The following is a 144,179-nucleotide window of genomic DNA, read 5'->3' on the forward strand; positions in this document are numbered from 1 at the left end:
CAATCATGACTAATAAATGCCACACGTCATGGACTGTGAAAGGTTATCCCAGCTCTATGTGTATCTGCCATGTCATTTTCTGCCAGCATGACTCCATGGTAAACATCTGATTGCACAAATGAGCTGCAGATCTCTGAGAACCAATGAAATGAATTAGTTTGTGGTGTAGTAGCATTTTATTTGTGAATTTGAAAAACCAAACATCTTTGCCTTAGTTTTTACATGACTAGAAAGCTCTTCCTAAGTGTTTTGATCAAGTGTATCAAGTTCTCCTCACTGCACTGTGCCTATCCCACTGATACCACAGGCATATGTTGAAGGGTTTCCAGAATGGAACTGTATCAACTTTACCCCTGCCATCTGGGAAAAGAGGCACACTTAAAGCGGTCGTTCTCTTATGTTTAAGGGGAGGGGGATCAACAGCTGCCTTTATTCACCTCAGTATAGCAACTTTTCTAGTGGTGGTTTGCTAGTCCTTTTGCATTTTATTGTTAGATTTCAAATTCATTTGCGACAGGGAGACATCTTTTCATACGTTTGGCTGTGTAACTTGTTTTTTTGAATTTTTTTATTGTTGAAAAGACAAATAAAAATATTTGAAATAAAAAGTATATGCACTTTTCGGAAACTGCTTTTCTTTTCCAATCTTCTTTTTCATGTTTCAAGTAGTAGAAAAAAGAACACACATAATTAGGTTTACCCGATATAACGGGGGACAGAGTGCTTATACCTTTAAGCATTGTATAGAAGCAGGAATTTGGGCAGGTGCAGCTTTTTAAACCCTTCCATGTTGAGCTGCACCTGCCCAAATTCCCTCTTCTATACAATGGTTAAAGGTCTAGGCCAGGGGTGCTCAAACTTTCAACTTTAGGGATGCTGGACCTTTAACAAGTGTATAGAAGAGAGAATTTCAGCAGGTGCAACTTGTCATCCCATAGATGACAAGCTGCACCTGCTGAAATTATCTCTCCTACACAATTTTAAAGGTCCAGGATCCCTAAAGTTGAAAGTTTGAGCACCCCTGGTCTAGGCACTCTATCTCCCTTTGTATCTGGTAACTCTCCCTATAAAAAGGAGACAATACATTGGGGGAGACAAACTGAGATGTGAAATGGTCAAACCACACACACACTTTTGGGTGGGGAGAACATAGAGAACTACTTTATTTGTATACAGGTAGATCAGAAGTTAGCAAGGAGTAGACTGCTCTATGATAAACAGAGACCTAGGCTGCAATCCTATGCACATTTCCCAGGGAGTAAGCTTTCTTCAACTCAATGGCATTTACTCCATAGTGCATAATATTGGGCTGCTAGTTGAAAAGTTCCATCCTGGCTTGAAACAATGTTATCCCTTATGTATATTTATATAAGCAAGTCACATATGGGCAAAGATCACTAGATCTCTCTAGGAAATATTTTGACATTGGTTACTTGGAAGACGTAGCCTCAGTAGGTTATGTAGCCTCAACAGGAATATGTAGCCTCAATATCAACAGAGCTGGGGTTAGGGCAGAAAAAAACAGAGAACAGCTATTCCTTAACAAGTTTTATAGCAGGATGAACAAGGATATTCATAAAACATTTTCATTCTAATTGGTTTATTCTGAATTAAGTCCCCCTTACTTTACTGTACCCTGCCGTCCAGTACCACATTCTCACATGATAAAGAACTCTCCTGCATAGAAGTGTGTCCAGTTTCTTCATAATGATGTCTGCCAACAGATTGTAATGTAAACACTCAAGCGGGTGCAGAGAGACCATACTGGAAATTTGTGATGCCTCATTTCTTTACTTGCCACAAACAATCTATATTGTACCTTAATTCTCACCTCTCTCAGAAGCTTATCTCCTTTTCTCATTCTTTCCGTGCTACCACCAGCTTCCTGCAGTTCTTTTCTTGTCTCCTATTACCATCTTTTGCACCTTGTGCCCCCAGATCTATAAGGCTCTCTTGCCAACCACAAACTCATTTTAACCCCATGTCCTTTGGACTTCTGCCTTCCTATCCCACTATCAGGCTTTTATGACATCATAGTATGTCAACCAAATGAAAGTACGTACTTACAGACCAACAGATAACATCTCAGTTGTTCTCCTTTATTGCGTTCCAGTGAATTTTTTTATGGGGGGGAGGGGAGAATAAGAAAAGCAACTGATTTTCAGTGGATCTACACACTATGTACTTTCATTTGATGCCTTATTTGTTACAATGTACTCTAAGAGGCCAGTCACACAGACATCCTTTGAGGTCAGGCATTATAAAATACACATTTGAATTAAAAAAAAATTTCCATCTTGTTTCCACTGTAAGTATTATTATCATTTGTAGTCATTGTACTACAATCCCTTATTTATTATATCATAGCCCATTTATGTAGAAACAATGTGGTGTCCTCTGAAAGATTATCATTTCAGGTGAGAAGTAAGCAATTAAATCACACAGAGAATGTATTAGGTTGATAATCCTTGCAAATGTTGTAGGTGTCAGACCATTATGAAAGATTAATTATTCAGCCCTCCTGGAATATTGAAGTCAATCACATGAATAAATGGTACCTGTGTCTCTGTGCCTGGAGATACATCAACTGCTTTTTCAAGGCAAGTAGACCCTACGTGTAACTTCACGCACATCAACGCTTAAGGAGTACGTCCTCCAAGTAACCAGTGTCAAAATATTTCCCAGAGAGATCTAGTGATCTTTGCCCATATGTGACTTGTTTATATAAATATACATAAGGGATACCATTATTTCAGTGAGATATATTTAGCTCATGTGTTTATAACTTGCTCATTACTTCTTAATGATGTCCTCCGCTAGTGGGCTAGACTTGACTATTCTTGATCATTTATGACTGAAATGATGTAATTCTATTAAAAGATCATCTAAATGAAGAAAGCAGTTGGGGAGCTTCTCATAGACATCTGATTAAGAGTGTCATACATTTCTCAGCTCTTCATTTTCAAGATCAAATGCTTTATACTTGCTTTATTTTGATTTACATTTGCTTAATGCAAATCACTGTTGAGATTTAAATAGCTTTTCCCAGAGTTAATTTTATAGTTCCCTTTTTACCAATCTACTTATTTTTAAACTGTACTCAAAACATTTCAGATTTAATATTTTCAAAAGCAAAGGGGCCACCCAATAGTTGTTCAAAGAAAAGAAAAAAGAGCTATAATCCAGGAACTTCTTTAGAAGTGCTCAAGGGCTTGCGCATGGCATGTGGAACATGTGATTCTCTTCTCTTTGAATATCCGCTTCAGTGTGCACCACTGCAAATTGCTTTTTATACTTCCCAAATTTCAAAAGTGGCTGTCCACCTGATGCAAGGTTATGGTGTTTTAAAAACACTGGGCACTCAGTTAATTGAGCAGTTCTCTGACTTGTGACCAAGATTTTTTAAGGTCATCTAGTCTAACTTACTGTAGCTTATCTTTGTATAATCTGATACAATGTACAGTCTTGTTTTAGATATTTTAAATAAGGCTGCCATCATCTGCCTTGGAAGATTAGATCCATGTAGTCTTAAAGCAAAACCGTTTTAACTAGGCCTTGTTTTTTTATAACAGCTGAATGTTTCCCACTTGGAAGGAAAAAAAAAAACACAGCTACTACACAAGCAGCATCACTCAGCCTGAAAAAAGCAAAGAATTTCTGAACCCATCATTGACCTTTCACATCCAACCCTCCCAGCCGCCATATTAGTGCGCTCCCACCAAAATACCAGCTTGTGTTTACAGTCTGATTTCTCCTGATGGTGAATGGGCGCGTACTCACGAGCACTCGCTCTATGTGCACTCAATGGGATCATGATCTGGAGAGCTGAAAACGTAAACACAAGCTGGTATTATGGTGTAACTAGCGGTTTATGGAGCTTTGTTTGAATACTTAAAAATGGGCACACTGGGCAGAACAAAAGGAGGCAAAAGCTGTGCTGCTACGCAGAGGAAACTTGGAAAGCTCCTGACATTCCTTCACAATTCAAGTCTGGTATTGGGGAGGGTGGGTGGGTGGGAGGAAGAGCCCTACACAAATGTGCCCCCTCCTTCCGCTCATTATTGCCAGTTGTACTGATAGCACCATGCTCTTTTAAAATGTGGTGGTATTATTAAGACTTTGTGTTTAGTTTCTCACTGTACTCATACCAGAGTTGAGAACTTTCACGCACTGAATAGGATTGCAAAGTTCAGTAGGACTTGTTTTGAAGGTGACACATAAGTGACAGCATAATCAGGTCACTATTTTCACTTAGATGGTGTAAGGTCATGTGAAATGAATTAGCAAGCATGGAGTGGGATCATATTATAAGGATTAGAAACAAAGTGGAAGCAATGTTATTTGTGATTATCATGGATATGGACTTGAACTTTGACCCATCGGCATTAGAAAGGGAGTCCCAGGACATCTAGAGCCCTGAGCATAGGGCAGATCTTCTCCCAGGACCATCTTGAGAAGCAGCCATTGAATCAATTCCTCTTGAAGATGTTTCCATGAGGTGGAAATGCCACAAGAGATAATTCATGAGGAGGAAGAACCACAAGAGTTTGATTATGCGTCTATATTTTCCGCTCTTAAGTCTGACTCCTAGCTTACATTGTTGAATGCCAGTGATGACTCCTCAGAAAGCCAGCTCTGCAGATCCTGGCTTCACCACTATTTCAGTACCAGAGGCAACAGGAGACGTTATCAGCCTTCTCTTGCCTGATAGCCATCTGCTTCTTCGTAGATTCCAAAGTTTCAACATTGCAGAGGTCTGGTATTATTAAAAGTCAAACATATCACTGAGCACTCAAGTTTAGTAATTCTCTAAACTCTGACCAACACTTTTAAGTAACCCACTGTGGTGTTTTTAAGTGCTCCTGTTCTCATCTGAGGAACATGACTCAGAAGTAGCATGTGGCTGGTTTGAGAGCTGATCACCTTCAAAAAGACAAGGTTTAAACCACACACCTCTCTGTAGGATTAGTTCAACCCTGTAGGTGATACCTCCAAGTTATCTGCTCCACAGTCTAGGCCTGTTGGTTCACATTAGTTTTATTTCCAGCCTCCACAATGCACTATCCTAGGTTCTGACACTGGAATAACTGCATGTTCCATAGCCTGTCTGCCAAGCTATGCAACCATCAGTGGCTGGGAATGTAGTTATGTGTCAACTTGTTTCATCACTGAGGGGGAGGCTTCGTCTACGGGCTTCAGTCCCAAAGAAGAGGGTGATGTTTTGAGTGTAAAAGTCCATAAAGAACATGCTGGTGAGCAGTAGCAAAAGGCAGTGGGAAGGATGTATTTTTGGATGTTCAGTAGTTTCTTTTCAAGCCCTAGAATGTAAGGAAACATTTAATGATAAGCATTATTTATGAAATAATTAACAATCTTCAGTGGCAGCTTCTGCAACTACTACTAACACAATAGCAGGGGTGATTATGTTAGCAACTTGTTAAGATGTGCATCATTGACAGGATTAGCCAGCAGAATAAGTAAATATGCTGTCACGTTACTTCTGGTACTTTCCTTTACTTTCATTAAGTTACCCCTTCCGCTCTGACTTGTACAATCACACACTTGCAACTTCGTCATTCTACCCTGTCATACTGTATAGGTAGAAGGTTTGATAGGTAGAATCTGGTTTGATGCTTCTGCTTTTCCTGTCAACTTCTCTCAGCTACCTGGACATTTAGTGGCAATGTACCTGTGAATACCAGCTCATGGAAGCAGTGGCAAGAGATAAGTATGCCTGGACATCGCTAGTGGGCCACTGTGGAAATAGGATGTTGGATTAGATTTGCCTTTGGCCAGAATCAGCAGAATAGTGTGCAAAATACCAAATCCAAACTAGTTAATCCAAATGGTGGCCAGTGTTCCTGCTGCTGTGCAAGCCCAGCCTCCAAAGAGAGGATACTTACAGCCATTCTGCTATGAAGCAATTTTTTTAATCAGTGTATCAGATTTTTTTCCAGATACCTTGATAAGCCCCACAATTCCTTAGGTGGGACTTGGCAGTTTTGAAATTGGTTGATGTTTGCAATGCAGACATAACTAGAAGGAAAGATTGGCTGAAAAGGAAAAAAAATCTTCTTAGAGAGAACAGCAGGTCCTTGGAAAGCAGGATGTTGAAGTAAGAAAAATGAGGACTGAATTTCAGTTCAGTTTTATAAGTATTTTGTAACTCACTAGGTTGGTTTTGATTGAGATACTAACTTCCAAAAATGGCTCAGCCATTTTGGACTGTTTTTGAGCTGATGCAGGTACATTTAATATGAGTTAATGTCATTATATCTTAAAACTGCAACTTAAACTCCTATAAAAATAAATACAAGGATAAAATATTTATATTGGGAAAACATATTTTCTTCAACATGCTCTTAATACCATGTATTAATACCACAAGTTCCAGTACTCTATTAATCATACCCACTGAGAGGGCAGAATGTATTTCACTAGCCAAATATTCCTTCTATATTGACTTGCATAGCAGGAACAGAAAATATAATTTAAGCTCATGTCAGGGGGCTTGGGGTCTTTTTGTGCCTTCCCCAGCAACAAAGATCAGCAGTTATAATGCCATTATATAAATCCTTGGTGCAACCACATTTAGAAGGCTGTGTATAATTCTAGTTACTCCGTCTTTAACAAACAATTTTTAAAAAATCATATGGTTGAGAAAGGCAACAAAAAAGATCAAGATCTTAATAAGAGGAAAGGCTAAAGAGTCTGTATCTTTTTTATTTGGAAATAAAACAACTGAGAACATGGCAGGAGTTTATAAAATTATCACTTGCTGGAGGAGAGAGCAGGTGGAGATAAACTTTTCTCCCTTACCAGTATGGGCACCTAATGGAGTTGATTAGCAGTCGATTCAGAATTGACAAAAGAAGTACCTCTTCACACACTGCACGCTTAAGGAATCCACTACAAGGAGTGGTGATGGCAACTAAGTTACAAGGCTTTAAAAAAATGACTAGGCAAAGTCCATCCACAGCTGCTAGCCATGATAGTTAAAAGGAATCTCTGCAATCTGATGCAGCATCACTGAACTGGTTTTGAATGGATTACTACATTTTAGGGCAGGGCTGTCAAATCGTTTCATACAGAGGGCCGAATGGCATTCATGATGCCTGCTGAAGGCCAAAAGTGATGTCATTAAGCAGGAAGTGATAACATTAAACAGTTCATGACCAAAAATAAGCACTTTTCTCACTTAGGAACTTATTAGCTGCAAATGAAAGAAGAAAAAATAAACATATCTTGATCGTATTCAAGATACAGGAGAGCTCAATTTTCAAATGGGCTGTGCTTTCAGCAATAACACCTCAGCATGGCTCAGTAGCTGAGAGCCTGAGGGCCAGATAAAAAACTTCCATGGGCCGCATCTGGCCCCCGGGCCTTATGTTTGATACCCCTGTTTTAGGGGTTTGGTTCTGCATCAGGTTCAAGGCAACGAAAAGATGTTAGGTTCAGGTCCAATTCTGATACAAAGCTCTCTGAACTGGTTTTTTGATTTGGGTCAACTCCCTCTGAACATAGCAATTGAGAGATTTGAGGTTTGGGTTCTGTTCCACTTTAATGAAAGTAACTTCCTGAATTTTTGAAGAGCGGGTTCAGTTTTTACACTCCATTTGAACATACTCATACAATATGGATGTGTTGACTTTAGGAGCAATGGCAATTTATTCTATTTTAGCTTGGAACAGGAAGAAACCAAACGAAAAGCAGAATATAGAAGTGCTAAAATATGGATAATTACATATATTAAATTGTTGATGTTTGATTATAATCAGATTGTTGATATATACCAATTGATTTCTGGTGGTAATTGTACTTTTGGTTTGCATGTATTTCTTTATTAAAGATAAATGTAATAAATAATAATAAAAATTAATAAGAGCACTTTGAATGTTTAATACAGTGGGGGTGGTACTCATCGATGGGGTCACAGGCTTCTTGAGAAAAGGGTGCTTTGCTTTCAGCAGTGTGAAAAGATCAGGATGCAAAAGAAGCTATAGAGCGGAATTATCTTCCTATTAAAGCAGGGGTCTCCAAACCCCGGCCCGGGGGCCAGATGCGACCCGCAGCAAGCTTCTTTCCGTCCCACAGCCAACCTCTTATCCTCTGAAAGCCTGTGGCCCACTCAGCTGAACATGACCAGAACTGTGCTCTGATTGTGTCTGGAGGGTGTTCTGAGGGCCAGAGAGGTTGAATGAATGAGCCTATTCATTCATTTATTCACTCATCTAAATTCCATCTCTAATTTATTTATTTAAATTTTATATTTAAATTTTTTTCCAGCCCTCAATACCATGCCAGATATTTGATGCAGGCCTCTGGCCAAAAAGTTTGGAGACCCCTGTATTAAAGGAACAGAAATGGCATTTGTATCCCGAGTGGATACAAAAGCCCTCTGGCTGTGCACAGAATAAAAAGACTGTGGACAGCAAATCCCATGAGTTTATGTAACAATTCTTTTGGTAGCCTGTTGCTCACAAAGGATAAATAGACACACTGAATTATAATAAAATACATGATACAATAATGATGCCATATTTATTTGTGCACTTATTAATTCAGTGCATTTATATGCCGCTTGTAAACAAAAAGTCCTCAAAGCAGTTTACAAAAGAAAGGAATGAGATGATAGATATGATGTTGATATTAGTAAGCCATCATCAAGAATGTTTAATTCTCCACCTTCAACAAGGGCCCAGTTTTCAGATCATTTGCACTAGTTTACTGACAAGTGAATGATTTCAAGATCTTGGCCTCTCAATGCTCAAATTGTGCATAGCTTTCCTGTTTCTCTCTCTCTTTTCCTCCTTCACAGCATAATGTTTCTTATTATTTATGACATGTTCAGTTGCTTCTGCAGACTGCACAAGTGTAACTGCCGTTAGAAGGTAGAACATCTTGCCTCTTTGTAATACATTATTCTATGTACCAACCCTTACAAAGACAGCTTGTGAGCATTTCACAAATTATAATAATGGAACCACCTACATGTATAGCAGTGCTGACAGATCTGGATCATCTTATTTTCACCTTCGGTAAGTTCACACTCAGCTGAAAACAAAATTATACAATGAACAGCTCTGCTATAGGAATATGCAAGGTTTAGCTTCCACTAACGTCCTGAGAATATATGCATGCTGTTTTGTACAAACGTTGAATAGCAATGGCTTAATAGGACGTTTTCAGCCAAGGCGGATTTCAAGGAGCATACAAATGCTAGAAAACAAACCAAGTTAGCCTGAAGCAGGAACCACTAAAGGATGTTGTGGCACCTGGAAGGTTAATTCGTTTCACATGAATCTTTGTAGGCAGCAGCTTGTTTTATCACATGTGCATACTGCTTACACTAAATATATTGCAATCCGTATAGCTACAATCCTTAAGCAATTCTATAGCATCACTTTGCAATTGGTTGATTCGGGCTTTGCAGTCTTCGTCAGTTTCCACAACTGGAATGCAACCTTACTCATTAACAGAAGGTAAGAAGAGAAATAATTAGCAGTACCAAGGACTTGCGGCCTAATGTTCCACTAACAGCTGGAATCCAGGCTATACTTCTCAGACCCAAGAAATGCAGCTGGGAACACACAGATGATAACATGAGAGTTAGTAGTTTTTGCAGTCTGCTAGATCTAGCTATGGTTAAGCTGGGGGAACTAATTAGTTTAAAGTGGGCATAAACTCTTTAGGCAAAGCTCAGAACCGGGATTTGGCAAAACAACTCCTAATCTTAAATAATGTTTGTAAAACATTTGCTTTACAAGAGAGGGTACAAGACCATCTCAGGTCTCATAAAGAGAATATAATGATAATGGATCTCTCTTTCTTTATTATTTCTAATAAATTGGTAAAAAAGAAAAATCCCTATTAGTCAGAAGTATTTATTTGAAATGTGTATAATATAATTGATTCATGGACTAAACTTATACTTGGTCCAGCTAGGTTTTCCAGAAGATTGCTCTGAGTAGCAATCAAAGGGCATGTTCATGCAGAAACAGGGTTACATAGGCAGGAGAAAGTTACATAGCAGGTTACATAACAGGAGAATGCATACTCAGGACCCTGTTGAGAAGAATTCTGAGTAGCATCTGATTTCAGTCTGCCACTTGTTTGCCCAAAATTAATGATGGATAACTTCTGTTGATCACATGTTCTGATCTGTTTGTCCGCAGAGGTAAATTGTTCCTGAATGTGGCAAGTCCACTTGGCTATCACACTTAGTAGTTATTTATCCACGCCTCTGTTGTTCCATCTTTCTCCATGGTGCTCAGGGCAGTATACATTTCCCACTACCATTTTATCCTTGCAACTCTTGGAAGTGGAGAAAGGTGCATCCACACTGCCCAAGCATCCTGTGCCTGAAGGAGCCAATATAGCTAGTAAGCAAAATAGCCAGATGGAATGTGAGGGCTTCCCTCTTTTCAGCAAACTCTCTCTTGATATGCAGTTTGCTATTCTTAGGCCATACTTCCTTCTTTCCAGAATCCCCCTTTTCAGCTAGATAGCAAGCATGTAGTCTCTCTCTCTCTCTCTCTCCCTTCCCCCCCATAAGTTCCTGTAAATAAAGTACTTTATAACTACTAGTAGATTACCCTTTATCTGGACTATTCCAAAATCGGGACTAATCAGAAATCTGGACATTTTTGTCCTAGACTTAAAAAAAATTCTGTCATGTGAACATTAGAAGGTCTTGTGCTCATCCCCACATACAGAGCAGGTACAGGCAGCAATTTTCTGCTCTGTGGTGTGTCTGTACAGATAAAAATGGTCAAAGAGGCCAGTGGACACCCATATGGGTAACAGTGAAAAGAGCAAGAGAAAGCATTTCTCATTATATTTATGCAATTCTGAAATCCAGACAAATCCAAAATCCAGACACTTTCCCATCCCAATCCCGGATAAGGGATACTCCCCTGTATATGCTCTGAAGTGATCTTCTTAGCAGCAGTCTTACAAACAGCAGTGTACACAGCTATGCTAACAGTTCATGGGCCCACCACAAAGGAAGACCCGAAGTCTGCGAAAGAAAGAGCAGTGAGGTGATTTAGAATAGAAAGGGTTAATGCAATCAAGATGGCTGCTTGGCAGCCAGGTGGGAAGACTTCAATCCCAATGTTTAACAGCACAAATGATAAGCTTTGGAGCTTCAGGAAGAAAATGATGACAGAGAATGAATTGCTGGAATTCTTGAAAGCACAAGGCCAGAGGAAAATCTAGGTGCATTATTTAAAAAAGGAACTTGTAATGGCGTTAATCACAAAGTCTGTGGGTGATTCCCAGTTAGTTCATATAAAGAGATGGAAGGCAGCTTGTGAAATGTGGGAGAATCTCAAGGATTTGCAGTTCAAAAACAGCTTCCAAGACATGAATTATTTACTAAGGCGAGTCGTACTCTCTGAGGGGGACAGTGTCCAAGATCACATCCATTGCATGTTAGAACTTGTTGACAAGCTTGCTGGCTGTGGAAAAATGATCCCTGAGGAAGCCTAAATGGTGTTGCAATGAGTGAGCCTTCCAAATTCAGTTGGACCCTTTATAAATGGAATTGAAGCAAAGCAAAATCCACATTTCAAGCAAGTCATTGCAGCTCTTAAAGGCGAAACAAGGGGGCACGCAGAGAACATGCAGGGCAAAGGATCAGTTGCACTGTGCCCAGAAGCCAGAGGTCCCCAAACAACTGCAGATCAGTTGCCATGACTACCAAGCCAACATACAGATCTGCTCCCAAGTCTGTTGTGCTTTTACATGGGGGGGGGGGAAGAGAAAGAGTGTAGAAATGTCCATCAACCAGTAAGGAATTCAGACAAGGCCATTCAACAGAGAAGAAACTAAGAATGATTCAAATGCTCATTCCGGTATTAATACAGAACACTTAGTGTAGTGGAAACAAATTCCACCTCTACATTGTGTATACTGAGCCTATGGGTAGGCCCAGGTGCATTGCTGGCGAGCTGCTTTCAGCTTGGTGGGCAGTGCTGGTGCCAGGTTGTTGGGGCTCTGGTGCAAAGCCCTATGGGTGACAATGGCACCCCGGCTAGGACACTGGGCTTTACACCTGCCATCAATACATGTGGTTGGTGTGGATACAGATAGTGATCTTTGACATCCACGGGGGTTCTGTTCCTAGAATCCCTATGGATGCCAAAACTCATGGATAAATCTGCGAGTTGGGGCTTACCAGACCTCTGGACAAAGCCAGAAGCATTTTCCAGTGCCTTTCCAACACTTTTGGGGGAGAGGCCGCACATGGCCTCCCTGGGCCTCAGAAAGCCTACTGGATATGACCAGAACATGCTTCTGATCGTGTCAGGGAGGTCAGGTGGGACCTCCATTGCAGATTCTGAACCTGCACTGAGTAAAACCCATGGGTTCTGAGCCGGTGGATAAAAAGGACCCCCTGCATTTGCTGGCTGAGGTGGGCCCTCAGCCAGTGCTGAAACTGGCCAATCTCTGGTGCCACCCCCAATCCATCACAACTCCCTATATGTGATATAGCTGTGTTAACGTGGCACTTCCTGCACCCCACGAGTTTCAGCCTCTGGAGGCCTCCTTGGGACAAGGGAATGGGGGTAAACCCCTGCCAATCTGATAAGTCTATTTGGTCCAGTGTCAGTGATATTACTGATGCAAGTCCTCATGAACCCATGCAGGTGGATCAAGCCCGAGAAAGGGGTTTGGATTCGGTGGACACTGCTGCTACCAAATCTGCCCCCTTCCTCTTCCCAGTCCTGATCTGCCCTCTTCCCTGCCCCCGTCAGCACCCCATTCTGCCCACTCTCTGCCTCATATGCAATGTTACCTGGCCTGATGGGCATCCACTGCAATGTGGAACCAGCTGCTTGCCGCCTATGGCTAGCTCATGTGCTCTGGAGTGTTGTCTGTGGCTTTGCCACAGCCAGAAAGTGCCTAGTGCCACCAGAACACTTGTTCCATTGGTGCTAGGCACCATTAGGATTGAACCCAGAATACTCTTTCTAGAACTTGCTGAATTTTCTTTGAATAGTGAGGTAGTGAAGAACTGATTAGAATAATAACTGCACAAATAGCTCTTATTATTCCAGCAAAACAAAACAAGCAATAAAGCCCTGTTCTATTTTATTTGCAAAAGTAATATCACTTGGGTCACTCAAATATCTTCCGTCTTATCTCATTTGAAAGTTGTGGTGGAAATATGCAAGGGAAGTGTACTCCTGAGTGGAATAAAGTGTGAAGAAAATACACAAAATATTCACGAAGAGGAAATAATGGGGTAGAGTTGAAATAAGTGATAAATTCAAATGAAAAGGTCTAAACACTATTTTGCATGATGTCTAGGTAAAGAAAAAAGTCTAGGCAAATATTACATACGAACAGTAGTCAAGGTTTTCCAAATAAAGAAAAGAATATGCATATCAAATAGAGAAGTACTGTTCTCCTCCTCCTCCCCCCACCAACTTTTCTTCAAGCCCTGGATACGTCGAGGCCTAATTCACACATGCAACCACTACTCACATGGGTGGTCCTGAGAGGAAGGTGCAGCACATGGCATGCCATTTGTGTGCAGTGGCTCCCCGCACAGCTGCAATGAATTTTATCACACCGTCACAAATCACGGTGTTGTGAAAAGAATTGTGAATGCGTAGGGAGCCACTTCACACAAATGGAATATAAGTGTTTGAAGTGGCCACCCATATGGGTAGCTGGATGTGTGAATTGTGCCTGAGCAATATGACTTTTGTATGCAGTTTAGGTGCCCATGGTGGGGAATAGTGTGGAGGACGCACGGACAAAAGAGGTACCTATGGAGTCTTTGAACATATTTGAGGAACTGGATGCATTTATTCCTTGATAGCAACACCCCGCCTTTGCCAAGGCCTTCAGCTGATACCTTTCCCTATTAGCAACCCAATCCTAACCAACTTTCCAGCACTGATGCAGCTGTTCCAATGGGGCATGCACTGCATTCTGCAGTGGGTGGGGGAGGGGCAGTCAGAGAGTCCTCCTCAAAGTAAGGGAAAGTTTGTTCCCCTGCCATGGAGCTGCATTGCAGCTACGTTAGTGCTGGAAAGTTGGTTAAGTTTGGGCAGTAAGATGCACAACTACAAGGCAAGCGCATGTCCAATTTCTGCTGTCAATATGATGATGCCCTTAGCAGAGTACATTCTTTTTAGGGTGAAATTTTGATTTATCGAGTTGGAACCCAGTCAGGGATTCGAGAAACTGCCATGCTGTACAGTTGTACTGTAAAGTATGTGGTTAGATACTTATAGGTGCACAATACAGTAATGCTTTCCTGTGGACCTCTTTGTTTGTTGCAATAGCTACTGAATTTGGAGCTGGTTCCCTTAGGCCTTTTTCCCCACAGTGTTTGAAAGAAAGCCTCACAGGGGTGGAGATAATTGCATGAGTCCTTCTCACATTATCATCATTCAGCCAGGAGGGAAGAGGACATTTATGTGGGAAGGTTCTGCATGAGTAGCCCTGTCAAAATGGTTCAGGTTTCCATAAGTTACCACAACAGTATGGGAAGAAGTGGAGCTAGCTCCAGGTTTCAACTGTTCCCCACAGGCTTCTCCTACCTGAATGGGCCCCCAAGAAGTGCTTCAACATCATCGTAGAAAGGCTATGGACATAAGGGGTAGTCTCAGGAATTAGCAGTTGAGTTGACTCTTAGACATAGTTATGGTCCTGAGATATTACTCCCTAAGCAACACACTAGATAAGACAATGAAGACTTATTATCAGATCTTCCATCTCTTCAGATTTACAGGAGAGGCCTCATATCTGCAGATCCTGTATCTGCGGATCAGGTCTGTGGGGGCTCCCCACACACGCCCTGCCTGAGCCTGGTGGATGGACATCCATGGCCTCTGCTGGGTTCAGAGGACCCTCTGGAGACAAGGGGAGTGGCGTTCCCCTCAGCCCTGGAGGATGGCGGGAGGGGTTTGCCGGTATCCATGGTTTCACTTAACCGCAGAGGGTTCTGTAATGGAACCCCCGCAGATACCCCCACAGAGGGCACACCTGTGTCAGAAACTTTATTACAGCACAATTCTATGCACATTTACTTGGAAGTTTCACTTCTTTCCAGTTCTTCCATTTCATTCAGTTATGAAAGCCTCTTTCTTGCATAGCAGATGCAAGCACTAGGAAATCATAGCAGTGCAAATGATCAGACCTCTGGTCGTATTCATGTAGCAAGAGTTAAATGAAGCCTATTCTGAAGGAACTGTGTGTTCCTTGCAGCTGTAATTCAGAACACTGCTGCTAGCTTGAATTGGCTCTGGTGAACACTTCAAGCTAGTTCTGAAACAGCTTCATGAGTTATTAGTCTGCTTCTGAGCACAGTCTGAACTGCTGCTGCTTATGTGGCTTCAGACCACCTGGGTATTTGAAGAACTGTCCTTTCCCACAGGTACCTTCCTGTGCATTATGGTCTTCATCAGAGCCCAGGTGCCCACATTTTTTGGAAGTGGCAGGTGGCAACCATTGAGAAGGCATTCTGTGTTGTGACACCTGTTTTGTTCAGTAACAGATGCCTAACACTGTGTATTTCTGGCTCCACAAGAAGAGCTTTTTCGTTTCCTTGGAGCTTTGGGGATACCTTCTGAATCATTTTCAGCCTGCCCTTGTGGGTGCTGTTGTGTCTTATTCCGCTTCTGCAATTTTATTCCTGTTTTAGTTTTGTTTGATAATTTATTGTTTACAATATTTTGAGTGATTGTAGTACCACCCCAGTTAAGAATGGGGTACAATTTTTATAAATTTATATTAATCAAGCTGCTTCTTAAATTATCCTATTGTCAACATATATAATGGGCTTATGAATGGTTGTGGTTTATATATTTTTAATAACATTGAGAAGACAGGACATTGGCTCAAGTGTCAACTGTAGCAGGACTGTCTTGTTTAACAAATTTACCACCATTTGCCAGGATGTTTATGCTCTCTTGTAAGATAGCATCCACTACAAGATATCTTGTAAGATAGCATCCACATATAGAATAGTACAGTATATGTCATATATTCACTGTACATACTATTAAGCTCATACCCACGCTCCTCAGCATCATCAGATCCTTCCACAAGGACATGAAGGGCACTGTTGTCTTTGATGGCTCCACATCAGACCCCTTTGACATCCGAAGCGGCGTGAAGCAGGGCTGTGTTCTTGCACCAATCTTGTTTGGGATCTTCTTCGCTGTCCTGCTGAAGCAGGCCTTTGGAACTACAACAGAAGGCATCTATCTCTGGACCAGATCAGATGGAAAGCTCTTCAACCTCTCCAGACTGAGAGCAAAGTCCAAAGTCCAGCTGAAATGTCTGCATGACTTCCTCTTTGCCGACGATGCAGCTATCACTACCCACTCTGCCAAAGATCTCCAGCAGCTCATGGATCGTTTTAGCAAGGCCTGCCAAGATTTTGGACTGACAATCAGCCTGAAGAAAACACAGGTCATGGTTCAGGATGTGGACTCACCTCCATGCATTACAATCTCTGCACATGAACTGGAGGTTGTCCATGACTTTGTGTACCTTGGCTCAACGATCTCCGACACTCTTTCTCTCGATACCGAGCTAAACAAATGCATCAGTAAAGCAGCTACCACGTTTTCCAGACTCACAAAGAGAGTCTGGTCCAACAAGAAGCTGACGGAACATACCAAGATCCAGGTTTACAGAGCTTGCGTCCTGAGTACACTTCTGTACTGCAGTGAGTCATGGACTCTTCACTCACAACAGGAGAGGAAACTGAATGCTTTCCACATGCGCTGCCTCCGACGTATTCTCGGCATCACCTGGCAGGACAAAGTTCCAAACAACACAGTCCTGGAACGTGCTGGAATCCCTAGCATGTATGCACTACTGAAACAGAGACGCCTGCGTTGGCTCGGTCATGTTGTGAGAATGGATGATGGCCGGATCCCAAAGGATCTTCTCTATGGAGAACTCGTGCAAGGAAAGCGCCCTACAGGTAGACCACAGCTGCAATACAAGGACATCTGCAAGAGGGATCTGAAGGCCTTAGGAGTGGACCTCAACAAGTGGGAAACCCTGGCCTCTGAGCGGCCCGCTTGGAGGCAGGCTGTGCAACATGGCCTTTCCCAGTTTGAAGAGACACTTGGCCAACAGTCTGAGGCTAAGAGGCAAAGAAGGAAGGCCCATAGCCAGGGAGACAGGCCAGGGACAGACTGCACTTGCTCCCAGTGTGGAAGGGATTGTCACTCCCGAATCGGCCTTTTCAGCCACACTAGACACTGTTCCAGAACCACCTTTCAGATCGCGATACCATAGTCTTTCGAGACTGAAGGTTGCCAACTACTATTAAGTATACGTTTTATTTCAGGGCCCAATCCTATCCAACTTTCCAGTGCTGATGCAGCTACAATGCAGCCCTGATGTAAGGGAACAAACATTCTCTTGCCTTGAGAATGGCAAGAATTCTCTTGCCTTGAGAATGCCTTGAGGTGGGCTTTGTGACTGCCCCTCCACCACAGAACACAGTGCACAACCTGTTGGCATGGCTGCATCAGAGCTGGAAAGTTGGATAGGATTGCACCCTTAATCTATATAAGACTTATTTACTGCCTGTATGAATTGTACCAAAGACATGTTTTATGCACTGTATTAATATATACATGCATACAAAATATTTATTTTATATGTGGATTTTCCAGGGTGTTAAATACCACTGGAAAGCCATTTTGTAACAATTTTATTCAATGATATTGAAAAATGACTTCTTTCTTTAAATTAAAAAAGATCAAATATCTTCTGAGATGAGAGCCAGGATGGTGTAGTGGTTTGGGAGGTGGACTTAGCCCTGGATGATCCAGGTTCAAATCTCCCCTCAGCCACAAAGCTTCCTGGGTGACCTTGGGCCAGTCACTTTCTCTCAGCCTCACCTACCTCACAGGGTTGTTGTGAGGACAAGAAGGAGGGGAGAAGCAGCTGTGTAAACCGGTCTGAGCTCTTTGGAGGAAGGGCAGTATAAAAATGTGAACAAATAAATAAATGACATGTGTCATATTTATTCTGTTTTAGATAAGCAGAAGAAATAAATCAAGCAAAAAACTGACAAACAACCAAAAAGATGGACCACCCAATCAAGGCAGGTGTGAACTCAAAGGCAGCTCTGTGTAGTTTAGATAGACAGTGTGGTGACTAACTACCAGAAACCCCAGGTAATCTAGATTGTGGCTTGTAGTGGGAAGGGGGTGTCAACGTGAAATTCCCTGTTCTAGCCTCACAAAATGATGGTTTGTTAGATATCTTTCCCTTATCTGGCCTGATAGCATTGCACCAGAAGCTCTGAATCCTTTTGCATGGTCCACAGCTGCAGAGGCCTGTGCATTACAACATAAATGGCCTTGAGATTCTGCAGGTATTTCATGGAACAATGGAATCTGAATTCATTTCCCTTATCCACTAGTGTCTTTCTTTGCACTCCGCAAGCAAAAATTATTGGGAAAAGTTCTTGTCTGCTGCACTGACCCCTCTGCAAAAACAACTGGGGGTATTTTAAGTGATCTAGTCAAGATAGTTATTCACTATAAACTGATTTTTAAAAAGAATCTTAAAGCTTACTGCTGTGCGAAGCATTAGTTTTCATGCAATTAATGGTCTTTTATTAAAATGACACAGATGGTCTCCTTAACACTCATTTGCATACTGTTACTTATTTTAATGCTGCAACCATTGCAAAAAAAATGTTAGTTCCATTCCTAACTGCAACCAAAGTCAGTGTCTAAAGATTATCATAGGATTTGACTTTTCAGAATACACTTTAGCTCTTATTGCTCTTTAAAGATTGATGTATATCTATGAGTCTGTGTGGAGGGGCTGTGTGGAGGGGCTGTGGAATAAGGCAAAACATATATGCTTTTGAATTTATTGAGTCTAAAATGGCACAAGACTCTGTGTGTGTTGTCTTGCTTTCACATGATGGCATTGCCATGTTGAAGTGAAGACAAGATAAGCAGCACATGTCTAATTTCAACCGGCATTTTTCACAAACAGCCTTCAAGACTTCTAAGAATCTCTAATTACAGGAATATGCAGAGGAAACTGTAAAGTCAATCCATTGTTTTGCTGGGAATAATTGCTTGAAGTAGCAACTAAAATCTTACCTGCTTAAAACATCATTGCTATGGGAGCTCGTGTACACATTGCTTGTCAGTTATGGCATCTAGAGATGACTTGCCTGTGTGAACGAGACATTTGTGAGTATCATGTCCACATTGCCTCACATAACCTCAAACACAGTGCTTTTTTTTGGGGGGGGGGGAAGCTATTCCCTATGCTCAGGTTCAAATTGTCAAGTGCTGCCAAGTGCTCAAATGATGACAAATCAAGTGCAGACTGACTCTGCAGAGCAACTAATACATAATCATTGGCAGTATGTACAAGAAAGCAGTAATTTTGAATGTAATCAGACATGGCAGCCATTCAAAACTTCCTGTATTATGTTGAGCAGATGATGGGGTATAAGATCCCTGAAGACCCTCTCTGTACCTTATTAAGTTATTTGAAGAGAGTGTATTTGAAGTGGGACAGTAATTCATTTACTAAGAGCAACTTGGTTATCTAGTGCTTACTATTGGACAAACTTGGAATGTTTTTAGAGGATCCGAGATGCATCTTATATACAAAGATGGGGAGAACTTCTAATGCAAATGGGTAAGATACATGAGTAAGCATGCATTTATTTATGCTACTCTAGGGCATTTTGGTTTTCCATGTTGTTTCTTGCCTGGTTTCCTAGTTCTGGTCACTTTGGCAGGGTGACAACCCTCCTCCTTTTGCAGCCAGGCTTGGGATCATCCTAGGCGGAGTTAAGAAAACATGGCTCAAGCACATTGAGAAAGATCTATGGAACCATCAAATGATCATCCTCAAGGTTAGAAATATCACCACTAATCGCCAAGAGTGGAAGCATGTTATGAATGACACATGGATCCCAGCAACACCTACATCAGCATATTGGTTGAGAGGACAACCTGCTCCCCAAGTGCCAGCTAAAATGTAAAGAAGAAGAACTCAAGGGCAGCTTTAAATAGCATTTTAGAGGCAGGGTGGTGCAACATGGAGCACAATCCATACCTTTGCCATGGTGCTCTAGGAAAAAAAAGCTATTTACTGTGCTTCTTGCATAGTTTGGGCAAACTCCAAAATGCAAGACTTCTGGTTTTGGCTGTGGTGGTAGTAGACTCCAGCAGTTGACAGTTTTGGCTGTGGTGAAGTGCACCCTGGTTCTACCCCTCCTCAGAGCTCTCACAGTCGGTCACTGATGCAACCCAACTTGCCTCACGGCTGGGCCAGCAGTGACTGTAGGTTCTGAGATTATGACTGGCTAGGAACAAGGGTATCTCACCATAATTATCAGGTCTCCCAGATGTGTCAATCAACAGCACTTCAAGAACAGTGGTATCAAATACTGGCCTGTGTACGAGGCCAGTATATACATGTATATACTCGTATATACATGTTTTATTATCTCATTATCTGACTGACCATGCCCCCCCCCCCATGGCTAAACAAATTGAAGTTGCATGGCTTTCATTGGAACTGTATGCTGTTTCACACCTCTGAAGAAATCTCAATGCTTCCCTGAGGCTGCAGTCCTATCCACACTTACCTGGGAGTAAGCCCCTTTCAACTCAATGGGACTTGCTTCTGAATAGACGTGCATAACATGACACTGTGAGGATACAGCATCCTCACAGCATCGCGGGATCTGCAGCAAAGCACATTTTGTTTATTATGAACAGTGCAAGAAAGCATCACAGGGAGGTTAAGACTTCTTTCACAATACCACTTTCTTTAACAAAGAACTAACTTGATGCAAAAACCCAGGAGGTTGAGCACTACTTCAGACAGATTATGCTATGAAATGCAGGCTGTGGGAGCCATCTGCCGTATTTCCAGATAGAAACCACATGAACTTGTCTGTCCTGGAAGATCTCTCAGAGTGGCTGTTCTGGGGGTTCTGCTGTCTTCAGAGGTTCCCTTGACAGCAACCCCTGAGAGGGCTTTCCTGATGGTGAACCTCACCCAATGGAATCCCCATCTGTGGGAGATGCAATTAATGCTTTCGCTGTCCATGTTCCAGCACCAGCTGAAGACATTTCTATTTCAGAAGACCTTTGCTAACTTGCTGTAATTGTTTTGTACCTCTGCGGGATTGCAATCTGTTTGCAATCCTTCTATACTTGTTTATTTTACTTTGTTTGTGGTTGTTATTTATCTTATGGTTTTATTGTGTTCTAATTTGCTTCTTGTAAGATCTTATAAGAAGGATGGGATATACATTTTAAAAAAAACAACTAAAATAATTAAACCACAATGATTAGCCAATGGGGCTATAACTGGACCTTTCTGAGGTCTTCCAAGCCCCCTCCTTCCATTTTTGCTCAAAAATGATACACAACCCTCCAATATTTCATTTTACCAAAATGTATACTTATAAATATTCATCATTCAGCAAATGTTCCTATTTTGCAATTCAAATTTAGAATTCAAAATTCAAATTCATATTTTGAATGTGAAGTTTTGTCTCAAAATTTGAAATTCAAATACTTTAGACTTGTGGGTTTCACTTGATAATTTTGAATCTCATTGGCTCCAGAAATGAAATCACACTCTCAGTTGTCAAATACTAATTACCATTGCATCTTATCCATCAGATGTTGTCAAATATTAAATCCCATTGCATGTTATCTTTCAGTGCTAAATGAGAAAAATACCATTACTGTACATCTCAACCACCAGTACTGCAAAATCTATTGAAACGTATTGTATATTGTTAAGTTTGGTATACAATATTGTTAAACTTGGTACACAGTTGTACCTCTTATAACACCATTTCCTTTAGCGCTGCTTTGCTATAGCAATCTTAACCCTGGGTTGACTGACAGGTCTTGTAGCCAATGGGAGAAGTGCATTCTGATGAGTCAGCACCAGTTCCTCCAATGACATCATCTGTAGCACCATTTCAGATAGTGCTCAGCTCTTCTTCTTCTTCCTTTTAATCCAGCAGTAACAGACATATTATTGTACTAATGGTTTTCAAGCTATCTTGCGGGGGACACTGCATGTCCTCTTTGGAACCAGGGCCAATGAGAGGTGGATAAAGGGGGTAATTTGTGCCCAGGCCCAGGCCCAGGGTCAGAAAGGGGGTCCAGGAGCCAAAGGAGGGGGCCCAGAAATCTCCTGAGATCTTATGTTTTCCTATCTACTCAGACCTGTTGCCCGCATGGGATGCTAGGGGCACTACTGCAGGGACACAGTGGTGACTGCCGCTGTAAGCCAGGAGCACTGGACCCACGAATGCATACATGACACTCCTTAACAAAGTGTCAAATCTGGGAAGAAACTAGCCTGCTCCAGTAGCTCTTTGGTTTGTGGATCTGCTTACCATTAAGGAATGTCTAGGAGCCCAGGGATACAGCTGAGTGGCTACGGCTGCTGCAGAAATAGGTTTTGGCACACACAGGACACTTTCCATTCTAGCGTGAGCCAAATATGATGATGGCATTTTTCTGCAATGATTTTCTATATTTGAAAGATTTTAGAGAGACTTAGGAGTGTGTTTGGTTTTCCGTATTATTATAGCTAGCTGCTGATGCCACATAGTCTGGTACACCTGGGCTCCACATTGGGAAGACCACATTGGTAGACCTGGGTTCTAAAGACCATTTCAACTGTCACCACCCCCCTGCCCTGTTTTGTCCCTGTTATGCCCACCACATTGCCACCCTCCCCCTTTGGGAAGGGTCCTGAAAGAAACATTGTACCCCCTGATAAAATTCCTCTCAAAGGCTCTGTTTGGAACCCTATTAGACCTATGTCAATGAGAAGTTTAGTAGCAGTGGACAAGCTTCCCCAAAAGACATCTTCTTCACCTTGTTGATCTTTCTCTACATTAGGGAATGTTGGTTGTGTTCTAGACCACACATTTAGTTCACAATGGTGAGACCCAACAGGAGAATTTGGCATGCACTTCAGAACATGCTCCAGAATCCCCTGCAATGTATCCTGTTTGTCAGAAAAAAAAATGTAGAAAGTAGTTGGGAATATATAAAATACCATTACATAGCAGCTATCAAACATCAAATCAAATCCATGGTCAGAGGCAGAGTAACATGGGAAAACATCTGAGTAGGCAGATAGTATCTGGAACAGGGCCGCAGAGATGATGGAGTTGCTAGGGATAAGTCCCCAGGGCCTGACATTACATGAGGCCCAAGTAGGTTGCCACTTAAACTTGTGTCCTGGAGCAGACTTACCCTATGGAGTCCAATGGGAACAATCTGGGCTATTCCCAAGTGACCTGAAGACAAGACAACCAGAACACTCCATCCAGGAGCAGGAAGGACAAAGGAAGATCAGGCGCTAAAGGATACCTGTTAAAAATCTTCCCACCTACCCTCTCTGCAGCCGTGATCTGGAGAATATGGAACAAATATGGAACAAAATTTGAAAAGGAAAATGTTGAAGAAAGTGTTTACTGCTTACACCGGTGCAGCTCCAGTGTAGGAATAGGAGTCCTGTTGCATATGTGTGTCCTTTGTGTGAGTGTCTGTGCAGTTTCCATGGAGCATCTCCTCATGGTTGATGGGGGTGCCTGGTACTGTGTAGCTAATTCCTAGTGGTTGGTAGAGGAGCATCCCCCGCCCCCCGGCCTTGACTGCTCATTGGCAATGCACCTGCCCCACCCCCTTCTCAGTTCACCTTTGTGGTGCTTCTTTGGCTACCAGCATTGAGGCTGGGTGGATGCAGTGATTGGATCCTTGGGCAACACACAGATGATACGCCAACATCACTATGATGGTGATGGTACACCAACATCAGGATGCTGCTGCATGGTTGATAGGCTATGTTAGCGTTTCTGTGGAAACAGGAGCATTACTGGAAAGGGCTGTGGCCAGATTACTAGGAGGCATGGCATTGTCTGAACAGGCCTAGGATATGACATCACACCAGCATCTGTGCCCTGTTGGCCTGGCTTCCAAATAGGATTGGGCCATAGGTGACCTTTAGTAAGCTGCTACTCCTCAGATTCACTCTCCCACTGCAACAGGGGATAATACCTACTGTATAAGGTTTTGTAAGGAGTATATCAAAATAAAAATATGAAATGTTTTGCACATTTCAAGTGCTATACAAATGCTAAATATTCTCATGTGTGTGGGGAGAGGCTGCAGATTGTATGGAGGTAAAGGAAAGGTGTTCTGTACTCAGAGGCACTTTTATTTATTATATAATATTCATAACTTTCTTTAAAGATGGGGCCTTCCTAAAGATAGCTGAAGGTATTGCTAAATGGACATGGTTGAAGGAAGAGGTCTGGGCCCAAACCAACAGAATCTGCAAGTGACTTTTTTTTCCTGTTCACACCTTTGGTTACAGGAAATGAAATCCAGGACAATATTCATGCATATCACATTTTATATGGTGTGAGAAGTGAATGAAACTCAGCAGAGATGACTCAAATCAAGCCTCCTGAATCTATCAGACTGAAGGCGAAGTTTGTCAAAAACTGGAGAAAATTGAATTGGAATTGGCGAGGTTGAAATCCTTCACAGTGTTATATTCAGTGACTCTTTCATTTATTGTTTGTTAGCGACTAATGCTTCACTGAGAATGACTAGGAAGCGGTGCTCTCCAATGTTCTAAGCACAATTTGGTCAAGAGGAGAATGTCACGGGTGGGTGTTTCCAAAACTGCTGCTGATACACAAGAAAGGTTGCAGCCACATAATATAACGGAATTGTCAGGAAACAGGCTAATTAGAAGTAAATAAGTTATACAGTGGCAATCAAATTGAAGTTGTGCTTGCATATGGCAGTCGAAGGAACATAGAAACAATGAGCAACAGAGATTTGCTTAACACATCATTTCAAAGAGTTATTGTTGCACCTATTCTTGCTTCTTTTATTATGCTTTTCAAGATTCCTGGGCTTAATCTGTAGATGTATCACTGTTTTCTTCATAATGTACCTTAATGGCCCTTTCCAGCCTATTATTGGAGTATGTGCAAACTGGCCAACAGAGCCATAGCAAGACCAGTGGCGTCACTAAGGTTCACATCACCCGGTACAGGATGCCAGCGCATCACTCCCCATGCAGTGGGCGGGGCAACACCTCAGGTGGTGGGTGTAGTGATGTACCATCACTCTGCCCCCATTGATTTTTTGGCTATACCTTTTGATAGAACAAAGATAGAACACATTCTGCATGAAATTATGCATTGATTGATATATAAGATGATGGTGTTATTCCTCCAAACTGTGATTTTAGTTATTTTGGTCACTAGTGGTGTCACACACACACACACACACACACACACACACACACACACACACCCCCAGGGTGTCAACTTACTAACACCTTATTGCAGCAGTTCTCAAACTTTTAGCACTGGGACCCACTTTTTAGAGAGACAGTCTGTCCAAGAGCCACCAGAAGTGAAGTCATGGTGGAAGTAACATCATCAGGCAAATTAAAATAAATAAGTATAAATAATTAAAGTAAAACAAATAATTAAAGAAGCAGAAGCGAGCCCTGGTCCACCAAGTGAATTTCCTCTGTAGCCTGCCTGTAATAACACCCCCCCCCTCCAAAATCAGTAAGGTTTTCAGCCCTACCCAGTGCCCAGTTCAATTTAAGAACTTCTATTTAAACCAGATCACTGTCAGGATCCACCTGGCTTTGCAAGTCTCAAAAAAGTTCACATTATCAGCTGAAGCCTCTGTTTTGATCCTTTTTAGTGGGGGGGGGGGGAGGCTGCCTTCTGGAGTATTTGTTGAACTCCAGTTCCATCGGATCAGGACCATTCTGGTGGCTTCACATTCCCCTTTGTCTGGCCTGACCATCAGCCAAGGCACATTTGCTTACTCGTGAGTAAACACGACCATGAGGCTTAGTTTTGCTTTCCATATGGTTCAATACATTCCTCTGCTTGGAGGGAGGGACTTCCTTCTCAGGTGTTTTTGGATGCTGTATTGATTGGATCAGGACCATGCCGGTGTCGTTGGATTCCTCTCAGCCTGCCCTTTCCGATGGACTAAGGCAAGGTTGTCTACTCACAAGTAAATGCACAATATGGCTCGGTTTCACTTTCCATAGGGCTCCACGCATTTTTGTTCTCTGGTTTTTTTTGGCCATAACTTTTGTTAGAAAGGAGTAATTTCTGTTTTTTTGCATTGCATTCTGCTGGAAATTCTGCATCCAATGGTATATAACATGACAGTACTACTTGTAACCACCATGATTTTAGCATGTCACCCCTCCAGTGTGTGTCACCCGGTGTGGCCCGCACCCCCAACACCTCCCTATGCCACTGAGCAAGACTAGCATACATAGTGCAGATTTTTTTTTTTTAAATGAAGATAGAATAAGGATTTGAGAAGAAACGTTCTTTGCATTTTTGACTTCCTTCTCAGGTGTTTTTGGATGCTGTATTGATTGGATCAGGACCATGCCGGTGTCGTTGGATTCCTCTCAGCCTGCCCTTTCCGATGGACTAAGGCAAGGTTGTCTACTCACAAGTAAATGCACAATATGGCTCGGTTTCACTTTCCATAGGGCTCCACGCATTTTTGTTCTCTGGTTTTTTTTGGCCATAACTTTTGTTAGAAAGGAGTAATTTCTGTTTTTTTGCATTGCATTCTGCTGGAAATTCTGCATCCAATGGTATATAACATGACAGTACTACTTGTAACCACCATGATTTTAGCATGTCACCCCTCCAGTGTGTGTCACCCGGTGTGGCCCGCACCCCCAACACCTCCCTATGCCACTGAGCAAGACTAGCATACATAGTGCAGATTTTTTTTTTTTAAATGAAGATAGAATAAGGATTTGAGAAGAAACGTTCTTTGCATTTTTGACTGACTAGCAGTGCAAGTCTATGCTTGTCTCTAAGTAAATCCCATTTAACTTTATGGAACTTACTCTCAGGTAAGTATGTATAGGGTTGCAGCCTGCCATGGATGGGCCACACTGTGCCTGCATAACAGCAGCTCAGCAATATCTGGTGCAAATCCCCAAATGGGGTGGAGATGTGGGAGGGATTTGTGGGAAGGACAAGAAGCTGTTGATGTAAACTCCTTCCAGAAAATGGACACACCCCAAACGTCAGCTAAGCGCTACACTGATGACACAGCTGGTATAGGAATTGAAAAAAGCCCAAAGAAAAGATATAGAACAAAAAAGCACTGGAATATCTCAACTCCTGGCACTCCTTCAGATCTCCTACTTTTCTATAGTACAGCATAGGATATGGGCTATACTTGGCAGCCAATCACCACACACCAGCCTCTGCCAAGGAGACCAGAATTCAGGAAATAGGGTGGGTGGCATGGAATGATGCCCCTTTGGAACACTTGGAGCACACAAAGGGGAGCTTTGGTGATGGGAACTATGGAGAAAGGGCAGTTGACATACAAAGGTAGCACTTTGCATGTACAGCTTGCATGTACAGCTTGCTGCCCTCACAACAAGTACAGCAAGAACTTTGTTAAAATTGAATTCTGAATTCTTCCTGCAAGGATTCTGACCCAGGAGGACATTACACACAAACACCCAAGGGCAGGGGTCTCCAAACCCGCAGTAAGCCTCTATCTGGCCTGTGGCCAGCCTCTGGTCCCCTGAGAGCTTCTGGCCCAGTTGACTGGAGCTGTGCTTGTAGGGTGGGTGAATGGGGGTCTATTTAAGTGTGTGCCTTTTTTTCTGTGATGGGTGTTCGTGCTTGAAGAAATCCTGGAAAATTGAGCCCATTCATTTATTCATTCATTCATCTAAGTTCCATCTCTAATGTATTTATTTGAATTTTATATTTAATTTTTTTTTCCAGCCCTCGACAATGTGCCAGATATTTGATGCCCTTTGGCCAAAACCTTTGGAGACCCCTGCCCTAGGGGAACTTCTGCTTCACCACCCCTTGCATTTTCTGGTGCAAGGAAAATGCACCAGACACAGGTAAGCAAGGGAGGGGAAGGAATCCCATGTATAGTGGAAACAGGAAAGATCCCTCAAGGAAATAGGGTGTGGTGTTAACAGTGCTTTGACAGGTCTGGGAATCATAGGGTTAACACCAGGGCCATAGATTGCAGTGAGTCTGCTGCACTGCTGCAGCCACTGGAATGCAACAGGGCACTCAGGGATAAAAGCAGAACCTGGAGGAAGGAGAGGGTGTGAGTAGCAGGAGGAGGAAAGATCGGAGGACTGACTGATGGACTAGTGCAGTGGTTCTCAAACTCTCTGGGACTTTTTGAGAGCCACTAAGTTTTTGCGGGGGCAGAGGGGAAGGCAGCGACGCTCTGCCCAGGATCACATTGCTCAGGGGGCTGCAGGGACTGGCATGCACTTACCAGTCTCTGCAGCAGTGTCCTGGGGGTGTGGGGAGCCTTGTGCAAGCGTCTGCAGGGCTCCCCATGTCTTCAAAAGTGAAAGCGCAGCGATCTTGCTCCACTTCTGGTTTTGCGGAGATGGAGTGTGATTGTGTGCTTTCACTTTTGAAGACATGGGGAGCCCTGCAGATGCTCGTACAGGGCAGATCTGAAATGCTCTGCAGATGCTCCCTGCACCCCCAGGACGCTGCTGCAAGGACTGGTAAATGCATGCCAGTCCCTGCAGTTCCCTTACCGATGTGATCCTGGGGGTCATGTCGCTTCCTCCCCCTGCCCCCGCCCCTTAAGGGGGCAGAGTCCAGGGCCCTCAGGCTCAGACACCCTAGTTTGAGAAGCCCTGGACTAGTGGCCTGGCTGACTGACTAATTGATCTGCTGACTGACAAATGGACCTGATGACTGACTAACAGACCTGATAACTGACTGATAGATGAATGAACAGACTACTGAGGATTGCTGGAATGGGGATGGCTGGAGACTACTGAGTGGCAGAGAGCTGAGGGAATCCTGTTGCACCTAGAAGACCTGCTACTTTGTGAACTGGGAGGAGGGACCCTTCAGTCCCACAGGCAAGTTACCTATTGATTATCTTCCCATTGGTGCTGGGGTTCTGTAGTAGTTTTGCACTCCATTAGAGCTAGCTGGGTTTGAGTCAGGGGAACTAATTCTCTAAGAGTGGGCATAAGTTCTCTAGACCAAGTTTGGAAAGGGAATTTGGCAAAACACCATGCTGCAACACATTGATGCTACTTATCTGCCTCATAGCTCCCCCTCCACTATACTGACCCTTCATAGCTGTCTGTTGTATGTGCTGTGTTGCCCAACCATCCCTTCCTTCTGCAACAGTTATTAGCAGTCCCCTGGTGAATTCCAGATACTCCATCCATTTCTATTGCTGACCAAACAGTCATTTGATCCCTTCCATTTTTCAGGACTTCACCTTTTCCACAATGGTTAATACAGTTCCAGTGGAATTCCCATCCTCCTCAGGGCATCATTGCATGTGTACTCCAGGGGCACCAACCTCCCCCACAAATGCGTTTGAGACTTTGTTAGCTGCTTTGGGACTAATTATGAAAGGTGGGATTACCAAAAGGGTGCATAAATACATAATGAATCAACATTTGTGCAAAGGGGGCTCGCAAATCTTAGACTTCCAAAGCATTGCTCATTACCAGGGGCAATGATTTCTGGGGCCCCTTTTTGCTGTGGTCCAAATCTCTGACACGCCAGATTAGACCACAGTAAAAGGAGGCTGCAGGAAGATGGTCCCTCATAATAAATGATGATTTGGAAGTGTTTAACAACATATGGTCTCTTTTGCTTGACATATATGATTAAGAATATATATATTTTACATCAAAATATAAAATACCATCTGTCATAAGTAACAACTTGGATATGGGCTTTACATATGCAATTAATTCACTGTACTTCCTAATGTAAATATTACTCTTGTTTCCTCTCTTTTCCTGTTCTAAATCTATGTTTATTTTACGCTGTTCCAATATAGGTATATTTCTCAAGAACACAATACTATGACTTGATATATCATTAGGAATAACAGTGAAAGTCTGTTTCACTTTGTATTCCAAAAAGAAAGGTGGTGCAGGTATGTGCAACTCCATCAGTATCAATGGTAGGCATTTCATGTCGCTTAAAGTCCCTATATTTGCAGTACAAGACTTAAAGATGTTAGCAGCCCAATCCTAAACTGGCTACTGCCAGTGGGATGGGCACACACACTGTTGCAGATGTATTATGAAGGATCATTGCGCTGGTGCTGTGCTGGCCAGCTGCCACCAGTCAAACCTGTGCCCGCCAGAACAGGTAGGCTCTCTGCTGGCCAGTGGGGAGGGCGAAATGGGGGTTGGCAGGGGGTTGGAGAGGAGAGTGGATCCAGCCCAGGAGGGGCTGGGATTGGTGAAGGTCTCCTCCACCATATATTATCCACCCTCCCAAACCTGTTTGCCCAACCCAGGGATGCTAAGATTTGTGCCAGTGATATGACTGGTGACATCTGAGTAGCCCCATTGCAGCTGCTGGGGGTTTACCCAGGGTAAAGAAACAACTGTCGCCTTACCACAAGGAGATCTCTAGCAGCTGTAATTCCTATGCTGCATTTTGTTTTTGGCATCCTATAAAAAACTTACAGCCCAATTCTATGCAGGTGTAAGTGCCCAATGGGGCTTACTCCCAGGAAAGTGGGTATAGGATTGCCCCCTTATGCCCAGGTTGTCATATGTGTACCCAAGATTTTACCCATTCTTTACGCATGCCCTAACAGCATCTTAAGAGAAAACTCATCCACCATAAAATTCCTCTGGGACTTATGGTCAGGGACTAGATTAAAAATGTCAAACAGGTTGGATAATTTAGTTCAATGTTTTCTAGGTTGATGGGCAGTGACTTTATAGGGTATCTGATGGTGATCTTCCTTAGACCTACCTCAAGGCCATCCTTGATCATGGTGTATGATCCTCCAAGCCAAATTTAGCTCAATAAAGTACCCCACCAGCAGCTCAATTAACCTCATACTTATATTTTACGTGTGACTATAAAAACAGGGGAGCTTTCAAGCACTTGGCTGAACTGTACAATCTATAAGTGTGTTTGGCTTGGTAAGTCATAAGTGAATCTACTTGAGCCAACATGCCAATATTTCTAAAGCTCTCCAGACTCTCATCACAAGTATGTAGCAAACCATGCTTCGCAGAGCTAAACAAGTGAATCACAGTGCATTTACTAGAACAGGCAGTTATTGTCTGAGGGCTGTAGTTAAATATATCTTCAAAATGTACCCATTATGAGATACAGTGAAGTCAGTTAATATGTGTTAAAATTTCATGAAAGTTCTGTAAAAGCCTGCAGGGTAGAGACAGTGCATTTTAATGGTTATTTCTGCTGGAATAAAGTACTCATTTGAGACTCAAATTTACCTCTGTCACGTACACACCTGCTGTTATCTCTTTGTTTATTAGTGCAAATTGGCATCAGGAATGCTGAACTCTGAAATAGAGACTGAAAAAAACATCTGAATATATATTTGATTAATCCATGCAACTTCCTTTGGCTTTCTTTGTGTTCTTATATTTGATACTTCTAAAGTCTTTTAAAGGGCCTGTCAAACAGAAATTAAGTGGCTGGAGATGTCAATCAATCTCAAAGCCAAGTAGAATTAGAGTTGCCAGTTGGAGGCATCCCCAAACCTGATGTTTCAGAGACAAGGTCAGGTGATGTCACAAGATTGCAAACCCTTGAGAAATGGGAAAGAAAATCTAGTAGCAGTGAAGGGCCTGGCGTACAGGGGTGGAACTGAATGATAACTGAGGGCCCAATCCTATCCAACTTTCCAGCACTGGTGCAGTTGCAGTGCAGCCTGGAGGTAAGAGAACAAATGATCTGTTACTTTGAGGAGGCTTCCATAACTACCTTCCCACCACAAGATGCATCACACACCACATTGGCATGGCTACATCAGGGCTGGAAAGTTGAATAGGATTTGGCCCCGAGTGGGGTCCATCAGCCTGAGAATAAAACATGTACTGGAGAAACAGGATGATTTGGGGCAATCTAACAACCTTGATCTGTGATATTATGTATTTTGTTTCCAGTTCTAGTCATAATTTCCATAATAGACTTTTCTGACAATGTATCATATAAAAAAAAGCTGAGCAACTAGAACACGGGTGGCTAACCTTTCAACTTTAGGGCCCCTGGCCCTTTAGCAGTTGCGTAGAGGGGGGAATTTCAGCAGGTGCAGCTTGTCATCTGTAAGATGACAGATGGCAGTTAAATTGTCATCAACAATAACAATTAAATAGTTAAAGGTCCAGGAGCCCTAAAGTTGAAACGTTGGCTATCTGTGAACTAGAAGGAACTTTATATTACAAATCTTGCAAGGACAACCATCAAAGAACCAAAATTCCCTTTCAGGGAGCATTTTTGTTTGTTTACATTCCATTACCAGAACTTCCTAGACCAGAAGTGATTGTGAGGAGCTCCAGAAGGATCTCTCCAGACTGGCAGAATGGGCAGCAAAATGGCAGATGCGCTTCAATGTCAGTAAGTGTAAAGTCATGCACATTGGGGCAAAAAATCAAAACTTTAGATATAGGCTGATGGGTTCTGAGCTGTCTGTGACAGATCAGGAGAGAGATCTTGGGGTGGTGGTGGACAGGTCGATGAAAGTGTCGACCCAATGTGCGGCGGCAGTGAAGAAGGCCAATTCTATGCTTGGGATAATTAGGAAGGGTATTGAGAACAAAACGGCTAGTATTATAATGCCGTTGTACAAATCTATGGTAAGGCCACACCTGGAGTATTGTGTCCAGTTCTGGTCGCCGCATCTCAAAATAGACATAGTGGAAATGGAAAAGGTGCAAAAGAGAGCGACTAAGATGATTACGGGGCTGGGGCACCTTCCTTATGAGGAAAGGCTACGGCGTTTGGGCCTCTTCAGCCTAGAAAAGAGACGCCTGAGGGGGGACATGATTGAGACATACAAAATTATGCAGGGGATGGACAGAGTGGATAGGGAGATGCTCTTTACACTCTCACATAATACCAGAACCAGGGGACATCCACTAAAATTGAGTGTTGGGCGGGTTAGGACAGACAAAAGAAAATATTTCTTTACTCAGCGTGTGGTCGGTCTGTGAAACTCCTTGCCACAGGATGTGGTGCTGGCGTCTAGCCTAGACGCCTTTAAAAGGGGATTGGACAAGTTTCTGGAGGAAAAATCCATTATGGGGTACAAGCCATGATGTGTATGCGCAACCTCCTGATTTTAGAAATGGGTTATGTCAGAATGCCAGATGCAAGGGAGGGCACCAGGATGAGGTCTCTTGTTATCTGGTGTGCTCCCTGGGGCATTTGGTGGGCCGCTGTGAGATACAGGAAGCTGGACTAGATGGGCCTATGGCCTGATCCAGTGGGGCTGTTCTTATGTTCTTATTAGCATCGTTCGTATGAAATATTTTCATATTAATCCCATACAGGGAATGCTATGCTACATTGTGAGCAAAGGTGCCATCTTTCGGATGGACAAATTCTCCATTATTTTAATACTTGTGTGATAGGCAGAAGTTCAACAGTTACCTATTTAGAAAGTGCTTTTCCCAACGTGGAAATTCAATTATGTGAAAAACTTCACTTGTTAATTTCTGCTTTGTATACAGTTCTTAAAAGTATAAAACCTTAGCAGATGGTCGTGTTAGGTGTGAGTATTAAGTTATATGTGTACATTATATAGCGTACTTATTAAAGAATCCAATAAAACAGTTCCCAGGATTTAAATTAGGATATGCTGAAATCAGTTCTTTAATGCCCAGGTAGGATTATGGGAAATAACTTAGAGGAAGCTTTCCATTAAAACCCTCCCATATTCATTCTGTTCTCAAAGACAAATTCATGAAAGACATGTCCATCAATGATAGCTACCTACTGCTTCCAGGTCCAGCACCTATCATGCTCATAACAACTGTATCTGTGTATGCTACCTCTAGGTTCAACATCAGTGTGCTTCTGAATATCAATTGTAAGAGAACCATGGTGAGAGGGGATGTACAGGCTGCTGGACCAGTTAGTCCTCTGGTGTGATCCAGTAGGGCTCTTCTTATGGTCATGTTGCATGATCAGACCCAGCCTTAAGCCCTTTGGTTGCCTGGGACTAGGCCCTGAAGTGCTACTCCTGTGCTTCCCTCTCCCCATTTATTATTCCTGAGTACCTCCCAAACCAGAACCTTCCCTAGATTCTTCCAACCCCTACTGGTAGGAGCAGTGCTCTGCTCTGCTGCTGCAGTGGTGGCAGAAAAGAAACAGACCCATAGTTTGACAATCACTGCCCTAGATTAGAGGTGGAATGACACATACTCTGCTTCCATTGATGACCTGCCATTCACCTCTGGGAAACAGATAAGCAAAATACAATAGTAATTGCTTTGACATGGCTACTACTGCCTTAGGTAGCTAAAACTCCATTTTGGGAGAAAACCAGCAAAGCTGCCTTTCCCTCTCTTGATTATGTGAATAAGTGCTCTCCTTTTTATCCTGCTAGTTAATGGGTGACTTGGGGTCCAATTCTATCCAACTTTTCAGCGCCAATGCAGTCATGCCAATAGGGTGTGTGCTGCATTCTGCTGTGTGCGGGGGTGGGAATCATGGAGGCCTTCTCAAGGTAAGGGAATGTTTGTTCGCTTACTTCGAAGCTGCATTGCAGCTGCACAACATTACTTTGTCAGAGTGCAATCCTAAAGGAGTGCTCCGCCAGCACAGTTAGCATCTTCCTAACCTGCGCTGGATACAGTGCAGGCCGAGCAGCCTGGCTGCGCCAGCACAAGTTAGGATTGGGCTGCCTGGACTCTGGAGGCATGAGAGCTGTTGAGTCCCCAAGCACCCACAGCTTGGGTGCCTCACACGGCAGTGGCGCTTTTTGAAGGGCTCCCCTGGGGAGGCTCTGCCTCACCTCCATCCCCACCCACTGTGCATCCCTGGTGCAAAGGGCAGGTGAGCTTCTCTACACAGGCAGCAGCACGTGCTGCAGAGCCACAACCAATCAGCTCCCAGAGCCTACAGGAAGGACTAGGCCAGTACAACGCTCAAGCTTCCAGGGACTCCCCAACACGCACGCGCGTGATTGACAAGTGTATACTGAAGGCCGGGCCCTAAGCAGAGAGCGCGACGGGCTTTAAAAGCTGAGCAGTGGGCGGGACAGCCCGTTGCTATGGCTCCACGTCCGCGCATGCTATTGGTTGTCAGGTACAGAAACCAAAAGGCGACGGGAGAGGAAGTTGCGGATGCTTTTATTCATTTGTTTTGACCCCGGAAGTGCTTTTTTGAGGAAGGCCTGCCGGACCGTGCGTGTCGCTGTTGAATGAATTCGAGCTGATTCATCGCGCGGTGGTTGGCGGGGGACAGAGAGCGACGGTTGGGTTTTAACGGTCGGAAGGAGGTGAGTCGTTGCGCGTGGCGTTAGGGGAGGGGCGTGAGGGAAGAGCGAAGGGAGGGGGAACGCCGCTGCGCGTGCCGTGCCGTTAGTGTGTCGAGGAAGGCAGGCTGTGTTGACCTGCGGTGGGGGAGAGTCTCTTAGTGGAACAGCAGTGCCGCTGTTCCAGTCAGCTTCGCGGGGGGGGGGGGAGGAGATGAGAACGTTGAAACACAACGTTCTAGCAAGAATCTCCCTCTAACGTGTGGACTGAGATCAGAGCCATTGAACTCAGTGGGCTCGGGGCTTGCGACTGAGGCTGCAGTCCTTTGCACACTTTCCTGGGAGTAAGCCCCATTGATTGTAACGGGGCTTACTTCTGTGTAGACACGCATAGGCTTGGACTCTCAGGCTGCAGTCCCAGCCACACTTTCCTGGGTGTAAGCCCCATTGACTCTGATGGGGCTTACTTCTGAGTAGACAGGCGTAGACTGGGCTCTGAGGCTGCAGTCCTATGCACGCTTTCCTGGAAGTAAGCCCCATAGAGCACAGCAGCACTTAATTCTGGGTCTACATAGTGGCAGTTCTCAAACATCTTAGCACCGGGACCCACTTTTTAGAATGACACGCTGTCTGGAACCACCAGAAGTGATGTCATTAAGCTGGAAGTGATGTAATGGCCAGAAATGACATCGTCAAGCAGGAAAATTTTTAACATTCTGAGGCTGCAATCCTATCCAAACCTACCCAAGAGTAAGCTCCATAGACTATCATTGTTAAAAGAATATACATAGTAACCTGTTGAAAGTACAGATTGTAACATTTCCTCAAATGCAGTCACATTCCATGGTGGTGTTAATATGTTGAAAATAAAATATTGAAATGAATGGGGACCCACCTGAAATTGGCTCATGACCAGTTGGGTCCAGACTCACAGTTGGAGAAACACTGATCTATAGCAGGGATGGGCAAACTTTCAGCTTTAGCATTCCTGGACCTTTAACAATTGTGTAGAAAAGGGAATTTCAGCAGATGCAGCTTGTCATCTCACATCTTGTTCCTACACAATTGTTGAAGGTCCAGGATCCCTAAAGTCGAAAATTTGCCCACCCCTGATCAGTGGGATTGAGCTGTGAGGAACTTAATTCACATCTTCTGTCCTCTCCTTCCTTTTTCTCTCCTTCTCTCTCTCTCTACTTCTTTAGTAACATAGAAATAACCCCCAAAGAGTGGTTTTTGAAACAAACAAGGAGGATTAAAAAAAAATTATGGAAAGTGTGCCAGTAAGGCGTGGTTTGTAATTTCACCCATATGTGATCTCTTTTCCCTGTCCCCTCACCTATCATATTATGTATATGCTGTTTCAGAAGATAAAAGAACAAGGAAGGGGGCACATGTCTTTTATGGTGTGGCAAGTTCCAGCCTCTCAGATTTGGTGTGCCACTTGAAGTCTTGTGGATGTTTCCATCACTTTTTAAAGAACTTGTGATATGTAAAAGATTAAAAATGTGAGGATCTTTGACTAAAACTCGTGCCATGTTGCACAACTTTTTTTTTACTACAATAAGGATAAAAGAGAAACCCTGCTGGATCAGATGAGAGGCCTTTCTAGTTCAGCATCCTGTTTTCCACAGTGATGATCCACCAGCTGCCTCCTGGAAGTCCAAAAGTAGAAAAGAGAGGCATATTTATCTCCTGTCATTGCCTCCCTGCAATTAGTATTCAATGATATAGTGGTGCTGAACCTGGAAGTAGTACATAGCTGTCATGATTAGCAGCTGCTGGTGGACCTGCACTTCATGAATTTATCCACTCTCCCTTTAAAGTTTAAAACCATCCAAGCTAGCGGCTGTCACCACAACTTGTAGCAATGAATTTCACATCCTAATTACATTCTGTGTGAAGAAATATCCTATTTTGTACATCTTAAAAGTTTTCATCAATCAATTTCATTGAATGACCCTTGTGAGAGATAGAAAAATTTATCTGTATCCACTCTCTCCACACAATGCATCACTTTATAAGTTTCAGTCATGTTTCCCCTCCCTTATTAACCTTCTTAAGAAAACTAAAAAGCTCCAAACATTGCCCTTATACTGTAAGGCAGATGCTACAGCCTGCTGATGATTTCAGTTCAGTTCAGTAAGACCTTTATTGGCATAAAATACAGAGAAAGAACAGAACAGGAATATACAAAGACAACACAACATAAGCATAAACATCAGTCACTGCCCAGAGTCCCAGGGCTCTGCCTGGCTATTACCCCAGATAAAAAGGAAGCAACATTATCCAGAGTATCAGGATCAGGAGTGGAAAGGAGAGACTGAAGCATGGTTGAATCCTCCCAGCCCTGCATCCTAGCTAGCAATGGACCTAGAAATTTCTTGCGTGACACAACATGTAGCGGGCAGTAAAAAAAGGTATGTGTTAAAGTCTCAACGCAATCCCTACCACACTTGCATTTCCTCTCTAAGTAGGGGATACCGCTGAACCTGCCTGTTAACAAGGCTGACGGAAGAGCGTTACACCTTGCCAGTGTGAAAGCTCTCCGGGCCTGTGGGCACACCAGGTGGTAAAAGAAGGAGGCCGGTTTCCCAAAACTGACTGGAATATGAAGATGGAGTGGAGAACATGTGGTTCTGGCGGCACTAAACAGCTCTTGTTGTTCAATATCCAGAATTCTTCCTTTGACAATTCTGTAAGCTGCATCACAACCAATCATACCTAACTGCAGTGTCCAACCCTATTGACTTAATTTTAGTTAGAAGATCTGTGATCTCTATAGGCAGGACTGGATCCGATAATAATTGTTGCATTAGATTAGAAGAGGTGGGGTTAGCTGATGATTTTGATTAGCCTCTCATATGTTTTCAGCCGTACAATATCTTCCTTGTGTTGTGTCAACCAGAACTGAACACACTATTCCAAATGTGGCCGCACCATAGACTTGCATAAGAGGCTGTGGGTGTGGCAATATGTTATTAGATATATATATATTTAGTTCCTTCTCATTTCTTTGAAAAGCAAGAACATTGCAATGGGTTGCAGAGGGTAATCACCACCTCGCTGATCCTGCTAGTTGCTTCTGGCCTGATCATTTTATTGCTCTTCATTTCAGAAGTATATTTTTAATGCACAACGTGCTTTGATCTTCTAGGGTAACATACCACTTGTCAAGTACATTGGCTTTCAACAAGACTGCCTAACCTTATGTCTCAGTGAGGACTTGAACCTAGATCTCTTAGGTTCCAGACCAGAGCTCTTGTTATAGCAAGATAATGCCAGATGACACCTTTCATAGGGGCATCTCAATGTAAAGTCATAACCTACCTTCTCTAATAATGGTGATGAAGAAGCCTTAGAAGAAATCCATATCTGTTTAGAAGAAAGCTAGCCAAATTTTTCCCAAGTTGCTGGTGACATCTGTGATATACCTGTCTGTCACTGTTGTGTTTGTTGTGCCAAAGTTTTTCTTTTAGTTTACTTTAATTATGTGAACTTTCTTTTTCAAATAGGGCTTCTCAGTTTTCTTTGATTTTGTTTCAGAATGCAAACTGCTGTTACGTAGCAACTTGGATTTTTTCTTAGTTACATCTTTATAATAATAATGCATCTTTCACATTATTCTCACTTTTATGTTCTGGTTATTAGTTCTGGAACCCCTGCATGTAAAGAATCTGCAGATACCGGGGTCCGAATTTAAATAGTTTTAAAAACAAAAACAGTGCACCAAAATAGGTGTTCCTACCTTTTTCCAATAAAACTGTGCCATTTCCAAGACTTTACATCAGTGGTTCCCAAACTCTCAGGGCTGATCATGCTGCTGCCAGGGAGGTAAGGGGTTTTTCCTACTTACCTGGGGGTCACTATGGCTCTCTGGAGAGTCCAGGGAGCCTGCAACTCCCTCTGCAGCCCTCCTAGCAGCTCCAAACTGCTGTGAAAAAGGAAAAAGAAAAGCTTCCTATTTTCATCATGGAACTGGAAGTGTTTTTTTTTCTTTTTCAAAGCGGTTTGGAGCTGCCAGGAGGACTGCAGGCTTCCTGGACCCTCCAGAAAGCCATTGTGACCCCCAGATAAGTAGGAGAAACCCCTTTCCTCTCCAGGAGCAGCATGATTTTCCTGACTGTTGCTACTATTGCTGTTGCCCTACCCCTTAAGGGGGCAGAGGCAGAGCTTCCCTGGCTGGGGCATTGTGATTCTCCAGTTTGGGAACCTCTGCTCTATGTTGTAGACAGAGTCTACAGCTATTTTTAAGACTGAAAGACCCATTTATGAGTTGTGCAGTAATTCCTTTTTTGTCCAAGCAGTGCCAAGCTTCCCATTCAAACAGGGAGAAGCAGGAGCTATTTAATATACATCAACCAAAGTCAGGAAATACACAAGTGGCAGGAAATACTCAAGGAAACCAATCAAAAACCCAAAAGACACTTGGTTATGATTTTTTTGGAAGCAGTTAGTTATACTGGGAGACTGGATAAAAATCTTGTTGATTTAATTCTACAAAATGTATTTTCCAACGTTGATGTATATTTCCCATCTTGGTGTATCTTCCTTGGACTGGTTGAGAGATCCATTTGTTAAGTGCATGCAAGTCAGCAGACTTAACTGTTGCAGAAAAAGATGAACTGACAGAAATAATAGAGGACTGAAACGGAAACACTCATCAACACAATTATTAAAATTTTTGTTATTGGACTTTAAAACACAACCTTAATATTCATTTTTAAAATAAAATATATCTTGAAAAACTGCCTTGAGAAATTTAGCGCCTTGTCAGTGTGAGATGAAAAAGGTTGAAAATGGCTGCATTAAGGCCTTCTCCTCTTTAATCATATGTATATTTTAGTTGTTGGATTATGCTTTTACTGCCTGCTTTTATCTGCATTTTATTGTGTTAATTTTTATTGTAATATTGTGTTCTAGGGTTTTGTTTGTGATCCAATATGAGTTCTTGTGAAAAATAGGTTAATTTTTTTAAATCGAACAATTAAAATAAGTCAGCTGGACAGAATTCAACCAGGCTAGATGCTTGTGTTGCAGGCAAAGTTGATTTCTAGTAATTGGCTTGGGAAAACAAATACAGTACTAAGGTCTGATTTAAGTAACTGTTGCATATTTATCTAGAAGTAGTGCTGCTCCAGATGAGTGTCTTTAATCTGGGGCAGTTTCATGCTAGAAATACTGTAGCAAAGAGGCTCAAAGAGAGGCTTATTTCATCCAGCTGTCATGTTCAACAAAGGGGGAAATCTTTGGCCCCCATGTGTTATGCTTCCTGTCTCTCTTTGTTCTTCTAATTGACGTTCTTCTCTACCCATCACATGGGTGTCTGGGGTGAGAATGCTCATATATGGTAGGTGTTGAAATAACTTGAGAGGTGGGTATATAGGAACCTGTTGAAGAATGTATAACTAGCTGTTAAAAGAAGATTTTACAAAATCAATAGTAATATGTTTGCACTGCTCTGTTTACTGTGTTTCACCCAAACTTAAAATTCTGAGTAGCATTTTTGCATTGGAATAGCTATTAAAACAATACTGCATTATGCATTAATATTTGCATGTGGAAAGCTTATGATAATTGGAAGATACTATTGCATTTGTGGAGAACTCCTGGTGTACTTGTTCATTAACTATTATTTTTTTTGGCACCTCAACAGCATCCATCTGCAAAAACTTGTCCATATGAAAATGTGAAAAATGCTTTTCAGCTTTCATAAAATGTTTAACCACTGTAAATAGCTAATAAAGGCTGATCTCCAACATTCTCTTAGGGCTGGTATAGTCTTAACTTGGGTTTAGGGATTGGATTGCAGGATCCTGCATGTCTTCTATTACTTTTTCCCTTTCTCTTGTGACTTCCTTCACTAACCTGGGTTCTGTGTTGCCTGAAACTGGTACCCAGATTACAGCGAGTTGGGGATACTTAGTGGTTTTCAAACTCAGGAGCCACAGTGCCGTTCCACACTGTGAACGCAGTGCATGGCTCCCAGAAGCGACTGCTGATGACATCATTGACAGTTACTTCTGGGTTTGGAGGCCCAGTAGGTAAAAACAGAATAGTTGGCATAGCTAGTCTAGGTAGCAATGAAAATATGTTGCTTAGATTGTTTAGAAACCTTTTTCTTTCGAGTGTCTGGATAGACAACGGAACTCATTGTATTTGGTATCACTGGTTCTTCAGTCCCATTTCAGCCTGTCTCACGTTGACTAAAGCAGGAGTCTCCAAACTTTTCAGTATGAGGGCCATGTTGTATATTTTGCATATATTTGAGGGCTGAAAAAATAAGTATTACATTTAATAAATAAAATTTAAATGAATGAATAAGTTTTACTTGGATCTTTTTTGTAAACAGCAGGATATGGTTTTACAAATACCAGCCTTTCCACCACAACCTACACATATTGCAACCTTCCTGGGCAGAATGTCAGCAGGTTGCTGGTATTTTGCTACTCAATGAATTTTATTAACTTATTTTGTTAAGTGGAGAATAAATAAATAAAATGTGGGGGCATCTGTTCAGTTTGATTTTATGTTATTTTTTTGCCATATAAGCTGCAGCCCCACCCCTTTGCCCTCTCCCTCCCTCATTTTGGCCACCTTCCAATTGGTGCGCAAGGCTGAAAGCCTACCTCTCAGACTACCCTTAAAGGATTCCCCACAGGCACAGAGCCTTCTGAGGTGATCTTCTGTGGAACTATGTCCAAGGCACAAGGCCATATGGTTACCTGGCATGGTTACCTGGTTGTTACAAGCCATAACATTAAGGCTTCCCCACCAACATGCTGTGGGCTAAAATCTTCTGGTGGACTGGGTTTGGCCCCCCCCAGGCCATAGTTTGGAGACCCTTGAACTAAAGGTTAACCTTTAATGTGATCGTTCTCTGTCCTAATGGACAAATGACCATCTTGCTGGAATGTTGCTAATAGCATCATTGGCATGGAGAACAAGTATGTCAGACTATGCCACCTCCAGGTTTAGCAGTAATGTGCAGGGATAGGAGAGAGTTATGCCCTGAGCTTCTGCTAATGGGCTTCCCAGAACCCATGTACTTGACCAGTGTGAAAAACAGGAAACTGAACCAGATGAACTTTGACCTGTCCCAGCAAGGCTCTTATAGCTTGCCTGATGCTGTGGATGCAGCCTTGAAAGAATTCAGTGCTGAACTACATGCTATCATCCACAACTTCTTTACAACAGAGAAAGGAGTGTTAGCTGTAATTTGGCCCTCATGTGCTGGACCGTAAAGTGAGTAGCAGCTACAGACATCACAGTTGGGGGCCTGGGGAGAGGAGCTATAGAAAGGAGCTTGCCCTTTCTATAGTTCCATCTTGCTGTTTTACTCTGGAAGCAAGTCTGCAACAACTTAACTATGCATTAGTGTAATATTTTGGCTCTAAGTATCTTGCAGTTTTGTTTAAAATTAGTGAGACTTTCTATAATCTGCACTATAGAGGCATATGTAGAAAGCATTCTCTGTACAGCCTGGAGTATGTGACTTGTTCCAGTTTGACATGGCATAACATCAGGTGGAGGAGTGCAGAGTTGTGCTACTTTCTTTCTCCAGTCTACCCCAAATAGACCTTTTGCCTCTGAGTTATTTGAATCTGCCTTGCACCCTTACACTGTGTGTCCATCTAGCCCAGGATTGTCTACGCCGACTATTAGTGGCTGTCCTTGGCCTGTGGCAGAGGTCTTTCTAGAACTGATTACCTGAGATCCTTTTTTCACTGTAGCAACCAATTCAGAATCTTCTGAATGCAAAATATTTGCTCTACCAATAAGCTTTGGTTTGGGTAACAGAAGGAACAAAATAGCAATTCATTTGCCACTCCCAGCTACATGAGTGTATCTGGACTCCCTATGCTGGTTGCTCTTTACCTTGGTATTAAAATTCACTTTCTTTCGCAGTTGTATAATATACATATAACTTTAAACAGCAAAGTATAGGGTGACCCCCAAAAAACAGAACCCATAAAAATTTTATTAAATCCTACAAAGGTCCAGTAAATTTCAAGAAGCTTACTGGACTCAAACTTCAAACATATTGGGGAAGATTATTGTTCCAATATTTCATGCACAAAGTCGACTTGTATATCCTGGAAGAAAAAAGAATAAAAATTAAAATGAACAGTTTTATTCAAAGATTTGTGGGTTCTGTTTTTTTGGGGGGTCACTCTGTATCTTTTATCTTTCAATTTATACATATGGCAGTATGCTTATCCACATATTTCTGAGAATATTTATAGTTTCATTACAAAGTTGGTTTCGTGCTGCAGATGTGTTAACCTTGTTTGTGACTTTGGTACAGTAGTTTGAGAACCCAGTGTGCTGTGACCTACTCTCTTCAGTCTGGTTATTGAGGCTCTGTAGAAAGCCTAGGAATATTCCAGAATATGATTTGATAAACGTAAACTTTTACCTTCAGTGGGCAGTGGAAACTATTTTGTTTGCCAACTATCATGTTGTGAGCTGCCTTGAGTACAGTTCATTATAGAAAACACAAATTATAAATAAGTGCTCAGTTTATTTGGAGGGAAAGAAGGGATATAAATTTAAGTAGTCATATCCTTGAACATTAAAAAAATAGTAGTTGTTGAATTTACTGAAAGCAGTAAGCGTAGATGTTGACAACCAAGTCAGTTGACTCAATTCAGAGCTCTATTCGCCATCCAATGTGGAGTTTTTGTGTTAATATTGTCAATGTAGAGTTGTAGTGATGAAATTCCATGTGTACTGGAAGGTATTTAACTGCTGCCCTAACATTGAAGTCATTGGAGAGCCACCCTTCTATGCATGGGTACTTGTGCACTTTCAAGCACACACATGTGTTAATGGACCCCTGAACTGGGTTGACTGACTTAATGTACTCTAAATAAACTAGGCCAAAAAGCATCTCATCACGTCAAGCCAAGTACTTTGTTATCAAATGTATCAAAAAAAGTTGTTGCATCTGTATCTAAAGTTTCTTCTTCCCAACATTCCATCACAAGTGTAAGTAGAATTGTTAGTGCAGAAAACACACCTGAGGCACTGTAACTTGAGCCTCTCTGAAGTCATGTACCTTCTGCCATGGAAGCCTGTAATCCCAAATATGTGGACACTTCGGTATTACTCAGGAGGTGTGTGGGAAGGGCAGGGATGGAAATCTGCCCATGTGCAATCCTGCTGCTTAAAACGGGTTCAGAGCCTGGATCCTGGAATTCATCAGCTGTTCAGACTATTGAAAATATGCTGTTGGTATATAAGATACTCAGGATGTTAAGAACTATTAGCGGCACATTGTATCTGAAAATGTTACTACTAAAATATAACATAACAATTGCTGTGGTGTTCATTGCTCAGTTTCTTCCTGCAGCATTCCATATTTAACAAATTTGAAATGCACGGAACAAGTGTACAGCCCTTAGTGTTTTAACTAAAGGCATTTAGTGTTTATTTTACAATGTGTTTTTGGTGTAATGAGTTCATTAAAAAAGCTTTTGATGCTAATTCAGAAATCTATAATCTGTTCAGCGTCTTTCACATGTAGTTTTGATGCTAACTGACAAGCTGTAAGTTAATTAGCACAGAACTTACTAATGAGGATGTTAAAAATCTTCACTTTTCAATTATTTTTATATTGATGAGCTCCAGACAAATTGAGGAAAACTCTAATATATTGTTGATGAGTTTTCTTTGCCCTTAAGATGCTTTTTCAGGTAAGTGGGGTAAGAGGAATAAGTAAATGATTGCAAACTTTGTAAGGGGAAAGCAGGTATAAGAAAAAATGCTTGTCTTTTTCCGAACTGGGGATCACCCCAAACCAATGCAGTTAAAATAAGGTTGTTAATTAGCATGGGAGACAGCTTCTCGAATTAATATGTGGTGTTAATTAACAGGAAGTCTGATATTGTGTTGTAATTACTACCAATATTTTTGACGTACTGAGTGACTGAAGGTGAATTATATGGTGAACAATTTAGTAAACACGTCAGAACTTAGGTATGCTTTCTTTTTCTTTTTATTCTCTAGAAAATATGGATAGACTTCTGCGACTTGGAGGTGGGATGCCTGGCTTGGGACAGGTTAGTACTCACCTTATCAGTATTTTAATGTTAGCTATGGTGGCTAGTATCTGTGTCCCAAGTGCCATAGAGGATTTTAGTAATATAATGCATCTGCTGCAGTTTTGAAGTATGGTAAGGGTCGAAATGCATTGCTATATATTTTTGATTTCTATTAATCAATTTGCAATTAAATATATATATGAATTCTGGAATAGTAGCCATGTTTTGCTGCAGCGAAATACAGTGTCTTGTGGCACCATAAAGATTTATGGTGAAATAAGCTTGTAAGAAAGTGCTTCATCAGATATATTAACAGTATTAACAGTATTTATATACCGCTTTTCAACTAAAAGTTCACAAAGCGGTTTACAGAGAAAAATCAAATAACTAAATGGCTCCCTGTCCCAAAAGGGCTCACAATCTAAAAAGATGCAAATGAATACCAGCAGACAGCCACTAGAACAGACAGTGCTGGGGTGAGGTGGGCCAGTTACTCTGCCCCTGCTAAAAAAAGGAGCACCCACTTGAAAAAGTGCCTCTTACCCAATTAGCAGGGGTTAATGATTATACCAGTGTAAATGATTGCAGTGACTCTACCTGAACTTTCAAAACATAATTTGTATGTGTACAACATTGAACATGTAAGCACCTTTTAATAGTTCATGGGGGGCATGAAGCAGGTGAATTGACACAATATGATACTGCTGCAATGGGGAAAAAACCCCAAATCTGTTAAAAATAAAAACTTACAGGATAAAGAGTAATGATGGTTTGAAATCTTTTTCATATAGAGCCGTGGGTCCTAACCTGGGGTATGTGTAACCCCCAGGGGTACTTGATAGGCTCTTTTGGGGTTCCTGAAAAAGAATTGAGTAAGGCCAGGAAAGGTAGGTCTATATTAGAATGTCTTGCGGAGCTGGCAAGGCAGGAAGGAAGACAGCTAGCTGGCTGTGGAAGCCCCACCGACTGCTAGTTTTTGGTAATCAATTTTTGCGTTTTCAGATATGGATCAGTAGTTGAAAACATGTATTTGAAATAACTGTATTAATTGCAAACACACATTTTACTAATTCGAGGGGTACAACGTGGAAATAGGCTGTCAAAGGGTATGCAAGTGAAAAAATGGTTGGGAACCACTGATATAGAGCCATGTGCATGAGCAGACCTTATGACACATGCACTACCATGGTGACAGCCATGCACCAAGATTTAAAGAGTATGTTGAAAACTGTCTGCCATTATTCATATCTGTAGCATTTCAATCTCATATGATTGTTTTTAAATATAGGAATAATGTTACTTTAATAACCCTGCCAGCTGTGCAATAGAAGCTCCAATGGCTTCTTTCTATCATCTTTATTTTTGACACCACATAATGCCATCTTCCATTGTTTTGACCAGGTAACTTTTTCTGTCTGTAGCTTTTGTGTATATAGTAGCTTTGGCGTTGACTGAACTGGTCCCAGCACAGTCACATTGGTATTTATATGTAAAGTTTCCCTTTGGTGTTTCTGCAACTCCTTCCCAAACAAGCCTGAGTCACAAGACCACTGCATGAGTAAATGCATCCTGGACAAAGTGGCGCGTGATGACCGGTGTCCTTTGCGACAAGAAGATCAGTGACTGTCTTAAATCAAAGATCTACTGGACGGTCGTCTGGCTGGCTGCATTCTACTGAGCTGAATGCTGACCAGCAACAAGGGAAGCTGAACATTGCCTCAGTGTCAACGGAGACGAAGATGCTGCATTGGATTAGTGGTATCACTTTGTTTTGACTTCATCTACAGTGACGATATCTGGGAATGGTACTGCATTGCTCCAATTGCCAACATGTTGAGAGAAGCCTGACTTCAATGGTACAGCCATGTTCTGTGCACCAAAAGCGATATGCTGGCGTAGAAGGGCCTTCAGTTTGAGGTCAATGGCAAACAACTGAAGGGTCGACCAAAGCAGCACTGGCTTGACAGGCTGCACAGTGACATGAAAATCACCTACCTACACCCAGACCAAACCTATGACCAAGAGAAATGGCGACTCCTATCCAAATTAGTGGACCACGCAGGACAAACGCTAAAGTAGCCTTACATCTACTTGTACAAAGCATAATCATATTGACCATTTTATTTTCAAATCCCTTTTGATGATCCTGAGCATGGAACGTGCATTCTTCACAGCTGCTCTGTACTGTTGACACTTTTATTGAACTAATCAGCAGCAGCAGCACCTCAAGGTCTCTCTTTTGATCAGTCATAGGCAGAATACATCAGCATATATGTGCAATTTTGGTTTCTTGCCCCCAATATAGAAAGATCCTTCTGGAGCTCTTCAAATCTATTCTGGACTTTACTACCCCCTCCACCCCAAATTTAGTGTCATCTGCAAACTTGGCCACTTCACTGTTTATCCCCAACTCCACTGGTGTATTCTAGCGCTGCTCTGCCATCCACTGCCCCTCCCAGCAAAAACGAGTTGAGGGGGAAGTGGTGCCACTCTGAAGAGCCACCTGGTTTTTTTTGCTTTGTTTTCAAAGTGAAAGAAGTGAACCGTTTAGTGTTGCCTGCTTTTTTAAAACTTGTTTTTCAGAGTGAAGGAATCAGGCAGCACACAGAGTTGCCACTCACTTCTTTCACTGGAAGTCATTGCGGTGACATCATCTTGTCACTGCAATAACTTTGGGTCAGGTGGGGGAGTTGACATTAGCATTCTTGGTCTCAGACGGTGCAAGAGCCAGGAATGCAACTGCCCAACTCCAGGTACACACACTTTGTACACACCACTTTTCATCTCTCTGCATTGTGAAAATCATCCATTTATACCCGCTTCTCTGTTTCCTGTTCCTTAACCAGTTCCTACGTAGCATACCTGTTTACCTCTGCTTTTCAGAATTGAGTGCAAGTTGTTCCCGTGCCTCTACTTTCCTTCCAGTTGGATTGGAAGGAAAGAAGAGGTAGAACACCTGTAGCACCTGATGACTAGCCACCTCTGGGCATAAAGATAGGAGAAAGTGTGGCCTTTCACTTGCCCAGTCATCTTGGTCTTTGAGCTTCTGAAGGGTGGGGGTCCTATTTTGCAGCTTGGACTTGGAAGTGAGTCCCAACTCATGATGCATTGAAGAGCTGTGGAATGGAGCAAGAATTCTGAAATGGTTTTAAGTTCTTTGTGAGATCATTTAATTTGTTAGAAATGCAAAGGTTACACTACAACTGAAAAAATAACTGTTGTTGAGCAAATGCCCAAGGCTTTTTATAGCCTAAGTCTTAGGGGATTATCTTAAGGAATCAAGTTTGTAGTTGGAAATAATTGGAAGGTAGAAAGTGGGGCCTCAGTATCCGCGAGGAATCCTTTCTTGGACCCCTTGCTGATATTTTGTGATACTCAAATTTTGTGGATACCCAAATCTGTGATCTTTGCGCCATTAACCCCTCTGAAGGGGGTCAGAGCTGCACTTCGGGCTTTCTGGAGGGCTTTCTGAAGCCTAGAGAGGCAAAAAAGCACCACTTTGTATTCCCAAGGGAAACCGGAAGTGACTTTTATTTTTTAGTCATTTAAGGCATTCTAAGGCCTAGGGAAAACCCTGGAAGGCTTCTCCTGGAAGGCAAAAAAGCAAAAAAAATCACTTCCAATTTCCATCAGGAAACCAGAAGTGGTGTTTTTTGACTCTCCAGGCCGTCCTGAAGCCTGGAGAGGCAGTAGGCGGATGCATCCTATCTCTGAGCTTCAGAAAGCCCTGCGGAGGGGAACAATGCAGCTTCGATGCCCTTCAGAGAGCTCAGGTGGAGCCAAGACTGGCTCAATGTGGGTCCAGGGGACCCACATTGAGCCAGATCCACAGATACGTAATCTGCAGATAAACAGGCTCCACCTGTATTATAGATGAAATAAAGCAGATTTTCCTTTTAAATATTATTCAAATTTTTATTATTTCTTGGGCCATTCAGAGAGCCCTAAGTGAAAAACCTTATATGCCACAAATCTGATTTCATATTGAATTCAAATATATAATTTAAATTTTGGGGGTGTAGGGCTTAGCCTGGCAAAATTTAAAAGCTTGCATCTTAAAAATAGACTTTAGTCAGTTCTTGAAAACATATACTCAGTGCTGGTGCGTAGTTGTAGGGGCTCTAAACTGCCCCCCCCCCATGGTGCCTCTTTCTCATTGCTGATGATACACTGGGTGCTGCCACTGGTGTTCAGTGTTCTGTCAGGTTAGCCCTTGGGATGCGGGGTACTACCTGACCAACCTCTGATGCCATCCTTGTTCACGCCATGAAAATGTGTTAATCTTTAAGGACTGCACTTCGAACGATTTCATTTTCTTTCTCAACTTTTGGAATAACATTGCTTGGACAGGGAATTAAAATGAATACCTTATTGGTTCAAGTCCTTACTTTTTGCAACAGAATACATAAATATTATACGTATAAATGAACTTTTAATAAATTATAAATATTCATATAAAAATGTCTCTGCAATGGGAAAAAGATCAACGTTAAACATTAGAAAGGAAAAATGATTAAAAGTTACAAAATCATAAGTTAAAAATTACAAAAAAATTCATGTATTCATGAGTCTAGGATATGTTATGGTTTTTAAGACATAACTTCATTCAATCTGAAATGACTTGTATCTAGTTTAAAAACCTGTTTTAAAAATGTGTATTGGTGTAGTAGGATGGTGGAATTGGGCTTCTCATCTGGGTTTCACATTAATTAGAAGAAATAAATTTTCTATCCATAATTTATCTGCTCTGGTTAACCATTTTCAGTGCCTTTCATTGTTTAACTTTTAACATTGTTCCCTTATATTGTAAGGGAATTACATGCTGTTGTCTTGAAACTTTGTATGTATTTCAGCAAGTATTTCAGCAAGTATCATTGCTCAGTAAAGCTTTGAACTCATTGGATTACAGTATCTAAACCATATTGAGCTACTTTATTGAATTTTTTTCCCAAATTTCAGTTCACATAGTTGGTTATTCAAAAAAATCATTGAGATACAGGTCCAGCCTTGTTATACACAATTTTTTTATACACGGATTTGAACCAACACGAATGGCCACTGCCAACGAGAAGGAATATGCTGATCCCCAGAGAAGGAAAAATGCCTCTCTTTAAAATCACAGTTTTAAAAACTGCTTTTCTTAATTTTTTAGAGAGAAACAGTCATGCAAACCATTACAGGTATAACCTAATCATCTATAGATTTCTCTCTCTCAATGCAGTGAGAAGCACCCTTTAAATTAAAGGAAAACATTCATTTAACAATGAGGGGGAGGGAGGGAGGGAGAAGGAAGGCAGCAGGCTGACAACCCATGCTCTCTTCAGGCAGCTTCAACCCAAGACCCCTCCCTTCCCCCTGAGCACTTGAAAGAAAGATACTTTGCATTGTTGAAGGAGGGGTGCACTGGTGAAGCCTTTCTAAGCACCTTGAAAGAGGCTGATTGTTGGATTGTCATCTTAATGACTCTATTTTAACATCACAAAGGTCAGTAAGGCTGTTTTTAAATCACTGGAGCAAAGAAACTTTGTTTTTTAAATTGATTTGCTATAGTGTGTTTTTTGCCATCCACATGAGTTCTGTGAACTGAACCCATGCTAAATGAGACTCAACCTGTATTTATACAAGGTGTAAACTAACATGGTGTACTCTTCTAGTTTGTTTTACTAACTAGAAGTCAGAAAAAAATGCTGAGTTGAATATCTATCCATTTAAAACATCAAAGTTTTTGATTGAAAGTTTGTGGGAAACCCGTATTGACTGTGATTTGCATAAGGCAGCAACAGTCATGTAACCCTCAGCTGCTCCATGACTTCTCCTCATATGGAGGTGACCGTTCATGCAGTGTTATATCATTTTGGCCACATTGCGCATGTGCCAACAACTCTATACTCACTGACAGGCGATCACCTGCAAGCCGATAGGAACTAGGCTTCAGATGAATTACTATGCAGAACTACAAAGCAGCACTCAAAATGTCAATTTTTTTTAAATAAAATGTTGAATGTAAGATGTGGTTCATGGTTGTGTGGGCAGTAGCACCCAAATAAATCAATCAGGTTACATAAAAAGGCAGTTGTCTTGGAACTATCATAAGGTGATGTAGTTATCACAGGTGTGAGTTATCTCCTTGTCTCTTCTTCCCTTTACAATGTTGAGTAAATGTTGATCAAACACTTAAAAAATATATCTACTCAGACCCTCATGAAACAACAAAAAACTATGCTAAAATGTGCAGCAGAGTTCTCACCTTGTATGTGAGAGATTAAAACGCCTGTCATAAGAACATAAGAGCCCTGCTGGATCAGGGCCAGGACTCATCTAGTCAAGCTTCCTGTATCTCATAGTGGCTTACCCGATGCTTTAAGAGCACTTAAGACAACATGATCCCAGTATCTTGTTGTCACTCCCTTGCATCAGGCATTCAGAGATAGGTGAACTCTAAAACCTGAAGGTTACATCATGGCTCTGATAAACTTTTCCTCCACAAATCTGTTGAATCTTCTTTTAAAGGCATCTAGGCTAGGTGCCATTCCAGTATTCTGTAACATATTCCATAGATTAAGTATGCACTGGGTAAAGAAATATTTCATTTCTCCTGTTCTAACTCTCCCACCAGTCAACTTTAGTGGCAATCCCCTTGTCAGTGTTATGCTAGAGGAGAAAGAATCTCCCTCTATCCACTCTGTGTGTCCCATGCATAGTTTTCAGTGTCTCAATCATTTCCCCTCTGAGGCTTCTTCTTTTTAAATAGAATAACCCCAAATGTTATAGTTTTTCCTGATAAGTGAGGTGCCCCAGCCCACTAATAATTTTGATAGCACTCTTCTGCACCTTGTCCAGTTCTGCTATATTCTTTTTGAGGTGCAGAACCTGCACACAGTATTCCAAAGGTAGCTTTACCATTGATTTATTCAATGGCAAAATAATATTGGCTGTTTTATTCTCAGTCCCTTTTTTAATGGTCCCAAGCATGGAATTGGTCGTCTTCACAGCTGCCATGCCCTGGGTTGATGCTTTCATTGCACTGTCCATCAGCACCCCCAAGATCTCTCTCCTGATTGATTACAGGCAGTTCAGTACTCATCAGTGTGAATGTGAAATGTTGATTTCATGCCCCAGTGAGCATCACTTTACACTTAGGTACATTGAAGCACATTTACCATTTTGCAGCCCATTCTCAGTTTAGAGAGATCCTTCTACAGCTCTTCACAATTCATTCTGGATTTTACCCCCAGAAAAGTTTAGTGTCATCAGCAAACTTGGTCACCTCAACGCTTACCCCCAACTTCAGGACACTCATGAACAAGTTGAAAAGCAGTAGTCCCAAGGCCAGTCTTTGGGGTATACTGCTTTAAACACATCTTTCAGATTTACTTGGCCCATAAGTTTTAACAAATTTTGAATGTGAACTATTTCCTTACCAATTTACCAAATGTAACACAAATTATCATGGAATGGCATGGATTAATGTTGCCTGAGGCCCCCCATGAGCAGCACTTATCTAGGAGGTGGGGCAGGAGCAAGCCCTGAGTCAGGGCAACACACTGCAGGATGCAGTGCTCACCCTTGGAGATGAGCGGAGGAGGAAGGAGATCACCATGGGAAGGCAGCCAGCAGAGGCTGGGGAGGATGGGAGGAGGAGGAAAGCCCAGGCTGGCGAGGGGGGAGGCGGATGCCTCTCCTGCAAGCAGCAGGGAGCCATGCCAACCAGCCTGAGGTGAGGGCTGTGGCTGTGCTCCTCAGGCAGCTGGGCTGCCTGCACGTGGTGCAGAGCAGCAGTCGAGACAGCAGCCACCAAATGGCTGGTTATTTATCCCATACCTGAGATCTCAGCCTGGAGACAGAGCAGGAAGGGGAGGAGCCCAGCCACCTGACTGCTGGGCTCATAAGGAACCTGGCTTCCAGAGAGAGCAGTCATTTGCCTCTAAGCTCTTTCCAGGAGGCAAGAGGCAGGTACTGGGGGAACCTGCCTGGGGGCCACCCCTGACCTGTTAAGGGCCCAGGAAGCCCCAGGGATGGGTTAAGGGACCTGAACCTTGGGAGCCATGACCCCTTTCTCAGGACCACCAGGAGAACCCCGGAGGGGCCAAGGGCAACTAGCTCTTATCACTAGGAGGCACCAAGGCCACTAGGAGGCCTCCAGCTGATCCCCCCCAAGGGAGGTGGGCAGATCCACCCTATAACCATCCACAAACAAACCGCTAACCTCGGGATTGTCTTCCTGGACCACAGAGCCTTCAGGGGCTTGGGACTTCGGAGCACCCCATCGAAGAACCCCCCACCCTGTGATGCTGAACAGGTGGGGTTCATGTTAGAGACTGTATGTACCCTGGGGGTCTGTGAGTTAACAGGACCATATGAGTGTCAAGAATATAACTCCAATAAACTGCTGGTGTAGACCTTCTATGAAGCCTCCTTGTCATTTTCTGGGACCGGTTAAGCTCAATTAGCTGTTCCTCTCGCTGCCAGTGCCATGTCAACGCCCTCCCTGCGAGGACCCCCCATGGACGTCACAATTAGTCTTCCAGAATGTACTTAATAGTGAGTTATAAAAAGTCTTATCTGGAATCCTGCATTGTTATGAAATTTGATCCCAAATATAGGTATTCCAACATACTCCTCTAGTTTTTTCAATATTATCTTGCTACCCACCCACCCCCAGCTTAGATTTGCAAGCAGCTGTGGTGCATGGAAATAAGTTGGGCAGTTACAGTCACAACCTGTCAATTGTTGGTGGTCTGCTTTGTTGTGGCTGTTGCAAACTACATTGTCTACCTCCTGGAGAAAAGGGAGCACTGGCCCTTTAAAATAATTCAGATTGTCTCTTCAGGCAATAAACTATAATTTAGGACATTCTCTTGAATGTCCTAGTTTTAAATGGCTGATGAATGTATAGGGTAGAATTGAATCAATAAAGGACCTAGAACAGACATCTTGTTCCTCATATGACTTGTTGCTTTGAAAGTGTAGTTGGGCCATGGTCTTCTTCCTTTGCTCTGTCTTCTTTTAAGCACCACCGCCATGTGCAGGAGATCATTATCTTTCCCATTTTACAAATCATAGAATTAGGACTGAGAAGCAATGGCTTGTTCACAGCACTCATTTTGTCTGGTGAGCAGATTTGGAACCTTGTTAGTTCTCTTGGACATCTAGTACTTGCTGTACTGAACCATACTTTCTCTTCAGTGGTGGTGCGTTCTGGTGTCCATCGCATACAAGGCAGGTATATAGTAACTTTCCAGTTTGTGTTGACTGAAGATGTTGAATTTATTAATGTAATTTTTAAAATATAAACGAAGCAGTTGCTCTTACTGCATTTTCCTTTCTGAATTCTAAAATGTCATTTCTAATGCACAATAGCACTGACAGCTGGTGACATGATGATGCGGGTGGGTGGGTAAATAACCCAGAGTAACACAGTATACAGCCCTCAAAAAGAGTAACTGAAACGCCAACCAAGTCTGTCCTTGAATACTACATGCAGCTTCTCCCCATGTTAGCTTATTTCAACTTTGGCAAGGTGCTTTTGTAATGGTATCTTGTGGGAATAGATAAAAAGGTGGACTCCTTCCTAAAAAGGGGGATATGGGGGGAGGGGTGACCTGTCTCTGAGACTGTTAGCACTTCAACTGGAAATAAAGAAGCAAGAATTGCAAATAGCTATTTTGTTTGAATAATGGGCTTGCCAATTAGCCATCAAGTGCTTCCATCTGTGAAATTGTTGATCAGATGGGTTAGCTGGGACACTTCCAGATTAGGGCATTGTACATGGCACTTGAAAACTATCACTTTGAAAGAGGTTTCAAGTACTGCACTGCTTGATGCTGTAGAAGCTCTTTCTTTTTATTTTTAGAACTCATTGATAAAACCTGTAGCACTTAAGAGACCTGCCACTGATCTAAAAATCCTGTTGAATGTCTGATCTAGCCTATGTAGAGGTTAAACAAGATCCAGTTTCCTTTTGAGAGTTTTACAATGACAGGTTAATGATCTGTTGATAAAAGTAAACACAAGTTTATATAGTTCAAGCTGCAGTAGGCCTTTCTTCAAGAGGTTGATTTATATTTATATTAAGGATTCTACCATTTCCACCCATGCAGATGTGACTTTAAGACTGCAGTCCTGTGCTCATTTAATTAAGTGTGGCATTCTCCCAAATCAGTGGGCTTGACTTCTGAGAAAACAAGTGTATGATTAGGCTGCATAGTATTATTGAAGAGCTCAGAGTTGAGAGGTATGCAGAAAAGTATGGGCCTGTCCCCCTCAAAATGGCCTCTCAGGAAATAGCTGACTGTATAAAAGAAGGGCAGACAGAAGAGCTTCTACCAGCAGCTGTTGTCATGCTGGAAGCTCTGTAGTGCTAAGCTTTTCACAGCACTGATTGTCACTAAATCCTTGGGGAGAGGATGGGCACTGCCCTTTCCTAGCATTGCAGACTACCGTGAGTCAGTTGGAGTAAGAACTCCACCTCCAGGTATCCCCCCTCCTTCAGTTGATCAGGACCCTGAAGTACCACCCTTAGGCAGAGCATTATAGTGCAGAGTCTGTGCTGGGAAGAGTTGGGAAAAGGATGCTGTGTGCCTTTTTTGCCACCTTCTTCCTTAAGCCTTGTAGAGATTTGCAGCCTTTTGCAGGGGGAAGGGAAGAAGGGAAGTGAGTGCTTGACTCCGAAGATGCACCCTTCTTGCCTTTACTGGTCTAAACCAATACCTCATGCAGGTGTGCATCTTTCCTTGCAGTATTTCCTTTTATTTTGAGAATACTGTAAGATCTGTCCTGAGCCCCTGGGTATTACTACTCCTGCAATTGTAATTAAGTTGTAAGTTGGTTCTATCTGATCCTAGGGAAGGTTTGAGGCCAGTCTGCCTTGTTGAGATAGAAATAAAAGAAGCCTCTAAATATAAATGATCTGCAGAGTAAAGTATACAAATAATGGTTTTGTGATTCTTTTTAAAATGTTTTTAATCATTGTAGATTATTGTCCCTACCACTCATTTTAAAGCAAATTAAACTGCCGGCAACTCTTGTTGTTCAAGCACATTTGATGAAGTTTATAGCAACTTCATATTCACATGGGGTCCCCCATGTCAAGCTGCTTGTATTACACCCACCCCAGTACTAAAGTGGTATACAGTAGTTTTTTCTCCTATGTAGCTGAACTTATCCTAATCAAATATATTGACTCACCTCTATTTCTTCTGGATTATAAGCCTTTTATAGTTGCTAACATCTGCTGATCTAGAACAGCAATTTTCAGTCTTTTTCATCTCATGGCACATTGACAAGGCACACCATCAGTTTTTGTTAGTATTGAAAAGGCATACCACACTGCTAGTGGGAGGTTCACATCCCCCAATGGCTCTACTAATAAATTACCCTCCCCCAAACTCCTGAGGCATAGCTGCAGAGTATTTGTGGTACACTGGTTGAAAATTGCTGATCTAGAACATGTGTAATAGATATTTTCTGACCTACATATCTTTCACTAATGCTTACTGACCAGATGTTCTTCAGATGCTGCAAAGGATTTGGGCTCATCTCTGTATAAGTGTTGTCTCAGGCAATTATAAAGAGAGTATTTACTATCAACAAACTTCTGCAGATACAGGTCCAACCTTGTTATACACAGATTTTTTATACACTGATTTGACTCAGCACAAATGGCCCCTGCAAATGAGAAAGAATGTGGTGATCCCTGGAGAAGGGGAAAATGCATCTCTTTAAAATCACAGTTTAAAAAACTGCTTTTCTTACTGTTGTAGAGAGAGATGTGCTAGTGATAATTCCATCCTTCAGCTGAGCTGGGCAAAGGCAAGGGCTCCTTTTCATTTCTAATTGCTGACTGCCTCTCTACAACAATAAAAAATGTTTTTAGACCACAATTGTAAAAGGACATACTTTTTAATTTTTTTAAAATTGCTTTTATTTAACACATTTTATGGTAACAGCAGGGAGTCCCAGAATCAAACCCCTGTGAATGTCAAGACACAACCTTTTTAGGAGCAATGGAGGGGCTAGAAACCTGGAAGTGGGTCTTTAAATCTATTTTGCCACTGTTTTTTTAATCCACTGATTTTTTTTATCCACTAGGGCAGGGGTGCCCAAACCCCAGCCCTGGGGCCACTTGCGGCCCTTGAAACCTCTCAATGCAGACCTCAGAGAGCCCCCAGTCTTCAATGAACCTCTGGCCCTCGGGTGATTTGTTGAAGCCCGCACTGGCCCAACGCAACTTCTCTCAGTGTGAGGGCGACTGTTTGACCTCTCCTGTGAGCTGTGGGATGAGGGCTCTCTCCACTGCTTGCTGTTTCATGTCTGTAATGCAGTAGCAGCAGCAAAGGAAAGGCCAGCCTTGCTTTGTGCAAGGCCTTTTATAGGCCTTGAGATATTGCAAGACCTTCATTCATTCATAGAACTTTGTCTTTAATATATTCATATATGTAAACTTATGTAAATTTATTCAAATTTTAAATGTAAATTAATTCTTTTTTTCCCCTGCCCCCGACACAGTGTCAGAGAGATGATGTGGCCCTCCTGCCAAAAACTTTGGACACTGCTGCACTAGGGGTTCTGGAACAGAACCCTAGCTGATAACAAGACACAACCTGTATATTCAAATGGTTGTCTTTGTGTGAGGAGGAATGGAATAATAGAAATGCTTTTAACTTTTTATAGAACTATTTCAGTTCTTCCCACTGAGCTTAAACAGTGGGACTACTTTGTATTTTTAGCGTTTTGCTTAGTGTAGTGCCAAATGCATTTTTGATAATTTAAAACCCTTTCGGCATTGTCCTTTATTGGACTCCTTTGCTACATGATTTGTTGTCTTGTGATTTTTAGTTTGATGTGTTTAGCTTCATTTTGTGTCGGTGTAGATGTCCCTAGATGGGGAGAATGGGTGTGATGAGTTTTGCAAAAATGAACTAGTTTGCATTTTTGTTTAACATTTTCTTATCATGACTGTGAATTGTAAAGTGTCTGTTGAAGAGTATATGAGCATATCTTTACACATGCAGCCACCACCTAAATAAGGAACCAAGTATTTTTAACAAATTCTATTTTAGGGACTGTTGAGCAATATCAAGTTCTTAAAATGGCACTGGCTAGGTTATCCTCCAAATCCTACTGATTCTGTCTATCTCGTTCTACATAAAGCTTAGGTATAAGAGAATGCAAATGTTGATAATAAGTGGCCTGTGGAATTAAATTTCAATTTTGGATATTATCACCATTTATTTTAGCTGAGGAAAAGCAGTTGTCTAATTCTTTTCCTTTACAAGTGCACAGACTCTTGTATTTCTTAAAATATATATGTGGAGTGCATTTGTTGTGCATTTGCATATAGAGAACTATGTGTTAACCCTTAGACCTAAAAAAATTATTTCCACTACACAGCAGATAATGCATAACTTACAAACACAACATGACAGTGGGTTTTTTGTGGAAGGCAAATGGTTTTTCTACCATCTAAAGTAATACACACTTTAAAATTCTCTCAATTGTCTCTAGGTGTAACAGCTGAAAATCTGTACTCCAAGAGTTAAGTCAGCATGAAAGAATTCATTTCCACTTTAATGACCTAGCCTTGCTGGGTTAGGACGATGGGGAACATGCTTCTGACTTGCACTCCTATTGCCAATTAACACCTCCTATAACAGGTTGTCTCAGCTAGTCATTGAAGCAGAGGCAGTAGAAATAGTTTACATGCATCTTGTTTTTCATACTAGTTGTTTAATACTCACAAAATTAAGTATTAAAAGGTTCCTTTTTACTTCACCTGGGTAAGAATAGACATGACAGTGTTGGATAGCTGGACACTTCCCTATGCCTGTTTTGTGGTGGTTTTCTTTTTAAAAGTGTTTTAATTGTGACAATAAAGGCTGGAATTGGTATCAGATTTAACCCTCTTATATAAGAATTTAGCATGGCTGCAGAGATCTTGTATCTCAGTTACAGTGACACTGGTATCAATTATGTTTTTAAAAAAACTGTCCCTTTTTTTAAAACAGAAAATGAAACATCTTTGGTAGTACTGTGATGGGTTGGGGAGGGGAAAATATTCAGACTCAAGCTATCAGACATTTCTCCCTGGGTCAATACGTAGTTTCATTTTTTTTTTTGTAGCTCTGTCAGTTGTTTACTCTTGCATCATTTACATTTTAAAGAAGAAATGCACAGTGTAAGTGAAGGGCAGTGCACTAAAATGACACTTTGATTCATGATTAATCAGCAGGTATTCTAATAACATAATAAAACTGGCTAAATAATTGATACCAGTTCACACTAAGAGAAAGGTGGAGTAATATACCTAAAAGTGTTAACAAATTTGCTAAAAGGCCTGAGTAGATAACACTTTGAGGTGTTAGTTTTTATGCTGTTATAATGGCAAATGCCTTTTTTAACACTTAGTCAACAAGGGCTGCCCAAGTAAAAGTCACAGCTTTTATAACTGGATCGTATCTCAGTGCTGCTGAAGGGAAAGTAGTGTCTCATTTTAACCTCATTTGATTGATGCACAAGCTGATTATTTGATCTTTGTTCTTAGATTTTTGGAAGCATCACTAAATGTGGATAAAAAGAAATGCATTTTATTATTGCAAGTCTACCTTAAATCCTGCAGTCCCTAATAAGTGATGGCTTAAAAGAAATGATTGATACAGCTTACGGCTGATATGATTGCCCTGCAGGCAGGTCAGTTCACTGACTAACACTTGGCAGACAGTTTAGTCAGGAAGAAGCATCTGTTTCTTCTCTTAAAACTATAGCCAGGATTGATTCCCCCTCCCTTGCTTGTATGTATTGGATATAAAAGAATGTCTAAAAAGCAAAGTTTTGATTTTTTCCCCTAATAGTTTATTTTAGTTATAAATAAAAGAGAAAATTTAAAGACTTGCCTAGGTTCAGTTCATGGTGGTAGTATTATCATTGTCATTCTCCAGGGAATTCTCTGGAAGGAAAGGGAATTTGATGCATCTGGTTTATCAGGGGAAAATATATTTACTTTTCCTCACTTTTTGTAGATTATTGGTTGGAAGGGAAAATGACCTGCAGATAAAGTTTGATATGCAACCTAACAATTTAGTGTTCTACCTATGTATACATTCATTGACTTTGCTGGGCAAGTAGTGTGTTAAAACAAAAACAAAAGGCCCTTCAATAATGTGATGTTTACAAATGTACTTGGTTACATCAGTCAAGATTACAGATATTTCTAGAGGAGCGATTAGGAACTGAACATTCTTAAACCCTGTCATGTCCAACTTGTAGGGGGCAATGTGTAGACGCTATTCTTGGGTCTAATTTGGATAATTGAGTGATTTAGGCTGCAGTCCTAACCACACTTTCCTGAGAGTAAGCCCCTTTGAACAAAATAGGAGTTACTTCTGAGTAGACCTGGTTAGGATTGTGCCCTCTGTCTTTTAAGGGAATTTACTGCATTACTCCATTCATTCACCCTTCTTGAGATTTTCATGGTTTAGATTTGGCATGTTGGGAGATTTTATCTGAGTTCAGCCAATGTTCAAATTAAGCTTTTGAATACTGCTCCGGAATTCCAAGGCCTCTGTATCAGTGACCAGAACACTGTGACCAGCAAATAGGGCTTTGTTATAGCCGTGAAACCCTTTATTTGCAGATAGTTGTAGTCGATTTTGTCTGAGTTGCTTACATGGAGTTGGGATTACAATTGTACATTATGTTGTATAGCTATATATTTCTAAAATAAATGTGGTCATTTATCCATGTGGTCGAGGACCCAGATTAGCAGCAAGGGTAGTTGTAGCATGCAAACCTGAGAAAAGCAGTGTGTATATAGTTGTTTACAGCTAATTAGAATATTTGGGAATAGGGCTTACTGCATCTGGATGTCAACTGGTTGAATATTTTGAGCTGCTGTGTAAAATACCTTAGGGATGTTCTTACTTAGCATTTTTAATAATCCAGAAGAGGGAGTAGTGTGTCCTTGCATATTAACAACTTGTGGATAAATTAAGAGACGTTGTGAACACCAGTGAGGGCAAGGAAACGATGTGTAAAGGCCTAGAGGGCGAAAGTGTCATTTCTCCTTAGGCAAAAATACAAAATATTGAACCGTTCACAGTCTTGTGTTATGAAACTGCAACAATGTAGTGAAGTATAATCAGGCATTAATTTTTTTAATGGTACACCTGATCACTTGGAGTGATTGGCATTTACTTCAGTGGTATGATGAGAATGTATGTGTCAGGTGAATCACGTCACTCAGAATATTGAAGAAGGGAAATTTTGAATATTTTGGAAACACTGTGAAATTAATAAAGCTTACCCCCGGTGTTAAGCCTAGTCGTGTCCAACTCTAGGGGCCGTGCTCATCTCCATTTCTAAGCCAAGGAGAAAGTGTTTGTCCGTAGATAGTTTCCGTGGTCATGTGGCCGGCATGACTAGATGCCTAAGCACATAGAACGCTGTTACCTTCCCACTGATGTGGTACCTATTTATTTGCATTTACATGCTTTCGAACTGCTAGGTTAGCCAGAACTGAGACAAGCAATAGGAGCTCACCCTGTCGCATAAATTTGAACTGCCGACCTTGTGGTCAACAGGCTTGTCAGCTCAGCGGTTTTACCTGCTACATCACCACGTCCCTATGGAATTAATAGCCTTTGTTAAAAGGGCTTGGGATTCTGTAATGGGTAGCACATTGGGAATCCGGAATTCTGGACAAGAGGCTGTTGGTAGAGATCTCTCTTGAATGCTGATAGTATCCAAAGGTGACTTACTTGAGCATCAGTTCCTTCTCCATTGCTGCTGTCCCCTTGTTATCATACCATATTGAATGTTCCACCAAATCCTGCTTTGCTGCAGACTTGTTCCTTCTCCAGTGCTTCCATACACATGATAATAACTTTGGTTGTAATTAGCCTATTTTCTATTCAACATCTACCTATTTTGTCCCCCACTACTCCTTCAGACCCAGAAATTATGACTGTTTTCACAGTACCTTCCGAAAACCTCTGCACACAGCAGCATTGTTTGTCCACTTGAAGATTTTACTCTAGAATGGTGATTTTCAGTCTTTTTCATCTCGCAGCATGCTGACAAGGCACTAAAATTGTCAAGGCACACCATCACTTTTTTAAAATTGACAAGGCAAACTGTATTCTGAGTGGGGGACCCACATCTCCCAATGGTCGACTAATAAATGACCCTCCTCAAACTCCTGCAGCATACCTGCAAACCGTTCATGGCACACTGGTTGAAAACCACTGCTTTAAGACCTGGGATTTAGAGCAATATAGTCTGCAGGGACTTCTCAATTATGGCCCCAGTTCTTTGGAATTTTCTCCCTAGGGAAGACTGGATGTTCAACTTCACAGTCAGTAGAAGGTGATGTACACATCATTGTTTCACAAAAACCGTTAAGCCATTTCTGTTCAACGTTGCATATATGCAGCAGGGATCAAATGTGTACACCTGTGGGCTGGGCAAAAATGGGTTAATGAACCTGTTAAACTTTGATATGCCTGTAGTTTCTACAAAAAATAGTAATTCATTTTTAAAGTTCTAGAAAGTATATATCTATGGCATTTGTATTTTAATGCCGAGTAGCTGTTGTAAGCTGCTTTGAATTAAAAAAAAATAGGATACAAATCTTTAAAAAAAAAAAAAATGCTTGTGGTAGTCGTCTTTGATCAGCATATACTGATACTCTCTCTGGAGCTATTCAAGGCTCACAAATAACTTTTCTTATATAAAGGTTTTGTATCACTGTGTCATTGTTCACAGGAAGAGTCTTGCTTCCCAGGAAGGGCATAATTTTTACCTCCAACTACTATTATCGGCATTCTGCACTTGAGTAGTACACCGTACTGGCCTCGGTCGTCATTCACACCTGGGACAATTGTGCTAATTTTTTATTAGCTACTCATGAAGCAAAGAGCAGAGTATTTTGTTCACAGCTTTTCTGCCTAGGGATTGGAGGTCCATTTTTCTCTCACAGCACCAGTGGATCTGCAAAGTGCTCCCGTAGCCTTTTTCTTCAAGTCCTCTTTAGCTGAAAACTGACGAAGCAAAGGGAAATTGTGTTTGTGTTGGTGCCAGTTAATCATGCTAGCCCAGCAGCATTTATATTCACACTGCTGTAAGAAACATGTAGTTAATTGGTAAATTGGAGATAGATAGATATAATATTAAAGCTGAAGAAGGTTATCTAGTGTTCCTGCAAGACTTATGTCACTAATAGAACTTGATTGGGTCTCAGCTCTTGTAATTTGTAGCAGGTTTTGACCCAGCACAATATTTATGATTTTATTGATTCTGTGTAGTGAAGATAGTTCTTGAAGCAATCAAATATTTTAAATCATTATTTAGACTGAAAAATTAGATTAAGGGAGAATTGAACTGTGTTTCCTCTAAGATGTGTCCATTGGTGCTCGGACCCCTTTCTTCAGCACCATGTCACAACTCCATCCCTGGATGCTCTGTGATGACATCACATGTCATTACTTGAACTTCCAGTTTGCTGAGTTCCATGCTGTGCGGAGCTTGGCTCAGAGGTGCGCAGCTGCTCACCTTAAAGGGAACACTGAACATCTGCTTTGGCTAGAATTTTGAGATGCCCTTGAACATGTTCTAAGAAGCGTAATAATGCTTAGCATCTGTATAATGCTTTGTATTGTTCAACAGGGGCTAACACACTTGATGATGTTGTCATCCGTACAACAACCCTGCATGATAGATTAGTGGTGCTCCTCTTATGTTTATCAGGATGAGAGCAACTATTCCTATTTACCCCAGCAAGGCATCTCTTTTAGAGGCTGTTTGCTGTTGTTTCTTGTGCATATTACTTTAGATTGTAGGCTTCTGGGACAGGGACCTATTTATTTGTTCTTTGTTAAACCAGTTTGAAGTTGTTGTTGTTGTTGAAAAGTAATATATAATTATTTTGAAAAATCAGTATTATCACCACATTGTAGATTCAAGGTTAAGATGGAGTGGCTTCTTAGGACACAATCCTAACCAACTTTCCAGCACTGACATAGCTGTGCCAGTGGGGAATATGCTGCATCCTGCAGTTGGGGGGAAGTCACGGAGGCCTCCTCAAGGTATGGCAATGTTTGTTCCCTTACCTTGAAGTTGCATTACCTGTATGTTAGTGCTGGAAAGTAGGTTAGGTTTGCACCCTTAGTAAGATCTCCCAGTAAGTACGTATTTGGGGCTTGCTATGACAAGATTGGGAACTTATGATTCATAGCTTAATTCTTACCCACTACACTTTTGCATATTCAGGGGAACAAAAAACTCTTTGTGTCTTTCCTGGAAGTCACCTCCAAGATATTGCCACCAATCATAAGTGAATCCTTCTTTTGAGAGGATTTGGGGATGATGTGGGAACTGAGACTGGAGGAGGAAGCTGAAAAGCCCTGTGCATGTATGAAACTTTGGGTCTGACCAAGTCTTTAAGGATTCAACTGTTTGGCTAGAATATGTGTGTGCTGTTTTTTATTGTAAAGATGTCTATTTTACCTTTAAAATAAATCATTGAACCTGAAAAGATGATCTTTGATTGCCTTTTTGTCTAGGGACCACCTACTGATGCTCCTGCAGTTGACACAGCTGAACAGGTTTACATCTCTTCCCTTGCACTTTTGAAGGTAGGTTTTTGAAGTTTTTTGGTAATGTTGCTTGAAGCAGTGCAGGCAATGTTAGATTTCCATAATATTGAAAACAAGAAATCTCTGAAGGCTTTGTTATTAACATCATAACTAATTGTTGGGTTTTTTTGTAAGCATATAAAACTTGTAGTTAAAATCTCTGGGTATACTGGCCATAAAATTCCAAAACAATTAGTTCTGTTTGATTAATTAAAAGCATTCAATGGTGGAATTTTGTCTTTGGATGCCTGATGATGTCTACAGCGATTGTAGAACTAAATGTTGCTTTTAATTCATCAAACAAAACTAATTGTTTTGGAATTTTATAGCTGGAATTTTAAACCCAGAGATTTTAACTATGAGTGCTGTTGCCTCTGGGTGTAATAATCTGAGAATCAATATGAAACTTATTTAGCAGATGACTGTGTAAATACTGTACTTGCTTTTACACATGCATAGTCTTCTCAGAACCAGTCTTTTGCCACCCCTGTTTTGATTTGCCATCTCCAAACCCCCCTCTGTTACCCTTGGTATATAGTAAGGTTTAATGGGGTGATTTGCAAGGTATGAAGAAGTTCCAGTTGGCTTCAGAAAATGCCACATGTGAATACTTTTTACATATGTACAAAATTTAAATACCAGATTTAAATCTTATCTGTTTCCCCTTGTATAGCATACCATAGATTGGTATATAGTAGAATTTTGATCTTCTTTCCAGATGTTGAAACATGGTCGTGCTGGTGTTCCCATGGAAGTTATGGGGCTAATGCTTGGAGAATTTGTTGATGACTATACTGTCAGAGTGATTGATGTATTTGCTATGCCACAGTCAGGAACGGTGAGTACTCTTCAGTGAGTAAGTGTGTGTTGTCACACTAGATAACGGCACATCAAGATTTTTCCTCCCCCACACATATAATGGTTGTGAAAAAGATATTGATGGCTAGGATGCATATATCCAGGTCTATAATAAATGTCTGTGATCTATATAGCTATTTAACTGTTTCAGTGGAAGTGTTCAATCCGTAGAGCCGCAGTTTCCAAACTGCACTACAATGTGCCAGGGCCTTAGTATATGAGCCTTAGTATACAGTTGGGTTCTCTGCTTTACAGGTTTGTAGCTGGATGTTAGTCCTACATAGTAAGTTCCATTGAACTTAGTGTGCTTACTTTTGTTAGACCTGCTTAACATGTGGTGTAAGTAAACTACCAAGGCCTACCTGCTAATTGGGTAAGAGGCACTTTTTCAAGTGGGTGCTCCTTTTTTTAGCAGGGGAGAGTAACTGGCCCATCTCATCCCAGCAGTGTCTGTTCTAGTGGCTGTCTGCTGGTATTCTTTTGCATCTTTTTAGGTTGTGAGCCCTTTTGGGACAGGGAGCCATTTAGTTATTTGATTTTTCTCTGTAAACCGCTTTCTGAACTTTTAGTTGAAAAGTGGTATATAAATACTACTACTACTGTTGTTGTTGTTGTTGTTAATAATAATACTCAGAGACTTGAATCAAAATTATACTGTGCTTTATCTACAATGGCATTGCAGAACCTGATTCTTAAAATCTCTGGAGTAGGTTACAGTTTATAGACATATCCTTTACTTTGTCTGAGCATGGCTCTTTAGCTTGATAGTAATCAGTTGCTCCTATAAACACAGAACTGTTTAAGAGTCATCAAATCTGCTTGGTTTTCACTACACAACTCGGAAGTCTGATGTTTGAAGGCACAGATTCGAAGATATTTGACGGCACAGTTTGAAGGCTTACAGATTACAAAGACCTATGTGTTTTAGAGTTGGTAGGGTTCTTCAAGGCCCTCTAGTCCAGCCCCTTACTTGAAGCAGGAAAATCCTCTAGTGCATCTCCAGAATGTGCCTGTCATCCACTTGGCAAATACCAGTGCTTTTAGGAAGAAGAAATCATCTTTGGTTGATATTGCTGTTGGGTGCACCATGAATCAGGATATGTGTGAATCGGTATAGGATTTAAAACAAACAAACAAATCAGTAAACTATGTGGTGGCTATCCTTATGTTGAGGTTATTACAAAATTTCAAAATCTTGTAATGCGTTCTGAAACAAGTAAATAGGTCTCATAATTGTTTGGTCTTACCTATTTTGTGGTGGGATGTATTTGTACATTTACCATATCATTACTGGATTACTTTTTCTACTGATGTAGACTCTCCAAACCAATTGAGGTTACTTTACCACTTCTAGCAAAGCTGAAGCTGATTTGACAGTAAGAATGTATTAATTTGCTTTATACAGACTGAGATAATTGGTCCATCCAACTCTTTATTATCTACACTGTCAGACTGTGTCTATCAGACTTTCAGACAAGCTTTTGGACTCTCAGGCCCTACCCAGTGGAGGCCCGGGACTGAACCCGGGACCTCACGCATACCAAATATGTGCTCTACAGTTAGGCTATAACCCTATCCTCAGCAGCAGGCAAGAGTACTCAATGACCAGGAAAATCTGTGTTGACTTCTGAGTATCGATAGTGATTTTATATAAAAAGTCTTTGTAAATGATTTTTAAAAACTAGCATTTACAGATGCTTGAGCTGTGTTTTTGACTTTTGATTTTGGACAGTTCAGATTCCTGATGTAATATAAAGTTCACAGGGTGACCTTGGAAAAGTCAATTGCGATAGGTGGTCCTGGTTCTAGGTTGTCCCTAACAATATGCATTTTTGAGGGTAATGTAGTCCTGAATTCCTTGAAGAAAGAAAAATTGAAAAGGGATTTCCTTTCCTTTTCAATCAAAAGGGAAAAAAAGGATGCAAATGAAATTGTGTCCTATACAAATGCAGTTGTGTGCTATATTTTAAGAGTAGTTTTTAAAATATTTAAATACATGAACAAGTTGCTAGTATCTTTGGGAATAGTAAAGTCTTTCTATTAGTGACAAGTTAGATAACTTGTATTGATTGCTCTTTCTGTTCTCTCTCCAAACCCAGGGGGTCAGCGTAGAGGCTGTTGATCCTGTGTTTCAAGCCAAAATGTTGGACATGCTAAAACAGACAGGAAGGTAAGGACCTTCTTAATTGGCATTTTGTGATGCAAGTCCCATTTTTCCAATTGAGTTATTTACTCGTATGGAAGCAGAAGTAATTGATTCAATCTTATGTGACTGAATATATGTGTAATCACGTGCTTGATGTATTGCGAAGAGAAAGAGAGTAGACTGCATCCAACTAAATACTTTCAACTTTCATTTGGGGTTAGAATTGTTGCATACCTTGAGGCAACTTTTAGCTGACAGTAGAAAAGGAAAACTAATGTAGTACAGAAGGAACTAGAACCATATTAAATCCATATTTTCAGCTGTGGTGCCCTTGTACACTACAACAAAGGTTACCTGCTAAAAAGGCATCCAAATATTTAAACAAATTTTGCTGCTTCACTTGAGCATTCTCAACAGTTGTCATCTGCTTACTCAAATTCTTATAGTGCAGCAAAAACTTCAAAATTACTGTTAACGAAAGACTCAACAGCTGAGCAGAACAGTGCAAATTGCTTTTTGACCAAGTTCCTAGTTCTACTGCTGGTTTAATTGATATTTAATCTTTTCCCACTGTACGTTCCTGTCGTGCATGTCTGAAATGGAGTGTTTGCTGTGAGAAACCAGCTTTGGGTGCTAGTGAGTTAGAGTACATATTTATAGAAGTACTGAAAGGGTTAAAACCAGATTGGAAGTTGTGGTAGCAGGATAGAAAACTGAGAACCTGACCTACCCATGCTAATATGCCTCACTTAATAATAGCACTCCTTTGTCACATTTTCATGTTTGCCCCATAATCGGGTGAACGGTACCTTAAATGTTCATAATGGTGCATTTTTACCTTATGTGCTTTCTTGGTCTACTGAGTATCTCATTTCATAGTTATGCTCCATATTTATGTTGGGAATATCTTCTTTTTTCAGACCGGAGATGGTTGTTGGCTGGTATCACAGTCACCCTGGCTTTGGCTGTTGGTTGTCTGGTGTAGATATCAATACTCAGCAGAGTTTTGAAGCTCTGTCAGAAAGAGCTGTGGCTGTAGTAGTGGACCCCATTCAGAGTGTTAAAGGAAAGGTATGTGCTCATTTGTATTGGGATAGGGAACTTGCCATGTCTAATAGGTTTTTAATTCAAAGCCTATGAAATATTTCTAGATTCTCAAATATAGAACACATTTTCAAAAGTGGATTATTACTTCAAAATATCACATTAAACTGTGTAGTGTGTATACTTTTCACTTCAACTAAATATTGCAGAGAAGATATACAATATGCCTGTGTAGTGTATCTAAAATAATTGCTGTCTCCTATTTTCTGTCCTTTGCTTATGGGTAACATTTTTTTTAAACTATAGCATTAAACAAGAAAGCACATCACTACAGCATGCTTCTGATTAAACATCTTTAGGTTCCAAGTTTGGCCACCAAAGTCTACTGTGCGTTAGATAAAATTAACAATGGTAAAACTCTGAAGACGTTGTTAAAATGAAATCCTAGCTAGTTGGGTTGGATTCAGCCCTTCCATGGGCAGAAATAACACGTCTGTTTTGTAGAGATGGAACGTGGCATTTTATGTGTGTTCCAAATGTTTCAGAATAAAAAAATTTCCCCAAAGACTTTGCAGCCATTCACGTTTTAGGGTAAGTTTGCAGATGAATGATTATGTGAAATCATTATGAAAAGAGATTAACTTGCAAAGCATATTGGGTTATAGTTTGTCCTTTGTTGAAATCTCTTTTGTTCTTGTTTGGTTCTTTTTTTATTTCTTTCTAGCCCCATATGCCATTTTCCTATTTCCTGCCTCATGACAGCAGGGAGCAGCTCTATTATCACCTTCACAGAGCTGTCTGCAAATGTGAGAGGCAATTCGATTTTGCTCAGCCACAGGGAGAGTGGATTAGAAAAACTACAGAACATACAGAAATTGGCTAGGTGGTTACTGCTTTAAAATACTGCTGAGGTGTTGTGTTTGAGCATGCTCGGCTCTTGTATTGTACAAGAGTCATTAAATTAATAATATGTATGGCGTTTATAAAATTTTATAAATATCTGAAGGATTTGAATTTGGTATTGGCAGTTCTGTGACGTTAAATCGGGTAGCCAACTAAAATTGCCTCTGTTTTCACAATATAATGAAATTGTAATTTACACAAGAGTGATAACAAGAACATAAACCTCAGTTCACTCTTAATCTCAGTTTTAAACGCATAGAATGCTTCCACATTAGTGTTCATTTAAAAACAAAATATAACTGGAGAGACCTTAAACAAGTGTGTGTTGATGAGAAAATGGCACTAGACATAATCCAGGACAGAAATAATCTGTGCCTTTAGATATGTGGAGAAAGGGCATAAGGAGCTTTTTGATAACTTTCTGATGCAAAATATCTACTAGAGTTTGTTTTGTGTACTGCTTCAGAAAATCTGTAGCTTCATGTAGGTATTACTATTGTTTCAGTCAGAGTCACCCCCCCCTTCCATATTGCACATTAATAACGTGCGGAAACGGCTACTTAGTCTTATTCACCACAGGTTTGGCATATCTCAGGATGGGTGGGAGAGCAGGAAGTAGAGTTTCTTAATGTTAATAAATTCCATGTAGCCATTGCAAGTTTTGAACCTCTTTAAAAAAACCTTATGTTCGAAGCTTTTCCAGAAGCAGCTAGATTGTGATTTGGGCATCGTGAAGCAACCTCAACTACATTCACAGACATTTTCTGTAACTCATTGTCTCTCTTCCTCACAGCCCTATGTGATAGTTTCCTATCTCTGGTTAGACCTGGTGGTAGAGATTTGGAAATGGAGAAGAGGGGCTTGGACAAGCAGATATTAGTATGGTGGGAGAAACTTCTGTTTCCACCAGAATGTGGAATGTTAGTTGTTATGATAGAATGGTAGACTCCACCAATTGTTAATGATAGGTTTTGTAATGTGTGGTTGGTCTCTCTCTCTCTCTCTCTCTCTCTCTCTCTCTCTCTCTCTCTCTCTCTCTCTGAGAGAGTGAGAGTCATGTACTATTGATGATTAAAATGAATTTGAATATGTTTGTTGAAATGGGCCTGTGTGTATGGCTTGTCTTTTCTCTGCAAAGTCTTACAACCCAATCCTATGCCTGTCTATTCAGAAGTAAGTTCCATTATATTTGATGGAGCTTATTCCTAGGAAAGTGTGCATAGAATTGCAGCCTTACCTATCTTAGCCTATCTTCTAGTGCAGTGGTTCCCAATCTAGGGTACATGTGCCCTCAGGGGTACTTGCCAAGATCTTTAGGGATATTTGAAAAGGAATTGAATAATGGCAGATCTGTATTAGAATGCCTTGCAGGTGTAATATGAGGGGTAGGATTTATGGAATTAGGCTGCTAAGGGGTATGCAAGTAAAAAAAATGTTGGGAAACACTGTTCTAGTGTGTGTGACTCCTCCAGTAGCTTTTTGTACTGTGTATTTTATCTCCTATTAATTCTGATTTACAGTAATCATGCATGTTTGATACTTGGTTGTATAAATAGCTTTTGTAACATACAGTGCAGAGATTAAAACTTGTGTGGCTGCCATGCAGGAACTGTAGTGGGCAAGAAATGTGGTGGTGGGCTTCTAACATGTAACCTGAAGTACTTTTAAAAATGCATGTAACATGTACACAAAAGGGGAAAACATCCGTGTGCAGGGATCCAGCATATTGGCCAATGGTACATCTATGAAATTTGTTGGAGAAATGGAGATAAAGATGCCCAACACTTTACTGCAGCGGTATTCATATTGTCTGTGGGTCCTGGCCTCTGCCCCCTTAAGGGGCAGGCGCAGCCAGGAGACAGGGGGAAGGCAGCAGCACGATCCACAGGATCGTGCCACTCAGGGGGGCTGCAGGGGCTTGGGTCCCTGCCGTCCCTGTGTACGGGGAGCCCTGTGCGAGCACCTGCAGGGCACCCCAGGTCAGGGAAAGGGAGAGTGGGGCGATTGCGCTCCGCTTCCGCTTTTGTGGAGGCAGAACAGATCGCTCCACCCTCCCTTTCCCTGACCTGGGGCACCCTGCAGGTGCTCGCGCAGGGCTCCCCGCACACAGGGACGACTGCTGCAGGGACTGGTGAGTGCATCCCAGTCTCTGCAGCCCCCTTATCAACGCTATGCTGGGGATCGTGTCACTGCCTTTCAACTGCCCCTGCTACCTTCCCCCTGCCCCTGCAAAGACTTACTGCGGGTTTCAAACTCCCGGAGAGTTTGAAAACCTCAGCTTTACTGGAATATGCTCGAAGAACCATAAATGGGGTTTTAACTGGGGCTAACTGAATTAGCTCTTGAACTTTACTGGGGGAATCTATCACCATCAGTCACATGCTATTGAACTCTAAGGAAAAGCAGTTAGAAGAAGAGGAGAGTGGAACTCTTTAGAAGGAAAAGGGGCAGAGCAAAGAGTAGGAAAACGTGGGGATGGGGAGGAATGGGGCATAGGTAGATTAGTTGGGCTTCCAGTCAGAACCCAGAAGAAGAGAGGGAAGATTTTGGAGTGCAGGGAAGGAAGAAAGAGAAGGATACAGACTGTTCAGACTGCGACCAAAGGCTGTGACTTAGAATGGCTCTCTGTAACCTAAACTGGAAGACTACAGGCAAGGGGTGAGTCTAGAAACAGGCTTCACCCACTTACTGTTGGGGGGCTAATCTGTCCCACCAAATAAACCCTCTTGACGTATACACCAAGGCCTCTTGAAGGTTTGATGAAGAGAGTCTGGGAAGGAGGTCTGAAGCTGATCATGGATCACCAACAAAAAGGTAGAAAGAAGAAAAGGCTTGCACTCGCACAATCACATGGCATTCACAAGCAGAGAAGAAAGGAAACAAGCACTAAGTGTACAATCAGTCTGAATTTACATGGGACAAAGGAAAGAAAAAACAGTGGAGATTTGGTGGATTCTTGAAGAGTCTGCACCATGGACCAAAGTTGTTTATTTCCTCAAGACTTGAGAGTATTATATTGGCAGGGGTCATGGTGACAAAGGGCCATAAGAGCAAGTCTCACTGGGCAAAAAGCAAATCTCACAGATGGAAAGAGAGCTATGAAGTGAGCCCTTAACATGCTTGGAGGCCTTGAAGGGAGCAGGACAAGGGAGCCAAAATGCCTTTCTTCTAAGAGGGGGTGCTTGAAGAAAGAGCAGGGAAAAGTGGTTCAAGAAGATTTACCAACCCATGCTGGCTTTATCACTTGGAAAAATGTAGCGCTTGGGAAGATGAAGAAGATGAAGGAGAAAGCTGGAAAGCAAACAGGTAGGCAGGGTGTTATCAATCCTGGATGCTGGCCTGCACCATGGTTCTTTGATGAAGGCTGCTATGGGAGTTACTTAGCACAGTGTCAGTAGATTAATGGTCTACACATAGTAAGGCAGTATATGGATAAAGAACAAGCAGACGCACTAAAGCTGAAGATTCTTAGATTTTGGATTCTTAGATGAGGGAGACTCAATTAGGAGGTCCTCCTTTTTTAAAGGAGCCACTGGGCTCTGCTTTTGTTTCACTAACCATTTGATGGTACGGTAACTAGGTGCATCATTTTCTAGTTTGGAGCTTACTCATAAGTTTAGTGAGAATCACTGGAGGTATGAAACCTTTCCTTTGTTTTAAAAAAAGTTGTTTTTCCCAAATTCAGAAGTCCAAGGAAGTGGCTAGATCATAAACCATGGGATGCAATGTTCCAGGTGGACAGTGTTGGAGGGCTTCATCCAAATTTCAGAGGCATAAAAACCCTGTTAGCATTTAAGAACTAAACAAGCTCTGTTTGAATTTGGAGTATTGAGCTCCATAGATCAGTGAAGAAAAGGAGGAGAATAAAAAGGTGGCCTTCCTTTCTGAAGGATGAGGATACTCTTGCTATTGATCCTGAACATATTCATGTTACTAGCTGACCCTTTCCATGCAGCTACCTAGCATTAAATTCAAGGCAAGGAGGAGACGTATACTTAAATGAATCAACAAAAATAAAATATTGACTATGTAACAAACAGGGCTAACATAATGCTCAGGGGCTTTATTTCATGGCGTTTCTATAGAAGAAATAGAGGCAGGAGTTGCCTGACACTGCCCAGAGGACCGGATTGCTTAGTAGATGGCAGAATTGACTTGTGGGTCTTCTTTCTCCAAACCTCTTCAAGAATTCTTTTGGTATAAGACTGTTTTGAGCACTGGGACATTGTAAATTTTTCTCAGTTGCTAATGTATGAAAGACGTGGGGTTAGTCTTATGCTTTGCTCCCATCACCCTGTAGTTGGTTTTGGCCATTTGAACCAATCCAGTAAAGGATAGTGTGCATGTTGAGATTGTGAATTGCCATGAAATACTAGCTAAAACCAGTTTGTGATGACAGGATCTGGATGTACGCTGGATCTTTCACAAAGGTAGTTGAACAGGCCAGAGTAGACTGTGGAGGAAAATGAACCCTCCTTGATCTTTCCATGTAAAACTGTGATATGACTCACCTGTACTTCTTTAATGCCTTTACCTTTCTTTGCTGATGCATTCTAATGTGGAGAAGAGATAGAGAAGGAGCTTCCTTTTATGTAGTTATTGCTAGGTTGTCCTCAGACACCTTGAGGCCTACATTCTGAGCAGTAAATAATATAAGTAATTTTGTCTAAAGTAAACAGCCTTCCAAAGAGTAACTGCATCTACCTGTGATGTAATTTGGTGACGACATGACACAGTAAGTGTAAAACACCCAGGGGTGCTTGCACAAGCTCTGTTTCCCCCATTAAACTTAGTGTGCCATAAAGTTTTTTGTTTCAGTGTTCTCCTGGTTTAGAATTGGTTGCCTCTTATTCTTAACTAACAGCGCATGTGATTATGAAATGAGAAAACGAGGTAAATTCAGAATGTTTGCCCTGAAGAGGTCTAGAGCTTGAAACACAAGTTTATGTTTGAAGTTGCTGGTGTCCCTTTTCCCTATTCTTAAGTTAATACTGCACAGAGAAAGTTAGAGCAGCTCCTGCTCCCCACTCCAAAGTTTCATATTTGCTTAAAGTTTGTTTATAGTTCTTGAACACGTTATAAGGGTATCTTACAATTGAGACTATCATGCATTATAATTATAATTTTTAATCCTGCAGTTTTTTTAATCTCAGCTTGCTGTATTTGTGGTGTTTAGTTTAAGCAACCTTTTGGTTTGATAGCCACACCTCTGCTGGCTAACAAATAAAATCAGTTTTTAAAACATACACATTAAAACAGGGTGTAAAATTAAAATTCTTACAAAATCTGAAATGGTATCAAAACAATCTGAATAAAGTTCCACCCTCACACAGCTCCCGAATGATGCTTTCCGCGGTTGAAAGTGAAACATTGGGACTCAATCCTATAATGCAGGGGTCTCCAAACTTTTTGGCCAGAGGGCCGCATATCTGGCACAGTGCTGAGGTCCGGAAAAAAATTTAAATATAAAATTTAAATAAATAAATCGGGGATGGAACTTAGATGAATGAATAAATGAATGAGTGGGCTCATTCACTGAGCCTCTCTGGCCCTCAGAACGCTCTCCAGATGCAATCAGAGCACAGTGCTGGTCATGTTCATTTGAGTGGGCCAGAGGCTTTCAGGGGACAAGACGCTGGTCACAGGCCGGATAGAGGCTCGCTGCGGGCCTCATCTGGCCCCCGGCCGGGGTTTGGAGACCCCTGCTATAATGTGTTTTAATCCATGGCTTAAAGACTTGAGCAACATGTTAAGTTTTGTTTTAAACTCATCCAGCCACAATAGACTTAGTATGTTTGTAACTCCCAGATGCCTTGCAAATAAAAAGTGTTAAAAATGTATCGCAACAGACCCAGACCAGAATCCAAAGTACCCTGGATCCTGCTCTTACCAATGGTCTGGTTATGACTGAAGGCTGAATATGGTTGAGCCATCTGAAGTGGAATCCTGAGATTCAAAATGAACTATGGTTGGCAAATTCAATAGTGGGCTTAGACTCCCTTCACAGATGGGGTCCCCTCTCGTAGTGGTTTGTAGTGGAGTGATTTTGGTGTGGTAACTAATTCTAGAAACTCAGGTTACAAGAATGCCAAGCACACCTATTACCAGTCCCACCTAGTGAAACAACTGTACATCTTTGTCAAATGAGACTTGGCAACCACCATTTTCACCTTTATCCTCTTTCAATTAAATTACTTCATTCATTCTTTGTGGCGCTGCTCTTATCAGAATCCTCATCTTGTGCGGACGTAGCATTCCACCTCTTGCTGAGGTGAATTGCTGAGCACTTTACAAAAATAGGCTAAATGCACCTTTGGAAGTAGTCGGCTTCCTTGTGTTCCATTACTTCCCAATATCTACAGTGCTGTCACTGTGCTGGCTTTAGTCACTAGGGTGTGTAGATAGCTGTGCTTGTTAGCCATTTTCTAGTTGTAAGATTCTCTTTCTTATAGACTTGACACACTCCAATGCTTGAGCATCATTCATAAGTAACTAGTACATCTCTGTTTAGTTTGATTTTTGGCAGCTAGGTTGAAGTTGGTCATAATTCTTACATAGTGGAGCACAACAATTATATAGGTGGTACTCATAGCTAATTTCAAGACATGTTCCGAATGCTGTTTGTTGTTGTTTCCCCTAAGCAGCAAGTCACCTTGGGCATCCTGCTTTTATGAGAGGAAAGATGGGATATAAATATTTTAAGTAAGTAAATATTCTGGAAGTGTGGATAGAGAGAAGTAGCAGCGGATTTAGGTACAGGGGCTGACAACAACTGAAGCACAAAGCTGAAGTGCTGCAGGCAAACCCTGCTTGAAAACATTGCTAGTCACCATCTTTCACTCTGAATCAACAAATTATGGTTGAGCTTTGCCTTGCCTTTCCTTTGGGGGGGGGGAGCGACTTTCATGCAGTTAGTTCCTCCTTCATACTTTCTTTACTTTAATTGTCCTTTATCTTCTCACTGTATTCTCTCCACTCTGCTCAATCCCTAGTTGGGACAGGAAGCCATTAGTTATTTGATTTTTCTCCGTAAATCACTTTGTGAACTTTTCATTGAAAAGCGGTATATAAATACTGTTGTTAATAATAATAATAATAATAATAATACTGCGAATGTAATGAAATGATTGAGATACATTCCAGCTAGACCTAGACAACTGTTAATTCTCTGGCCTCTCTGCTTTACTATAGGCTATATGTGAAACTTATCAGTTCTTCTGGAATTCAACAAGATTGCTTTGGCACAGTGGTTTGACTCTTTCTAAATGTGACTTCAGCTTTGTCAACTTGGAACTGAAGCTTTACTCCAGTGGTTCTGAAACTCTCTGGGAGTTTGGGAACAGCTGTAAGTGCTTGTGGGGTAAGGGCAAAGGCAGTGATACAATGGGCATGATTGCATCACTGCTGGGGAGAAAAAGGTTTTTTTCTTACATACCCCTGGCAGCGCCAGCCCTCCGGAGGGTGCAGGGAGCCAGTGGACCTCTCTTCAGGGCTCCCCAAGTCTCAGAAAAGCTAAAAAAAGCTATCACGACCTGCTTCCAAAAGTGGCTCTATTCCAGTTCCAGTCATCCTGCCTTCTCTGTTAACTTATATATTTAATGAATGTATAAGCATTGCATACTTGAGGACCATATTCAAGTTTTTTATTTCATCCTATATTGTGTGGAATTCAGTTATGTCTTTCAGTAGAAGTAGAAAATGCAATCACTGTACATGCTGGACTGTTTTCTTTAATGCAGTAACACTCAATATTATTTATGCTTTAGATCAGGAAGTAAGTGGTTGGTTGTTAAACTGCAAGGGTTATTTCAGTCTATTTCCCTTCTCTAAATCAAAAACTTCCAAGTAGACTTTTTTTGTTCAAAAGTATTAATTTTTAAATGCCTTTTACCATGGTGGATGGAAAATAATCCATCTATCTTCATTAAGGCATATAGTCTTGAAATTTTGTGTTTTTGCTTCTTGTGGGTTATGGATGCATGCCTTTGCTTGTCAAGATAAATGTATTATTCTGTAGCTGTCTCCCTTCCCGATATGGGTATTCAAGTTGCATGGTAGACCTGACCAAAACAAGCAAATTCTCTAAGGATAAAGAGAGAAAATGTACATACTCCTAGGGATCTCTTTTGCAGAGCTAAAATTGACATTTTTATAAATAATTTCCATGTAACTGACTTCAAACTCACAATCACAGCAATTCAGTGATATGCATTTGGCATGAGTCAGTTTCTGTTCTTAGTGCTTTTCATTGGAAATGGCATAAAAAGTAAGATTTCTCTGAATTTTTAATGCTGTGGGCTTACAGGGGACTGAAGATGTTCTTCAGTTGTGGTTGTCTAAGCGTGCATGGCAGCATAAATAACGAAGTGGTCATAAATCTCAGCTGCACTTCAAGGGTCATGTGTTTCATTTAATTTTTAAAGAATCTAGAAACCAACTAAGCAGTTGATAACAGGTCAGTTGCAGGTGATAAAAGAGATTTTAGATGGGACATTACTTCTCTTTCCACACCTGGCATAGCTACATTTATATCCTTTGCGCTGCATTTCTTATACCTTGATAAGTTGCTTCATAAACATACGGCATAAACAGTAACTGGCTGGCTGAATTGCAAAGCAACACAATGCATTTTTAAAGATAGCTTCTGTATGTCATAGGGATTGGAAGATTTTTTTTTTTTTTTTGGTGCCTGAAATGTATTAATGTCAGAAAGAGCTTCTGTTCTGACTGACAGCTGGTAACCAACTGCAGTTCATCACCTTAGATATTACACCTGTATTAAGAGTGTATGTGTGTGTGTATATATTTTGTATGTAATATGTATACAATTTTATAACTTTCCAGAAGTGTTGTTAGATCTGATTTATGTAGAGACAATTACAATGTAAAAATCATGCAGTGTATAGACAATTGTAAAAGCTATAATCTCACTGAAAAGTTCTTGAATTTTTAGAATCACACCAATACATTAGGAAACAGTTTGTGTTTTATATTTTTTGTTTTTAAATACTCCCTTTAATTATTTTAAACTGGTTAGCAGTGTTGAAAAATGATTTGCACCCTAATCTGTTAAATGGATTATTTCATGATTTGGCTAAGTTATGAGGTTACTATCGAACTACTTGAATTTTAGCTTATGACAACTTTGTGGATCATTAATCCAATGACAGTAGTTGAAACAAATATGGAACGCAGCTATTTTTCATACATGATGGTTTTTTGAAACAAACACAGATGTACATAAAGATGCAGTCTTTATTGTGTAGTGGCAGCTTCCAAATATTTAGTATCTGTTTCCAGTCATTGCAATTACTAAAGCATCTATGGTATTGAAATCTATGCATCCCACAAACTAATTATATTTGCAAGGTCAGAATGAATACACATTTTCAGAAAAATATAAGGTTATATAAATGTGTCTTCTACTTGGCTGTTATATCACAGTTTGTTGATCTGGAGTATAATGTGTACAATTCACAAATTTGTCTGATAACAGAAAGTGGTGTGTGATTGTGTTTATTTTACTAACCAGTATATTCACAGCAATCACTTCCAAATATCTCTCCAGTAAAGATGTGTTAATTACAAAACAGACAAGGTCTTCTATTATATTAAAGCTACTAACAAGAAGACAGCAGGAATCACACATGTAAATAGCATCATCAACCCCTATTTTAGTCCTCTGTTTTGATCTGTGAGTTGCGCATAGACCAAAGGTGCTATTAAAGACTCACTGTATGAAATAGGCAGCATTATATGAACAAAATTTATTCAACAAGAAAACAGACCTTTAACATGAATTTAACAAGCCTGAGAAATTATAAACTATCATATGCTGCAGATTCATGCAGTGATAATAAACAAAAAAAGGAAAGTAAGAGGTTTCCTTAAGCTAGCCAAACCGCTAATGGTTTTGTTATAAGCTGTCTACTGTTGAAGTGACCTCTGCAAAGTCTCAAGGCACTTGCACCAGGCAGAATTAAATCGTCCAGTTGGTGAAGGAACTGCAGTATGGAAAAACATTTAATAATAAAAAGAGGCCAACCTTAATCTGTACACCTTTTTTTCCCTATATGACATTACATGGAACTTTTTATTCCCTTTCTCAGGAATGCAAAATTTTTTACATTAAGCCTTTAGGCTGTTTTTAATGCAAGTACAATCCATTGTGGTCAAAGGAAGCTAAGAAGTCTAAGAATGTTCAAACACAAAGAATGTTCAGAAAAAATGGAGGTAACGTCCATTTTATTGTTCTCCTGAATTGACCCTTGTAAGATCTGTTTTTACATCTTTTATGTCCATAAAGTTTCCCCTGCTAAATATAAGGTGATGACATTGCTGTTGCTGCATTGCATCAAATTTGGAAGTACACAAATTCACAAACCTAGAGAAGTCTTGAGTTATTACATATATCCAAATGCTCGCCAGGGCTTTATCCTTGAATCTTACTGTAGCATAATTAACACCTCCTTCATCCATTGCTCATTAGTGCACTGGACATTAATGAGCCTATTTATTTTGATACGACTCTCTAAAGAAGGAACTCGTTTGTTCTTGCTGTGCAAAAAAAGCAATTATAAGATTGCATAGAAATCAAAATGTAGGGTGTGTTGCTGCATTTATGCTTTTATTGCGTCCCAGATCTAATTTTAGGTTGCAGGTTGTTGAGCATGTTAGTTTTCCTTAAGACAGTTGCTATAGTGATCTCAGTGAATTCCTTTAATCTTAGTGTAGCTAAAGTGTTCTTTTTCTCATTGGTTGTAATGATGCTGCTAAGTAGAAGCAAAATGTCACTCAAGTCATATTCTTGTCCAGTAGTTTATAAGAAAGTGTGTATTCAATTCAGAATAGGGTGCAATTATGCATTTAATAAGAGTGCAGTTTCTTGCAGTTCACAAGCTTAATGGTCCCTATGATACTGTCCTCTAGGAACGTATTTCTGATTGTTGATCAGAAGCACAGTAGAATAAGCAATCCTACTGGTGTTGATATTCGAGGCATAGAACTGTCAGCGTTTACTCATGCAAGCTGCATTGTAGAGATGGTTTTGAACTTGCATGCATCAAGGCCATTGGGTAAATATTCAGGGTTCCACAACTGTGAGTGCCTACTGTAGTTCCACAGCAGACCACTAGATGGCCAAAGGCATTTTACCATAAATATTACCCAAACATGACCTTATAAGACAGGCTGTTATAATAATTGCAAAACCTGACATTTGGCCATTTCTTCAGCATCCTTTGCAATCAGTTATCTTGAAAAGTGCATATGGAGCTCAAATATGAGTTGAAGCAATTTTGTAAGAAAATGCCATTGCTTTCTTGGATGGGTTCCATGTTCTCTAGTGGAGCAGTCAGTTAGAATCCATTCTAGGAGCCTAAGTGTTAGTACTCTAAAATCTGATGAAGCACCTTGTGATTCTGATACCCTGCCAAGTAATTGTATCTTTCTCCTCAGAGTAAATTCTTTTTGTGTCATTTCCTATCAACTAAGCCTCTAGAGAACTGCAGTGTAGACTGTTTGGTTTTTGTTTACTTTTTATTTTTTATTTATATTCCATATTTGCTATGATTGGGCATTTGCAGGTGTTCACAAATTAGAACATCTGGTTCAAATGCTGTTTCAAGAGTTTGGGAAACTGGTTTTTATCAATGTTACATAAAATAATTGATTTAAAACTGAAGCTTAAAAATGAGTACAGATCTCTAATATGCTTAAGTTTGTTTAGTATTAACTTTCTCAGGGAGCTCTCCCAGTATAGTAAGGGAGATCTATGCTATACATAGAAATGCCTTTCTGTACATGGATCTTCCTTTAGATTCTCCTTCCATGGACAGCAAAGCAGTGGAAGGGGAGGTGTGTGCTTAACTAAAAAAAACACTGCCACCCTTCATTAAGGGGTCCATGGATAGTACTTTTGCTAAGCATATGATCAACACTTGTGAAGCTAGCCCCTTCGCCCAACTATTAATGAACCATGTGAATACATATCTGTTTGTCTGTGGAGACCCTTAGGAAGCTGCTGCCAGGGAGAACTAAGCCCAGCATTCCCATGGATCTATATACTGCAGCCAGTAAATCCAAGTACATTTTTCAAAAGGAAAATACTGCCGAGGGAACTACTGCTTCAGGTTTTTAAACTTATGCATATTAGATTAGTTCATGTAATCATAGAACTGGAAGAAATATATCCCTCACCCCCCCCCCAAAGACAAACCCTCTATAGGAGTGGTACTCAAATTGATGGGTCACGACCCACCAGCTTATGTAAAGGTCCCCAGTCCCTTTAAGAGGAGGGGACGAGGGCAGCATGCAATCCACAGGATCATGTCACTAACGGGGGCGGGGTGCTTATACTCACGGAGGGCTGCTACAAGCTGCAGGGGTTGCAGGGAGCTCATGCAGCTCTCCACAGGGTTCTCCAAGGCTTAGAATGTTCAAATGGGATGATCACAAAGCACTTCCTATTTGTGAATGCAACTAGGAAGTGCTTTGTGATCACTCCATTTGAACATTCTAAGCCTTAGGGAGCCCTGCAAAGGGCTGCATGGGGCTCCCTGCACCTCCTGCAGCTTGTAGCAGCCCTCCGTGAGTATAAACACCCCCTTACACCCCTGTTAGCAATGTGATCCTGTGGATTGCTTCGCTGCCCTCGCCCCCTCCCCTGCAAAGACTTACCTCAGGAGTAAAACTCCCAAGAAGATTGAGAACCAATGCTCTGCAGATTTGCACCTAGGGTAACTGAAACTATTCTGTGCTAGATGTGCCTGTAAGTGAAGAATAATATACTGAAAACTTTCCAGATGTAGAAGACTATGGAGCTCATCAATCTGACCTATGGGAGGGTGCTTACTAGTTCTCAAGGCAGAGAAGACTGTTGCAGAATCCAGTATTTCAGTGTTTCTCAAACTGTGGGTTGGGACCCACCAGGTGGGTCGCAAACCAATTTCACGTGGGTCCCCATTCATTTCAATATTTTATTTTTAATATAGACTTGATGCTACCATTGTGTGTGACTGCATTTGGGGACATTTTAACAGGCTACTATGTATATGCTTTTAACAATGATAGTAAATGGGACTTACTCCTAGATGTGTGGGTAGGATTGGAGCCTAGGTTTGTTAAAAATTTTCCTGCTTGATGATGTCACTTCCAGTCATGACATCATTTCTGGTGGGTCCCAACAGATTCTCATTCTAAAAAGTGGGTACCGGTGCTTAACGTGTGAGAATCACTGCAGTATTTGAATCTTTGTTACTGTAGCAGAAGGAACATCCTTCATAATTTGACCAGTACTGTTTGAAGCTTTGTTCCTGCAGTGATTCCAAGGGAATCTATTCCAGAATTTACTTTGTGCCTCTGATTATTGACTGTCCATATCTATTTATGTCAGCCTGTGGTTGCCACCATTAGTAAGACAGTCAGTAACCATTTGGGGCTACGTATATTGTTGATGATAATATTTATATACTATTTTCCAACAAGTTCAGTGCTTGGTGTGCTAAAATATCAAGACAGAGTCTCCAAAATGAGTATGTTGATCAGTACAAGACTCTAGAATATGGTATGTCATTTATGTACTAGTCCTTAAAGGAAACCTTGATGCAGAATTGTAATTTAACCTTTAATGCTTCTAATTTGCTAAACATTAGGATGTGTAGATGATGCGTTTTATGCCCAAGGAAAATTCATACATTACTTGAATTTGTGTAGACACTTAGAATTAGCTGTCTTTGTTACTCATTGCCCTTATGGCATGGCTTAATGTGAAGAATGACTTACACTGCATAATATGTCAGTAAAGCTTATACATATGCATTTGTTACTCCCTCACTGCTGCCATGGAGGCATAAAGGGGTGCTGTTATCTGAAGGTTGGCTCAAATTTCCTTCTAACTAGGGGCCATCTTAAATGATCTCCTGTTTTCAGGTGGCAGCAGAAGCAGAGCAGGGACACCACTCTGGAGATTTCATCAAGATACAGTAAACCTAGCTTTGCTGACCCTTAATTGGTTTTTAATCTCTATTTTCATCCTACAAGGTTTATTTGGTACTTCTGACATCTGCATCATTGAGCCTCTGTATTCCTCCTTTCTACTTTTCTCTGTTTCACAAGGCTGTTTGGGAATTTTATTATTACATATTTTCATATCACTATCAGCATAAAATAAAACATAGTTAACCAAGTAATAAGATGATTCCCTGTCCCAAAGGTCCTCATTTTTAAAAAGACACAAGGAGACTCCAGCCATCAGTCATTAGAAAAGATGCCTCACTGCAATGAATTGAAACAATTGCACATCTCTCTCCCTCCCTGTCTGCAAAATATAGGAGAGCTATCACTCGCCCAGTTAGCAAGGATACGAGTGTGAACGGGAGTGATGCTCCTCGCTTGCACTCTTAACAGTTCCCTAACTAATACAAGGCTTAATTCAAATTTGCTTCTACACAGAAACCTCTCATAAAGGGGAAGAGGCATAAAAAAGAATGGGTCATTTCTTAGGTGTGGTGATCACATCCACTTCTGTTAGGACGCCATGATTGGTTGTGGATGCATGTGCCAAAAATTCATGTGCATACAACAATGTTCATGATTTTATCTACACTGGTGCTTTCTGTGTATAAAATCATAATGCTTGAAGAGGGTGCCAGCCTGTGGATGGTGTTGCCCTAAATTCCTCCATAGGACCCATGTAGCCACATTGATTTTGTGTTGGTATAACTTCTTAAGGCATAATGACTTTTTTTTTTAAAGCTTTTCTTTTGGAAATCATGGGGTTGAAGTCTTTCCTTTTAAGTGTTCAAAACACTTTCTTAGGGCCAATGCTATCTAACATTCCAGTGCCAATGCAGCTCCAAGGTAAGGGAACAAGGCCTACATGACTGCCTCCCTCACCACAGGATGCAGCACATGCCCCATTGGCACAACTGCATCAGTGCTGGAAAGTTGGATAGGATTGGACCCTTATTCTTCGTAATCTTAATACCATTATATGGTTTGGTACTATCATCTCCATATTACCGATTTAGAGGGATAGTATCTTGCTTTTTAAAGCCACCTAGTAGTTGAGCTGAGAAGTAAATGGGAGATTTCTAGACTCTTAATTCCGCTTTTGAGTGCTACATTTTATCAGCACTCTTTGTTTGGGGAACAATAGTTATGCTCCAAGCCAGGGGTGACCAACCTTTCAATTTTAAGGGCTCCGGAACCTTTAAGAGGAAGGAATTTCAGCAGCCACAGCTTGTCATCTGAGATGACAGATACCTGCTGAAATGGCCTCTTCTTCACAATTGTTAATGGTCTAGGAACCCTTAAAGTTGAAAGGTTGGCCACCCCTGCTCTAAACAAATCAGATTGTAGGTTTAAGGGTTAAATTTTGGAGTTGTGAGAAAACACTTTTATTTTTATATGCAATAATGCACATCACAGTATAGTCTTTAGCATCTGTTGCTCTTTCTCAGATTCTGCCCGATGATTTGTTTGCAGACAAGGGAGCTTTCTGGAGATTCCTTGGGTAAAATAGTAGTACATGTGCACCCCGATTTGTGACTTTATTGGAACAAACAAAATTAATAATTTAAAAACTTCTAAAAGTTGCCTACTATACAGTGTAAGTGACCTTGATTCCCCCCCCCCTTTTATTTACTCTGTTGTACTCCTGACCATGACACTGACAAGGTCGTCATAATCCATCCGACAGTTTATAACCTCTTTCCTACTCGAAGGGAGTAAAAAGCATCTGACTAGAAGGGAATACATGGGGCAAGTTCCTTGCTGACTATAATTTTGTTGTCATATCAAGTATTCCAGTGGTATAATTGATGTGACAGGACTGGGCTTTAAACACAGTCCCTTAGCTTGTGCTCACTTTCAGTTTTAGTCTCTCTGTCATTCAATTTGACTAGGCAAGATGTAGGTGACAAACATATGTGTCTTTAAAGTTTCATAGTTTGTGTGTGCATATGTATGTGTGTGTGTATATATATATGCCTGTATGGTTTGCTGCCAAAATAACAGTTTATAAAACTTAATTTATTTTCTTCCAACCCCTTGCAACATGTAATAATTGCTGTCACCTAACAATATGAGAAGAGTTGGTGTTCTGATGGCAGAGGCAGCAGGAGGTTCTTTTTTATTAATATTATAATTAAATAATTTTCTGGAAAAAGGCCAAAAAACAGATGTGAGTTGATCGTGACTTGTCCGCTGTTCCTTGGCGCAATAGCTTGTGTTTTCTACAAGAATTGACTTCGGCGTCTTGTTTTTACAGGTTGTTATCGATGCCTTCAGATTGATCAATGCTAATATGATGGTCTTGGGACATGAACCAAGACAAACAACTTCAAATCTGGGTCATTTAAACAAGCCATCTATTCAGGTAAATTCACTATTTGGTATTGGAGTGTTCACTTTTTGATGTGTGTAGCTTAAAATATTATCACTGATTATTCTGTACCCTACACTTACTGTATTTTTTAATAAGTATTCAAAGTTTGATTAAATGCCACAAATTAAGACTAAATCTTAATGGCTATTGCTCAAGTTTTCATATGGATTGAGGTTGTGCATAATGAAGCAATGGGCAGCCCAATCCTAACCTGCGCTGGAACCAGCAGCCAGGCTGGCCTGCTCTGTACCTAGTTTGAGGTAGATCCTGCACAACTCGGAGTAAGGGAACTTCCCCTTACCCTGTGGCATGCGGCAATCACCTCAGTGAGGCTACTCGGATCTGTGCCAGCAAAATTGCTGGGGCAAATCCAAGCAGCCCAGTGTAATGTTGGGCTGCTTGGGAGGGGGGTTAGGATCCAGCCTAAGTGATGGAGGCCAGTCCCACCCCCCTCCCATGTCCGACCCACCCTCCTCCTGCCCTCCCCCCAACAAAAAAACACCCCTGACCCGCCCTCCCCAACCCCCTGCTCTGGCCGTTCTCAGTCGGCCCGAAATTGCCTCTGTTGGGCCCCCCCAACTCCTGAGGTGGCACAAACATGCTTTACGGAACGTTTGCGACACCCAGAGGCCAACGCAAGGGACTTGCATTAGCCTACAGGTAAGTCTGCTCTCTTACTCTTGCTTTTTTAATGATTACAGTGCCTTTGTTGCCATCTGCTGTGATTCCAAAGGTTATGTGCAGATTTCTTTTATATTACTGTGTTCTTTCTTGATGCAAGTTCTTTCTTGCTTCTGGGCTGTTTTGTTGTTAGTCTTAATTTGTTTTATGAGTCCTGAGATCATAAAGGCAGCTAAGTTGAATCATCAACCTGAATACGTCTGAAGTAAACCTGTTCATTTTAATGCATTGACTTCACAGGTATGATGCTTGTGGGTGGGTTATAGTTTACCTGTCTTTAGGGTTACAGTCTAATACTTCAAAAAATAGGACTATGTCCTGAGATTTTGCATAGGATGAAACTGAGAACAGGTTTTAGGGTCCCCTCTCCCCCCATAGATGTTAATGAATAAACTGGGACTTAAATGGCACTTTATACTCATGGTGAAAGAATCCCTAAGCCTGCTTTTGAAGTTGTATATAACCTTGGAGCCAAATTAACTTCCTTACAAAAGCCAAAACCATATTTATTTGAACTACTGGAACTTCCTTCCAAATAAGCATTCTTAAGATTGCAGGTCAATACCCATAAGAACATAAGAAGAGCCCCGCTGGATCAGGCCAAAGGCCCATCTAGTCTAGCTTCCTATAGCTTACAGTGGCCCATCAAATGCTTCAGGGAACAGACTAGACAACAGACACAACCTGCGTCCTGGTGCCCTCCCCTGCATCTGGCAATCAGAGGCAGCCTACCTCTACCATGCACATTCCTGCCATGACTTGTAACCCATGATGAACTTTTCCTCCAGAAATTTGTCCAGTCCCCTCTTAAAGGCATCTAGGCAAGATGCTTTCACTACTTTTTGTGGCAAGGAGTTCCACAGACTAATTACATGCTGGGTAAAGAAATATTTTCTTTTGTCTGTCCTAACTCTCCCAACACTCAACTTTAGTTGATGTCCCCTGGTTCTGGTGTTATGTGAAAGGGAAAAGAGCATCTCTCTATGCAGCCCCTGCATAATTTTGTATGTCTCAATCATGTCCCCCCTCAGGCGCCTCTTTTCTAGACTGAAAAGGCCCAAACATTGTAGCCTTTCCTCATAGGGAAGGTGTCCCAGCCCAGTAATCATTTTGGTTGCTCTCTTCTGCACCTTTTCCATTTCCAATATATCCTTTTTGAGATGTAGCAACCAGAACTGGACACAGTACCCCAGGTGTGGCCTTACCATTGATTTGTAGAACGGCATTATGTTCATTAAAGCTTTCAAAAATGAAGTTTAAAAAAAGTTTTCAAAAAAAAAATTAAAAACATAGTGACTTTTATCAGCCATTAGGAATGGTGAACCAACTGCAGGGCAGGCACTCCCTTAGTAGGTATATAGGTTCATTGTCTTCTACTGAATCAGACCATTGTCCCATCTAGTTCGGTACTGTCTGTGTTGACTAGCACTGGCTCTCTGGGATTTTGGGCAGGGATCTTTTTCAGTCCTCCTTGGAGATGTTGGGGGATTGAGCAAGAACCTTCTGCATACTAAGTGTGTGGTTGTCGTTTAGCTCTACAGCCCTCTACTTACTACCTCTTGTCTTGACTGTGATCCAGGAATATGTCTGCACTGATCTTAAGTAAATCTAATGCTCCCCAGGTACCCCACTTCAATCTTTGGGTTTGTAGCTTGGTTAACAAACCCTTTTAAGGAAGAGCCTAGTTGACTCTAACTGTGGTTAAGATTGACGTTCCCCTGGCTGTGATTAAATTGAGAACCTAAAAATGGGGAATATACTGTGGTCAAGTCTTGCAGGCAGGGACCGTGCAGTTCTATAACTTAGAAGATTAGTGCTGTTGCATTAGTACAGGCCTGTAAAAAATGCAAGTATCTGTCTGGAACTTGAATGTACATAGAATGAAATCGTTGCTGCTAAAACTTGTAGAAAGTGGAAGGGTTAAAATGAGTTGGCTGAGTGCATACCTATGGCTTTTCAAACGAAAAACTAAACTCACAGAATACAGGTCCAGCTATTTATACAAGGATTTTTTGTACACGGATTTAACTCAACACAAATGACCCCTGCAAATGAGAAGGAATGTGCTGATCCCTGGAGAAGGGGAAAATGCACCCCTTTAAAATCAGTTTAAAAAACTGAGCAGTCCTTTAACAATAGCCTCCTTAATGAGAGAGAAAGAGAGAGAGGGCAGCTGGCTGACAATCCATCAATCCTTCTCTCTCCAGGGACCCCTCCCTTCCCCCTGAACATTTGAAAGAAAGGTGATCGCTTTGCATTGGTGAAGGGAGGGGTTGAGTGAAGCTTTCTAAGCTCTTGCAGGAGGACTGGTTGATGGATTGTCTTCTTAATGACTCTTATCTTAGAGTCACGAGGTCAGCAAGGCTGTTTTTAAATCATCAGAGCAAAGAAACTTTGTTTTTTAAATGGATTTGCTATAGTGCCATCCAGGTGAGTGCTTGGAAGGGAACCCACTCGAATATTTAGTCTCAACCTGTACAGTGTTTTGTATGCAAGAAGCTGACAGATCAAAGTCCTTTTTCATCTTCTAAAAGGCAATTGGATTCTGTTTCTCAGTGAATAGGAGGACTGGGTGAAGACAGACCTCCATGCAGAAAGCATCATGTTTGTTAAACAAGCATTCCCTCATGAATGATTAATGTTTTGTCATCATCATTTTCTGCACTAATGATAATACTGCCAAAAAATATTATTTTTCTTTTAAAATGAATTTTAAAAGGTCTGGATAGTTGCAACCAGGAAGCCTAATTATTTCTCTGAAGATTAATTACAGGAACACTAATAGTGGCATATGCTGTAAACACCGCACACTCATTTGAAAACAGCATACATAGTAAAACTGTCAAGCTGGAATTGTGGATTCCAGCTTTTGCTCTCACTTTGGAGATTGCCTCTCTAGTTATAGTTAAACCCCTCAGACTCCAGAGCATGTCCTGGTATCTTGATGGATTGTTTTTTCAAGTTTTTTTGTCAACTTGATGGCTTAACAGAATAACTTGTGCAGACAAAATAATTTCCATTTAAGATGGTTGAAGAATATTGCTCTTGATCTGAATCAGTGCAAACTGCAGAGTATAATGAGTATTGCAAGGAACCACTAATGTTTTTGATTGGGTGCAGGCAAGCCTGTGCTTGTATGTTTCTAGAGAATACACTACTGGGCTGTTTAAGGCAGCATGTAATGACCTCTAATGCAAACCCCTACAGTGTTGTACTGCTTCATTATTATTATTATTTTTTCCTTTTAGAAAGTTACGTAATAGTTTGGTCTTGAATTCACTTTAAAGCCGTAGCTTACTTCTGCAGGACTCTGTGTGATTGATTCCTCCAGCCTGCTGGATATTTCAGTATTTCCTTTAATTTGCTTAAAGGACTTTGCTTATATTTAAAAGACTTAAAATGTGCCATTCTCTAGGAAACAGGCCAGGATTCAAGAAGTGCTATGAATGCATTGGGGAATAATACCGTCCTGCAAGAGCTGTTGTGTTGCAGCAGCTTCCATTGCTGAAGGGACACGCTGCTGCTCAACCTTAAGCCATTTCTGCCCCACATTTCATATACGCAACAGGGACCAAATGTGTACACCTGTGGGCTGGGCAAAAATGGATTAAAGCAAGTTAACTTTTCAGCAGAAACTGGAAACTGTTGCAACTGAGCAAGCAAAAACCCCAGTCATCAGAATGTGTTGTTCTCTTATGTTCAGATGACGCTTATTTCACCTTGGAACTGCCTTCCACAATAACATACTTAGGATTGCAGCTTACGACCTACATTACTGTGCATGCGTAGATGTGCTTAGGATTGCATGGTCATTCTCGTTCTTACATGTGTATGCATACATACATAGAGACATGCAGCAGCCACTGCGCGACATCTGTGCCACCTCCTCCCTTCTCATACCTACTGGCTTAAGCAACTGCAAGCCTTCCAAACGGAGGAAACAGGTCCCATGATATAATTTAGTCTTATATGTTTGTGTTTTACTCTTTCCTAAATTAAATACTTCATAAAACCTTTCAAGAATGAATTGTAGTTGCAGAAGTGCAATCTCATTTTTGTCGCCATGGGTCCAATCCTATCCAACTTTCTAATGCTGATGCAATTGTGCCAATTGAACACGTGCTTCATCTTGCAGTGGGAAGGCAGAGGCCTTCTCAAGATAAGGAAACACTTATTCCCTTATCCTGTAGCTGCATTGGTGCTGGAAAGTTGCATGGGATTGGGCCCCATGAAAGTAAGTTGCATTGAAGTTGATGGAATGTAACATGAGAACAGCCCCACTGGAGCAGGCCATAGGCCTATCCAGTCCAGCTTCCTGTATCTCACAGCAGCCCACCAAATGCCCCAGGGAGCACACCAGATAACAAGAGACCTGCATCCTGGTCCCCTCCCTTGCTACTAAATCAGACAGGACTGTAAACACTAGTTAATAGAGGTGGGAGAAAAGAGTTAAAACAAAATGAAAACATATAAGACAGATTTCTGCACTTTTCATTTTTGTTTAAAGAAAAACCTTGAAATTTGTAAAAAAAAAAAAAAAGGTTTTATTTATTATTTAATGGGGGGGTACATGGGTAATGACTAACTTCATCTGCTGCCCCTATACCACCTATATCCCCAACCTAGTACACTTTTAAAGCAATTATAATTTATAATCATAATTAAATTTTGATTAAAAACACATAACACTGCTTTCTGCACTTCTTCGTTTGGAAAACACTAAAATCTGCAAAAAGCTAGAACCTTTTTCTCTTATATCTGCTATAGTGAAATCCAGTGTTTCTAGATTTGAATCTCATATTTTTAAAATTGTAGAAATGTCAAATGCAATTTTATTCATCTTTTATTTTTCTTCCTAGGCTTTAATTCATGGACTGAATAGACATTATTATTCCATTACTATCAACTACCGGAAGAATGAACTAGAACAGAAGGCGAGTTGTTGTGTGTTTTTTTTTTTGCCTAGGGTGTGTTCCATCATTTGTTTAGGGGATAAAAAAAGTCATTGCAAATGGCTTAAACTGACTTGCAGCATGGTACAGGGTTGTGATTTGAATTTTAATTTCTGATATTTCGTTGTTATTTTCTATTTCTTTCTGTTCCTTTGTGTCAGATAGTGAATGCATTGCTGTATTAAATGAACCTCAGTCTGAACTCTCTTGTAGAACACTGCTTCTCCTCCAGAAGGCATCTGCATTCATACCTAGTGAATGCTAAATAAGTTCTTGGCAAAAATCAGTCTGTCTTATTTAGACAATTAGAAACATCTTTGTTTAAATTGTGACAAAATAGTAACTATTTTAAAAACCATGTAATTCTCAAGCCTCTTTTTTCATTTCTATGATACTATTACAATGAACCTGTTCACTTCCTGGCACTTGTTTTTAAAAATCTTGTGCCTCATTTTTTTTGCTTGATTCATAGCAGCCTACGAAATTGATTATTTCAAAATCTGTCAGAAAACAATTCAACAATTGATTAACTGTATTTAGGTTGTAGCTGTGTTGATCAGACCTCACAATGGAGTACTGTGTGCAATTCTGGGCACCACATTTTAGGAAAGATGCAGCCAAACTGGAGCGGGTTCAGAGAACAGGGATGATCAAAGGGATGGAGATCAAGCCTACAAAGAAAGTTTAAGGGAACTTGATATGATAAGTTTGGAGAAGAAAAAGCTGAAAGGGGTCATGACAGCTCCCTTCCCCCTGAAGGGCTGTCATATGGAAGAAGGAACAAATTTGTTCTCAACTGCCTCTGAGGGTAAAACTAGATCAAAAGGGTACAAACTGCAATAGAGGAGTTTCTGGTTGGACATTGGGAAGAAATTCTTGATGGTAAGAACAGTTCGGCAGTGGAACAGATTGGCAAGGGAAGTGATGAATTCTCCCTCACTGGAGATTTTGCAGCAGAGGCTTAACAGGCACCTGAAGGAGATGCTCTAGGAGGACAGGGTGGACTAGATGACCTTGTGGACCTCTTCCAGCTGTATGATTCTATGAGACAAACATCAGCAAAAAATTAAGGCTTGTTCTAGAACAGTGGTTCTCAAATTTGAGTCTCTAGAGTCCTTTATACGCCTAAGCAGTCTCAGAATGCTGTGCCAGCACATGTGTGGAGTATCAGGAGCCTGAGAGTATTGGCGCATGCACAGAGTAGCACCGTGCCAAGCAGATAGCAGCCACTTATGATGTACTTGTGGAGCCTCTGAATTACAAGGGGCTCCTAGAGGCACACTTTGAGAAACAGTGCTCTTAAACACCTGTTGAAATAGGAAGGGTTTATCCACCATCTTAAAATGTCCAGTTCTGTTTCATGACACTGGGAGCTCCACTGAAACAACCCTGTGCCAACAGCTCTCCTCTCCAAGGACAGGATGCGAAGCAGGGCTTCTTCTGGCCTGGTGGTTATAATGGACATAGAGCAAGGGTGTCAAACTAATTTCTTATTGTGGGCCAAATAGCTTTAATGGAGCCTGCTGAAGGCTGGATGTGACATAATTAAGCAGGAAGTGATGTCATTAGGCAGTTGATGGCCATAACTAAGCACTTTGTTCTCACATAGAAACTCATTAGCTGCAAATGACAGAAGAGAGGATGTGCAAATCTTGATCGTATTTTCATCATATGGGAGACCCCAATTATCACAGGGTCCACAATCCTTATGTTTGACACTCCTGGCTTGTATGACGCACTGTAGATTAAAATCAACTTCCAGAAGTCTGTCCAGAAAAGACCAAGTTGTGCAGTTGCCACAGTAGAGGTTGAAAATGCTTTGGTCTCCCAGTACCCATAAGGAAGTAACTGTGGTGTTCTGCACAAAACTAAGTATTCAAGAATGTCTTTCACTATAGTCCCATGTGTAAAGTGTATTTCAGGAATCGGAGCTTGAAGTTGCAAAGACATCAGTGTTGGTGTCGGGGTCTTTGCTGTCAGGAAAGGAAACCTCTTATATGAATACCTGGATAGCTTTTTATCCTTAAACTAGCTGAGGTAACTTCTAAAAACACATTAAAATCATTCAAAACTACCTGTAAGAAATACTAATGGAGAGTTAAGACTTACAAGACTTTCATTTTGGTTCTGTACAACAATAACAGGGCTTCTCAAACTGGGGCATTGCAATGCTCCAGCCTAAGGGCCCTAGCCTCTGCCCCCTTAAGGGTTAGGTTTTCCAGTTTTGTGGAGGTGGTGTGCAATCGCTCCACTTTCACTTTTAGAAGACTGGGGAGCCGCACCTCCAGGACGCTGCTGCAGGGACTGGTAAGTAAATGCCAGTCCCTGCGGCCACCTTAGCAACATGATCCTGGGGATCTCATTGTTGCCTTCCCCTCTCCCCTGCTGCTTTCCCCACTCCCCTGCAAGGACTTACTGCAGTTCTCAAACTCCCTGGGAGTTTGAGAACCTCAGAACTATAAGGAGATTTTACCTGAAGTGCAGATTTACCAACACAGTAAAAATGCTACTGTAGAGTCCTAAATTAAACTTTAACCCCAGCAACATTTTCTAACTTAAGTCTGATCATCTTTGCACAGGCTTATTGTGGGGTTTGTACCCACAGTACAATCAGTTTGTTCATCATTAGCAGTAATTTTTTTTTACTCGGCACTATAACACTATGTTGAAACACACTCCTATTCTTGTCTTCATAGGGATTATATAGAAATTACCAAGAGGCAGAATTGGCTCACAAGTGTCAATATTTTAATGGTTTTCCCCCCTAAAAATAAGTCAAAAGAGAATTCAACCGCCTTACTCAGAGCCAACTCATTAGAGCTTACAAGAATCAAGTGATAAATTCTTTGTCACTGTAAAAAAAAAAAAAAAAAAAAGGAGGGAGGGAGGGGGAGAGAGAGATGCTGCAATATGCACAGGGGGCAGATTTGATGAAGAGAGACTGCAAGCAGAGGTGCTGGTTGTAATAGACCTGTACTTTTAAGACATAGAAAAACTTTGATTTTTGGATGGTTCATTCCTGTCTGTGTTCCTGCAGCAAAGCATCCGTTCCCCTCTTTGCTTCATGTTCCAGAGCCCAGACCTTATCTTTGTTCGGTGCACTGCAAGCACTTTTGTGAAGGTGATAACAGTAATTGCCAAGTGTGAGAAAGAGAGAATTTAGGATCATGGCTGTTTCTATTAACATGTGCAGTCTTCACCTAGTGTGCTGGCATCCTTTCAGTCTGATGTCCTTCTCTGCACATTCATGACTTCATTCTCATGACTGAGAATGGGAATGGGACCTCTGCAATTCTGACACCAATTATGTATTGGAAGCTGATAGTCTGGCAGAAGGCCTGAAACCACATGATCACAAACAATTTTTAGCACTCAATCAGGTCTTTACAAATCCCCACTGTGAGGATGGGTTCAAGTTTTCACAATTATCTTATCTAGCAAACAATTTCTATCTCGTCAGATGATCTCCAAGGGAATGGATGCTCAAGACTGGGGGTGAGGAGTCAATCTCTGTCTCAGAAAAGTCATCTGTGGTAGTCTCATATTATTCAACTTGACAGCAGTGTTCTAAACACTTGCCACCACCAAAAACTTTCCTGTCTCCTGGCATGTATTCCTGCAGATCCTGATAGGCACAAAACATCTGCATGCTTTCTCATATATTCTACTACTGTCCTTTGCCATTCGAATCTTACTGCATAGTTGGATTTTCTTGATAGGCCTCAACTGCTCATGCCCAACTATCTGCTTTTAACCACAGCAAACTTCTCTGCAATCAGTAATACTTTAATTCAGTGGTTCTCACACATTTAGCACTGGGACCCACTTCCTAGAATGCAAATCTGTCAGGATCTACCAGAAGTGATGTCATGACCAGAAGTGACATCATCAAGCAGGAAAATTTTTGACAGTCCTAGGCTGCAATCCTTCCCACACTTACCCAGCAGTAAGTTCCATTGACTATCATTGTTAAAAGAATATACATAGTAGCTTGTTAAAAGTACAAGTCTGTAACATGTCCCCAAATGCTGTCACATGCCATGGTAGCATCAAGTCAAATATATCAAAAATAAAATATTGAAATGAATGGGGACCCACCTGAAATTGGCTCACAACCCATCTCGTGGGTCCCGCCCCATAGTTTGAGAAACACTGCTTTAATTGATTGGGTTGGTGGTTTGTTTTTTAGATGCTGCTCAATTTACATAAGAAGAGTTGGATGGAAGGCTTAACCCTTCAAGACTACAGCGAACACTGCAAGCTCAATGAAACAGTAGTGAAGGAAATGCTGGAATTAGCAAAGAACTATAACAAGGTAACTTATTGACCCATTGGCTGAGCAATTGCTTTGATTAGCTAGGGATCCAAGTGTGCCCCCAAACTCCAATTAGTTTCTTGTAAGTCCAGTCTTCGTATAATGGATGCGGGTGGGATAGCTGTTCATCCCAGGTGAAAAAAATCAGAGTAGATGTGCAGTAAGCACAGGCGATGGCATGCCTCTATCAGAAGAACATTTCTAAATGTTTAAAAGGTTGTGTTCAAGGAATTATGCATTACTTGGGAGAGACTAGCTTTGCCACCAAGAAGTATTTTGTTGTTTATAACAGCAAAAAGATGGTTCAAGTTGTGAACTATGCAACAAAATTGTTGCTTGTCACTAGGGATGCTGGAGGCCATGTTGTGCACGGACCAAGATATTTATGTCTCTCCCATTGTAGACTTCTATTGCTGAAAGCTCCTCCGGCAGTGGCCTGGTTTTTGACTATTGCTCTCGAGTTTTCTCTCTGTGTGCAAAATATATAATTATATAAAACTATCTTAATATATAATTAAATAATAATAAAAATTAATGTCTATAAATAACCACATTACACAGTGGAAATGCTAAATAGAGCAATGATAGTTTTTCTTAATCACAAAATGTTGCCATTTGAATACTAGGGAAAATCCTGTCTGTCCCCGTCCCGTTGCATCCCTACCAATGAAGCATTGACTAGAGGAAATAATTCTGTTCCATGAATCACATGAACAAGACTTCTGGATCTTTACCATTGCCCCAACATGCATGGTGTCGTTCTACCTTGTTGACACACAGAAATTAGCTGCCTTTTGTCAATATGTATTTCTTCAAACTATTGCTTTAGCTTCAGTTTTACAAAAGGTTGTGTATTTAAATTTTTTTGGCTCTTGAATTAATAAGATCTCAAATTCCAACCCTTTCTGCATTTCCTTCACAGGCAGTGGAAGAAGAAGATAAGATGACACCTGAACAGCTGGCAATAAAAAATGTTGGCAAGCAGGTGAGGTGTAATGAATTATACTGATTTGAAATAACATTCTTTGTGTATTCTAGTTTAGTCACATGCTGATGATTTTTCTTTCTCTTAAACTCCTTACAAATGGTGAATTTATTTCCATTGAAACATTAGTCTCAACAGTAGACATGAAATTGTCATTTGGCATTTGCCTGTTATATAGGGTACATTTTTGTACCTAAAGAAACTTCCTGGCATCTTAACCTTTAAACACGGTAGGTTTTCTATTGTATTTCTGCTCTTGGGTTTAAAATCCAGCAGAACATGGGGCAACAATTTGTGATCATTCCAGCAATATTTAAAATGTAGATGGGATTCAAAGAACTAAGCACAGACAGCCCAAACCTATGCTGCACTGGCGCAGCCAGACATGGCCTGTGGTGCATCCAAAGCCACTGAGGTGGTGGCTGGAGGTCACCTCAGGATAAGAGGATATTTTCTTCTTTACCCCGAGTAAAGCCCCAACTACCCCTATGTGGCTTCTTGGATCTGTGCCAGCCACAGTTGGTGAAAATCTGGAAAACTCGTGTAGGGCTGCCCAGCCTGGGACCAAGGAGCCTCCACCAGTCCTAGTCCCCCCCCCCCGCTCCATTCTCCTCCTGCACAAAACCACCACTTCCTATCCGACCTTCCAGTCACCCGCTCCCAGGCCCTGCATCGTCCGGCATGAAGTTACCTGTGCTGGCCAGTGCTGGAACAGGATGTGGTGCTGGCAGACCAACTCAGTCTGTTGGGCCAGTGATGCCAACTCATGAGTAGCTGCAAACACACTGTTCAGCATGTTTGTGACACTTGGAACGGGCTCAGGGAGGGTTGCATCCACGCAACAGGACAATAGGATTGCACTGTAGGTTGTGTGTGTCCCAGGGAACTTGACTCCTGTTTTTTGATCAGCAATTGTTCATGTCTCAAGGCAAACCTCTTCTGAAACAGAAGAGATTGGGGAACTGTGTTTCATATAGCTGTCTTGGGTGCCCTTGCCAGGAGAAAAGCGGGATAAAAATTCATTACATAAATATACTAGGAGGGGGTTCCTATTCACAAAGGGAAAAAGTTTAGTTTGTTGTTTTTTTTAAAAGATGGCAATTGAATTCTGGCCCTAACCAGTAATACAAAAAACTGTGACATTGAATTACTTTGCCTTTAGTCTTGCCTAAACAAGTTCTTTAAATTGTGACCATAGTAACTGGCCCATCCTCCAGTAGCAGTAAGGCTTTTGTGCTCATTCTAAACATATTTACTTGAAAGTAGTGTTGCCATTCCCCCCCTCAAGTATTCTGAATAATAGTTTCACCTGCCTTCCCTCCCAACACTTTTTGCACACATTTCATGCTATAACACCTTCATGCTATTGTAGATTTAGAGGTTTTGAGGTACAAGCAGTGGAACAGCTAGTGGGGGCAGGGGACGGTCCGCCCAGGTTCCATCCTTGGGGGGGGGGGGGTATCACTAGTGCCCAAGATTGCTAAAATTGCAATTTTTAGGAATAATACCATCATATAAACCATTTGATGCATAATTTACAGCAGAATGCAATGAAACAAACCAGAGTGAAATATCTCCATTCTATCAAACTGTATGACCAAAAAAACAGAAAACAAAAATGCAACTGTCTCATGTAACAAAACGTACAATTCCTTAATTCAGAACGGACCAATGAGACTGATTGTTCAAAGAGCCAATGAGATGTTATTATGATACAGCATGGAACCAATAAGCAAGATGACACCATTGGTGGATACAGTGTTTGTGTTCGGGGGTGGGCATGAGCGCTACCTTAATTCCAGAGCCCAGGTCAACCAGATGGATGGTCCTGAACTCCTGATTGAACTTCAGCCTTTGTGGCCAAGGTTTGCTGGGTGGGTAGACCTGAGCTCCTGTCTGGACTTAGAGCCCAGATCTACCTGCCAGGTAGACCTGGGCTTCCATTCTGACTGGTGCCTGATTTCACTCCCATCCTGGCAGGCGCCCTTACCTGCTGACAAATTAATTTTGTCATATGAGGGGAGTGAAAAAATGTATGGGCCTCGGTGGTCAAATGACCTAGCTACATTACTGGGTACAGGGCAAATCTCTGGTTTGCATCTTGGAATCTTTCTTGGAAGCAAGAGCTGGTAGATGATATTTAAGATGGATCAATGGATTGGGGAAATTGAATTTCATCATTGCTGTGAACTCACACAGGGACTTTCGGCAAGCAGTGGTCTCTCACCTTCAGCCCTCCCACTCTCCATGTTCTATCATCAGGTTAATTATGTTCTATGACTCACTCAGATTAAGTGCAGTTACTTGTAAGTAAACCCCATTGAGCAAAGTTTATTTCCAAATGTGTTTCATATTAGAGTTCCAGACTGTTGAAGAAGGAGGAAGTTCAAGTATACTTTGAATTTAGCTTGGATTCCCCTTCAACAAATTAAAATGACTATTCAAGTTACTAGGGAGGGTTCATAATACTCTAAAAAAATTTAAATCTTCTTGGAAGAAAGGAGTTGTGTTTATTTTTACTGTTATAAAACATTGTGGGTAGTCTTCATCCAAAGTTTCAGGATTGTTTTTTATGTTCTGAGTTAAATGTAGCTGCCTAATGTTATAAAACATTGTGCAGATACTTGGAGCATAATCCGCCTTCCCCTTAAAAAAACTAGATATGCTGTGTGGTACCCAGTGATTAAAGAGAACAAGTGAAGCTGAACAATGGACCATTATCTCAACCATTAAACTCCCCCTGGAAGTTGCATTATGGATGGAAACTGGGGAGAAAAATAAGCTTGTTTCTGTTTATGCGTGATGGATTGTGCATTTATCAAATACCTATTGAAACACAAACCTGAGGTTGTCAAAAAATAATTATTCAGAAACGTACAGCTCTTGCACTGAGTAACACTGTGAATGCGTTCCTAACTGCACTCTTGGCCAGTGCAGTGGCTGCTGTGCCAGCCAAAGGTGTCACAAACATGCCATAAAGCATGTTTGCAGCATCCAGAGAGGAGGCTGCACCAGCAGGGTGGCCTGTGCTACTGCCCTGCTGATACCTCATCCAGGCATTTGGCTGGATGGCACAGGTAAGGTTGTTCTGACCAGCAGAGAGATGTCAGAAGGGAGGCAGAGATGGGCATTTCTAGGCATGTGAGGGTGGAATGGGGCAGATTGGGTCTGATAGGGGGACTTCCTCAGCCATATCCTAACCCCCCTCCATCCTTCCCAGTGTTACTCCAGGCTTCCAAGATTTACACCAGCTTTATAGCTGGCATTGATCCAAGAAGCCGCATAGGGCATGCTGGGACTCATCACAGGTTAAGGGGAAAAATATCCTCTTATCCCAAGGAGTCCTCCAGCTACCTACTAACCTGCACTGGATACACCGCAGCCCATGCAACCTGGCTGTGCTGGCACAGGTTAGGATTGGACTGTGAGTAATCTTAGAATGGACAGAGAAAAATTTAAGTAGCAAAATGAAGATTCGTCACTGTTGCAGGCATGTTACACATTTTCTAAAAAGAGCATTTTAGCATCATTTCAGGGTTTTTTTTTCCCTGCCTCACTGTGTTTGCTATCTGTATTTTATTGTTTGTTTTCATTTATTTAATTGGAAAGCGCTTTTGTTTTGAGTGAGGATATCTTAAAATAACATGGGATGAAGTCCCAGTTCCATTCGAAGCAAATGGCAAAGCTCCCATTGATTTCAATGGAGCCCAGATTTTATTAATAAACTTGATAAATGAATAAGAAAAGGACAGTGTTACTGAACTGATTATTACTGATCTTGGCTATTCACTTGTAATGCACTACATACCCAGCTTTTTAAATATCCTCCTTTTTCAAAAGGGTAATATGTTTAAACTTTATATAATACTGTATAGTAGGCTGATACAGTAGACTAAGGGCCCAATCCTATCTGATTTTCCAGCACTGGTGCAACTGCAATGCAACCCCAAGGTAAGGGAACAGATGTTCCTATACCTTAAGAGGGTCTCTGTGACTACCTCCCCATCACAGGATGCAGTGCATGCCCCACTGGAAAATTGGATAGGATTGGTCCCGAACACTGTAGATATCTGACATTAATAACAATCAAACTACACGTGATACGTGTTTGCAACTGAGGCACAACACATTGTATGGTACCTGTCATAACTCCATCACCTGTGATTGAATGCTCCTGCCCTAAAGCAGCCTAACATTTGGCCAAGCCCTTAAGTTTATAATTTGGAGAAGGGGAGTTTAAAATTTGAAGGAAGTGGCATTGTGCAAATGCCACTATATGCTATATTTTCAGGGTTTAGTGTCTAACTGTAAATAATTGTGGACAGCAATTGTTCAGGTTTCAGGAGGGCTGCACCCATTCACAGAATTTTGTGTGCATTCTAGTGTGCTCCCAGAACTCAGTTACCCCATTACTAAGATTTTTCTAAGCTGACCCACGACCACTGAAGAAAGTGGGAATGCCCTTGCAAGTGTGGGGAACTCTATAGACCTGTCAGGGCTGCAGAACACTAGTGGCAAAAAGAAAAAAATTATTCACCCAGCTTGGGATATTTTGTAGAAAATGAAGTATTTGTGTCTTCTCATGGTTAGGTGTTGAATTTGTCCAAAACACCACTTCATATCAGTAACTGAGGGCCAAATCCTATTCAATTTGCCAGTGCCAGTGCAGCTGTGCAAGTGGGTCATGCACTGCATCCTGTGGTGGGTAGGCAATCACAGAAGCCTCCTCAAAGTACGGGAACATTAGTTCCCTTACCCTGGGGCTTCATTGCGGCTGCACTGGAGCTGGAAAGTTGGATAGCGATTGGGCCCTGAGATGCTGTTCATGTAGCACTATACAGCTTCTATCTGTTTTGCATGCAGAAGGCTCCAGGTTCAAGCTTTGTCATCTTCAGGTGGACAGAAAAAATTTCTGCCTGAAACCCTGCAGAGCCACTGCTAGTCAATGTGGAGCTAGAGGCACCAGTGATCTAATTTGGTATAAGCCACTTCCACTGCTCACCAAGTTTTTTATTAGAAACTGTATCTAGTAGCTGGCATAAGGGGATTGGGAGGCTGAGTTGCTGACTGATGGCATCGTGTTCATCATCCAAATAGAAACTCAGGATGACCATTTACAAATGTGATTTTCCAAGTATTTCTATAAGTAACATTTTCTACTTTATATTTTAGGACCCCAAACGTCATTTAGAAGAACACGTGGATGTACTGATGACTTCCAATATTGTCCAGTGTTTAGCAGCTATGTTGGATACTGTTGTATTTAAATAATGTGTTCATCATGAATGCTGTTTCTTGTCTGTAATCATCCATTGTTTCAAGCACTGAGACGAAGATATATTTGGATGTCGGAGACATCTGGCATCATTTGCAGTCTAAGAGCAGCACTCTTAACACCTTTCTGTCTCTGTTGAGCAATTGCTTTGGGGCTTTTTTTTTATGCTGGGGTCTATGCAGATACTAGAGCCATTCATGAACTGAGTGTGGGGAAAAATGGTTTTTATTTCATTTTAGTATTTGGAAGAAAATCAGCAATTCATATATATTAATGATTGCTATGTAGTTAAAAAAATCTGTAACCTACTTATTGTTCTGGTGGTTTTGTTCATAAATTGATGGACGTGTTAGGAAGTGCTGTACAAAACTCAAGAAGCAGAGAAAATATATTTCAACAAGCTAATACTTCAGAAATGAAACCTGGTGACCTGTGACAGGGGTGTGAATTTTTTTCTTTTTTACAAAAATTGATTCAGCATATGGGAAGCAGACTTGGCAATCTTGAGAACTAACAGTGCCACTGGCTTTTTGTGTGAATCATGGCTGACCTCCAGAACTTTATCAACTGTGCTCAACCATGACAGATATCATAAATAATACTAGAACATTGCCTAAGCCAGCACTGAATGGTGATTGTTTCTACCCCCTCTTTGGATTAGGGCTTTTCTTCCTGCAAATGTAATTCCTTGCACTCCTCTGTTTTTGAACTGGTCAGGATTGCTCACCATAAAAAATAACTACATAAATGTATACAAGATGAGTTGAGTAAAATTGGTTTGATCCAGAGCTATTTTGCATGAGCAGAAAAACATTTTCACTTGTACAAAGGGCGTGTGTGCAACTTCTGACAACTCTGACTTTGGTGAGTAGCTGCATATGCCATATCCCACACTGTTCCTCAAGCTTGGCTTTTGTGGGACTACAGTACAGAGGGAAAGGAGGAAAAACCCTATTCTGCAAGCAAAATAGTGCTCGTGTTCCCTAGCTTTTTGGAACTTGCATGGATTTTCTGTGGAGTTCTGATGAACAACCTTCTTCAATATAGGAAACCAAAAATATGGATAGCAACAAGTGGTTGTATGTAGGATTACTTTGATATTATACAGGTATAATCTTTATATGTGATCATAAGACAATAGGAGTTCTAACTGTAGATGATTGCATTTGTGGGATTTGTGCCATCTTTTATTTCTTTTATTTCCATCTCTTTTATTCTCTTATTTCTCACTTCTTTATTTCTCATTTCTTTATTCTTTCTCTGCCATCTCTTTTATTTCTCATCTTCCCCTGCCATACAGACACACACTTCAAACTTCTTGCTCTTAAGATTGCAGAGAGTATTGAAAGTATGTGGAGCTGATGCCTGCATTCAGAGAGTTTTGGGGACACTCATTTTCAAAGAAACAAATTAGTTGCAAATAAAGATGTTAAAAAGCTCTTCCCCAAAAAATATAAATTTTGTCACCATATTCTACAAATGTCTATTGAGACATCAAATCACAAATACTACCTTAAAAATTATTTGGGATAAATCTGTTTTGGCAAAGGAAATCTCAGACCCTAGTTGAGAATTGAGCAGGAATGTCAGTGATCAAGACGAATGGAGTGAAACTCAGGGTCCTGCATAGCTCTTTATTACTTTCCTTGACTAGCAGAATAAAGTATGCAGAATATGCATGTTAATTTATGCAGGTTACACAATTGGTGTAGTGGCTTGTTTTATTAAAAGTGCAGAGTAAACACCTCTCTGAAAATGGAGAGATGTTTTTGTTTTAATTGAAGACTGCCTGCATAATACTGGGGAGCTGTGTGTGAGAGGAGGTCTATTTGGGAAGGTTGTTGGTGTTCAGACCTCCTACTCAAAACTTAGTAGGGCAAAGTCCCTTAAGGCTCCAGTCTCAAAAGCAGTCTTCCTTCCGCTTATTAATGCAGCCTGCTCCTGGTCAGTGGTTTTGGACCCCAGATGTAGCCCACATGTGCCTCTGCAAGATAAGCTCGTGTTACATGTAGCCTTATGCTTTGGAGCAGAGGGAATAAAAAGTAGTCTCAGATATATGGATAGGATGTTCTGTATTTGGAAACAAGGGAGAAAAATTTCCCACAAACTCAGTTATACGTTTCAGCTGTATCATGAAGGAGCAAAGACCCATAGATTATAAGCCCTGAATCTGGGGGGAGGATTGGGGGAGGGTGGTAGACCTGTTGTCAAAGGAAAGCCAAGGCAGATAGAGTTTTTGTCCTCTCAAACTGCTTTTAGTAGAGAAAAAGGGAGAAGAAAATTTGTTCAAGGTAGAAAAACTGTTATATTCTGCAAAATCAACTTAAATGACAACCTATTGGACAACTTTGATTTAGTGTACCATACATATGCCTTCATAAGTATGTTTTGCTCTCACAGATCTGGTTGTTGGATCACCACTTTCCAATTTCACTTTGGAAAAAGATGTACTGACAAAGCAAATGCAAGAACGTACTTCCAACCAAACCAGTGCTTCAAACCATTTCCTGCACATTGCTAGAAATGAAGACCACCTCCATTCTTCTACCAAGTGTATATCACCATCAGCCACCCAAGCAAACAAGAATGAAGTACTCTGATTCCCAATTACTCAGATAGCCCAATTTGGGGTGGCATGATTGAATGCTATTCTTTCTCTCCCTGCTACTGTTTTTGTTGTGTTGGACAACTCTATGTTCTCCAGTCTTGAATTTAAGCCCTGATTGCCGGGAATATTTGAAGATGATCTGCATTTATCCCTCTGCCTCTATTACCCCTCTCATTCAGGGTTAAGATGAAAAAGGTATCAATTATATTTTGAACTTCACAGACAAATGCTAAAGGGGCTGCCCTCCTCACCTGTGCTTCAAATCACAGATGATTATTTTGCCAAGGCAGCTCTGTCTCTGGCCAGCTCATTAGTTCTACACACAGGGTAGCTCCTAAAGTGCTTGAGCATGCCCCAGGAGATTTTTGGCTCTTAACACCAGAAATAACCTCCTCTTCAGATAGATTTTGTAAGATCCCTCATTCAAAAGCAGTTTTGTCCAGTCTCTGAACCAATGTGTGAGTATGTTTGCCAAAAACACATATCCCTTTTTAAAAATTAAAATACTTGTGTTAACATTGCTATAATTCTTGTGATTATTTTCTATATCTCACACCTTAAAATTACTTCTTTCCCCTCTAAGCCTGAATATAATGAAGCACAGATCTGGTCCCAGATCTGGCTGCATCCCTCTTCTCCCCCCCCCCCCCCCACATCTTATCCTCGACTCTTACTACTACTACTTGACAAGGTGTTCCTGCTGTCAAGGATGCTTTTTTCTTTTTGTTCTTAGCTCTATAGCTTTTCTGACTACTTCAGAGCCTTTTATATGCAATCCCGAGCTTTAAGAGAGTGTGCCCATATGTACACACACACACAAAATCAGGCGTAGAAAACTGACCACATTTCATTCAAATGATTTCAGCAAATCCTTTGGATTTGGCTTTCAGTTCCTTTTCAGGGTTCAGCACCTAGATAATCAGTTCAGATATATTAATGAGTCAGTCTTTCAAACATGCAATAAGCTACCTCAAAGGCCTGGGCACAATGAGACCAAAGCTTGAGATCCATTAATTGGGAAGCAGATGCTAACTGAATATTTGTTTTAATGGTGTTAACAGTTGGCTGTGTTAGCATTCAAGCTCCTTAGGCTTGACCTCTATTGTGTACATATATGGTATATATTTTTTTTCCTTGGCAGAACACATTGCACTTAACCCCACTCTTCTGGTTTGGTCAAAGTTCATGTGTATATTGAATAATATAGATATGATACTGGCTTTGATGAAAAGCTGACAATAAACACTACCTCCCTCCCAAAAGGTTTCTTTAAATGTGCCTTGAAGGCTATCAGTTCATTTTCACTTAAGACTTGGTGGTGTTGCTGATAATAGGTGGAGTATCCTATGCTGGTCCAGTAGATCAAGCCTGGGAAAGAGAAATGACAGGAACTTCACTGTCCTATGCTACAGTCCCTGGAGTAGGCTCCATTGAACACAGTGGGACTTGCATCTGAGTAGGCATACCTAGAATTGGGCTGCTAAGTGATGGATAATTTTTTTTTTATGCTGTGTGAACTATATTTCTATAGAATTTCCATGGCAGGATCAGTCCTTGTCATCTGGGAAGTTCCTCTCAGGCAGGCAGGTCATGTCATAAAGCCTTCCTGAGGGGATGGGCTCCCTTGATTCCCTAAACTGACCTTGCCTCTAGGCACAGTAGGTTGGGTTTTTTCTTGTTCAGCCTATCTGACCTTCAAAACTTTTTTTTCCTGGGGTTTTGGCCTCTAACTTTTAAACAAGCTGTGAGGGAAACAATCACAGCCATTTTGCCTGAGCTCCACTGACTGCTGTCCTTGTTGGAGCAGAAAATGGGGTTGCTTCTCGCCCCCCCTAAGCAACTGGACAACTGCAGGCCCCTCCAGTGTGGGGGAGAGCATAGGAGCCTGGCCGCAGGGCAAGTCTCTGTGGTGGCTGACAGCTTGAGCCTTTTCCCACCAAAACTGCAGACTACTCCATAGCGGTAGGCTGCTACCCAGCAGCTGTGTGTAAAAGGCAGAATTACTCTCCCGATTCTCACTCAAACAGTGGTGCTGACAAGACAAGCCTGTTTCCGACCAAAACACCACACAGCAGGCAAGGTTCTGCCCAGGATACTGTAAGGGCATGGCAGAGCATTGACTGAGTCCTTCAGAAGCCCCACTCTGTGCGTGAGGCGTTTTTTTATTCATTGAGGGGGTGATTTGTGCAAGATGACAAACCCCTCTAGAGAGGCATCTGAGACCCCAAGTCCACGCTCTCTGTGCCTTCCTCTCTCAACTGGGAGGAATTAACAACCACGATTCAGAGCATGGTTCAGGCCGATGTCTCCTCCAACTGGCCCTTAATGCGGTTCCAATCCCTTCTAATCCACATCAGGGCCAGGCTCAGCTAGTTGTTGAGCTTTCTTTTCCACTCCCCCCCCCCCAAATACAAGGCATCTAGTCGGCAAAACTGTGTCCATGGCAAGTCTCCCAATGCCCTAGAGCTAGACATTGAGGAGGAGGAAGTCTTCTGACCAAAGAAAGGTCTCCTCCTCCCTCTCTCCACTTCCTTAATTAGGTGCTGAGACCCTCAACATTGGTGGGGGGAGGGGAATTTTTACCTCAAAATTTTATCTCAGAAGCTGCTGTAGCAGTTAGAGGGTTATTAAGCTTGTACTTGGGCACTTTCCACTCCTCAGCTGAGGGGGTTTTTCCAGCCTGCTCCATCAGGCATGGAGGCAGCAGCCCTAAGAAATCATGAGAAGGCCAACCCAGTTGTCCTTAAGGGATGCGCCAAATCCCAGCTGGGACCGTGTTACCCTTTCATGTCTCGATGCAGTGAGGCAGAGGGTTCAGGAGCTTACAGGCTTCCTGTCAGCCACAGTCCTTGCTTCTGCACGTTGAGGGCCAGGCAGGCTTAAAAGACATCACATGCCCAGCCTGTCCCACACTCCCAAGCTTTGCCTTTTCCCCACAGCATTTGCTGAGGAGTGCCTTAAGGGTGCCATTTTATGAGTCACAGTGCCCTCAAGGCTTCCAGGACAGGACAGTCAGCATGCCTGAAGTTGCTTTCCTGTATAACAGAGCCACGTTCCCTTTCTCCATGGCTTTGGGGGAAAGTGCTGGTTCAGCTGGAAGTTGGCCTGAGAAGGATTTTTGGACATCCCTGGGGCAGCTGTTTTTCCCCAGGACAAGATTTCCCAGGCACAGGCTGCCTTGCCAGTGTCCCAGGAAGCACAAAAATTTAGTGCAAGGCTGGGTTGGCAGGGTTCATTCTCCCACCCTCATAGCCTGAAGCACATTAAAAAAAAGAGAGCACTCTCAAAACAATGGGGTGGTAGAAGATAAGGATGAAATATCCCTGACAGGTCTTCATTAGGTCCCTGGACTGGTCTGTATGGTCCTAGTCTTTCTTGGTTCAGAATGGTGTTAGATTTAGGTCAGAGTTCTTTCAGATGGCCTTTCGACACACCAGACTTCAAGGATGGACATCTATCCAAGCAAGTCCAATGCAGAACTGATCTGGGGAGGGGCCATCAAGGCTTTTGTAGTCTGGGGAATCGAGGGAGCCCCTGCCCTCAGGAAGACTTTGTAACCTGACCTGCTCTGAGGGGCAGGAACTTCCCAGATGACAAGGACTGACCCTGCCATGGAGACCTCAAAGAAGGGAAATTCACTGGTAAGCTCAAATCTTCCCATTTTTGTTGAAAAGTGGTATATAAATAATAGTAGTAATAGGACATGTCAAGAAGGGCATTGGCCCACCTGACCCAGGACTGTTTTGATTGCCAAAGGCTCTGAAACATGCTAGGCAGAGGTTGTTCCCAAGCCTGCTGCCCAAGACCACTTTGAATGAAAGTGTTGTTGAGAATGAACCTGCAAATATGTGGTCTGCCACTGCCCAGATTCCAGGAAGTCCAACAATTTTGGTCACAATTCAGTGGAAAGTAGGTATGCCTGAATCCACTTGCAGTCTTTGGGACTACAGCTGCAATCCTATCCACACTTATCTGAGAGCGGTGGCGTAGCTAAGGGGCTGCGGGGGGTAGCAGCTGCAGCAGGTATCAAGTTTTAGGGGGGCAACAAGCTGAGCTTGACACTAGTGACCAAAATTATAAAAATATTGGTATATATGAATAATACCACATGTTATATACCATTGGAAAGGTAATTTAATGCAGAATGCAATGAAACAAACTGCACTGGAATATCTGTATTCTATCAAAAGTTATGGCCAATTAACCAGAAAATTAAAACACAACTGCCTTGTGGAACAAAAGGTGGAATTGCTTAACTTGAGTTTTGACCTATGAGACTGATTGTTCTGAGTGCCAATGAGATGTTGTTATGATACAGCATGGAACCAATAACTTTATTGACTTAATTAAATTTGATTTTGTCATGGGGGGGGGCTACAAAATCTTCTTTGATCCCAGGTAGCAGGTAGATGCCTTAGCTATGCCACTGACTGGGGGGAGGCAATAGAGCAAGTCAGTAGTGAGCTGATAGGGGGAAGAGGTAGGTTCCTCCCAATTTTCACTGTTTAAAAAGCCCGGGCATGATGCCATGTCTGGTTGTGACATCACTTCTGGGGCAACATTTTGAACTTGGCACCGGGCTACACAATCATTAGCTATGCCACTGTCTGAGAGTAAGCCCAATTGACTATAATTGAACTTACTTCTGAGTTGGCATACATAGACTTGGACTGTTTTTGATGAGAAAGCAATTCCCACTGAATTCAGTCTATAGGAGCAAGTTCTTAAGCATTTAATTGTGTCAGTCCCATGAATAGGTCCTCTTAGGTCATCAGATAGAGCCCTTTTAACTGTGCCACCATTGAAAGAGGTAAGGGAGATGGCAGTGAGAAACAGGGTCTTCTCAGTTATGGCGCCCCTGGAGGCCACTGGAGGTACTTGTCCAGTTGTAGTTCCCTTCCCTTGGAACTAAGAACAGCTCCCTCTTTGGAGTTCTTTCAGTGGGGCCTTAAGATCACATTTGAGTGCTTACATGATGGGCTGACTTTTTTGTAATAAAAGTTTGAACTTTTATCCTTTAATGTAATTTTGTTTCTGTGATCCATAAGGGGTTTGATCTGTTTTTATTGTGTTAATTGTTTTGTGGTTATGTTTTAATATTGTTTTAATCTATTGTATTGTGTTTTTATGTTGTCAACCACTTTGAGGCCCCAAATGTGTGGGAGAAAGGTGGGATGATGATGATGCACCCTTTGGTTTATTGTTACTTAACTTGAACATGAAGCTTCCTCTATCATTCCTTGGCACTTCAAACATGACCCTATTTCAGAGACTGAACTTCTGCCTGAATAAATGTAGTACCACAAGTGACATTCTGAAGCATAATTTTCCAGCAGCAATATTTTAAACAAGATTGTTCAAGCTTGTCATGAAATGTAGTATTTTCTTTAGACAGGAAAAAAAAACTTTTTCCAGAGAACATTTCCACCGATGTTTTTCCAGAAGCAGGGGTTCGTGTTCCTTTGGGATTACTCTTGCAGTGCTAAAAGCAAGACTGTCAGCTACTCCTCCAAATTTCTTCATAGCAGAGCCTATCCCTGCTTCCTCAGAAGTAACTTCCACCGTGTTCAGTGGGCCTTACTGCTAGGAGAGTGTGTAGAGGATTGCAGCCTCCCTTCAGTTTGCTTCTACAATTATTGTGAGATAATGCCTCATATTTATACCTGTCCTATTATAAGGACATATCTAAATTTACATTATAGTCATTTAAAGCATAAATAGTGGGTGTGTGGTAGCTTTCTCCTACAAATTTTGGGAGTTGTAGTGTGGTGAGATGAGAATTCCATTACAGATCCCTGCCCATGCTCACAGAACTACAATTTTCAGGCTTTGCTATAAAGCGGTTATTACTATTAACTTAGAGCCCAATCTTATGGGCTATGGTGCTGGCACTCCACCAGTGCCACCTACCCAACTGTTGCAAAAAGTACCATAAGGCACTTTTGCTCTAGTGGTAATGGTGCACCACCAGTGCTGGGTCCAGCATTAGTTGGCACGGGGCCACAGTGCCAGAGGACAAATGCCAAGGGCTCCCGGCTGTAAGTTCTACCACTGACCAGCAGCAGGTCTTTTTGAGGCAGGGGGAGGACAGGGAGGAGGCAGAACTGGGTAGAGGGGAGAGGGGAGGAGCTGTCTCAGGAGGTGGTAGACAAGATGGCAGGCTCTGCTGCCATATCCTAATTCCCCTCCTGGCCTGGGAAACCCAACATGGGTCTTCTTGGTTCTGTGCCCGTTTAACAGCCATTTTGGTGTCGCTGTAGTCCTGGGCACTAGGGAAGCATAGAATTGGGCTATTAGTCTTTAGTGCAGATATGCCCTTTTTCTGCATTTGCTCCTTCCTCTAGGAGACTTCCACAATTTTTGGAATTCAATGGTTCCATCTTTCACCACTAAAATTATGCAGTCTAGACCCTGGGTGGCAGGAACCTTCTAAGTTCCTGTGATTATCAGGATGACTGATAAGGCTGGAGCTTGGGGACACTGTTCTGTGGTGGCTCCACTCCTTGGCTGACAGGTTCCAGATGGTGATGCTGGGGGACACCTGCTTGGCACCCTGGCCTTTACAGTGTGGGGTGTTACCAAAAAGGGCTGCTTTGTTTAGGGGGGAATTATTACACTGCCCTTATTGGAAACTTCAGGATCATAGGCTGGATAACAAAACAGCGTAATGCAGAGAAATTCCCCTTTTAGCTTAAAGAGGAGACTAAGAGAGAGATAACTTTTAATAAAAGATTATATTTTTATTACAAAAGCACACAGGTAAACATAATGCACATGGAAAAATGATAAGTATATGTTTCTAGTACTTGTATCTAGTGTACCTAACTTATGGTGGTTGCATGTGAGCAGTATTTGGTGCATCTGAGGAAATCAGGAAAAGGGAAATTTGTAGGGGAGTATTTTAGGGGTCCCTGGTCTGCCGAACCCAATTGCTAACTAGAGAAGGGGAGAAATAGGTGGGAAAGAATGAAGGGAAAGAGTTCCAGAACGCAAGATAGTTACCTGTCCTGAGGAGCAGATGGATGGGGGGGGAAGAGTCCTGGGAGGAGGACCTTCTGCCTTGGGGGAAGAGTCAGAGAGAGAGAGCACATGGCCGGAGCCCTCTCTTAAAAGGGTTTTTGCTGTGACCGAAATGGCCTGGGCGCTGAGCTGAGGGAAAACTGCTGCCCACCAGGGTGTTTGAGCAGGGGGAAAACTGCCACCCACCAGGGTGTTTGGGGTCAAGATGTCCCTTATCAGCAAGATTCAATGTGTCTAATGGCTGGTTTCCTAGCTAGGGGAACTTACACAATAAGCAGTGATTGAGTTAACAATACAACAATAGGAGACACTTAAGCAACGATTTACTATTCCAGCCTAGAGAGGTAGAAGTTGTGTTGTAGCTTGACCAGGGATTTTTGGAAGTTTGGCCTGTGAGAAGTTTAATGTGTTTGCATAACCAGTGCTTGGATTAGGAGACACAGTGATTGGGTTAAACAAATGATTTGCTCTTCCAGACTTGTTTACCCTCAGGAGGGCGATGTTGTCACCATGAGCTTGACTTGACTCCTTTTGTGGCCTGTATGGGAAGTTTGGCCTCCATAATAACATAACCAGATATAAAATCACAACTTAAAAGGAAAAAGGGGATTTTCACGTAACAGGGGTACCACAAGGTTTTCTTCTATCCCCCGTGCTTTTTAACTTCTACATGAAACTGCTAGGCAAGATCATCCAGGGATGTGGAGTAGGGTGTCACCAATATGCTGATGGTGCCCAACTCTATCTTTCCTTGCCATCTTGTTCCAAGGAGGCTGTGGAAGTCCTGTGGAGCTGTTCCGTGGAGGCGCTTGGGGTCTGGATGAATGCCAATATGGATAGATGTCCTCTAGGGAGAAAGGTAGGGCACAAGTTAAATGAATGAATAAATAAATAAATAGGTTGAGACTGAATCCCGAAAAGACAGGTGTCCTCCTGGTCAGGAAATCCTTAATGCAGGTTCTGAGTCATCCACCCACTCTGAATGGGGTTGCATTCCTGCTGCAAGAATGGGTGTGCTGTTTGGGAGTGCAACTTGCAGCTCTCTCTGGAGAACCAGGTGGCAGCAATGACTAGAAGTATGCTCCCCCAACTTCAGCTGGTGCTCCGACTGCAACCATACTAGAGTCAATTGAACCTGATCATGGTGGTCCATGCTTTTGTGACTTCAAGACTGGACTACTATAATGTGCTCTATGTGGGGCTACCCTTGAAGATGGTTTAGAAGCTGCAATTAGCACAGAATGTAGCAGCCAGGGTGGTTGCAGGAGCTAGGCGGTTTGACTCTGCTGGACCACTGCTTCAGCAGCTACGCTGGCTGCCCATTCATTTCTGACTGGACCCTGACCTTTAAGGCCCTTCACAGTTTGGGTCCAGGCTATCTGAAAAACTGACCTTCTCCCATACATTCCAGCCTATCCTCTTAGGTCATCTGAGGGGGCTCTCCTTCAAATTCCGCATGTGTACAAAGTCAGAGAGATGGCAGCATGGGAGAGAACCTTCTCTGCAATGGTCCCACAATTATGGAATTCCCTTCTGGAGGAATTAAGAACTACCCCCTCTCTCATGGCTTTTCAGACAGGGGCCAAAACGTACTTGTTTCGGCGAGGGGTCAAAACATACATATTTGGTTGATGGATGGTTGTTTGTCCTTGGCACTTCTGCAACAGTGCTTTGGCTTGACTGCTCCTTCTGGACCAAATTGTTACCCCCTTCTAATGGCTCTATGGTATGTGTGTTTGGGTTTTCTGTTTTTGTTCTGTTTTAATGATTTTAGTTATTTTATTGTTGTGATACACTGTGTATTTTATTATGGAGCTTTGTAAGCTGCCTTGGACATTTGCTTCAGCATGGGAAAGGTGGGATATACATTTTTTTAAGTAAATAAAGCTGTTGGATGCTATTTTCGAGGATGATAAAGGTGGGAATGGAAAATGGGCATAGCAATTTTCCTTGGTCTGATTAAAAAAAAAATCTTACCCTTCCAGCAGGCATCAGGCAGCATATGTATGTACAGTTGCTCTGTCTCTTACTCCCCCACTCATATGAGCTTTGTGAAGCAGGCCAGGGTATGAGATCATTATTGACCCAAGATCACCCTGTGAGTCTCAGAGATAAGTGGAGGGTTCCGTCTACATCTTCCCACTCAAACATTCTTGCCCTTCTACCATGTTGGCTTGTCACACTTCTTTTATCCATCTTGATTGAATATCCATGTTCATCTAGGAATACTTGGGTAAATAAACTTGAAGGGATTCTGGTTTTCAGAAAGGCTTGGAGAGGGAGGAGGCCTAGTGACCAGTAAAGAGATCCTGACCCTCCTCACAGAATTACTGTTTTACATGAATGCAAGTCAGTTACAGCACAAGTTTTTATGTAGAAGTTTACTTGAAAGTAAGTTTGAAATATTCAAGGGGACTTCTTCCCTAGGAAAAGTGGTTGTTGAGACTGCAGCCTTAAAATCTGTTTTGCAGAAATGTCCTTTCTTTAGCCTTGTTTCTCCAACCAACCATCAAGTCAGAGTATGGATTTTATTTAGTACATTTGTATTCCTTCTTTCTTCCACCTTGGAAGTCTAAGTAGTGTACATAGGATTCCAAGGAAGTCTTCTGTACTGGCACTGATAAGCCACAAAAGTATTCGGAGTGAGGTGACTGCATCACAGTCCTTGAGACTTTCAGCAGTTGTGTATGTGTCATCCCTGGAATGTGTGTGTAGCTACTAAATTATAACCATCGTGGAATGGAGACATACCAAACCACTAAATCTGGCCTGCAAAAAAAAAAAAAAACACAACAAAAAAACAAAGTGTGATTATTTACAAGAATGAAAAGATCAAAGGTGATAATCTTTTCTGTGACTCTGAGTGTGCATGAATCAAATAATTTGTAGGATGAGAGAGAGAACTGCCCCCTATGACTGTTTTAACAAGATTTGGCTTAAACGGGGAGAGTCAGGGATGGAATGGGGCTGGTGGATTTCATGAAGACCTGCCCCCTGTAGTATGGGGGGGGGAGCCAGCAGTGGAAAAAAATTCCAATGCAAGAGATTGCAGTCCCATTCTTCTGTACAGAAGAGATCCCCCATGCCCAGATAGTGGCCACCTCTGATAAATACGGTATGCAGGAGAGATAGAGTGCAGCAACAGCAGGAGAGACAGTGCAGCAACACCAGTGGTGGTGGGCGCATTGCTGGCTCCAGGGAGATGAGCACTGGCCTGGGTTGTGTTTCGCAGCTCATTCAGTGGATCACTTTCTGGGGGATTCTCTGTGTGGGTCCTTCTTCTTCCCAAGGCCTGTGCTTTTTTTGTCCTTACATTACCCTCTCAATTTCAAGCGACTCTTAACTGCAGCATAAAAAGAAACTGGTGTGGAATTAAAAGGCATTTAGAATAAAAGGAGATTAGGAAAGATTAATGTGGACACCATGCAGAAGAGTTCTGGGAGGGAAATGGTTTATTTGAGAAAAGGTTTCCATGCTTTCTTTGGCAATATATCCAAAATGATTTGGGTGGAAAAATGCAATCAGTTATTTAAGTTGAAGACCCTTTCAGAAAAGCAGGGGGAGAGGGTAGTGTAGGATCAATCAGAAGGTTGCTAGAATTGAGCCAAGTATATCATGTGTTGTGCCACTTTTCCAGGATCAGAGTACTGTAGTCTTCTTCAAGAGAGAGAAATAAAAATAATAATAAATCTCACTAGGGAAAGGTATTTCTGGGGGAAGGTACTGACGTGACCGGGTCCAGTTTCTCAGCCCTTGGCTTCAGCCATGAAAATGGTTCACTTAGCAAAAGAAAGCAGAGCAGGACTGCTCTTCATCCTGACCGGTTTGCTGCCCTGTGATTGGTGGAGGCATGAACCAATCAGCGACTTGCCTCCTGTCCCTAGCTTAAATGAAGTCAATAAGTTGGGCTAGTGGTCTTTCACGCCCTAGTGATTTGCTCTCTTGGCCGCTGTTCTTGGTCTTGGTGAAATTGTTTTAAAATCTCTAGTATCATCATCATCATCATCATCATCATCATCATGTTGGTAAATGTCTGTTCTGTTATCCCAGGAATTAGAATATATAGACAAGAAGCAGCAATTTTCAAGCTGCAATCCTAAGCACATTGACTAGGGGCTTACTTCCGAGTAAACACTCGTAGGATCACGCTGCTGGTCTCCAGGCAGAAGTAAAACACACGCTTAAAGGTCTGTCTCTGAAACCAGTGGGCTTTCCAGCGGTTTCACTACGCCTGGATTAAAACAAAAACAAATCCTTGAAAGGATAAAGCCCCCTACTTTCTTCTTCGACATCTTTTTTTCTGATTCTAGCGGCATGTTAATTTATTCCTCTGGAAATCCAGGTAATTACTTGACAGCCTTCTTATTATCGCAGAAGACATCTTCGTGTGTGAGAGAAAAAGATTCCAAACACTGAAGGAACATAAGCATGAAGAAAGTGTGTGTGTGTGTGTGTGTGAGAGAGAGAGAGAGAGAGATCGCTGGGACTAGATGGATGTTGTCGTGCACACAGTTTCTCTTATAAGCTCCCCCGTATTCCTGCGTGCGGATAAAATATTTATTTCCCGAAGAACCGTAAACATCCAGGCAAATACATTAAGGCACTTCAGCTTATGATTATTTCAGTTCTGGAAGGATATAATACCTGGAGCGTAGATGGCTGGAGAAACAGACGGGGCCTCCTTTTCTACTCCTACCCCGCCAGTGGTGCAGTTACCTTTATGTGATACTGGATAGATATAGATAGTGGATAGATATAGCTATATACATATATAGATAGATCTGGAGAGGGGGCAGAAAAGTTTTATAAAAATAACAATCTCTTTACTGAGAGGACTGCAGTCCTTTTTCGGAAGGGACATCTCATCTGAAGGGCGGCGGATTGTATCTGGGGCTCTCTGGCCCACCCTGGTTAATCCGTGTTAAGAACCTCGGAGTTGCCTGTCTCACCGGTTCGCTTGGTGAGAGCAGGGCGCCTGCCTGGCCTCTGGTGACTCGCTGTTCAACGTACCTTCGACGTAGGCGTGTGTGTGATGACCGTCTTAGAGGGAAAGGGGCTGCCAGTGTTACCCCTTTTGACACCCGGGGGTAGAGCGAGCACAAAGCCCCGGGGAGGCTTGCGTGGAGGAGTGGGGAGCCCAAATACCCTCTGTGGTCCCCTCAAAAGGGAGAGGCCCTGAAGGCTTCTTCTTCCCCCAAAGGTCGCCCAGTAATGAAGACGGCTGACCCACAAACAAGAGATCTATTTCCCCCCTTTTCTTCCTTTCTATGCCCCCCCAATAATATTAGCAATAATAAATAATAAATAAATAAATAGCCCTCCCTCCATTTGCCTCGGTGGTGGCGACCGGGAGCCAGGTGATTATCCTAATTAATGTCTATCTAATTAAATTACTGTCAGCGGTGAACCAATGGCAGGAGCCGTTTCATGCGCTCGGCAAGCAGGGAGATCAAAAGTGTGGCTTGGCTGATTGCTGCACGGTGTCAATTGGCCAATCTCTCCTCCCAGGGAGAGAGAAGCGGAGGGGGAGGGAGGGGAAGAAAGTGGATCGTGGCGGCTTCAGTTGGGACCAGCCTTGGGTGGCGGGAGTAGAGGCTGTTCGGGATCCCCGGCCGGCCGGCCGGGATGAGGGGCCGGGGGCCGTGAAGGCGGGCGCGATGCAGCTGGAGCACTGCCTGTCGCCTCCGTCGATGGTGCTCTCCAAGAAATTCCTGCATGTGAGCGGCGGCGGCGGCGGCGGCGGCGGCAGCGCCTACCCACCCGCCTCGGGCGCCTCCGAGCTGGCCCTGCACGAGCATCACCATCCCCACCACCCGCACCCGCACCCTCCCCACCACGCGGCCGTGCTCGCGGCGGGCGCTGACAGCCTGGAGAGGAGCTCCCCTCTGAAGAAGCTGGGCGCCAGGGGGGCGATGACGAATCAGGCCGAGGCGGACGATTTCCCTGACTCCAAGGACCCGCCAGGGGACGCCCAGCCGCAGCCGCAGCAGCCACAGCAGCAGCAGCAGCAGCGCGGCAAACTCTCGCCCGGCGCCTTGGACGGCGGCGGCGCCCAGGACCAGCTCCGTCCCGCCTTCGATGGAGCGGCGGCGGCTGCGGCTGCGGCAGCGGCAGCAGCAGCAGCAGCGGCGGCGGCGGCGGATCGCTACCTGCTCTCGCCGGCCGCAGCCTCCGGCCAGCCCCCCGCCGCCGCCTCGGCGCCCGCCGCCGCCGCCAGCATGTTCCCCTACGCGGGCCAGCACAACCCCGCCGCCGCCTTCTCGCTCGCCAGCCCCGCCGGCCGCTACATGGCGCACCACCCGGTCATCGCCAACGGAGCCTACAACAGCCTGCTGTCCAACTCAGCGCCCCAGGGCTACCCGGCCGCCGGCTACCCCTACCCGCAGCAGTACGGCCACCACTCCTACCAGGGCGCGCCCTTCTACCAGTTCCCCGCCGCCCAGGCCGGCCTGGTGCCGGGCAAGGCGCAGGTCTACCTCTGCAACCGGCCCCTCTGGCTGAAGTTCCACCGGCACCAGACCGAGATGATCATAACCAAGCAGGGCAGGTAAGTCCCGCCGAGGAGAAGCCAGAAGAGCCCTTCAGACCCGCGCCTCTCCCGCCTCTGGCCGGGCGCAAAACTTGCCCCCTTCCGTCCCAGCCACACTTTCCGGGGACGGAGCCCCAGGCTGCCATCCTCGCCACACTTTCCTGGGAGTGAGTCCCGTTGGCCAGAATGGGACTTCCTTCTGCGTGGACAGGCATCGGATTGTGCTCCAAGCCGGGGAAGTCTGCGCAGCTTCTCGCTGCTTCGGGGGAAAAGTCCGTCTCTCTTCGCCTTCGTGGGCAAAAGCTCCTCGAGTCTCAGTGTTCTTCCCCAGCCGAGAGAAATGAAGGGTTTTCTCCCTAATTGCGATTTCCCCCTTTCCTCCCTCCGACTTTGCCCTTGCTGGTATCATCCATTATTTCCATTTTGCGAGTTCTTAGAAGCCCCTCCGCGCTTCTCTCCCGTGCAAAGCGCGCCTTCCCCGTTCGGACCACCGCAGCCTCCCAAGAGACAGGGCTGAGGCGGAGAAGCGGCGCGGTAGGCAAGCCGGGCGAAGGAGACGATGGCTGCATTCCTATCCACACTTTCCTGGGAGTAAGCCCCATTGACTAGAATGGGACTTACTTCTCAGCAGACAGGCACAGGATTGGGATGGAGGTCTGCTTTCGTTCGGTTATGCGGGCGAGCTTAGGGGCTGCTCCGCCTTTGGGGTCGGAAACAGAAAGTTTCCCTGAAATAGGAGTCGGACTCGCTTCGTGCCCAGATCCCCAGCGGAGGTGCGAACGCCGCCGGCTTCGAAGCCTGTTCCCTCGGAAGTCGGTTCCAGCCATTTCAGTGGGAGTCGTTCTCCGTTAAGAGGCATTTTCCGGCGACAGCCCGTGGAAACCAAAGGCAGCTTCCACAGCGGGCTCTCCGCTCGGAGCAGATCCGTCTCCCCGCACGAATTCGAGATTGAAATACAAACCACGGATGTGGAAATCCCGATTCCCTCTGGAGTGAAAAGGACTTGATTTATAGGAAGAGAGAACTGCATAAATCCTGTACTTGATTTAGAGGAAGAGAGAACCCTTTCTTTCTCTCGGTTGGGGAAGAACACTGAGACCCGAGGAAGGCACAAAGAGCCGGACTTTTCCCCCAAAGCAGCGAGCGGCTGCGCGACTTCCCCGCGGGCACCCGGCTTGGAGCACAATTTTAATACTTCTCTGTTCTCTCCTCTTCACCCACACCCCCCCCCCCCGCCACAGGCGCATGTTCCCTTTCTTAAGTTTCAATATTTCGGGCCTGGACCCGACGGCTCACTACAACATTTTCGTGGACGTCATCCTGGCAGATCCCAACCACTGGAGATTTCAAGGCGGCAAGTGGGTTCCTTGCGGCAAGGCGGACACCAATGTCCAAGGCAAGTCCTTCCCCAATTAACACGTTCTTCTCTCTTACCCCCCCCCCCGCCGCCCCAGCCAGAAACACGCACACGTCGCGGAGGTGAGAAGGCTTAATTAGAACCTTGGTGGACGGGCGCAGACCGAGGAGGGGGCAGCTGCAAGGGCTGGCGAGGGGGGAAGAGTGGAGGGGGGTTTCCAGGAAAATAAAGGCTGTTTTCATGCTTTGAAAATGTAGCTCTCCGAAGGGGAACCTCCGCCGCTTTGAGCGCAGGGAACTTCCAGGGGGATGCAGTGCGGCCATCTGGGGCGGGGGTGAGGACCGCGTGGATCGCTTTCTCTGCCTCGATCAGCTTTGGTTTCTGACCCTGCGCGCGTCTTTAGGGAACCGCGTCTACATGCACCCGGACTCGCCCAACACGGGAGCCCACTGGATGCGCCAGGAGATCTCCTTCGGGAAGCTGAAACTGACCAACAACAAAGGCGCCTCCAACAACAACGGGCAGGTCAGTGGCCCAGGCCAGGCCAGGCCGGGAGCGTCCTGGTTCCAGCCCATCCGCGGCTCCGATTTGCCGAGCAAAGGACTCCGCATTTCTCTGCTTTCCCGTGTCTTCCCCGGGCAGACTTGGAAGGGCTCTCCTCCTTCTATCTCTCCCTCCTGGTTTTATAATGTCACTTTCCCGAGGCTGAATGGAGACCCCAGCCCCAGAGAGAGAGGGGGAGAGAGAGACATTTGAAACCGATAGGGTGACAGAGAACGAGAAGATCCCCGAGTGGGATGGCGCCGGGAGGGCAAACGCGAGCTGGTTCCCGGGAGAACAAAGAAGAATTTGGGAGGGCGGGGGACTCTGCAGCTCATCTCCGGAGGTGCGCCGGCAAAGCGGGGGGCGGGGGGTTAGTCTAGGCGGTGGCAGGACCGTAGCTAGAGGGGAGCCGACAGTGTGCCCTCCCTCTCATTGAGGGTCTGTCATGTTTCTCCATACTTCTCCTTTCATTTGGCACACCGGTACAGATACCCGTCATAAATGCCCACCTAGAGTCGCCCACCCACCTCTCCAGTCCTGACTACTGGCCTGGGTAGAGGTGGTGGGCTTGGATCTCCACTTGCCCCGCAGGGAGTGCCTCTGCTGGCCTCGCAGAGAAGCAACAGCCCGGGGTGGGGAGATGGCTTCCCCGCCTTATCATTCCCCATCGCCACCCAAAAAATCCCAAACAAAGAAGCGCGCGTGTCGTCCCCTTCGCCACCCACCCCTGCCCTCTCCTTTCCCCCCGCAGATGGTGGTCCTGCAGTCGCTCCACAAATACCAGCCCCGCTTGCACGTGGTGGAGGTGAATGAGGACGGCACGGAGGACACCAGCCAGCCGGGCCGCGTGCAGACCTTCACCTTCCCGGAGACGCAGTTCATCGCCGTCACCGCCTATCAGAACACCGATGTAAAGAGCTCCTCTTACCGCTGGGTCTTCCCTGCCAGTTGCAGGCACAGCCCGCCGGGCCACTCGGGGGCCCTGCAGTGCTTGGGGGGGGCGTGCGGGTTCGTCCGCCCGGCTCCAGTCCGGGGCTGGGGTCCGAAAAGCGGCGTCAGGAACCGCAAACAGATGCGGGCAGAGGAACCGCGCAGTCCTATCCGTGCCCCTCGCTGATTTCAGTAGGGCTTACTCCTTAGTAGGTGTTCGTAGGACCGCTGCCTTCAGCTTCTCCCTCCCAATTGGGTTTGTTTTCCCGGTTTTCTCACCTTCTCTCCTGATTCTGTGGAGAGGAATTACCAAGGACGTAGAGTCCACTTTCCATGTCTCACCCCAGACTCAGCTGCAACGAAGGCCTTTGCAGTGCTTGGGTGATTCCCCCCCCCCCCCCCACTAAGGAAGGCTACCACTGTTTCTGCTGGCAATCTGTCTGGAACAATCTAAGTTCCCTTTGTGTGTACAAAACGCAAAACCGAAGGGGCTTCTTTTGTGTCCACTTGCAGCAGTTGAGCAAGTACCCGTGTTCTTGTTTTCAACCCGTGTGCGGTGGCTGTCAATATATTTCCGTGGGATTTCCGAGGTGAAGACTTTGGGTTTGCAAAATGAGACCGACAAGGTCCTTCGCGTTTGGTTGGAATCGAAACCTCTCGCCAGTTTGCTTTAGGGAGATTTGGCCTCTGGCATTGTTGGACACGTGGTTAGGTGTCAACGCCACCCCCCCCCCCCAATCCATCTTCTCAGCGCAGTTACTGGGAAGCGAGTCTCAGTGGAATTTATTGCCAGGTAAACGTGCATAGGGTTGGTGCCTTGTCCTGTAGCCTGAACAGGTTGCTCTAACCCAGGGTGACCACATACAGTGGAGGACAGAGTGCCTATACCTTTAACCAGTATATAGAAGAGGGAATTTTGACAGGTGCAGCTCAGTAAGGGAGGGCTTTAAAAGCTGCCCCTGCCTAAATTCCCTCTTCGATACAATGATTAAAAGTAGAGGCACTCTGTCCTCCATTGTGTCTGGTTACCCTGCTCTAACTACTATAACGTAGCAGCCTAATTAGCCATTTGAAGCGGTCTAATTGCAAATGTTTGCAGTTAAGGTTCACTTATCTGTTTCTACCTACGGATTAGGGCGGGGTGGTGGGGAGTTATTCAGGACTCTGTTTATTCCTGGTCCTGACTTCCCATGAAAGAAAGGCAATTTCATTATGAAGTCTCTGCTTTTCTAATACAGCCCTCCCCAGGCAGAATATACAGTTGTTTCCCATTTAGTCTGGACTAACCCTTGACTCTCCCTTTCTCTCTCCCTCCTCTAGATCACACAGCTGAAGATAGATCACAACCCCTTTGCGAAAGGCTTTCGAGACAACTATGACACGTAAGTCCCAGGGACTCGGGCCTCTTGTGTTTTCGGAGGGCGCCTAGGAATGTTAGATCAGGATAGCAGGCTGGCCTCCTCCTCGAAAGACTGTCTCGTTCCATATTGCTTTGTTTCTTCCCAAAAGGAATGGCTGACCCTAGGCGCCTCGCACCGGTTCTCTCTTTAGTGTGGCTGGTATAGAATAATACCGGACATAATAATAATAATAAACTCCACTTTGGGAGGGCATCTGACGTATGCAGTCCTAACAGGGGCAAGAAGAGGCTGAGTAACTGGGGCAGTTCACAGGCACGCGAGGGGGGGGGGCGCGCCCACATCCACACACTCTCGTTGGCCACCCACCCTGGGTTATAGGCCAGAAGGAGAGACCGGTAGGTGTTCCCTTCACCCCCTGATTCCCCCCTTTCATTCGGGCTGCTGTGCTTTTGGGCTGGGAAACGGAATTCGGTTTATCAGGTTAGGAGTACGACCACCTGTGCCTATTTGTTTCGCTTTCTGCTTAGGAGGGAGAGAAGGCAGGTTGCTGGGGGTGAGGGGGGAATGGATCATCGAAGGATTGAAGATGCTGCATTTTGGAGAGGGGTCAATTGATGGATTGACCACATTTCTCTCCCACTCTTCCTCCAGTGGGGTTTTCCTCCATGAGGGTTTTCCTATGTTATCCTCACAACAACCCTGCTAGGTAGATTAGGCGAAGGGTCTGGCAAACTCAGGGAACTTCTTCGGGGAGGAAGTGCGAAGTGGAACGTAGTTCTTCTCCCCAACCCCGGTCCTCGCTGTACACCACTCTGGTCCTTCACCAGACTTCAGCGGGATGTTCTTTGGATTCAGCAATGAGTAGTTGAAAGGAAGGCAGATGAGCTGTCTCTTTCCTCCTCTTCATCATCATCCCACCCGGCGGGGTTTGCTGTCTCAGAATATCTGACAGTGGACAGCGGTCTTACGATTCGGCTGTCGAAGGGACAATCCGTTGTAGGACAAACGCTCAGTAGAACGGTTTTACATCGCTGAAGCTAGTAATGTTAAGACTTTGGAGAGATGGTCTAGAGTTGACATACCCTAAGCCAGAACTGCATGTTTTGAGAAGATGCTGGTCAGGAACCACTCTCTCCAGGTTCCCCAAACACTGCAAGCCAGGTAACTGAAAAAATCGAGATATTGTTTTATCCAGACAAACCTCCATCAAAGGCAGAACTGGGCTTTTGCCACCCACAAGTCCTTCCCAACTCCTGCGGAAGTCTGAGTGACTTCCGGCTTTCCCCTTTTCCACAGGTTGGTTCTCGAAGGAGCCTTTGCCTAATAATCTGCACCCCATCCTAACCAAACTGACTCAGAAGTCAGTCCCATTGCTTCAAGAGCATTTGCTTCCAAGTAAATGTACATCGGCTTGCATCCTCAGCCGTTGTTCCTTCCTGGGGCGACCGGCTACGTCTAGCTTGGTCTCAAGCGTGCTAAAGACGCTCCCCAGGGTTACCGTCGGCGTCCCCAGAGCTCCCCCAGTTCAGTTTCAACTTCCCGTTTCTCATACTGAGGATCAAACTCGGGCCAGCTGTTCCCGTCCCGTTCCCAGAGACTGACCCAACCTGAACCTTGGTCGGGATAGACAAGCAGCACATTGTTCTCCTCCTGGCACTCGTGTAGAAGTAGGCGATATTTCGAGAGACGCTCAGCTGGTGGGATGGCAGATCTCAGGGGAAAGGGGAGACGTCCCTGCCCAGCTGAGGCGGGATGGGTGCCCCAGCGGTATCGAGGAACTGTGTAGCGCAGTCCTGAGCCTGCTTACTCGGGAGTAAGGCCCAGTGTGTTCAGTGGGGCTTACTCCCAGGTAGTTGCACCTAGAATTGCAGGGCAGGGCAGTCGCGTGGTAGTTTCAAGGCCGTGAGGAGTTGTGGGGGGGACGGACGCAATGCGGACCACAAACGAGTCTGTGGGTCCTGGGCTTTGCAGAAGGGGAAAGCAGCCACCCAGCTAGAGCCATCCTCGGACCGCCACCTCTCTGAAATGGGAGTCACATGGTCGGTCCTGAGGTCAGAACTGTAGTCTGAGACGTAGGAGGAGACCCCCGCTCTCTCCCGTTCTTTGACGACCCTGAGACTCCCGAGCCCACAAACTGCGCGCACCCTGCCTCTCAAAGGGTCTTCTTCAGAGTAAGCACTGGGGCCCAAGACGCAGGCCAGCTTCTGGAAATGTGTTGGAAACACTTGGTGGGGAGAATTCTGTCTGGCTGGTGATTTCTGCACTTTGAGATCCCAGAGTTGATCCGCTCCCCAAGGCTTCCTTCACCTGTGCCTACGTGGCCAGCGTTCAGGGAACACTCCAAGAAGCGTGTGATGGCGCTCTTAGCCTCTGCAGGGAGTTCCTGCCTTCACACTTTCTTCAGACACCCTTTTGTACACTGGTCTCTGGGTGACTGAAGAACAGGGCGAATCCAGGTCTGCCCTCCCCTCTGCAGTTTTTCTAGTGAGTGACTCCCCCCTCCCCAGAGTTATTAGGTTTTTGAATTAACGTGTGATGTGAACAGCCCTGATCGCCTGAAAGTCAGCCCTAGAAACAGAGGCAGCGTCTTAATTGCCGCGATCGCTGTGTACACAACACGAGCACACGGAGCGGGCCTCTCGCGCGCTTCCCACGACCAGCTTTGGGTGCAGGAAACGAGGCGGCCCCGTGCTTGAGAGCCCAATAGCGGGGGAGGCGCGGGTGGTAGCTCGCCCGCATTGAATAACCCAAACGAGAAGGGGGCGAGCTTGTGCCTGGCCCCGCGGATGCCCTCGACAGATACTTGATGATCAGTGACTGCCATTGAGCACCACCAGTGCCTGTTCAGCAGCCCATTCAGGGGAAGAATCATTCAGGCTGCCTTTGCCTGCTGTTTCTTACAAATGGCCCCGGAGTACCTGTGGAGTGTGTTTTGACCTTTGTCAATCCGCCCCACTGGCAACTTCATTCGTGGAGGATGGGTGGGGGGGGGGCCTTGTGGAAAATACATAGAAATTTCGTTGTAATCTTTATAGTTAGGCTCGCTGCCTTTTTTTTAAAGCAGAAATGACACACTCTGGTCAGGGAGAATTTCAATCTTACTTTTTCGTGCCTTAAAACAAAGCCTTTTTAAAAACAAATGGTACGAGTGCTTCAGTGAACCTGACATAATCCAGTGTTTCCTTGTCTGGGTTAGTTATCAAGCAGATGAGGACTCAATTGACTGGATTCTGGGCTCCAAGCCAGGCAGCGACCCTCTTCCCCTCTGGATTTCCAGGTGCGCTGCCTTGTCTGAAGCTCTAGGCTTCTCCATGTCCAGGGGCTCTGGTGGTTTTAGGGGATTAGGAATGCTGCTTTGTCGTGGGAGGCTCCTGCTGGCTTTCAGGGTTCTGGGCCCTCCTGGGAGTTTTGAAGGACTCTTGTCCAGTACGTAGAGCCACAGGAAGAGGTGCAGATTTACTCCCTCTAAATAAACTCCCTGGATTCTCCACAACCACCACCTCCATTTGACTGCCCTGCCTTGCCTAGATCAAAATTAAGGGATGTTCTAAAGTAACAGGCCTAAAATAAAACGTTGGTCATGCAATGTGAATTGCAACAAGGAATTATCTAGTTTAGTGCATGCTGCAGCTGCAATTGTTTGGAAGAACGGAACTGTGGTGATGTAGAACAAGGAAAGTCCTTCAAAGTGAGCCATCTGGTCACTGGATGTCACCAGCCCCTCTGGGTTTTCTGGTTCCCACCTATTTCAGTGGTAACTGGCAGGTGTTCCTAAACTCATCACCCATGAATTGGCTTTAACTGCATTCAAGTTTTAGATTCAAGTTTTTTTTTAATTGCTCATTTTTCCATGTTCTGGGCCTGGAATATATATGCTCAGTCACTTTCTGAGTTTGGGTGGTGGATTCCCTCTCCCCTCCCTGTCCTCTGGTAAAAGTATGACTATGCTCCACAGTTTTGATGAGCACAATGTCCCTCCATTTTCTGGAATGGGACTGCACAGCAATGGCCTAACTTGGCATTGCTTCAAGAGCAGTAGGCTTTTCCCTGCCTGCTGGACGCCTTTTACAGTTAGTCTTTGGTCTCCTTGGGAGTGTGTGCTGGTTCTGAAGAACCAAAAGTCTTATGTAGCATTTTCCACTTGAGAGAGAGAGAGAGGACCTTGATTGAACTGTAATTCCTTCAAAGGTTCTGCTAACCTTTCCAGATCCTCCTGCTTCTCCTTGGCTGACACTTGCTCACCATGTGCCTAGAACTCTGGTCTCATGGCTGTGAATATGAGAGGCAGCCCAGTGCCAATGAGGCCAACTCCCCTGCCCTCTAAATCTTTTACAAAGACACCCCTGTTACCTATTAAAATCAATATTTATAGATATGTTATAGTTTGAGGTACTCCCATAATTTCAAGATATGCCCATTGCTTATATTTTGCTTTAGAACCCTGTGGTTCTGAAAGGAGCAGATTGCTTTATTTTGCAGCATGTAGATATGACCATAAAGATGGTTACTTTATAAAACTTAAGAGTGACCTATTGGGCACCTCTCCCCCCAGACAAGGTTCATTGCCCTCCACCCTCTTACTGCAAGGGGTAAAGTTTGAATTCCTGGGTCATTTTGGCCTTTAAAAGAACTGCAGTCCTGTGTGTGTATGTGGGGGGGGGGGTTTCCAAAACAAAATAACAGACCTAGTGTGAGCTTGCTTTGGAAGCTAGACTCTGCCATGCAGGTGTGAGTGTGTGTGTCTGAAAGGAGGGAGTGGTGGTATACTGAGACTAGTGAGTACAGCTAAGCAAACTCAGTACATGCTCAGAGGCACTTCATCCAGATGATTTAATAGCTCTGGAGCACTGGAAATATGTTCCAGAGTTGAGCTTGCCTGCTGAAATATAAATCATAATTAACTCATCCCAAGAAAGCAGGTGTCACCTGTTCGGAAGTCATCTGAGGTTCAGCAAGGGCTGTCTCCCAAGTCAGTATATCTGAGAGCCTGATCCTGTTCAACTTTCCAGTGTAGCCACAATTGCAGCCCGGGGATAAGGGAACAAACATTTCCTTGCTTGAGGAGGCTTCCATGACTGCGTCCCCTAAACAGGATGCGGCAGGCGCCCCGTTAGCACTGCTGCATCAGTGCTGGAAAGCTGGACAGGATAGGGGCTCAAGAGATGCAGCCTGGCCCGGCACTGGCCCTGGGAGGGAGCGAGGGCCTCCGCAGGACGCAGCGGCAGAACTGGTGCTGGAAAGGTGGCTGGGACGGGCCTAAGAGCCCCATCCTATCCACACTTTCCTGGGAGTAAGCCCCATTGACTCCGATGGGACTTACTTCTGAGTAGACATGCATAGGACTGGGCTGCCAGGCTGCGCTGGGAGGGCGCGACGGAGCCGGGACGGCCGCCTCTGAGCTCTCCTCTCCTTCTTGTCTCCCGCCCCGCCCCGCGCGCAGGATCTACACGGGCTGCGACATGGACCGCCTGACGCCGTCGCCCAACGACTCCCCGCGCTCGCAGATCGTGCCGGGCGCGCGCTACGCCATGGCGGCGGCGGCGGCGGGCTCCTTCCTGCAGGACCAGTTCGTGAGCAACTACGCCAAGTCGCGCGGCTTCCACCACCACCACCACCCGGGCGCGGGCGGCGGGGCCGGCGTGGGGCCGGGCGCGCAGCTGCAGGAGCGCGGCGTGCCGCACCCCAACGGGCTGCTCTCCCCGCAGCAGGCCGAGGAGCCGGGCGCGCCCTCGCCGCAGCGCTGGTTCGTCACGCCCGCCAACAACCGGCTGGACTTCGCCGCCGCCTCGGCCTACGACCCGGCGGGGGACCTGGCCGGCAACGCCGCCACGCTGCTGTCCTACGCCGCCGCCGGCGTCAAGGCGCTGCCCCTGCAGGCGGCCGGCTGCACGGCGCGCCCGCTCGGCTACTACCCGGACCCGTCGGGCTGGGGCGCTCGCAGCCCGCCGCAGTACTGCGCCAAGTCGCTGTCCTGCTGGCCCGCCGGCGGCGGCGGCGGCGGCGCTCGCGGCGGCTCCAACCCCTACCTGCCCGGCGGGGCCGAGGAGCCCGAGGGCCTGGCGCCGCCCGAGCGCTCCCCGCTGGTGGCGCCGCCGCCGCCGCCGCCCGCCGCCGGCCAGCCGCCCGAGGACTCCAAGCCGCCCAAGGACCTGTCCGACTCCAGCTGGATCGAGACGCCCTCGTCCATCAAGTCCATCGACTCCACCGACTCTGGGATTTACGAGCAGGCCAAGCGCCGGCGGCTCTCCCCGGCCGGCACGCCAGCCTCCGAGAGCTCCTCGCCGCTCAAGAGCGAGCCGGCCCTGGCGCCCCGGGACTGCGACAAGACCTGCGCCAAGGACATCGGCTACTACGGCTTCTACGCGCACAGCTAGGCGCCGCGCCCCGCCCCCCTTTCCCGCCTTTTCTCTCCCCACCAACGGCTGCAACCGCCGCCGCCGGGCCCGCGCACGCGCCTGAGCGCACGTCGGCCACGCCCCCGTGTGCGTGCGCGGCGCGTGCCTCCCTCAGGGTGACCAGGCGTCGCAACTGCCAAAGAGGGCGGGGCACCCAAAGCCTCCTGCAGAGTCATTCCAGGGCCCAGCCAGTCACTGCCTGCAGGCGCCCTCACAGGGAGAAGGAGGACGCTGATAGCCCAATCCTAGCCACGCTTTCCTGGGAGTAAGCCCCATTGACTCTAATGGGACTTACGTCTGAGTAGACATGCATAGGATTGGGCAGCAAAGCTCTTCTCCAAGGCACTAGGCTAAGAGAGAGGACATGTCCTGGAAAAAGAGGACGTCTGGTCACCCTGGTTCCCCTCCCCCCAGCCTTTGGCCCAGCGCATGTGCAGTCTTTCTCCTACACACACAAGCGCAATCCGCATGCAACAGTGTTTCTCAATCAGTGGTACCGGTACCCCCCCTTCCACCTGGCAGCAAGACCAGTGATGGCGGTGCCATATACAGCAGGTGGAGGCTTTACCTGGCCGGGAGAGCTCCAAAGCATGCCTTTCAAATGCTTGAAGAAACCCTCCTGTCCATCCTGAGCCTCTTACTGGTGTTTGTCGTCACATCTGGCTCCCAAATCAGGGCCCAATCCTATCCATCTTTTCAGCACCAATGCAGGTGCAATGGGACCCGGAGGTAAGAGAACAAACGTTCCCCTACCTTGAGGAGCCCTACATGACTGCCCTGCCCCACAGGATGCAGTTCATGCCGCATTGACACGGTTGCATTGGATAAGATTGGGCCCTCACAAGTGACTGGTGATGGTGGCATCACCAGTTACTTCTGCTGCTACTTCCAACATGCAAAGTGGCACAGCAGGGACAAATGTTGAGAAACGCTGGCATACAGTATATCGGTCCTAAAAACCCACTTCGGTTTCAGCGGGAGGGGTGGATAGATCTGTGCTTGCAATGAATGGCAAAAACAGTGTCACTTATTTTTCCATGATCTTCCCTCCCCTTTTCTCTTTCCTGCCTTCCCTCCCTTAAATTTGTAGACAAATCTTGTTTCAATTGTTTCACCTCTGATAAGTTGTTGGAACCTATGACATTGTATTGGCACCCAGATCCTAAAAGACATATAGGTAGAAATAAGAAGTGCGTAGATTCTTCGGGTTTGCTTCATGCAGATTAGTTATTCCTTATCCTGCTTTAACCTTCTTAGGTGAGCATATTCACCCATCATTACCCTGGTTATAGCACGGGATCACCCCTTCTTCAGGACATTTCCTGTTGAGAGAGCATTCAAAGCCTAAGCCTGCAGTCCTTTGTACACACTTCGGAGTAAGTCCCCGTGAAGTCAGTCAGGAGTTTCTTCTGTAATAACCCATTTCTGTCCGGCCCACAGGTGTACACATTTGGTCCCTGTTGCGTACATGCACTGTTGGGCAGAAATGGCCATTGTATAAGTGGGGTGCGATCCTATGCTTGTTTAGTCAAAAGTAAATGTCCCACAGTGTCTAATTGGCTGACTTCTAGGTAAGTGTGGATTGGATTGCAGCTGTAGATAGGGTCATGCTGCTGGTCCTTTTAGGAACGAGATCCAAAGGTTGTAGTTATTTCACATCTGTTAAAGCAGAGTAAGAAGGCCTCAACCCTTCTATGCGCCATATTAATCTCACGGATTTCTGTTTTAGAGTCTCACAGCACTTCCCCCAGGAACTTCCCTGTCTCTGTATTGTTGCAAGCTGCAGTCCTAAACATATTTACTAAGCACAATTGAGCCTGAATCTTACTTCCGAAGGTGTTGAGGGTCTGATTGTGTTTCCCCATCTCTGTCCCAGGCTAATATACTTTAGGGAATGAGAGTTGGTCAGTTTGAAAGACAGATTCAGAAAAGGCACCCAGTGTCAATGAAATCAGTGAATGGGCTGCCTCTGAAACTTTCCCCTCCTTTCCAGACTTACTTTGTATTGATACTTGGGAGCAAAGGTTACCTGTGTATTTTTGAGAACTATCAGCTTTTTTTGTAAGTGTGCTCAAGTCAGCTTTCCTTAACAGCAACGGGGGAAAATAATTCAAGCCACAGTACATTGCTGTACATGTACAGCACGTGAACTGTAACTTCAGTACTTTTAGCTTGACCACAGAATTTACAAAGGCCACAGAATTTCAAAAGTCAGTGGACATCTGTTTGGACTTACAGCTATTTGTAAGAATAGATGTATTATTAAACAAAAAGGCTTTAATTCGAATTAAATTTGTATACTAGCATTGAGTCCTGCCCAACTCTTCTCTGCTGGGTTGTAGATTCAACCACAAATCCTTTTGATTCTAGATCCAGCCCAAGCTAGGCTGCAATCCTATCCACATTTACCTGGAGCAAGTCCCATTGAACGCCCCATCTGCATGCATAGGACTGCACTGTTAATTAACCATTTTTCACATGCCATCGATTTCAGTGCGAGATCGTTAAGCACGCTAAATGCGCGCTATTTTATGTGCTCATTTTACAGTTGTAGCAGCATTTGCAGTCAGTGTGCGTTATTGCTACAGTTCATCAGTGCCTGCTTTTTCTCAAAGTACTCCCAAGTGAATACACACAGGATCGCTGTCTCCGTGGAAGACGGAGACCAGTTTTGGGCACGATCCTGATTAAAGTTAGTTTTACTTCTTTTCATAGTGACTTTAGGTGTGTGTTGAAATCTCTCCTGCTGAAATCAATGGGGCATCCAATGCCTTCCCTTTTGCTAGTCTGTTGTGTAGTGCAGAAGTTGCCTCGGGATCCTACACACGTTGACTTGGAAAGAAGTCCCCCTTAATCTCACAAGAAGTTATTTCCGAGTAAATGTGATTCGCAGCCCAATCCTATGTGTGTCCACTTAGAAGTAAACTCCATTTAGTTCAGTGGGATTTACTGCCAAGTAAGTGTGTCTAGTAAGATATCCGTTTCTAAGGAACAGAAGTATGGTGGAGGGCATTCCTTCCACTTTTCTCTCTTGGGACTTCTCTTCACGTATTAATGTCAACAGATCCATGAGGCGCTTCCACTTCTCATTTAACACAATAGTGGGACTACCTGACAGGCCGACCCTTAAACCTGTTCAAACGAAATCAAGACTCTTCAGTGCAGTATGAATTGGCTTCGAAGTATGTTTAGGATTGCAGCTGTTGCCACTGCCACATGACTTCCTGCGCATGCATTGGACTTTCTGAACAGCGCCCACTGAACATGTTTAGGGGCCAGGCTGCTGGAAGACTTGGAGCGGGATCCAGGGAGTAAGTTGGAACGATCTATCTGAGTAGACATAGCTAGGATTGGCTGTCCTAGGCGAGGGTAAGTGGAGCGGTGCTTAACCCTCTCCGTGAAATTTGTGCTTTTCTTTGGCTGGACCAGGCTCCAATCTTTCTCCATTGAACATAAGAGGACTTGCTTTTGAGTAAACCCGCTTAGGATTGGGCTGTCAGGCCCTAACAATGCACGACCTCAATTTAAGATCTTACCTGGATTAGTGCTGGGCGTTGTTTCAATGTACAATAGAGCGTAGCCACGTTGGAAGGCGCTTTAGAGAAAACCAGCTCAGATTAATATATTGACACATACCCTCTTGTTTTCTCTCCCGCCTTTCCACCTAATCTCCCCCCCCCCCAATCCCTTACTGGTGTATGTGCAGGGTTCATTTGATCTCTCTCTCTCTCTCCCCCCCCCCTCTTCCACTCCTCCAGTTTATTTGTATTGCTGTAAATCTTTGTAATGAACAAGCTACAACTGATAATAGACGATTGACTTGTTGGTACCCATAGTGTAGTCCAGTGAAGATTACTTCGTGAGCTGTACATTAAAAAAACAAAAACCACAATATTGCATTTAGTTTGGAAAAGTTTGATTTTGATTTATGTTTTCAATGCAGAAGCACCTAAAAAAAGCCTTCCCGGGGAATACACTAGGCGGTGCGATTTAAGAGTGGTCTTTATTTATTTATTTATTTATTTATTTATTTATTTATTCCTGTTGAAATGGAGCATTTTTAATACTCGACCGAGTCCTCCCTTCCCCTCCTCGTCGATGTAGAGTAGCGAGTCTTCGAACTTTGTGTAGGAAATCCATATGACCAACCCATTTTTTGATATTAAAAAAAGGAATTGTGAAATATGCATCAGGCCAAACTATTACCTTTAGATTCCTGTCGAAGGGGGACGAGTTCCCAGATAGAAATTCAGGGTTTTTCACCGTGTGTATATTTTTATTTGGGGAGGGGCTCTTCTGTGAAACGAGTGTTGTGACCTTTTCTTTTTTTAAAAGAAACAAATCAAGAAAAAAATATTTGTTCCTTGTTCTGTCTGTGCACCTGAGTAATGATTTCTACAAGTTGCAAACTCCATTGGAAAAGAAAAACCAGAAATGTTTTGGTTTCTTCGCCCGTTTGTATTGTCTGTGTACAAGTATAATAAAACCTAGCAAAACGTTCAGCTGGTCTTTGAACGCAGCGCCTTGTCCTCGGAGGAAATGTAGTCAGCCAGTGAAGGGTTGGTGAGGACCGGGAGAAGCTTCCTAACGAGCGGAGTGGAGGCATCTCACCCCTGTCCCCATACTCTGTCTCATGTCATTCCCTCCCTCTCCCGTGGTTTACTCTGGACATGAAAACGAGGCACCTCTGATGGCTGGTTGTCTGTTCACCTGGGTCTCTTCCGTTTCGTAGTGGCATCTGAGCAGCTGTCCATCTCCTCCTCCTGCCCTGCCTGTAGTTAGGAGAAGGACGAGAGGCTGATAGGGGTTAAAGTGCTAGATGCTCTTAGGCGAGGTCGTGATTCTGACGGACGGGGTTCTTTGCGGGAGAGGAGGGGGAAATAATGAGCAGGGCTGCATTCCAGGGCCAGTGGGCTGAGCAGCCAAGGAGTGAGAGGTAGACCTGAGTGAGAGGTCGATTGCACTGTGTTGCAGAGGTAGTGAATTGCCTGCCTCGGTTTCCCCTCTTCTTGCACCGGTTGGAAAGAGATGCCTTCATTTCGAAGTGTCTCCTGTAGGTAGATTTTTAAGCGAGAGCATCTGCAACTGCCCCCCCCCCCGCCAGTTCTGTCTCTGACTAGTTCTTCGTCTGCGCCACTCCACATCTTCCCAGGGGCATGATTATCACTGTTGCCCGATAAGGACACTCTCCTGTTCTCCAGGTTTGGAGTCACTCCTCCTATGTGAAGGGGCACTGAAACAAAACGCTGAAGTTTGAGGAAACAAATGCCACCACCAGCAATGTAAATAGAGCGCTGAGTGAGCCAGAACTCAGGTGGTCGGGAAATATCGAGCGATGCCGCAGCCGACCACTAGGCGGCTCCCCACGGAGTCTCATTTCGTTTGCGGGATATTACTGCCTCCCACTTTGTTTTTACGGGAAGAACACCTTAAAGCAGTTCAACAACTGACCGTGTGTGTGTGTGTGTGTGTGTGTGTGTGTGTGTGTGTGTGTGTGTTTCGCGAGTGGTATCATTAACTAGCGCCCAAGTATGCTAAACCGTTTAAGGCTGATTCAAGAAAATAGGTTCTGTAACCCAGAAACTTCGGCACTGTCATAAAATCGTGAACTAGCTGGGAGCAGCTGTTAAATTTTGCACCGTTATAGCGACTGCTCCTGTGAACAAAAATGACTATATTACTCATAATCGAATCACATAGTCGTTTAGGTTTCTTGTCTGCCTTGCCTCCAGTGACACCAGGGTGCTTTGCTTTCGCAGCATTCGTAGATCACGATCCTGTGCATATTGCCTGAGAGGGAATCTCACTGAATTGAATGGGAACTGACTTCAGAGCCAGCAGGCACAGCATCCAGTTCTTAGCGTGCAAGAAGAGGTTTTGCCTTTGACGCCTTCCCATCAACGCTGGGAGAGCCCAAGCCTAGGCATGTCTACTCAGAAGTAAGCCCCACTATAGTAAGCCCCACTATAGTCGGTTCCACTTTTGTAAAAGTGGGAAGAAAAGTCACTGTGGCTACACTCCTATCCACACTTTCTGGGGAGTAAGCCCCAGTGGATAGTAAGTGTGGATAGGAGTGTAGCCACAGTGACTTTTCTTCCCACTTTTACAAAAGTGGAACCGAGTGGGACCTTCTAATCCCACCATTGAGCAGGTATTCGAGTCCAGATTCAGAACATCTCGGTCCTTCACAACGCAAGTCACGCTCTTGGGGGTGGGGACTTGGGATGGCCTTTACTTTTGGACGCCCTGCTCCCGACCTTATAGCGCAAGGGAGGAAAAGGGGGGAAGCTGTTGGTTCTCTACGTGTGTGGGGTTCTTTTTTTTTTTTTTAAACCCAATGAAGTATCGTTTTTCGTGCGACCGATTTTCCCACTCAAGCCAGACGAGTTCGTGGTGAGGTGTCGTGTTCTGTTATCAGGCGGCGACCTTAAGAACGCCTACTGTGGTCCACGTATCTCGATGTGCTGGGCAGAAAGTCACTTCCCAATAGAAAAGGAGGAGCACATCAGAAATAATGCATGCCCCAAACGTTGGGTCTCTGGGTCAATTTCAGGAATGAGCAAGCGTTAGCGTGAATAGCCTCTCTCTCTCTCTCTCTCTCTCTCTCTCTCTCTCTCTCTCTCTCTCTCTCTCTCTCTCTCTGTGTGTGTGTGTGTGTGTGTTAACCAACAAAGTGTGTGCCATTCTGCAGATAAGGACAGTTGCTCTGCCCCCCCTTTCTAGTTTTAGGCCTGAATCTCAAGCAAACCGGCATGTAACTGGGTTTTCTCTGAACAGTGCTCTTGACCAAGAGGTCCACTGGGCAGGAATGCCTGGACAAAAGACTGGGGTCGGCGTTTTTCAAGGTATCTGAATTCAAACCAGAAACCAGCAGCCATGGGAGCAGGAACGGAAGATTACTGCCATCTTTTCCAATGCTGGAAAAGAGAGGCAGGAGGAGTAACTTAATAGGCAGTGGGAAGCCGCCCTGGGGGCCATAAAACTTGACTGGAGGGAGATTTCCTTTGACTATTGCGAGGGAAAGAGCTGCCACTCTTGTCTTCTGAGGGATTCTCTATCCATCTAAGATAGATATAACCGTATAAAACAGGCCCACTAGGGCCTTTCTACTACGCTTGTTCAGCTATGCAGACTGTCACGTTGGTCCATCACGCCTGGTCTTTTTCCTGGATAAGTGTCCTCGTTGTTTCGCACTCGCTGCGGGGCTGTCAGTCACCCAGACTTGCAGTCCGAAGGGACTTCGGCAGAGTTCAGTCTCTTCGACCATACATAGGTGGTGATCCCCACCTCAGGCAGTCTCGGGAGAGAATTCGAGTCCTACACTAGGTGCAGGGGGCAATCGCCGTCTCCCCGCAGCCCAGGGAAAGACGCTCCCTTGGGAGAAGATCAGCACCTGGGACAGCGCAGTGCGAGAGCTCTGCGCGCGATGCACAGCCAAGTGGGTGCCCCTGCTCCAGACTCCGCGCGAGGTCCAAAGAACCGACTCTCTATATCTCACCCCACCAGGGGGCCAGGACGCCTCTTGGGGAGTCATGCTTTACTTTGAAGCCCTGAAAACAACTGGCCGAACTACCTCGGCTGCCTTCCCACTGCTCGGGTGGAAGGGGGGGACTTTCCCTTTTCGCTTGGTGAGTGAGGGCGGAGGTCCAGGCGCCTGCCTGCGCCCCCACCTCATTCTCGGCGGTTGTTGGTTTTGTTTTTCTCTCCCCGCCCCAGCTTTCTTCTGTCTCTGATTCTGAACTTCACTCATCTGCTCGCTGTCCCTTCCCTCCATTCCGCGACGGGGAGGGCACCTATTTGCGTTTGAGGAATTGACATCATTCCCTCCCCCCCCCAATAGTAGTGACATTTGAATCTTGGTTGCAGGACTTGGACAAAAATAAAGTTATGCAGACGCAGGATGACTGCGTTCCTTCTTTCTTTCTTTCTCTCTCTCTCTCTCTCTCTCTCTCTCTCTCTCCTTCCTTCCTTCCTTCCTTCCTGCGGGGCACCCATGCACGGAAAGAAAACTTTCCCGGCAGGATCAGTTCAGGATCGCGCTGTGCTGTGATACAGCCACACCCGCGAGATCAGATTTTAGGAAACTGGCCGTGCTTCTGTTTCCAGCCGAAGATCGAGACTGTCTTCTGCAAAGGGCTGGAGAGGCCTCAGCACACCAGAAGGAGGAATTGCTGGGTCAGGCAACCCCTTCTCAAGAGGCAGCCCCAGCGGCAGGGCCCGGAGGGTGCGCCCGTCGCCTCCCCTTGGCGCCCGGTGTCTTGGATGGAGGTGTACCGGACTGCGCCCCTTGGCCAGGGTTCCTCGCGCACCGCTTCTCCCCCACCTGCGCACACCTCTTCTGGGCGGAGACGACTGCGTTGTTTCAGGAGTTTGCAGTTTGTTCGGGAGCAAACCCCGCTGATTTCAATGGGAATCCCCATGGGGGGGAATTCCCATTCAGATCCCCCCCCCCCAAAAGGGTTTGCAGCGCTAGCAGAAGGAGCTTTAACGTCTCCTTCACTCCTCGCCTTCAAACATTCCCCTCCTCCCAATCGGACACTCTCTGCCCGGTGAGTGAAGCGGAGACCGTCGTGGACTGGACACTCGGGTCATGTCAAGCCTGGGAGTTCGGAGCCTCGAGGAGGAGCGCCTGGGGAACTCGCGCCTTCGCGTGGCGGGGAAGGAGGCGCCCCGAGGAGCTTCCACTCCCGACTCCCAGGGACAGACGCTGGAACTGCTGCGTCTCTCCGTCAGTCCTCCGCAGGACGCAAATACCGAAGAGGCTGAAACTGACAAGGCCCCTGCGGGGGCTGGGGGTGGGAACCAGCAGCTGCGTGGCCACGGGCGTCAGCGATGCTCTTGCACGCCTGGCGCGGCCAGTCCCACCCCTGCAGCGCAGCGAGGCTCTGAGGGGGCCTCGCGAGTATTTTTGGAAGGCTCCTGAATCATCGCTGGAGGGACGTGTGGGGAGTGGCGCTGGGGAACGTGGGCTGGGGGGGGAAGGAGGGCTCTGACAAGCCACTGGGAGGACTGGCAGGGCTCAGGATGACCAGGCGTCCTCTTTTTTAGCCTCGTGTCCTGGAAAATAACCTAAATGTCCTCCTTTTCTCTGTGAGTGGACCCCTGCAGGCAGTGCATAGCCTCCTAGGTAAATTGTATGTAATATAGTTTTAAATTTAATAATATAGTGTTTAAATTGACCACATGAAATCCATAAATGAGTGTTTTTGTCATGCCCTACATTTTTTCTTGGATGTCCTACATTTTGGGGTGACTTGTCCTCTTTTGCAGTTATGACATCTGGTTGCCCTGGGAGGGCTGGCTGGCCACGGGGGGGGGGAGGTGTGGGGGAGAACAACAGACACCCATCTGTGGCAGTGCTTAAAATGCTCCCTTTGGTACTGCCCCCCCCCCCACCAATCAATCTTAGGACCTAATCCTATCCAACTTTCCAGTGCTGATGCAGCCAGAGTTCAGTTCCCGGGTAAGGGAATAAATGTTGCCTTATCTTGAGAAGCCTCCCCCCCCCCCACTACAGAATGCAGCACATGCCCAGTTGGCAGGGCTGCACCAGCACTGGGAAATTGAATAGGATTGGGCCCTTAATAACAAGGCTAACATGCTTCTAACTGAACCTTGTTCCCTCTCTAGTTCCATCTTGTATGACTTCTCCCGAATCTCTACATTAGATGCAAAGTAGCTGAGGAGGGACAAATATGAAATGGCCACATAGACACTTTTGCCCGTTTTTAAAAGCTGCAATCCAATGCACGCTTACCTGGAAGGAAGCACCACTAGAGGCAAGCGGTGCTCTGAGTAAGCCTTTCTAGGATTGTACTGCAAGAGTTTTTGAGGCCCTCATTATTTGTGGTGCACACACATCTTTCGGCCCATGGTAACTCTTAGGCCAAACAGGTTTGGCAGGTTTCTGAAGAGTTCGCAACCTCTTTGACCAGAGACCAGAGCAGATGAACATTCATGCCATGGGGAAGCAGGTATCTGGCATGCTGTTCTCACCTCTCTGATGTATAAGGAGCATCTCCCCCACTCCCCCAAGATAAAAAACCATGAATCTTTTTACTGGCTTCTTGTGATGCACACCCTAGTCAGAAGTAAATCCTACAACAGTGTATGCAATTGAGTTTACTCCCAAGTAAATGTGCATAGATTTCAGTCTTGGAGTAACTTCCCACTCCCGCCCTGTTTCAAATGTCTCTCTGCCCTCTGGATCCCAGAGTTGGTGGCATGTAAATCTGGTGCAGTGTTAGGAGTAGTAAATTATGCAATCACATCTGATCATTTGTTCAGACAACATCAGGCTCCTTTTCCATGATCGGAATAGGGAAACAGAATCACTTCTCCTTTCCTGGAGCCAGGTCCCAGACTCTTTTGTGGTCCAGAAGGTCTCCTTAAATTGATTGATGGGTTGTTTCTAAATTATATTGGTAGTGGGACATGCAGCATAATGCTATTCATGACAATTCAGGTGTAAGTCTTACTGCTTTCAATGGAACTTACTCCCAGGTAGCTGTGTGAAGGATTCCAGTCTTATTTCTATAAATAGGCATAGAATTTGTCTGCACTTATAACAGCATGATAAAATATGCATGGATTTAACATTAAGTAACTGATGGGAACCCAGAAGCAAAGCAACATGTCTTCAGTCAATGGCTCCCACATTTCAAGCATCAGGCATCAACCAGAAAAATGTTGATGGAATCTGAGTCTTCAGTAATATTTCCTGTAGCATGTGGTTTGATATTGCTGAAAACATACCTTTCAACATTTCAGGCAGTGTGAAATTTCATACTGTTAATGAGCACTTGATAGAGCAGCGATACTGCTGTCTACAACCCAATTCATACATGCATGTTTGTTGTTTCTCAAGTGGCTCACCAAGTGATGACTTACATGTTCAAATATGACACTGCAGATTCACCTCGACAGAAGAATGTCCATGCCGCTTCAGTCACCATCCTCTTTAGGGGAGGAAATTCACACTGGTGAATTCACAGTTCACACCCAGTCCACAGTTCACACAAGTTCATGCACATAGGAAAAGACCCTAAATGCAACATCTGCTGTTCACCATCATTCTCCTGTGACCTATACATTCTTCTACAGCTAGAGGTGTACTTAAACATTTTTATTTTTTATTTTTTGCGTATTTTGTTTTTTCATTTATAATTGCTTTAAAAGTAGGTAGGTAGGTGGTATAGTCTCACAGATGCAACCATAGTCATTACCCATGCACCCCCAGTCCAGTCCATTCTTTTTTCTTTATTTTTTCACAATTTCCCAGTTTGTTTATTTATTTGCAAATTTCAGGAGGTTTTTTTGTTTATTTACAAATGAGAAGTGCAGATAGCAATGCTATGTGTTTTTATTTCGTTATCATTTAAAAAAATACCTCTAGCTATAGCTTACATAGTTTTTATAAGCTACAGTTTATAAGGTTTTCACAGCTCCTAGTAGATGTTTTTCACAGCATCCTGGATCAAATAATGAATAAGTGAGATGAAGTGGAATGGGACATTCAGTTGCATCAATGCTGAGTCAAGATCCCCACTCAGTGAAGTGTGAGAACTGCCTCCTTTATGTGTCTATTGGACAGAGACAGTCAGAGGGTATGATGGCAAATCCCTGTGAAGATTGCCCCGCAGGCTGCCAAAAATATACTTCCCACTGGTTCTGAAGCAGAAAGATCATCTTGGCTACGTCTGATCTTTCTGATGAGGAAGAGAGAAATGCTACGGATTTTTAGGGTCCAAATAGGGCTGAAGTCTGTGGGTGGGGGCAGAATTCTTGTTCAGATTTTCAATTCACAGCATTTGGGACTGACTAGCTTGGGCTAGATGTTCGTGTTCATCTCAGACCCACTGTGGATGCAAGTAAACCACATAATAGGAAAATACACAGGAGAAAGGAAGAAAGGCCCAAGTGAGAACAATGGCTTGTTTTAATAGGCCTGTTTTCATGACCTGAAGTGAATCAACATGAGAGGTGCTAGTTACCAAAGTCAAGTTCCAAGTCCTTCAGAAAGCTTAGGAGCACGTATGGTGCCCAAGAAATCACAAGGCGTAGCGTTGACCTAGCCCTTGTCCAATGTGCACAAGTACCAATCACAGCGTTCACATGATTTCCATGATCCTTACAACGAACATGTAACATAGCCCTGAACTATTATTTCTTTACTGTGGAGGACTGAGAATGAGAGAGGAGTAGTTGCCAGAGGCCACCCACTGAGGTACAATTGAAAGAGTATGTTCCCTGCTCATAGCTCATGCTCTTAACACACTTCAGCAGATTCTTGGCTCAGGTTCTCTCTTCTCCTGTACATTCTCATTAACACTCATGTTGTACTGTGGAAGATATGGTGTCCTTAATTTTAATTTAATTTCTTAGGAAGCCATTCACTATTAATTATGTATGTGTAAGTAATGTTGACTTTACTTGGATTTTTGCATGACTAATTGTGAGCTGCATTTCAGCCTTAAATGGTTCTTCCCATTTACAGTGGCTTTTTTTAATGCAGTGATGATAAAAGGCAGCATTTTAACAATAAAGCTGTCCCTTACGGTGTTCATCACATGACATTTAAATGCATTGACATTTTTAGCTCATTAATAAAGAAAATAGTTGTTTTGTGTGGTCTTCATGTGCCTGATGATTTGATGGTTTTGAAGCTGTCATTCTGAATTGGAAGAATAAGGTGGGTTAGAAATTTCACAGTAAGCAAAACATTTATTGGGACGAGGAATATGAGCACTGAGAGATCAAGTCTCAAATCTCTCATGAGGCATAAACTACATAACTAGGAGCCCAGTCCTATGGGCTCTGAGTGCCAGTGCTGAACTCCAGAGCTGGATGTTGTAAACATGCCATAAAGCATGTTTACAGCACCTGGAGTGTAAAAAGTGTCGGTATAGGACCAGCACCAGTTGGCTGGTGCTGGATGGACAAAGCCCAGCACTGGATGGACAAAGCGCAGAGAAAGGGAAGAGCACTGGGTGGCGATCAGTTCTTTCGGGGCAGGAGGAGGCTTCTGGGGTGAAGAGGGCAGAATGGGGGGAGGAACCAAGGCAGGAGGGGGGTGAGACCAACAGAGTCTTGCTCCACAATATCCTATTCTCCATGTCGGGCTGAGAAATCCAACATGGAGGTTCTCAACTCTGCACCAGCAAAATATCCAGTGCAGACTTGAGAAGCCCTATTGAAGGGCCTGGGGCTTTCCTTGGGAGAAGGGGACGAAAGCCATTTTGGCACTGCTATATTCAGTGCTGCTGCTGGGGATAGGATTGGGATGCCCATGCTTCAAGGGGGAACAGTCCCAATGCAGTTCTTCATGGAATTTCCATATTAAATCAATCTGCTTGTTGCTCTAATAGCCATTGCTAGATATATAGGGTTTCACCATGGAGATTCAGACATTGAATATAAGTGTCAGATTCATTTATCAGATACATGAGGTAGTCTTTTAAATGTGTAAAGGAAATGCACAGGATCCCTCGAGGAGATAGGGTGTGGTGTCAACAGTGGCCCCTTACTCTGGCAGGCAAGCATAGGGTTAATCCCAGGGCCCTAACTAGCAGTGGGTCTGCTGCACAGCTGCATCCATAGAGGCAACCAAGTCATTAAGGGATAAAAGCAACACCTGATGCAGGAAGAGTTGGAGAGACTGAGAGCAGAATGAAGGAGCTTGGAGGAAAGAGAACAGAACTGATGGGTTAATGGACTGAAGAACTAATGGACTGGCTGATAGACTACTGGTCCTACTGCCTGATGGACAAATGGGCTTCTGAGCATTGCTGGAACAGAGAGTGCTGGAGACATTGGAAATTGGTGTGTGGCTGCCACTCCCAAGACCTGCTGAGGACCAAGTTGTTGCTGTGGTGACTGGTGAAGCTGCTGGCAGAAGAGTGGAGGAAGGAGGACCTCTGCAGGTTGAATAGGTGAGCTACCCTGGCGGTGGGGTCCAGTAGTGTGGCAGTGCAGAACTAGGGGAACAAAGGGGAGCTAATTAGCTTAAAGTGGGCATAAGTTCTGTAGGCGAAGCTTGGACTCTGAATTTGGCCAGTGTCTAGGCCAGTGGTTCTCAAGCTTTTAGCAATGGGATCCCCTTTTTAGAAGGAGAATCTGTCAGGACCCACTGGATATGATGTCATGACCAGAAGTGACATCATCAAGCAGGAAAATTTTGACAATCTTAGGCTGTAATCCTATCCACACTTACTCCACTGGCAGGAGGTCTGGTCTAGAGGGTAGAGCCTCCGTCTGCCTGAAGGTAACATCCACAAGGTCGCCAGTTCGAGGCCACCGGCACCGTGCGACCTTGGAGCAGCTGACAAGCTGAAGCCGAGCCATTCCATCTGCTCTGAGCGTGGGAGGATGGAGGCCAGAATGTGAAGCCAGATCGGAATGAAACACCTTGCATGTAGTCGTTCTTGAAAGAAAGAACTTTCTTTCAAATTGTAAAAATCCCTATTTAATAAGGGATTTAAATAAAGCCTGCCTATGTAAACCGCCTTGAATAAAGTCTTGAATAAAGACCAAGAAAGGCGGTATATAAATACCTGTTGTTGTTGTTGTTGTTATTACTACTACTACTACTACTACTACTACTACTCAGGAGTAGGTCCCATTTACTATAATTGTTAAAAGCATATACATAGTAGCCTGTTAAAAGTACAAATCTATAACATTTCCCCAAATGTGGTCACATGCCGTGGCAGCATCAAGTCTAATAAATTAAAAATAAACTATTGAAATGAATGGGGACCCACCTGAAATTGGTTTGTGACCCACCTAGTGGGTCCCAACCCACAGTTTGAGAAACACTGGTATAGGCATATATGCACATTTTAACATGTTCCCATCAACCACCTGAGTTCTTCACTGCTTTTTCCTTTGTGCTTC

The 144,179-nt window shown here is 43.5% G+C and overlaps 2 protein-coding genes across 2 annotated transcripts; both read left to right on the forward strand.

Moving 5' to 3' along the window:
- The first annotated feature begins 35,064 nt into the window (after window positions 1-35,064).
- Window positions 35,065-105,676, forward strand: PSMD14 (proteasome 26S subunit, non-ATPase 14). The gene is made up of 11 exons (XM_066612091.1): window positions 35,065-35,348; window positions 45,333-45,385; window positions 64,924-64,995; window positions 65,714-65,833; window positions 67,953-68,023; window positions 68,920-69,070; window positions 86,217-86,324; window positions 91,874-91,948; window positions 96,156-96,281; window positions 97,204-97,266; window positions 102,439-105,676. Exons 2-11 carry the CDS (start codon window positions 45,338-45,340, stop codon window positions 102,535-102,537), a joined length of 933 nt encoding a protein of 310 aa, XP_066468188.1. The 5' UTR covers window positions 35,065-35,348; window positions 45,333-45,337; the 3' UTR covers window positions 102,538-105,676.
- A 12,150-nt stretch (window positions 105,677-117,826) lies between these two features.
- TBR1 (T-box brain transcription factor 1) lies at window positions 117,827-129,263 on the forward strand. The gene is made up of 6 exons (XM_066612094.1): window positions 117,827-118,716; window positions 119,940-120,094; window positions 120,459-120,580; window positions 121,350-121,508; window positions 122,849-122,910; window positions 128,330-129,263. Exons 1-6 carry the CDS (start codon window positions 117,827-117,829, stop codon window positions 129,261-129,263), a joined length of 2,322 nt encoding a protein of 773 aa, XP_066468191.1.
- Window positions 129,264-144,179: the final 14,916 nt, after the last annotated feature.

The sequence above is a fragment of the Tiliqua scincoides genome, chromosome 1, assembly GCF_035046505.1.
Source record: "Tiliqua scincoides isolate rTilSci1 chromosome 1, rTilSci1.hap2, whole genome shotgun sequence".
Classification (NCBI taxonomy): Eukaryota; Metazoa; Chordata; class Lepidosauria; order Squamata; family Scincidae; genus Tiliqua; species Tiliqua scincoides.

Excerpts from the sequence above, each read along its gene's own strand:
- PSMD14 (XM_066612091.1), top strand. The coding sequence starts at position 45,338 with ATGGATAGACTTCTGCGACTTGGAGGTGGGATGCCTGGCTTGGGACAG. Across the intron at positions 64,996-65,713 it reads CTTCCCTTGCACTTTTGAAG|ATGTTGAAACATGGTCGTGC; the intron begins GTAGGTTTTTGA and ends TCTTCTTTCCAG. Across the intron at positions 65,834-67,952 it reads CTATGCCACAGTCAGGAACG|GGGGTCAGCGTAGAGGCTGT; the intron begins GTGAGTACTCTT and ends CTCCAAACCCAG.
- TBR1 (XM_066612094.1), top strand. The coding sequence starts at position 117,827 with ATGCAGCTGGAGCACTGCCTGTCGCCTCCGTCGATGGTGCTCTCCAAG. Across the intron at positions 120,095-120,458 it reads GGCGGACACCAATGTCCAAG|GGAACCGCGTCTACATGCAC; the intron begins GCAAGTCCTTCC and ends GCGCGTCTTTAG. Across the intron at positions 120,581-121,349 it reads CCTCCAACAACAACGGGCAG|ATGGTGGTCCTGCAGTCGCT; the intron begins GTCAGTGGCCCA and ends TTCCCCCCGCAG.